General features: G+C 47.7%; 1 protein-coding gene across 3 annotated transcripts; it reads left to right on the top strand.

The window, feature by feature from the left end:
* The first annotated feature begins 28,509 nt into the window (after positions 1-28,509).
* Positions 28,510-114,867, top strand: DHRS3 (dehydrogenase/reductase 3). Of its 3 annotated transcripts, none has more exons than XM_085608643.1 (6): positions 28,510-29,580; positions 94,393-94,536; positions 97,535-97,654; positions 104,088-104,326; positions 105,529-105,654; positions 113,162-114,867. In XM_085608643.1, exons 1-6 carry the CDS (start codon positions 29,386-29,388, stop codon positions 113,244-113,246), a joined length of 909 nt encoding a protein of 302 aa, XP_085464769.1. In that variant the 5' UTR covers positions 28,510-29,385; the 3' UTR covers positions 113,247-114,867. The 3 variants fall into 3 exon arrangements, with proteins under 3 accessions (XP_085464769.1, XP_085464768.1, XP_085464771.1); XM_085608642.1 differs by lacking the exon at positions 113,162-114,867 and adding an exon at positions 112,230-112,437 and having other exon boundaries at positions 28,611-29,580; XM_085608645.1 differs by lacking the exons at positions 28,510-29,580; positions 113,162-114,867 and adding exons at positions 81,115-81,174; positions 112,230-112,442.
* The last annotated feature ends 29,312 nt before the right edge of the window (positions 114,868-144,179 follow it).

Raw genomic sequence — 144,179 nt, 5'->3', positions numbered from 1 at the left:
CCTCTGCCATGGGATGACTGTTCTGTTTGCCATCAATGTTAGTTACCTGGTATGAGAAACCAGGCAAAAGCTGCTCAGAGGGAACTAGCCTATGGGCCACCATAGTGATGCTAGCTCCAGTGTCTCTGTAGGCATCAGCTTTTCTACCATTGATGTAGGGCTCCTGTCTGTACCTACCCAATGTGTTGGGACAGGCAGTGAAGTTGGCAAACCCCATGCCACCATCACAGACAAGAGTAGCTGCTGTAGGGGAATTGGCTAAGCCAGGATCCCCCTGTGTTCCCCAAGAAAACCCAACCAAATTTTTGGGGGCACTCCCACCACCTGGGGGATTACTGCTGACAGTAATAGGTGGTGTGACAGGAGTAGTTGGAGGAACAGTTTTGTTTTTAGCCCTTGGGCAACTGCTGTCAGTTGTCCAATGCCCAGGAGTTTTGCACTCATGGCAGTAAGGCTTTTTAACTGTGGTAGAGGAGGGAGCTTGGGACCCACCACCCTGTGTGGAGTTTTGGGGCCCTGAGGAAGATTTCTCTTTTGCTTTATCCCCACCCTTCTCTTGAGGCTTGGTGGTATCTTTCTTTTGGTCACCACCCTGATTTTTAGGCCTAATCCTGGTCCTGACCCATTTATCTGCCCTCTTTCCCAATTATTGGGGAGAGGTCAAATCTGAGTCTACCAGGTGTTGATGGAGAAGCTGGTTCTGACAATTACTAAGGATCTGCTCCCTCATAATCAAGTTGTACAATCCTGTATAGTCCTGCACCTTGCTGCCAGTTAACCAACCTTCCAAAGCCTTAGTGGCACAATCCACAAAATCAGACCAGTCCTGTGTCTGTGTCTTCTGGGTGTCTCTGAACAACAACCTATATTGCTCAGTGGTTAAGCCAAACCCATCTATCAGAGCACTCTTCAGGACTTTGTAATTGTTAGCATCCTCATCACTGACTGTGAGGAGCTTGTCTCTACCTTTGTCAGAAAAGGAGAGCCACAAGATAGCTGCCCACTGACTCTGGGGTACCTGCTGTACTTTGCAGGCCCTCTCCAAAGCAGTCATCCATTTGTGGATGTCATCCCCATTCTGATATGGGGGGACTATCTTGCTTAGGTTTCTATGGTCATAAGACCTATCCCTATCTCTAGGAATGTTGCTGCCACCAGTGGGTTCTGACCCACACAATTTTTGCTCTCTAGCCAGAGCAAGCTTCTCCTTGGCAAGGGCAAGTTCTTCCCTCTGAATCCTCAGATTAGCTTCCCTCATTCTGGCTTCATGCTCCTTTCTCTCAGGTGAAGTCATTCCCCTGTGAGAGGAAGCATTAGAGATGCTAGAGACATGGGAGTGTATGGATTCCCTTGAAGGGGATCTGTCCCTCCTGCTTCTCTGTGTAAGCCTACTTGGGGGTCTGTATGGGGGCACCCCATGCAAACTCCCATGTAAGCTTAGGTTAGCCTGGCTAAGTCTTCCTACTTGGCCCTGGCTGTCTACCTCTTCATCTGAAGTCCCATCTGACTCCTCTGTGGTGGGTAGACCCTCCTCTGTACCTAGGGTACCTGCCTGAGAGGCCCTAAGAGTATCATACTCCTCTAGGAGTTGTCTTAACTGAAGGAGGGTAGGGTTTGCACCCTGTTTTATTCCTCTGGAGGTACACAATTGTCTCATCTCCTGGAATGTTAAGGTATCATATCTAGAGGGGGTCTTCTGCAGACCTGACCCTCCTGAGAGAGCATCTACCTGATCTCCTCTCAGAGACATGATCTAGTGAGGGTGTGGTGTGTGCACCTACCTACACTAGTTGTTTCTACTAAACCTCTCTAGTAGTTGTAGTCAGGGTGTGTTACTCCCTTCAACCTACAACTACTAAGTCCAGTAGGACATAAGTATTATAATCTATGTTATATGTACCTAGACAATATCTGTGTGATCTTTCAATTTAGTATTTTAAGATTACAATGGTATTACAACAGCAAGCTCAGATCCCAACCGCTGCTCACCAATGTGAGAAGTTGGCCTGATGTATGATGTCACTAGTTCTAGTGTACACCTTATATCAGTCCAAATACCCTTATGGTGATTGGTTGTAAAGTCAACCTTATAGACCAGCTATCCTAGTGGTAGCATGGACAAGAGCAGTCTTAGGCTAAACTCTGAATGGCATGTGAAGCCAGCTGTGATACCATATATAATCCCTTGAATACCAAATGAAAGGACACCACAACAGATATATATATAAAATAAAGTGTATTTATTCTAGTCAAACCCTCAGCACTCTTTATGAGATTAGAGGTAAGTACAACACAGTCTTATTTAAGCATACATTAAGTCACACAGGTAAGTAATACAGTTAGGCCCTAGGGGCCACGCAAACCATATACTAAGTAAGTGGTATAAGGACCACTGTCACGGAAATAGGATAGGCCTAGGCCTAGGGAATCGCTGGGGCTACACTATACTACCAAAGGGTAGGAAGTGGGAGGCCCACGGGATTCGTGTGCAGAGTGGAAACACTCACGCGTAATGCGTAAAAGTCACTAGCAATAGTACAGTTTAGAAATAGATAGATTTAGGACACTTCCGGAGTAGCTAGGAAGTCGAGACTTGAAAACTAGACACTAGGATAGTCACTATCCTGATGAGCACCGGAGTACCCAAGTTACCTAGCCCACAGGCTGCGGGTGCATAGGGGTGAAGTTGCGTCGGGTTTCGTCGTCGACTCCTATGGATGCCTGAAGAAAGATGCTGACAGGCAGTCAGTGAAGAGTGTCCGGTGGATCCCAAGGCTGGGATCGAGAAGAGAGGAGACCTGCAAGCAGAAGGGACAGAGTCAAGGTCACTAGCCAGTGACCACGTGGAACCAGGAAGGAACCAGGCGATGTCGTGAAGATTGCAGGTGAAGGTGAAGCTTGTCGCTGCAGCCAGGAGGACCAGGAAGCGTTGAGGACGACCAGGACCAGGAGGCGAGCTATCCCACGAAGGCTCTTGCTGTCGGCGGCGTCGAAGTTGGACTAGGACTCACCAAGCCTTGGCAAGCGGAACCCACGCAGAACGGAGGACTTGCTTCTGGTGCAGACCAGGAAGGTCTGGGATGCTTCTCTTTTTCAAAGGAGCAGGAGCCAGTCTGGAGGAGCCAAACCAGCGATGAAGATTTCAGGGTGCGTCGTCACAAAGGCCACTAGCCAGCGGGCAAGCAACCGGACAGACGCGGCAAGCAGGAAAATGCTGAAGGGCCCCACGCAGAACTCGTGGAGTGTGGGGGGCTGATCTTCGGTGCAGATGGTGCTTGGGGTTGGGGCTTCTCAATCCCCGGTGCACAACTTCGAGGGTGCCTCAGAAGCTGCGCTTGAAGATACTAGCCACTTTTCCCAGGTAGCCGGTCCCACGTCGCTCGTCGCCTCCACGGATCTCAGCTCTGCTGTGGACGTGGATCAGGGTCGGAGAAGTCTGGAAGTCAAGGCTCTGGTCGGGCTCTGCAGTCGGTTCCTCGTAGAACTTGGGCAAAGCAAAGGGTAGTCTCTTGATGGTGCCTGTTTGCACAGGGTAGCCACTCCTTGGCCACAAGGGAGATTCTTCAGTCTTCTTCTTTCGTCGAATGTCGAAGGTCCAGAGTTTCTGTTCAAGTTGCAGGTTCAGGATAATCTAAAGTCTTGAGGCCCAACTCCCACTCTTATACTAATCTGGGGGGCTGGGATACCTGCTAGGTCACGCCTTATGGGTGGGACCTGGGAGGGGGTGGTTACACCCACTTCCCTTTGTCCAGTTTTGCGCCAGAGCTGGGGCTGGAGTGCCCCAGCGCCGGTTTGAACTGGACTATGCAAGGAACACCTTGTGTGCCCCAGGCATGTCTCATTCCTTTCAGCCCACCCTGCCCCAATACACTAAAGGCTGTCTGGGGAGGTGCTAGCACCTCCCCAAGCAGGAAACCTATTGTCCAGGCCTCCCTGGCTGGGATCACTCCCAGCAGCAGGAGGTCAGACTTGTGTCTGTGGCAGCAGCATCCATTTTGTGATGCTGAGGCTTTGGTTAGAGTTAAACAGCAAAGTAGGATTTTAACATGTCTCTCCCTCTAGAAGGGAGGAATAATATCCTCATCACCAGAAATGGTATGGGGGTATTATTCCAAAGTGTTAGACACCTTACACGACATGTTTTGATAAAGCCAAACCATAGTTACCATAACCGTTTAAGATTATAAGGCACTTTAAGAGTATATGGTAGGCTATATCATAGAACAGCTATAAGGACATGGTTCCGAAAGCTGCAGACAGGCTCAGCTCATGCTAGAGCACCATCTCACATGTTACCAAGCACTCTGCCTCCAGGATTGTTAAGGCCTGCCATAGGAGTGACTGATAGGTACACATGTGTCTATATATAAGGGTAGATATAGGCATACTATATCTAAGCAAGGGGTGATTACACGACCTTGCCCCAGCTGAGTGATCAGCCAGTTTTGTCTGATTGGAAGGCCAGACCAGGGGTGGCATAATACATGCTGCAGCCCCTGGGAGGCCTAGGGTACACCTATGCCCTGGGTACCTAGGGTACACTGTACAGGGTCCAATAAGGTGATCCTTACCAATTGGGAATGTACCTAGGGTACATGGAGTCCATTTTAAAGAGAGAGCAGACAGCCTGAGACCCTGAATGGCAGGATCTCAGGCCAACTAAGTCGAAAAACCAGCTAGACACTAGGCAAAAAGTTGGGGGTAACCATAGTCAGATATCCACCTTCCTACACAACCCCCCCCCCCAAACGAAAGGAGATAAGGCTGGCCTTGACAAGGTAAGCCTCTATTGCCTAAGTGGCCATATAAGGAAGAACCAGCACTGGCATGGTTACCCCCTGTCTCATGGTCCACTAAGCAATCCCTCATCCTAAAGGTATCATAGGGTCTCCACCATAGGGAATCTCTACCTTTGGTGTGTCTTTGCAAAGTAAAAGGCTGGTGTTGAGATGGAGTACTGAAGTGAGTGTCCTCAAAGTGAGGCCTCAGCTTCCTCCAATCATCCTCCACCATGGATGCCTTTCTTTCTTTCACTGAGTTGCACTGTGCTCTCAGGGCCAGCCTCTGCCTACCTAAAGCTGGAGGCTGGGTCCCTTTTGTGGGCTTACTGGAGGGACAGGTCAGGTTTGGGGCCCTAAGGTCCCATGTTTGCCTGTGCCCAACAGAATCCCTCTGGGGGAGGTCCCTAACTACCTGTAAAGGGGATCCCTCAGGAATGTTTTTACCCATCACCTGGCTAGGGCTACTAGCCAGGCAATCCTCATTCTTTTGATGGGGGGGTTCTTGTGGACAGGGGCCCTCTTGGGGTCCACTGGCCTCCCTGACCTCTGCAGCCCTGGGCTGACTGAGGCAGGGTAGAGAGAGGCAGGCTACCTGCACCAGACTGGGTCCCACCTTGGAAGGGGCCACTGACATCAGAGGCTCTGCCAGGCCAGGCCTGGCTACCTCTGGGGCAGTTCCTTCACAGGGGGTGAGGTCAGATCCCTGAGGAGGCTGACCTTTTCCTAATGTCTGGGGAGAGGGAGACTTTTCTTCCTCCCCACTACTCTCTGTTTGTGTGGAGTGATCCATAGTTTCAGGCTTCACTACACCTATGTCAGTCTGAGTATGGGCTGAGACCATTACAGCCTTGCCAACCTTTTCAGGGAGGCACTCAGTTTGTATTTGAGCTGTGACTGTCACAGCTCTGCCAATCTCTACAGGGAAGTCTGTCTTTGCCTGGGCTGTGGCTACCACTGCCCTTCCAACATTTTCAGGGAGGAAATCTACTTGGACAGGGGTTGTGACTGGCACAACCCCACTACCCTTTTGTGAAAGGCCTACCATTTTAGAATGGGTGTCTTGTTCAACTCCAGCCCAAGCTGAGAGTTCTAAGTCATTCCCCAGTAAGCAGTCCACAGGCAAGGTTGGAGACACTGCCACCCTTTTAGGGCCAGTGACCCCTCCCCAGCTGAGACATACCTCTGCCATGGGATGACTGTTCTGTTTGCCATCAATGTTAGTTACCTGGTATGAGAAACCAGGCAAAAGCTGCTCAGAGGGAACTAGCCTATGGGCCACCATAGTGATGCTAGCTCCAGTGTCTCTGTAGGCATCAGCTTTTCTACCATTGATGTAGGGCTCCTGTCTGTACCTACCCAATGTGTTGGGACAGGCAGTGAAGTTGGCAAACCCCATGCCACCATCACAGACAAGAGTAGCTGCTGTAGGGGAATTGGCTAAGCCAGGATCCCCCTGTGTTCCCCAAGAAAACCCAACCAAATTTTTGGGGGCACTCCCACCACCTGGGGGATTACTGCTGACAGTAATAGGTGGTGTGACAGGAGTAGTTGGAGGAACAGTTTTGTTTTTAGCCCTTGGGCAACTGCTGTCAGTTGTCCAATGCCCAGGAGTTTTGCACTCATGGCAGTAAGGCTTTTTAACTGTGGTAGAGGAGGGAGCTTGGGACCCACCACCCTGTGTGGAGTTTTGGGGCCCTGAGGAAGATTTCTCTTTTGCTTTATCCCCACCCTTCTCTTGAGGCTTGGTGGTATCTTTCTTTTGGTCACCACCCTGATTTTTAGGCCTAATCCTGGTCCTGACCCATTTATCTGCCCTCTTTCCCAATTATTGGGGAGAGGTCAAATCTGAGTCTACCAGGTGTTGATGGAGAAGCTGGTTCTGACAATTACTAAGGATCTGCTCCCTCATAATCAAGTTGTACAATCCTGTATAGTCCTGCACCTTGCTGCCAGTTAACCAACCTTCCAAAGCCTTAGTGGCACAATCCACAAAATCAGACCAGTCCTGTGTCTGTGTCTTCTGGGTGTCTCTGAACAACAACCTATATTGCTCAGTGGTTAAGCCAAACCCATCTATCAGAGCACTCTTCAGGACTTTGTAATTGTTAGCATCCTCATCACTGACTGTGAGGAGCTTGTCTCTACCTTTGTCAGAAAAGGAGAGCCACAAGATAGCTGCCCACTGACTCTGGGGTACCTGCTGTACTTTGCAGGCCCTCTCCAAAGCAGTCATCCATTTGTGGATGTCATCCCCATTCTGATATGGGGGGACTATCTTGCTTAGGTTTCTATGGTCATAAGACCTATCCCTATCTCTAGGAATGTTGCTGCCACCAGTGGGTTCTGACCCACACAATTTTTGCTCTCTAGCCAGAGCAAGCTTCTCCTTGGCAAGGGCAAGTTCTTCCCTCTGAATCCTCAGATTAGCTTCCCTCATTCTGGCTTCATGCTCCTTTCTCTCAGGTGAAGTCATTCCCCTGTGAGAGGAAGCATTAGAGATGCTAGAGACATGGGAGTGTATGGATTCCCTTGAAGGGGATCTGTCCCTCCTGCTTCTCTGTGTAAGCCTACTTGGGGGTCTGTATGGGGGCACCCCATGCAAACTCCCATGTAAGCTTAGGTTAGCCTGGCTAAGTCTTCCTACTTGGCCCTGGCTGTCTACCTCTTCATCTGAAGTCCCATCTGACTCCTCTGTGGTGGGTAGACCCTCCTCTGTACCTAGGGTACCTGCCTGAGAGGCCCTAAGAGTATCATACTCCTCTAGGAGTTGTCTTAACTGAAGGAGGGTAGGGTTTGCACCCTGTTTTATTCCTCTGGAGGTACACAATTGTCTCATCTCCTGGAATGTTAAGGTATCATATCTAGAGGGGGTCTTCTGCAGACCTGACCCTCCTGAGAGAGCATCTACCTGATCTCCTCTCAGAGACATGATCTAGTGAGGGTGTGGTGTGTGCACCTACCTACACTAGTTGTTTCTACTAAACCTCTCTAGTAGTTGTAGTCAGGGTGTGTTACTCCCTTCAACCTACAACTACTAAGTCCAGTAGGACATAAGTATTATAATCTATGTTATATGTACCTAGACAATATCTGTGTGATCTTTCAATTTAGTATTTTAAGATTACAATGGTATTACAACAGCAAGCTCAGATCCCAACCGCTGCTCACCAATGTGAGAAGTTGGCCTGATGTATGATGTCACTAGTTCTAGTGTACACCTTATATCAGTCCAAATACCCTTATGGTGATTGGTTGTAAAGTCAACCTTATAGACCAGCTATCCTAGTGGTAGCATGGACAAGAGCAGTCTTAGGCTAAACTCTGAATGGCATGTGAAGCCAGCTGTGATACCATATATAATCCCTTGAATACCAAATGAAAGGACACCACAACAGATATATATATAAAATAAAGTGTATTTATTCTAGTCAAACCCTCAGCACTCTTTATGAGATTAGAGGTAAGTACAACACAGTCTTATTTAAGCATACATTAAGTCACACAGGTAAGTAATACAGTTAGGCCCTAGGGGCCACGCAAACCATATACTAAGTAAGTGGTATAAGGACCACTGTCACGGAAATAGGATAGGCCTAGGCCTAGGGAATCGCTGGGGCTACACTATACTACCAAAGGGTAGGAAGTGGGAGGCCCACGGGATTCGTGTGCAGAGTGGAAACACTCACGCGTAATGCGTAAAAGTCACTAGCAATAGTACAGTTTAGAAATAGATAGATTTAGGACACTTCCGGAGTAGCTAGGAAGTCGAGACTTGAAAACTAGACACTAGGATAGTCACTATCCTGATGAGCACCGGAGTACCCAAGTTACCTAGCCCACAGGCTGCGGGTGCATAGGGGTGAAGTTGCGTCGGGTTTCGTCGTCGACTCCTATGGATGCCTGAAGAAAGATGCTGACAGGCAGTCAGTGAAGAGTGTCCGGTGGATCCCAAGGCTGGGATCGAGAAGAGAGGAGACCTGCAAGCAGAAGGGACAGAGTCAAGGTCACTAGCCAGTGACCACGTGGAACCAGGAAGGAACCAGGCGATGTCGTGAAGATTGCAGGTGAAGGTGAAGCTTGTCGCTGCAGCCAGGAGGACCAGGAAGCGTTGAGGACGACCAGGACCAGGAGGCGAGCTATCCCACGAAGGCTCTTGCTGTCGGCGGCGTCGAAGTTGGACTAGGACTCACCAAGCCTTGGCAAGCGGAACCCACGCAGAACGGAGGACTTGCTTCTGGTGCAGACCAGGAAGGTCTGGGATGCTTCTCTTTTTCAAAGGAGCAGGAGCCAGTCTGGAGGAGCCAAACCAGCGATGAAGATTTCAGGGTGCGTCGTCACAAAGGCCACTAGCCAGCGGGCAAGCAACCGGACAGACGCGGCAAGCAGGAAAATGCTGAAGGGCCCCACGCAGAACTCGTGGAGTGTGGGGGGCTGATCTTCGGTGCAGATGGTGCTTGGGGTTGGGGCTTCTCAATCCCCGGTGCACAACTTCGAGGGTGCCTCAGAAGCTGCGCTTGAAGATACTAGCCACTTTTCCCAGGTAGCCGGTCCCACGTCGCTCGTCGCCTCCACGGATCTCAGCTCTGCTGTGGACGTGGATCAGGGTCGGAGAAGTCTGGAAGTCAAGGCTCTGGTCGGGCTCTGCAGTCGGTTCCTCGTAGAACTTGGGCAAAGCAAAGGGTAGTCTCTTGATGGTGCCTGTTTGCACAGGGTAGCCACTCCTTGGCCACAAGGGAGATTCTTCAGTCTTCTTCTTTCGTCGAATGTCGAAGGTCCAGAGTTTCTGTTCAAGTTGCAGGTTCAGGATAATCTAAAGTCTTGAGGCCCAACTCCCACTCTTATACTAATCTGGGGGGCTGGGATACCTGCTAGGTCACGCCTTATGGGTGGGACCTGGGAGGGGGTGGTTACACCCACTTCCCTTTGTCCAGTTTTGCGCCAGAGCTGGGGCTGGAGTGCCCCAGCGCCGGTTTGAACTGGACTATGCAAGGAACACCTTGTGTGCCCCAGGCATGTCTCATTCCTTTCAGCCCACCCTGCCCCAATACACTAAAGGCTGTCTGGGGAGGTGCTAGCACCTCCCCAAGCAGGAAACCTATTGTCCAGGCCTCCCTGGCTGGGATCACTCCCAGCAGCAGGAGGTCAGACTTGTGTCTGTGGCAGCAGCATCCATTTTGTGATGCTGAGGCTTTGGTTAGAGTTAAACAGCAAAGTAGGATTTTAACATGTCTCTCCCTCTAGAAGGGAGGAATAATATCCTCATCACCAGAAATGGTATGGGGGTATTATTCCAAAGTGTTAGACACCTTACACGACATGTTTTGATAAAGCCAAACCATAGTTACCATAACCGTTTAAGATTATAAGGCACTTTAAGAGTATATGGTAGGCTATATCATAGAACAGCTATAAGGACATGGTTCCGAAAGCTGCAGACAGGCTCAGCTCATGCTAGAGCACCATCTCACATGTTACCAAGCACTCTGCCTCCAGGATTGTTAAGGCCTGCCATAGGAGTGACTGATAGGTACACATGTGTCTATATATAAGGGTAGATATAGGCATACTATATCTAAGCAAGGGGTGATTACACGACCTTGCCCCAGCTGAGTGATCAGCCAGTTTTGTCTGATTGGAAGGCCAGACCAGGGGTGGCATAATACATGCTGCAGCCCCTGGGAGGCCTAGGGTACACCTATGCCCTGGGTACCTAGGGTACACTGTACAGGGTCCAATAAGGTGATCCTTACCAATTGGGAATGTACCTAGGGTACATGGAGTCCATTTTAAAGAGAGAGCAGACAGCCTGAGACCCTGAATGGCAGGATCTCAGGCCAACTAAGTCGAAAAACCAGCTAGACACTAGGCAAAAAGTTGGGGGTAACCATAGTCAGATATCCACCTTCCTACACAACCCCCCCCCCCAAACGAAAGGAGATAAGGCTGGCCTTGACAAGGTAAGCCTCTATTGCCTAAGTGGCCATATAAGGAAGAACCAGCACTGGCATGGTTACCCCCTGTCTCATGGTCCACTAAGCAATCCCTCATCCTAAAGGTATCATAGGGTCTCCACCATAGGGAATCTCTACCTTTGGTGTGTCTTTGCAAAGTAAAAGGCTGGTGTTGAGATGGAGTACTGAAGTGAGTGTCCTCAAAGTGAGGCCTCAGCTTCCTCCAATCATCCTCCACCATGGATGCCTTTCTTTCTTTCACTGAGTTGCACTGTGCTCTCAGGGCCAGCCTCTGCCTACCTAAAGCTGGAGGCTGGGTCCCTTTTGTGGGCTTACTGGAGGGACAGGTCAGGTTTGGGGCCCTAAGGTCCCATGTTTGCCTGTGCCCAACAGAATCCCTCTGGGGGAGGTCCCTAACTACCTGTAAAGGGGATCCCTCAGGAATGTTTTTACCCATCACCTGGCTAGGGCTACTAGCCAGGCAATCCTCATTCTTTTGATGGGGGGGTTCTTGTGGACAGGGGCCCTCTTGGGGTCCACTGGCCTCCCTGACCTCTGCAGCCCTGGGCTGACTGAGGCAGGGTAGAGAGAGGCAGGCTACCTGCACCAGACTGGGTCCCACCTTGGAAGGGGCCACTGACATCAGAGGCTCTGCCAGGCCAGGCCTGGCTACCTCTGGGGCAGTTCCTTCACAGGGGGTGAGGTCAGATCCCTGAGGAGGCTGACCTTTTCCTAATGTCTGGGGAGAGGGAGACTTTTCTTCCTCCCCACTACTCTCTGTTTGTGTGGAGTGATCCATAGTTTCAGGCTTCACTACACCTATGTCAGTCTGAGTATGGGCTGAGACCATTACAGCCTTGCCAACCTTTTCAGGGAGGCACTCAGTTTGTATTTGAGCTGTGACTGTCACAGCTCTGCCAATCTCTACAGGGAAGTCTGTCTTTGCCTGGGCTGTGGCTACCACTGCCCTTCCAACATTTTCAGGGAGGAAATCTACTTGGACAGGGGTTGTGACTGGCACAACCCCACTACCCTTTTGTGAAAGGCCTACCATTTTAGAATGGGTGTCTTGTTCAACTCCAGCCCAAGCTGAGAGTTCTAAGTCATTCCCCAGTAAGCAGTCCACAGGCAAGGTTGGAGACACTGCCACCCTTTTAGGGCCAGTGACCCCTCCCCAGCTGAGACATACCTCTGCCATGGGATGACTGTTCTGTTTGCCATCAATGTTAGTTACCTGGTATGAGAAACCAGGCAAAAGCTGCTCAGAGGGAACTAGCCTATGGGCCACCATAGTGATGCTAGCTCCAGTGTCTCTGTAGGCCTCAGCTTTTCTACCATTGATGTAGGGCTCCTGTCTGTACCTACCCAATGTGTTGGGACAGGCAGTGAAGTTGGCAAACCCCATGCCACCATCACAGACAAGAGTAGCTGCTGTAGGGGAATTGGCTAAGCCAGGATCCCCCTGTGTTCCCCAAGAAAACCCAACCAAATTGTTGGGGGCACTCCCACCACCTGGGGGATTACTGCTGACAGTAATAGGTGGTGTGACAGGAGTAGTTGGAGGAACAGTTTTGTTTTTAGCCCTTGGGCAACTGCTGTCAGTTTTCCAATGCCCAGGAGTTTTGCACTCATGGCAGTAAGGCTTTTTAACTGTGGTAGAGGAGGGAGCTTGGGACCCACCACCCTGTGTGGAGTTTTGGGGCCCTGAGGAAGATTTCTCTTTTGCTTTATCCCCACCCTTCTCTTGAGGCTTGGTGGTATCTTTCTTTTGGTCACCACCCTGATTTTTAGGCCTAATCCTGGTCCTGACCCATTTATCTGCCCTCTTTCCCAATTATTGGGGAGAGGTCAAATCTGAGTCTACCAGGTGTTGATGGAGAAGCTGGTTCTGACAATTACTAAGGATCTGCTCCCTCATAATCAAGTTGTACAATCCTGTATAGTCCTGCACCTTGCTGCCAGTTAACCAACCTTCCAAAGCCTTAGTGGCACAATCCACAAAATCAGACCAGTCCTGTGTCTGTGTCTTCTGGGTGTCTCTGAACAACAACCTATATTGCTCAGTGGTTAAGCCAAACCCATCTATCAGAGCACTCTTCAGGACTTTGTAATTGTTAGCATCCTCATCACTGACTGTGAGGAGCTTGTCTCTACCTTTGTCAGAAAAGGAGAGCCACAAGATAGCTGCCCACTGACTCTGGGGTACCTGCTGTACTTTGCAGGCCCTCTCCAAAGCAGTCATCCATTTGTGGATGTCATCCCCATTCTGATATGGGGGGACTATCTTGCTTAGGTTTCTATGGTCATAAGACCTATCCCTATCTCTAGGAATGTTGCTGCCACCAGTGGGTTCTGACCCACACAATTTTTGCTCTCTAGCCAGAGCAAGCTTCTCCTTGGCAAGGGCAAGTTCTTCCCTCTGAATCCTCAGATTAGCTTCCCTCATTCTGGCTTCATGCTCCTTTCTCTCAGGTGAAGTCATTCCCCTGTGAGAGGAAGCATTAGAGATGCTAGAGACATGGGAGTGTATGGATTCCCTTGAAGGGGATCTGTCCCTCCTGCTTCTCTGTGTAAGCCTACTTGGGGGTCTGTATGGGGGCACCCCATGCAAACTCCCATGTAAGCTTAGGTTAGCCTGGCTAAGTCTTCCTACTTGGCCCTGGCTGTCTACCTCTTCATCTGAAGTCCCATCTGACTCCTCTGTGGTGGGTAGACCCTCCTCTGTACCTAGGGTACCTGCCTGAGAGGCCCTAAGAGTATCATACTCCTCTAGGAGTTGTCTTAACTGAAGGAGGGTAGGGTTTGCACCCTGTTTTATTCCTCTGGAGGTACACAATTGTCTCATCTCCTGGAATGTTAAGGTATCATATCTAGAGGGGGTCTTCTGCAGACCTGACCCTCCTGAGAGAGCATCTACTTGATCTCCTCTCAGAGACATGATCTAGTGAGGGTGTGGTGTGTGCACCTACCTACACTAGTTGTTTCTACTAAACCTCTCTAGTAGTTGTAGTCAGGGTGTGTTACTCCCTTCAACCTACAACTACTAAGTCCAGTAGGACATAAGTATTATAATCTATGTTATATGTACCTAGACAATATCTGTGTGATCTTTCAATTTAGTATTTTAAGATTACAATGGTATTACAACAGCAAGCTCAGATCCCAACCGCTGCTCACCAATGTGAGAAGTTGGCCTGATGTATGATGTCACTAGTTCTAGTGTACACCTTATATCAGTCCAAATACCCTTATGGTGATTGGTTGTAAAGTCAACCTTATAGACAAGCTATCCTAGTGGTAGCATGGACAAGAGCAGTCTTAGGCTAAACTCTGAATGGCATGTGAAGCCAGCTGTGATACCATATATAATCCCTTGAATACCAAATGAAAGGACACCACAACAGATATATATATAAAATAAAGTGTATTTATTCTAGTCAAACCCTCAGCACTCTTTATGAGATTAGAGGTAAGTACAACACAGTCTTATTTAAGCATACATTAAGTCACACAGGTAAGTAATACAGTTAGGCCCTAGGGGCCACGCAAACCATATACTAAGTAAGTGGTATAAGGACCACTGTCACCAAAATAGGATAGGCCTAGGCCTAGGGAATCGCTGGGGCTACACTATACTACCAAAGGTTAGGAAGTGGGAGGCCCACGGGATTCGTGTGCAGAGTGGAAACACTCACGCGTAATGCGTAAAAGTCACTAGCAATAGTAAAGTTTAGAAATAGATAGATTTAGGACCCTTCCGGAGTAGCTAGGAAGTCGAGACTTGAAAACTAGACACTAGGATAGTCACTATCCTGATGAGCACCGGAGTACCCAAGTTACCTAGCCCACAGGCTGCGGGTGCATAGGGGTGAAGTTGCGTCGGGTTTCGTCGTCGACTCCTATGGATGCCTGAAGAAAGATGCTGACAGGCAGTCAGTGAAGAGTGTCCGGTGGATCCCAAGGCTGGGATCGAGAAGAGAGGAGACCTGCAAGCAGAAGGGACAGAGTCAAGGTCACTAGCCAGTGACCACGTGGAACCAGGAAGGAACCAGGCGATGTCGTGAAGATTGCAGGTGAAGGTGAAGCATGTCGCTGCAGCCAGGAGGACCAGGAAGCGTCGAGGACGACCAGGACCAGGAGGCGAGCTGTCCCACGAAGGCTCTTGCTGTCGGCGGCGTCGAAGTTGGACTAGGACTCACCAAGCCTTGGCAAGCGGAACCCACGCAGAACGGAGGACTTGCTTCTGGTGCAGACCAGGAAGGTCTGGGATGCTTCTCTTTTTCAAAGGAGCAGGAGCCAGTCTGGAGGAGCCAAACCAGCGATGAAGATTTCAGGGTGCGTCGTCACAAAGGCCACTAGCCAGCGGGCAAGCAACCGGACAGACGCGGCAAGCAGGAAAATGCTGAAGGGCCCCACGCAGAACTCGTGGAGTGTGGGGGGCTGATCTTCGGTGCAGATGGTGCTTGGGGTTGGGGCTTCTCAATCCCCGGTGCACAACTTCGAGGGTGCCTCAGAAGCTGCGCTTGAAGATACTAGCCACTTTTCCCAGGTAGCCGGTCCCACGTCGCTCGTCGCCTCCACGGATCTCAGCTCTGCTGTGGACGTGGATCAGGGTCGGAGAAGTCTGGAAGTCAAGGCTCTGGTCGGGCTCTGCAGTCGGTTCCTCGTAGAACTTGGGCAAAGCAAAGGGTAGTCTCTTGATGGTGCCTGTTTGCACAGGGTAGCCACTCCTTGGCCACAAGGGAGATTCTTCAGTCTTCTTCTTTCGTCGAATGTCGAAGGTCCAGAGTTTCTGTTCAAGTTGCAGGTTCAGGATAATCTAAAGTCTTGAGGCCCAACTCCCACTCTTATACTAATCTGGGGGGCTGGGATACCTGCTAGGTCACGCCTTATGGGTGGGACCTGGGAGGGGGTGGTTACACCCACTTCCCTTTGTCCAGTTTCGCGCCAGAGCTGGGGCTGGAGTGCCCCAGCGCCGGTTTGAACTGGACTATGCAAGGAACACCTTGTGTGCCCCAGGCATGTCTCATTCCTTTCAGCCCACCCTGCCCCAATACACTAAAGGCTGTCTGGGGAGGTGCTAGCACCTCCCCAAGCAGGAAACCTATTGTCCAGGCCTCCCTGGCTGGGATCACTCCCAGCAGCAGGAGGTCAGACTTGTGTCTGTGGCAGCAGCATCCATTTTGTGATGCTGAGGCTTTGGTTAGAGTTAAACAGCAAAGTAGGATTTTAACATGTCTCTCCCTCTAGAAGGGAGGAATAATATCCTCATCACCAGAAATGGTATGGGGGTATTATTCCAAAGTGTTAGACACCTTACACGACATGTTTTGATAAAGCCAAACCATAGTTACCATAACCGTTTAAGATTATAAGGCACTTTAAGAGTATATGGTAGGCTATATCATAGAACAGCTATAAGGACATGGTTCCGAAAGCTGCAGACAGGCTCAGCTCATGCTAGAGCACCATCTCACATGTTACCAAGCACTCTGCCTCCAGGATTGTTAAGGCCTGCCATAGGAGTGACTGATAGGTACACATGTGTCTATATATAAGGGTAGATATAGGCATACTATATCTAAGCAAGGGGTGATTACACGACCTTGCCCCAGCTGAGTGATCAGCCAGTTGTGTCTGATTGGAAGGCCAGACCAGGGGTGGCATAATACATGCTGCAGCCCCTGGGAGGCCTAGGGTACACCTATGTCCTGGGTACCTAGGGTACACTGTACAGGGTCCAATAGGGTGATCCTTACCAATTGGGAATGTACCTAGGGTACATGGAGTCCATTTTAAAGAGAGAGCAGACAGCCTGAGACCCAGAATGGCAGGATCTCAGGCCAACTAAGTCGAAAAACCAGCTAGACACTAGGCAAAAAGTTGGGAGTAACCATAGTCAGATATCCACCTTCCTACACCCGCGATCTGCAACACCTCAGGGGAAGTGCGGTTGTTCACTGCCGCGTTTTCATTGGCCTTTTATGGGGCATTCAGGATTGGGGAATTGGTGGCCCAAAACAAACAGGATGTACACGGCGGCCTGCAGTTTGAACGCATTAAGGTAAAGAGGGACACACTACTGATATCGATTAGGAAGTCCAAGACAGATCAGGAAGCACGAGGGGATGGGGTAGTACTGCATCGTGCACATGGTAACCCATGCTGCCCCCTCTCACATCTGGAAAATTAGCTGCAGGATAGACCCCGTGACAAAGGGGGGCCTTTACTAGTTCACACAGATGGGGTCCCACTCACACGTTTTCAATTTAAGAGAGTACTGGACATGGCAATCCAGAAGGCAGGTCTGGACCCAGGCTGTTTTGTAACTCACTCATTTAGGATAGGGGCAGCCACTGAGGCAACGGCTAGGGGCCTACCTAGCAACAACGTCCAAAGGATTGGGAGATGGGCCTCTAATTGTTATAAACGCTATGTGCGACTACATATGCTGTGAGTGGGATATTTTGCCAGACGCTGACGCATGTGTCCTTCTCTGCTTTCATTACAGTTTCTCAAACCTGTCACGCAGGGGGGAAACTGAGAACACCACAACAACAGCGGTGGACAAATCAAGGAACATCAGCATCAGAAAAAGGATCACAGATTGTGTGGATTGTTGGCCACTCGTATGTAAGGCGTCTGTCTAATTTTTTCATTACAGGAAATTATAAAGCCAGGGCACGGCAGTTCAGTTTTGAGATAGCTTTTCATGGGAAAGGGGGCCTCTGCTTCAGTCAGTTTAGGGGTATCGTTCTGGACTTACTGAGAAAGGGGGGGCTCCTCCCAATATTATTATTCTGCACCTAGGGGGGAACGATCTGGCAAACCTGAGAAGAAGAGGGTTAGTAGAAACCATAATCTCAGAAGTAGGTTGGTTAGCCCATTCGTGCCAAGGATGCATTATCGGGTGGTCTCAGATGATACCCCGATTCCAATGGAGGGGAGCGGGATCTGTAAGGGCATTGACTCACTCCGCGAGGAGAATAAATAACAAAATAGAGAGACTTTTCAGGGCCCCTCATCTACAGACCATCGCCCACGGGTGCATTAGGGGTGAGCCGTGCTTCCTAAAAGACGGTGTTCACTTGTCCAAGGTAGGCAATGAAGTATTCCTAGAGAATATATTAGCTTGGTTGGGTGGCCTCAGAAACAGGGCATGACCTTCTAGTGAGCGCAGGGGGGGGCCAGATAGTCGGTCAACTATGCTGGCCTGTGGCGGTAAGGTCATGATTGGTGAGCAGTAAATTTAAGGTCCTTAGAGGGCGGCGCCATTCTTGAATGGGGTCGCCCAAGTGGGAGGGACAAGTGGTCTCTCCTAGAACTCCAGGGGAAGTTCGGTGCGGGGGAGGAGGGAGTCACGTTTTCTCTAGGCTGGTTGGCCACCCCGCACGTGCACAATGGCACCAGTAAATGGCACACAACTACAAGGGCCCCTTGTATGGAGATAATGTACAGAGCCTACGGGGGTAACCGGGGGGGGGGGGAAGTACCCTCACGGTGAACGGGCCCTCTGCACATGCGCACTCCGGCTGGAGGGCGTGGTTAAATTGATAAGGATCTGACACCAGTTAGTGACCTTGCCGTAGGCCCAATTAGGTACGCAGAAAATAAATACTGTAACCTTTGTATTAGAGTTATGTTAAGGTTAGCCACGGCCGGGGGGTTTTACGCTCCCCACATCCAAACTTCCCTCCTGTCACTTTCTGGGCCTTGGTAGGGGAGGAGGGGGTGTAGGTAATACCTGGCCATAGAGAACGGCAGGACCGGCATTGGCCATGCCAAAAGTATGGCGGTCGATCAGGCCCCCTCCAGATCAGGAGGCAAGCCTGTCGCGCACTTTGTGACGCGACAGGCGCGCCTCCTCGCCCAATTGGTCTTGGCCCGGGGGCGTGACCCGGAAGTGATTGGAATCACTTCTGGGTCACACGACTGGGCAACGTCAGGCCGGTTAGAACCAGCCTGGCTTACAAATGAATAAAAGGCTGGGGAGCACAGGAGTCTGTCTCTTTACTCCTTGCTCCCCAGCCTGCGACCCCAGCCTCGCTAGGAGGCTGTAATTTGATTTTCCCACCCACCATCCCCTAGAAGCAAGTTTGTTTGTTATGCGTATTAATTATGAGTAAGTATTACTGGTTTAGATGTATATGGGTCATAAGATGTATATTCGTGATTGTGTTCAAATAACAACTTGTTGCACCCACAGGTCATCAATCGTCGTTTTTAAGGCTATCTTTGGTCAGGCGGTAAGGTCATGATTGGTGAGCAGTAAATTTAAGGTCCTTAGAGGGCGGCGCCATTCTTGAATGGGGTCGCCCAAGTGGGAGGGACAAGTGGTCTCTCCTAGAACTCCAGGGGCAGTTGGGTGCGGGGGAGGAGGGAGTCACGCTTTCTCTAGGCTGGTTGGCCACCCCGCACGTGCACAATGGCGCCAGTAAATGGCACACAACTGCAAGGGCCCCTTGTATGGAGATAATGTACAGAGCGTACGGGAGTAACCGGGGGGAAGTACCCTCACGGTGAACGTGCCCTCTGTGCATGCGTACTCCAGCTGGAGGGCGTGGTTAAATCGATAAGGATCTGACACCAGTTAGTGACCTTGCGGTAGGCCCAATTAGGTACGCCGAAAATAAATACTGTAATGATTATTAAAGATATGTTAGATTTGGATAGGAAACCTTTGTATTAGAGTTATTGTAAGGTTAGCCATCTGACATCTGTACTTATCAATTGGAATCAATGTAATGTATATTTTCTGAGAAAAATTATGTGAATATTGTAGATTTTGATAATGTTTATTAATCTTTGTTTAATAAATACGGCCGGGGTTTTTTCCGCTCCCCACATCCAAACTTCTCTCTTGTCACTTTCTGGGCCTTGGTAAGGGAGGAGGGGGTGTAGGTAATACCTGGCCATATTGCATTGAGAACGTGGCTGTGTTTCCACTCTGCACACAGCCTCCGTGGAATTCCTGGGTACTTATCTCGTGTGGGTCCTTGTATCCCCAGCTCTTCTGAGTCTTTTAGTCCAAGTCTCAACTTTGCTCGCAGTTCGCATTCCACTTCTTTTAGTATATGGTTTGGTCTCCTCTGGAGACCACTGTGTATTTGTGCTTACTTACCTATTAACGTTTGAAATATTGTATGTATTGTGTTGATATCGCCGGGTAGGAGAAATACAAATGTGTTAGTGAGTGTGTATAATAAATAAACCTATATTTATAACTATACTGGGTGGTTATTTTTTGTTTAACCCACACTTTATGATTAGCTCTGGTAAAACAAGCTTCTTAACACTCGTTCTGGAAAGGCTGCTCCCTACAGCTACCACTTAGAGAACTTTCTATGGTTGTCTAAGACCACTAAAATCTCGATATGGGTTGTCTGGATTAGTGCAAGGTGCTTCACATAAATAAGGGTGCAATATATATATATATTCAATTAATATCATTCTGCATATGTTTGAATTAATTATCGTATTTACGAATTGTTTAAACTGTTTCAAACTTTTTTCATTAATGAATTGATAAAGTTTTTCAAAGTCTGTCTTTTTTTTTTTTTTTTTTTTTTTTTTGAAACCGTTTATTGCAGTTCGTAAAAGTTACAGGTATGGGCCTACAACCATCCGGCCGGCCGCTAGAATGACAAAAACATATTGCACACTTACAGTAAAAGTCTCTAGTCAGTGCAGAGCAGTGAAACAGGAGTAATCAATGGTGCAGGCCACACAGCTCCAAGCCCACAGTACGGTTCCCTTTTCTTGAAACAAAACAACACCAAAAAACCACACCCGCAAGGCAACCCGCGATCCAAAATAACAGCACGTGCTCCATAAGTGGGGGATCCAAACCAGCAGCAGAACTCTGGAGAGGGGAATGGGAATAGATCAGGGACTGGGGGACCGCGCGCCCGCGGCTGAGGGAGGGGGGCCGTCTAGGGAGACGGAGCAGGCGAGGCAGCCGGTAGCAGTGGTGGCTCACAAATACCCCCGCGGTAGGCGTTCCAGGGGCCCCAGAGTTTCACCCACGCCCCAGGCTTACCTCTCGCCACATACACCACCTTTTCACGAAACATACACCAATCCATATGCTCTTTCCAGGCCGACACCGCAGGGGGCCTCTGGGATCCCCACAATTGAGCAATGTCGCGCTTGGCTATCATGTATCCCAGAGTCACCCACCGCGTCTGCGGGACCGAATAGTCATTCGGTTCCCATACATTCAGCAAGCATCTCCTCGCTTCAGGCAGCAGCGCAACACGCGTCACCACACGCAGGACCTCAAGCACACCACGCCAGAATCGCTCCACCTTCGGGCACTCCCACAGTATATGCATGAAAGTCGCCAACGCACCACAGCCACGCTTACACATTCCGTCACCAGCAAAACCCATACGCAGAAGCCTTGGCCCCGTCACGTAAACCCGGTGAAGGATCTTGAGCTGGACGAAACGAAGGCGAGCCGGGATGGCCACCTCTTTCGGAGAGGCCACCGCGGAAATCCAATCCTCATCGTCCAGCTCCAGCCCGTCGGCAACCCAAGCCTCGCGGAGATTAGTCAGCAGGCACGATCTATCGTTGATCAGTTTTTTGTATATGAGGGAGATCGTACTGTCCGGGACATGGCCATCTAGGACTCTGTCCTCCAGGGGGGAAGACTCCGGAATGGATGCGACATCCGGGAAGACGGAGCCCAGCGCATGCCGGACCTGTAGGTACCGAAAGTACTCACTGCCCTGCAGCTGGAACTCCGCCTGCAGCGTCTCAAAAGTTTTGAATCCCCCCCTCGTCCAGAGATCTCCCACTGTGCTGATTCCGATCGTGTCCCACTTCTCGAAGCCCTTCGATGTCCACAGGGAGCCCAACCTCTCAGACGCATATAGCGGTGACGCCCGGGTCAAACGGTCCTTCCACCCCATAGCTGCATTAGCCGCGTGCCAGACACGCACCATGACACGCGTCGGCCCCGTCAGACGGGAGTCGGGCGCGCCAGAGTAGAGCGTTCGATTGTAATCGCCACCGGGCAGGAGCATCTTATCCATCTCAAATGCCGGGTTCAAGGCGGGCCCGTAAAGGCCATGATTAATTGCAGCTAGTTGGGAGGCCCAGTAATACCGTTTAATGTCAGGGAGGGCGACCCCCCCATCGTACCACGGGAGCGTCAATTTAGCCAGAGCAATGCGCGGCCTCCCGTCCCAGAACAGGCGCCGCTGGAGGCCCTCCACCTCACGGAAATAGCGTGCCGGGACCAAGTCCATAGTATTCTGGAGGGCGTAGAGGAAGCGTGGCAGGGACATCATTTTAAACAAGGCCGCTCGGCCGAGCGGCGAGAGCGGCAGACGCCGCCAGCGCACCACGTCCTCCCTCAAACGCCGGAGGGGGGGTAACAAATTCCGCTCATAGCGGGCCTCCGGGTCAAGAGTGATATAGATACCCAGGTACCGAAAACCTTGGGAGGCAATCTGGATCGGACAGTCCCGTGGTAAGGCCGGAGCCTCCCCGGAAAGCACATATACACAGGATTTCGCCCAGTTGATGACCAGGCCTGAGTTGCGACCGAATGAACGCAAAACATCAACCAGGACGATCAGTGATTTACGCGGGGAGGCGAGATACAGAAGGATATCGTCAGCATAGAGGGACACACGGTCCTCATGCTCGGGAGTCCAGCGGAGACCACGGATAGAAGGGTGCCACCGCAGCCACTCCGCCAGGGGCTCCAGGGCCAGAGCAAACAGGAGAGGCGACAGGGGGCAGCCCTGTCGCGTACCCCTCCCCAGCGCGAATGGGGCCGAGACTCGCCCATTCACTACCACCTGCGCCAATGGGCCCGAATATAGCAATTTGACCCAGCTAATGAAACCCGGGCCAAACCCGAATTTTGCCAGCATCGCCCAGATGTATGGCCATTCAAGCGTATCAAACGCCATGGTGGCGTCCAAGGACGCCAAGATGGCCGGCTCCCGCACAAATGGGACACGCGCGAGCACCCCGTGCAAGCGCCGCAGATTGAGCGCCGTGTTACGGTGCGGTATAAAGCCAGATTGGTCTTGGTGGACCAAATCGCCCACCACGCCAACCAACCTGTTGGCCAACACCTTGGCGAGGATTTTGGGCTCCGCGTTCAAAAGCGAAATCGGCCTATAGGATGTGACCCGTTCACGGGGCCTCCCCTCCTTGTGGATCACCACAATTGTGGCTAGACGCTGGTCCGGCGGGAGGGAACCCCGCGAGTGGGCCGCCAGGAACATCGCGCGCAGGTGGGGCGCCAACACATCCGGGCGTAGCTTGTAGAGCTCGATGGGAATACCATTGGGGCCCATGGCCTTGCCGGATGCAACCGAGCGAATAGCCAAGGCAATTTCGTCCGAGGTGGGAGGGGCGTCCAGCGAATCCCTGTCCTCCACCGTTAGGGAGGGCAGTGCGATGTCCCGAAGCAGGGCATGGGAGTCTGCCTCCGAGCAGGGGGAAACCGGGGAGTAGACTTCGCGGAAATAATCCGCGAAGCAGGAGACAATGGCTTCCGGCTCAGTGACACACGCACCATCAACACTCTCAATCAAAGGCACCACACGGCTCGCTCTCTCCCTCTTATCCAACCACGCAATCAATTTGCCAGCCTTATCACCCACATCATACAATCGCCCCTGCTGCTCTCTACTGAGGCCCCTGGCCGCCTCCGTGACGAGGGCCCGATAGGCCGCCTGCTTTAGGTGTAGAACATGCAACTTGTCGTCTGTTACCCCGCTTCCCAGGGCACCCTCCAGTTCTGCAATCTCGGCCTCTACCCGGGTCACCTCCTCCCGCTCGCGCCGCCGGGCATGGGAGATAAAGGAGAGGGCCTCCCCTCTAAGGACTACCTTGAAAGCCTCCCACAGGGAGATGGCCGAAGAGACCGACCCCACATTCTCATCGAAATATCGCTGTAGGGATTTGATCAAATCGGCACGAATGGTGGGGTCGCGCAAATACCATGCATTGATTGGGGCCACCCTGCCATCCCCCCTCGGGAAGACATCGAGATGCAACAACAATGGGGAGTGGTCTGAGATACCCCGCGCCAGATGGCGCACCTCCCCCACCCTCCCTGCGTGGGCCGCCGGGACAAGGATGTAATCAAGCCGCGAGAGGCTACCATGGGCACCCGAGTGGAAGGTGTACTGTCGCAATGCAGGATGCTTTAATCGCCAGCAATCCACCAGGCCCAGCGTGTCCAGAAGGCCGGGCAGCCACGCCTGTGCCCGGGGGAGGTCCCTAGGGGGATGGCGATCCATAGACCCAGAGGCTACCGCATTAAAATCCCCTCCAACCACCAGCAGGCCACTCGGAAGGTCCAGAAGGAGGCGCCCCAGGTCCGCAAATGTGGTGGCTTGTAACCCAGGCGGGACGTACACTGATATAAAGATAAACACTCTACCCTCCATTCTTCCCACCAGAACCGTGTAGCGTCCCCTCTCATCATGGCGCACCTCATCAATCTCCAACGGGAGCGAGTTCTTGATCATAATACCCACCCCCCGCGAGCCCGAGGTGAAGCCAGAATGGGCCGCCAAACGATATCCCCGCCGGTTCATTGCATGAAAGGAGTTACCTATAAGGTGCGTCTCCTGCAGGAAGACAACATCTGGTGAAATACGTTTTAAGTACTGCAGGACCACACCACGCTTAATCCTATCCCCCAGGCCGTTAACATTCCATGACAACACAGCCAAATCCCTACCCCCCATCATACGTCGAAACAATCGGTCGTCCCCCATCGAGCATCTTAAAAACAACAACATAGTAGCGGGTTTGCCCTGCGGTGCTAACAAACAACACACCCCCCCCACCCCCCGGTCCCAACAAAACTCCCCCCTCCCTGCACCCCTGCATGAGCCCAGACAGCCCCCCCAAAGTGCAGTGTGCCTGTCGCCCCATAGCTAAAATACTAACTAGTCCCCCAGAGGAGGAGGGAAGCCCCCAACAGACCCCGCACGACCTCCATAGGAGGGGAAAATACGCAATCAATAAATGGTGAAGGAACAACGTCCAGAGCAAGGCCTATGCAGTCACCCCTCAATTCTACTCCGGCGGGCCCTCCTCGCCAGCCGCGCCCCCCCCGCCCCCCCGGCCCCGATCTCCAGGCAGAGTGTCCAGCCAGTCCCCAGCCGCCTCGGGCCGGTCGAAGAAGTGCGTGCGACCATCCACCTCTACCCTCAGCTTAGCTGGAAAGAGCATTGAGTACTTGAGGTTCAGGTCCCTCAGGCGACGTTTAACACCAAGAAAGCTCTGCCGCTGCTTCTGGACCGCCGGGGTAAAGTCTGGGTAGAAATGTACCTCCATGTTGTCAAGCTTGACCGGTCCCTGTTGTCTGGAGGTCTGGAGGATAGCATCTCTGTCCCGGAAATTAAAAATCCGGGCAATGAGAGGCCGCGGCAGGGCACCAGTCTTAGGTCTGCCCCCGGGGACTCGGTGAGCACGCTCCACCGCAAAAAACTTACTCAGCCCCCGGGGCTGGAGATGGGTCAGGATCAACTCTTCCACGAAAAGATCCGCCGCCTCCGCCTCTCGTCCCTCCGGCACCCCCACAATACGGACATTATTCCTCCGGGCCCGACCCTCGGAGTCCTCCAGTCGCCGGTCCATCAGGGCGCTCGCCTGGCCAAGCTGGCGCACCTCCTTCTGGAGGGCCACCACGTCTGTCGTGAGGCTCGTCGTGGTGTGGGCCAGGGAGTCGACTCGGTCGTTTGTTTTGGACAAGTCTGCCCTCACAAGGCTCACATCCACCAGGACCGAGTCTATTTTTTGCGCTAAGGTGTCGAAACGCTGGTCCACCGAGGCCTTCATCTCTGCGATGGCGCCCATGACGTCCCGGAGGGTCAGATCCACCGGATGAGCGGATGCCTCCGTCGGGCCCACCGGGGATGCACGCGATGTCTCCGGAGAACCCTTCTGGAGCGTGTAGCGGTCCATACTGTTGGCCTGGTGCGCCGTGCCACGGCGGGTCGTCTTCACCTTCGCCCGGTCGCCATCTTGTTTGGTGGACATGCTGGCTCTTCCACCGTCGTGCCAAGCACCCCAAACGGGCCGCTATACCAAGTCACGGGTGCCGGGGGGGGGTAGGGGCGACCACCGAACCGCGGGTCAACCCACCGCCGGCGGGTCAGCCGGGCTCCTGGACAAGGCCACACCACCACACCCCGCTCCGCAGTCCGACCCCGCTTGAGAGCTAGGAGGGCGCAAAAGCGAAAGTGAAAGTGCGGGGTACGCCAGTCGCCCAGCCCCGTTCGCCGCTGTTATTCACTTTGTCCCCGGATCGCCCCACTACTCCAATCCGGGGGGCCGGCGAGGAGAAGGCCACAACCTTCGATCGATGCTCCCACCGGCGTCCGGGGTCCGATTCGAGCCCAAAAAACGGGTGGCGCCTCAGCTCCGGTTCCCCAACACAGTCCCCTCAACAAGGACAGGATATCGCCAGGATTAATTCAGGAGGTCGCGGAGGTCCTCGGGAGCCTCGCACCTACGCGGCCATCTTGGTTGCGCGCTAGGCTCCTCCCTCCAAAGTCTGTCTTTTAAACTGATACGGCAGGCGAACATTGTATGCAATGTTTTCTATTGCCATTACCATACAGGAAATGCTTTAAAAGAAACATTGCCACTTCCTGGTCTTTGTGTGACTTTTTGACGAAAATTTAAATCCTGAGTGCGACTCTTCTTGCGTTCTGGCAGCGCGAGACATTTACAAATATATATATATATATACATATATATATATATATATATATTCCTCGAATTGCTGCCAAAGCAGTCCCCTTGCCTACGACGGTGGTGCCGTCGGTGGCAGCAGAAGCCACCGTATATGATCCAAATCCTTATTCAGCGCAAGGGTTTTCCCCGGGGCAGTGTGGGGGGGATTGGGACCCCCCCACACTTTTTTTTTAATTATGCCCCTGGGATTTGGCCCCCAGGGGCAGATTAGAATATTCAGCGCGGGAGCCCGCGCTGATTTTTTTTTATTTTCGGCCGAAATTTCGCTGGGTGCGCAAATCTCGCCGATTTTTTTTTTTAAAAAAAATCTTTTTTTGGCCCTGGGGGTCCTTGTGGGACCCCCTGAGCAGGCCTAGGGGGTCAGGGTGTTTCTACCCTGCCCCCTTGTCGCGTTTTTTCACGTTCGTTTTTCAGGTTTCTTGTGCCTCGGTTCTACCGAGGCACAAGATGGCTGCCAACACTTCCTGATCTGGAGTGTTGACAGCCAATTAGAATACAGCTCGTGCACGGCAGGGTGCGCGCTGGGTGCGGGGAGGGTGCGCGGATCCTCTGAGGCCATAGATATATATATCTTTTTAACTGTAATTTTCTCAGGAACTACTGAACGGATTTACACCATTTAAGCAAAAGGCACAAGTCTGAACTGAGGACTACCTCTTTGCCAAATTTGGTGTAATTCCGTTTAGCAGTTCGGGCTGTAGCTGCGTCAACAGGTCCTATGGGAAAATGCATGGGGAGAATGCGTTTTGGGACCCCCCTTTATTCTCGGCCCCCGCTTGACGAACCACCATGAAATTTTCAGGATAGGAGCAGACCGGAGCTGGCCAAAAGTTTGGAAAATTTCGCGAAGATTCGTCAATCGGCACCAACGTTATTCCAAATAGAATGTTGCGGATTTCCTATGGAAAATAGGTCCTAACTATATCTACCTGCTGGCGACCGCCAGTAGGTAATACTAACTCAGTCTCCTACAGTGGAAATGAGTGAGTCAGTGACAAGCAGTGAGTGATGAGTGAGATTGAGTATCAGTAACTGAGTATGAGTGAGTGAGAGTAAGATTGGCTCTGAGTGAGAATGATGTGTTAGAAAATGTGAGTGAGAATGAGAGAAAGTGACAGTCAGTGAGTGTAATTGAGTGAGAATGAGTGAGTGACTGTGAGTGGGAACAGAGATTTAGTAAGAGTAGGAATGAGTGCAAGTCAGTGTTAGTGAGAAAGCATGAGAGTGAGAGTGATTCTGAGTGAGTCAGAGTCAGTAATGAGGAGTGAGAGTGAGGAAAAATTAGAGAGTAAATGTGCAAGTGAGTGTGATTGAGGAAGAATGAGCGAGTCAGAGTAAGAACGAGTAAAGGGGTGAGCAACCGGAGCTCTGGCAGGTAAGAGCGGTGGGGCCGGGAGGGGGATATTTCGACAGACTACCACGAGGGAAAATTAATGATTTATTTAATTTTCCTTCGTGGTCGTCTGTCGCAATCCACCCCCCACGTTTGCGGGGTGGTAGTGAGGGAATCCGAGGAAGAGGTCATGAGGGGGTCCGGGCCAGCCCTGAACATAACCAACTCGGCGATGACCAGCTTGCAAAAAGGAAAAGACAACAAGAAAAAAAACTCCGGTCGCAACCCACAGACTTCAACTGGCGAGCGCCAAATAAATGCTAGTGCGTGCCAAAAGCGCTGCAATGGGCGCGTTCTCGGCGCGCCACGCTCCAGGGGCGCCCTCTGTGTTATTACTCTGTCCGATTTGTATTAACAATAATAAATATATTAAATGGATATGATTCGCGACGTCGCCGGCAGGAGTGTTACGTCTGACACATTATGTCGCGTGCACTGTACCAGCTGCAGCCCCCGACCCCAGCACTAGCGGTCAGGCTCGTGCCTACTCTGGATGAGGAGGGCAGCGCCAGCCCAATGCGGGGCGGGGGGCACGGTGTGTGCTCTGAAGGGCTTGCGGCTCCTGTGCCCCTTACAACCCACCCGCTTCAGTGTGTGCAGCAGAGATAGTGCTGGAGGGAGGGCGGGGGAGGGAGCCAGCAGAAGGCAGCAGCCACTCACAGAAACAGTAGTGAAATATCCTTAACACTTTAACTGTCAATCAGACTTAATGGGGTATAAAACTCCAAGTACAGAGCCACCGAGAGAACATAGGCTGAGCGAGAGAGGAGAGGGTGTAAGAAGGGAAGGGAGAGAAGCGCGCAGCGAGGAAGAAAAAGAGGAGAGAACGATCTAGAAAAAAACGATCTAGAAAAAAAAGGGAGAAAAATATAGAAAAGTATAAGAGAGCGACGGCTACAAAGCGCGCGCGAGAGAGGGGAATGCTATGAATGAGACGGTGGCACACTTATTTTCTACAAATCCTGAAATCTGAACTTGGCTATACTGAGAGGGGGTGGAGGCAGCTGCCGTTGCCGACAGACAGCCTGTACGCCCCCACCAGAGTGGGGAAGAGGCAGCAGTTACTGGGCCCCCTCCCTGGCCCGGGGCATCTAGGGAGCTCAGAGTGAACTGCCTCTCTCTTTAAACTGCGCACCCGGGTCTCTCTGAGCCATTTCCTGGCTCTAAGAATAGTGAGCGGCGCGCACGAAGGACTGAGCTCTGTGCACACGGACTGCTCCCTGCCAGGGGAGGCGGGAGGCCGAGCATTCACCTCTCCCGGGTGGGACTTCGCTTCTCGCTGCCCCAGAGGTTCTACAACCCTAACCGACCTGCCCCTGGAGAACGGGTTTCAGGACTGCACAGAACTACAGCCCTCGGCATTTACATTCCCGGAGATCTGGTTTTGGACACTTGAAACTTGATATTTTTGGAGGTACTTTGGTGCCCTCCCTGTGGATCGCGCACCCCTCAGAGTCGTACTTTTTCTGGGTGGCGTCCCCCTGAGCAGCTGGACTTTGTTCGGAGGGCACCGAGGATGGAGTGCCGGGCGCTGGGCAGCCTCCTGCTCTTCCCCCTGCACATGGTTTACCTGGTGCTGAAGGCGGCGGTGCGCCTGGTGCGGCCGCCCCGACCCCGGGACCTGAGTGGGGAGACGGTCCTCATCACGGGCGGGGGCCGTGGCATCGGGCGCCACCTGGCCCACGAGTTCGCCAAGCAGAGGGCTAAGAAGGTAAGAGATCAAGGAAGGGGCGCTGGGTCTCACCCTTGTATTTGGACCCCACACAGCGCCGCACATGGCAGACTTGGCGCTATCAACCTTGCAGACACCGCCCACATAGATCAGCCTGCCGTGCAGCCATTCACAATACCTCTCCACAGAGTACCCTGCGCTAGAGCCACCCACACAACTCTCCAAGGTGCGGATTTAGTTCTATATGTAATATACCTTACTCACAACATCCACACAGAACAGCCTGTCCCGTGCCATCCATAAGCAGCACCCACAAAACAGCCAGCACTGTATTCGCCATCCCCAACCCCCTGAGCTCCCAGCAGAGAGACCTGCACTAAAGTCACCGACACAGCGCCAAGCACAACTGACTTGGCCATATATCTACATCACGCACAGCCCCACACAGAACAGCCTGCTGTGTAGCTGTCCGAAAACAACAACACAGGGCAAGGATGTAAGCCACCTGTACCACATTCACACTAAATACACATTCAGCACATACATAGTGCCACATGGACCAGCCTCGGCAGCATTCTCGCCTCAGACAGCACCCACATATGGCTGCACGTGCAAGACTCCAACCACGCAGCACGTGCAAGACTCCCACCGCGCAACACGCGCACAGAGCAGCCACAGTTCCACCTACCTCACACACAGCAGCCCCCAGGGCCGGGCTTGCACTGTACATCCGCGGCACGGAGAGTACACCACAGAGCTGCATACACTGCACACCCACTTGACAGAGTACACCTCCAGCGCGCCCTGCTGAGGATCCACAGGGGAGGCGGCACTGCCTTCAACCGTACAGAGCAACCACCCTGCATTCTGCCCCAATGCTCGCACTACCGCTTCCCCGCACCCTGCCGTGTACTCACACAGAGCGCCCACGGTGGTGGAGGATCTGCCTTCACCCGCAGTGCTCTCACACCGTGTCTCGGCTGGAGCATGCATTGCTGTCACAGCGCCCCCCCCCCCCCCACAGAGCAGCCCGCGTTCTTCCCCCACCACACACACACCACCAGAGTTTCCTCCATTGTAGCCCCACCTCACACAGATCCACCAGAGAGGACGCACTGCACCCCCACCTCTCACACAGTACCTCCGGAGTGCAGCATTTATTGCACTCCCACTTCACACACAACACACCCACAAACCGCCTGCATGGCACCCGAGCTCACTGAGTACTTTTTTCCCCTCTCACACGTGGATTTCCCGCATTCGATCAGCAGCACACGGTTTAATGTTGTTGGTTTCTATGGCTTCTGAGGGGAGAGGCGTCTGTGACCTACGGACAGGAGGAGAGGGGCGCGCATTGGGGATTCAGAGGAAGAGCCAGCACAGGCTATTATTATGCACTCAATGGTAATTTCCAAATCCGCCTCTCTGCAGCGCCAGACCCCCCGCCAGGAAGTGCTGTGCTCGTGAACTTGTTGGATTTAAAGCAAACGCGTTCATAATGTTTTGCTGCCAGGGTTGAAGCAGATCGCTCGCTGATTGCTTCTGTGTGTGTGGGAGATGGGGTGGGGGTCAGCTGGCAGCAGGCTAAGAATGAAGTGTGCCCGCCTGGTGATCTAAATAACGCCAAATAGACTGGCACTTTCTATAAGGCTGCTGGAGTGAATGAAGCGCTCGGAGGTGCACTGACTTCCCCAAGATCAGATTATGGGTGTTAAGATTGCAGCACGCGGAGCCGGGTCCACAGGGAGCAACTGGCACTAGAGGACACTCTACGACCCCAGTCTTCAAACATGCCGCCCAATAGCTCCTTGCATAAACACTGTCTCTTTTCCACGTTTTCGCATGTTGAGCACATACCCCCTCCCCACAGATACCTCCTTTCATTGACCGCGCACGTGCTTCTATTGATCACATTCACGTCACCACTCCCTCCACAGATCATTATCACCCCCACACATCCTTCCAAATGCAATGTCACCCCATGCTCCATATGTCTCCACATGGGACATACTTCCCGTAGGCAACATGCCCAGCACGCCTACTCCCACTGTTCCCTCCTAAGCCAAATCTCCCCTAGAATCACATCTCCTTCACGATTGACATCTTATCCAAAGCACCCCCAGTCCCCCCTCCACATCTCTGCTCATAGGCCCCACTGCAACCATTTATCGTGCAAAGCGTGAACACCCTGGCGGCGACGCGCACTGATAATATGAGGAAGGGCACTTTGTGACGAGCGACAGGTATCCATTCACAGCCGGACACAAGCACATGAGTGAAGTTAGCGCGGTGAACTTTGAACAGACAGCCCAGTGCTTTCATTAACTCTTTGTGTCCCGCAGGGGCGACACTGCTGCCACTTACAGCATGTTCTGAGACATCATAGTCTGGCCTTAAAACACTGCGAACGCACTAAGCAGGATCCCAATTTTTCTCACAGGGTGGGGTGGGGGGTTAGGAGCGCAGGCAGCACAGGTGGTCTTGGTCTCCCACGGTAACTTCTGTAGTAACATACAAAGTACACTATCATTTGTAGAGACAGGGCAGGGCGCTTGCCTTGGCGCAGCCCATAGCTGCCACCTTCCTGTGCACTAGGGTGTAGGCTGCGTGGCAGTGCCATGTTACTGAAGTTCGCCGTTAGCTTGCTCCTACTTTGTAGCCAGGCTCATTATGTGCTGGAATCTGTAGGTACATACTGGGGCAGAACATGTGAAGCGTTTGGCAGCTGTGGGAATGTTGTTCATGCAGTGCTGGGCTGTACTACGTGGCCTGAAAAGGAAGATGCACTCATTCGCCTGTGATGTGCAACTGTAAGGGGATTGAGGACTTTGCAAAGTGACACAGGCAACGCTTGTGACCCCTTGACCTTCCTCATCTTGGCCAACTGGTCTTTATAAATCTACATCTAAAGATTAGAGCGCTAGTTTTGTCAAAAAACTGTCCCGGCTAGTTTCTTTCCTGTCTTTGCCTGCGTGTCCTGAAGGTCTCAGGACTACCAAAGCCTATCTGAACCCGAGCAAGTCTCCATGAACATTTCACAGTCTCCCCCATCAATGGCTTGAAGTCAGTATCCCAGGGCCAGGTAAAGGAACAAAACCAGCCCCAGCGGAACACATAGCTGTGAAATTGGTGGGAATGTTGGTAACAAGAGGCATGTGCCAAGATAAACAAAATATGTTCGTTCTTCTTTAACATGATCAGCATGATCACGGACTGCCTGTTCCTGACCAAACAAACAAGATAAATACTTGGGAGTTGGATAACTGGTCATGTTATTTTAACTCGGTCAAAGTACAATGCCTCCACTCAGTAAATAAAATAAATGATAGGTTTGGCTGGCATCAATGGTTTAAAAAAATAGCCGATGCCCAGGGTCTAGCTGTCACTGAACATTCTCCTCCTTCACCCCTCAACCCCTATCCTTTTGCTTATGGACTTTAACCAGTCACACTCTCCGTGAGCGACAGGTCCTCATTACACTTTCCTTCTACAGGTTCTGAGTGGTCTTTCTAGTGCAAGAGTTAAATCCATGTGGCTGTGATCCCTTATTGATGTAACCAAAAATGTATGGGTTGGACCAAACAGGTCCATTCTACAGATCACTTCCATAGGTGAAATGATCATTGGAAGTAAGGGACTATAACTTTACTTAGTTTAGGAAGGAGGTAGATCAATAGATGGGCCGTAGTCTCAAAGGGAACAGATCCTCTGGGAAAGATGCATCTCCAAAAGAGAAAGATCCCTAAGGATCCCTAAGATGAGCTGATCTGTAGAAGGCATTGCTCCCAAGAAGGGATGGATCCCTAGAATAGACAGATACCTAGAAGGGGTGGATCTGCAGAAAGAAGAGATCCACAGAAAGCACCGGATGAGGTGTTAGAAGAGAAATTCTACAGAAAGTGCAGCGTTTAGATGAGGTGGATCCATGTAGTGGACAGATTAATAGTAGTAACAGTCCCATAGAAGGGTCAAATCAGTCAAAGATCCATTGAAGGAGCACATGAGACAGGCCCATAAAAGAAACAGATCTGTAGATTGATGAATCTGTTGTGGATATGGATTTGGAGAGAGTGGGTCATTTCACTTAATGGATTGATCCACTGATTTGTGGCTCCGCAGTAGGAATGGATCTGTAAAAGGGGGGAATACATCGAGGAAACTGTAGTTTGGTTGGCAGAGCCATAGGCTGATGGATGCATAAAAGCGAGCGATCCATAGAAGCGAAGAATCTGTAAATGGAACTGAGCTCTGTAGGTTAATGAGTCAGTCACTTGATAGATCTGTACATTGATGGATCAATAGACCTAAAAGGTCCATAGAGAGGATTCGAATCGTCTTTGGCACGATGGATCTATGCAAGGTGAGATCTGACAAATGGAGCAGAATTTTCTTTAAAGCACAGGTTGTCATTGAACTTTGTTTATTGTTAGTCCAACATCATAACACTGCTTTTGAGAGTCCGGTTGGAGCACAGAGTAAACTGGAGGATCCAACCTCTTTTTTGTCTCTAATTTGGTAGCAAAGACAACAAGGGGGGAGGGCAGCTTCCTTGGTACCACCTAAAGTGGATTGCTAATAATGTTCTACCCTAAATTTTACTTAGCCTCGGAGCAGCCTAACTTTGACAGCATTCTAATACTCCTCACAAGATTCATTCTTTTTGGTATTTCCATCTGGGGCCCTTGTGCTGTGAAAACACGCGAGTTACAATATTTTAGGGGCATTTTGATTCAAACTCAAATAAACTCAACATTAAATCACACAATTGATTTAATTACTAATTAGCTCGTACAGATCTTTTCAAAGGATGAGGTGGAACACTTCATGGGGGTATGCCAAATAATTGAATACTTGTTTTTCCTGTTCTGACCAGTGGAGGGCGTGCAAGATTTTTCTCCGTTCTGCCAGCCGAAACCATGTATGCATATTTACCTTGGGGATCTTTTTTTGGGATAAAGTTTGGTGTGACATTTTCACGTTATTTTCTTGTGGTTTGGAAGAATTGGGTCAGGATCTATATTTAGACACCGTTTAACGGAGAACGTCAGTTACAAATGTATTTATTTTCCCTGTAGTTTGAAGTTGCCAATATAACCGGGAGGAGGTAGTGAGGTAATCATTCTATGCAATGTTAAATATTTAGCTAAGTCACATTTTATTACCATGGAAAGACTCAGACGAGCCAGATATTCCGTTTTCTTGCCTGCTTGTGTGCCTGAAAAACGGCTCGGTGAACTGGGTGTAAACACCAGCTACTGTTGTTCCCATAACTCTGCTGTGTGCCCCGCCTGGTTCTCGTTCTACCACAACAAACAGTTGCAGCAGTTGCTGCTTGCTCTTCTTCGTCTTCATAGCAGTTATCTGCAAATATCAGAAGTCACGCCTAGCCCTGCCCACTGGAGAAAAGAGTGCAAACTGTGCAGGACGCTGAACCTGTTAGCGGTGGCAGCCACCACATACAAAAACTGGTGGGCGGGGAGTAGGGGTTGCAGGGGTGGAGGGCCCAAAGGACTTTAAGGATAATAAAAATGTTTTTAAAAAGATAAACTTTCCTAATGTTGACCGACTTCTGCGTCACGTCCCGGTGCTGGGTCTTCCGTGTCTCAGCAGACACTGGGACTGCGTCAGAGACTCCCTGTCCAATCCAGCGCGGGGATTGGCCTGAGCGGGCTAAAAAGACACTCCGCTCGGGTCAGGGAGCCTGTGGGGTTTCTCCAACCTGGCTGTTCAATACACCTAAATGCGCATGTGTGTTTCGGTCGGCCTCAGACGGCCGGACAAACACATATACACACTTAGAGAGTGCACATAGCACTCCTACTCCCCCTACCCGGGCTCTGTCCCTTTCTCACACTCTGGCTGAGCCAGCTGCTTATAAATAAAACAATAATGAAATATAATTAAATTTTTTTGCTGCTGGATCTGAGTCAGTGTGGCGACGCTCCTCCGCCATTGCCGAGGAACCGCTCACGCTCCGTCGCCATCGCGGAGGAGACGCTCCTGCCTATTAGCAAGTGTCTGCTTAAGCCTGATTCACAAAGTGCTCTGTTATTAAGGGACACAATTTCCAGTTTTGGACATTCCATCAACAAACAAATGCAGTCTCCACACTGTGAACCCCAACGCTTCCAGGAGCTTCCTGGCTGAGGCAACACAAGGAGAGGAACAGGTGTGGTTTCAGTTATTTCTCAGGGTAAGATTTTCTCCCAACATCAGCCATAGAATCATGGAGCCCTGATATTTTAAGTATTGTAGAGATTGAACCATCACCTTCACCTCAAATGAGAAAGAGAAATGTGTGAGTAGCACTCGAGTTGGTGAACCGGGAAGAAGGCTTTTCGGCCAGCTTCATCAGCCAGACCCTCCAGGATTTCACGATTCGCATAAAAAATCATTGCGAAATCGGCAGCTTTGTAAAAAGCATGGGCTTTTTACAAAAGTCCCAGCGAAATTCCAAAATTTGTCAAAAAGAAGAAATGCCTCCTGGGCCTCCATGTGCCCCATGGGCCCAAACCCTGGGAAATTGACACCTTCAGGGCACCCGGGAAATTAGTTTTAATCAAGTTTTGGGCCTGCTGCCCACAGGGCACATCACAGCCAAGGGGACCTTTATCTTCATCAACTTACGGGATCAGCAAACATGATAAAAAATCAATTATCTCTTGGCCTGCCCCCACAACACCCACCAGGATATTGCGGCATGGATTACTACATTTTACGGCACAAATACACACATTTTGCGTATTTTTTGTGGCTCTTTATTGTGCTATTTTGATTTTAAAAAAAATGCCCCTCATGCCTGCAGCTCCCATGGGCAGCAGGCGTAGTCATTAAAAGAATTGATGCGCCATGGGCCCGCAACATGCACTGCGGACCCAAGACGTGATCAAAACTAATGTCCTCCTGGGAGGTTGCATCATTTTTTATCACATTTTGGGCTGGTTACCCCCAGGACACACGGTGGGCCCAGAAAGCATTATTTTCTTTTAAATGATTAGGGCCCACCGCCCATCCTGCAGGCCCTGATCATTTGGAAAAATAAATGCCCCATGGGTCCGCCCTGTGCCCGTCGGCGGTGGGCCCAAAACTTGGTAACATTTATTATCCCTTGGGACCACCACCCATGGGCCACCAGGAGGCATATGTTTTCATCAAGGGTTGGGCCCACGGCGGGCCCTGGGGGCATTCATTATTTTAAATTGGGGCCACAGGGCATGCCCTAATCATTAAAAAAAATGCCCACTGGGCCTGCCACATGCCCCATGGGCGGCACGCCCAAAACTTGATAAAAATGAATGCCCCCCCCCCCTCGAGCTTGACGTCCAATGGTCACGGGGTTTGGGTGGGGCCTGCCACCTACGCGGAACGCTGAGAGCCCTGTGGGCATTAACTGATTTAAATGTTTAGGGCCCGTCACCTACGGAGCAAGCGGCAGGCCTTGGGAAAAGGTTTTTTTTTTTTTAAATGATGAGGGCCCGCCACCCACAGGGTATGTGGTTTGCCCTCTGCGCAATACTTTTTTTTTTATTAGGGCCTGTCACCCACTGGGCTCGGGACAGGCCCTGGGGGTATCTGCTCACTGCGACAGTATGCCCGGGGGCATTTTGTTTTTGTCCAAATAGCGCAATAAAGTGCAACAAAAATGCCGCACAATTTGTGCCGCAAAATTTGGTGATCCATGCCACAATATCCTGATAGGTCTGATTAGCTAAATTTGAGCTCTACTTGCAGTTTACAAGCCCAGCAGATTATATGGTACGGAGCAGAAACGTAACACAGGCCGCTGTAGTCCTTATGGAGCGGGGGCCCCAGTCAGCTGAAGGCTAATGAATAGATGTGAGAAATAGTAGACTTAGGGGTCCCTCATCACATTCTGCATGGGGCCTTCTCAGGTCTCTAGAGGGTTGGGGATGGGGGCACACTGCCCACCACCCCAGAAAAAGTAATTTTGGTGCTAAGGGTGGGCTCTCTGGGGCCTCTGGAGGTCGGGGACGGAGGCTCTCAGCCTTCTCTTCATAAAAACTATTTATGCCCCCAGGGTGGGCTTCCTGGGGCCTCAGACCCATTTTTGCTCCATGGGTCTGTGTCCCCCGATGACCCTGCCCCTTATATTATTATTTTTTCTTAACTTCAGGATAGGGCACTAAGTCCACAAATCCTGTAATGGCTGCCAGCAACATTACTCTCATGATGCTGGCAGCCAATCAGCTCAGTCGCTCAGACTCCGGCAAGATGGTTCAAGGGAAATAAAGCTGCCTGGGCCAATTACAATGCTCTATTTTTAAATTGGTGCTCCTGCTAGAGTCTGTCGAGGCTCTTGCGGGCACAACCATCCAGATATACCATTAATTTCTCAAAAACTACTGAAAGGATTAACAACAAATCACAAAAAGCACAATCTGCGGACCAAGATCTAGCTTTCTGTTAAATTTTCTGTAATTCCGTTCAGCAGTTTTTGCTGTTGCCTAGTCTAAAGAAGTCTCTTGTAAATGCCCCTAATTTACTTCAAAGCCCAGGCCCTGGATGATGCGGTCCCTGGGACTGAAATCGGCCTGGGGAGGGGGGGGGTTGCACGGCCCCCTCCCCTTCTATTCAGCTGATCCCCAGGGTATGGGGTCCTGGGGCCCGGAGCAGCAGCAATGTACAATATTTGATCCCCACCGGGACCAGGCCCGCCCAGGGGGCTAGTAAAAACAAGTGCAGGAAGCCGCACTTGTTTTTTTTTAAACATTTTCCCCCGGATCCTCTGTGGATTCACAGCTAAATTATAAACAATGTTTTTGACCCCGGGTCCCAGTTTTAATCCCTGTGGGGCCCCTTCCACCATGCTTATGGGGTCAGGGTATTCCTACCCTACCTCCTTGATTTAAAAAAAAAAAGATTTCTTGGGATTCAGCCAAGTCTGAGTCCCAAGATGGCTGCCACCACCTCCTGGTTGTAGGGTGGCAGCCAATCAGATCTCAATTTGAGCTCTGTCGGATCTGCGGATCCTTCACATTCCTAGATATATACATAAATCTTTCTTTTAATGACTCCAAAGCTACTGAACAGATGTACAACAAATTACAAAAAGGGCTCTTTTTGGACCAAGATCTAGCTTTCTGCCAAATTTGGTGTAATTCCGACCCCGTTCTGGGCAGTAGTCTTGTCTCAAACCCCTATGGAAAGCTTTTGCCACTTACAGAAAGGTTATAAGCATGGGTGTAGCTATGATTAATGAGTAGGTTCACTGACACAGGTGCCGGAGGGTTTGAAGGGCATGCTGCACCCCACGTCGGTCCCCATTTTCTTGCATAAAAGCTCATGGAATCCTTGCTGTTCTTGAGTCAAATTCATAGGGAGTAAAGGCACAGTTTTACAGCTCTTATTTATGGGTAATAAACTGGCACCCATCTGGTGCACTGATTTACTCCCGACGATTTCCTGGACACCCTGCAGTCTGCCAGGGTCCACCTCCATTCTCTGTAGACAAAATGTTCCAAGTGATGGCAGCAGAATGATCACACGGCTCCCAAGTCTGCTGTTTGCTCTGGTATGTAAAAGGGGAGCAATTTTCTTCACCTTTTGGGTCGCAGTTCTTCAAAGATTCCTTGGGGTTTGTGATGACACAGGGTCTTGACCCCTGTACTTCGATGATGTTGTTCATCATCTGTAGTCGAACTTCCAGTTTAGAGGTGACACCTTTTCCAAGTAAGTAGAAATCACCTCTGGTTGCAGCAAACAAAGGCTGGTTGATAAGCAAGATGCTTTTCTGACCACGCGCTTCGCTGAGGACCTATCTTGCCAGGGATATGAAACAAAACATGCATGCCTTAAAGCTCTAGCAACTTTATATGAGCAGAGATTCACTCTTCCAGACCTTTTTTAAACAACACACCACCCCGCAAGAACCTGTTTTTCATAAACACAGGCAGGCTTAGAGTGCAACAACCAGACCAACATATTCACTATCGAACAACAGATAATGTTGTGCTGTCCTTTCCTGCGTTCCCCAAGGCTCTTTCTTAATCTGATGGAAACTAGGTGGAGTGCCTGTATTGTTTTGGTGCCAGAGCTGTCATTGTGGGTGTGTCTGGGTTGTACCAGCGGGCACACCTGCCAGCAAGAATGCCGGCGACACGCCAGAAGATTCATGCCAGTATTCCTATGTGCAGTCAATTATTCTGGTGTCCATCATAAATAATGGTAGGCATTGTAAAGCGAATTGATTGTGAGCAGCACACCTTGACTCCACTTATGGAACCACTGGACTGCATCCAACAAAAATGACAATTGCTCATGATATGCAGAACACCCACATCCCAAACCTGTGCAACCTCAACAACTCGTTTATATTGCAGATTAGACCCCAGTGGGTAAGGCATCGAAGTTTGCTGTGAGAATTGTGAAGTCAACCCTCCGCTATCCAACACTTTCCCTACTGTTGCACTCATTGGAGTGGGAATAGTAATTTTTACCCCTATGCAATCCAACACTTTCCTCACTGTTGCACTCACTGTGTGCCTTCGTAAAATGATGGATTAATTTCCCAATATGCATCACATATGTTCAGTATGTGGGCATTATGTATTGCATGTGTACATTTCTCTGTGTGTGTAGGAGGGTTGGGGGGGACTTCACGGTCCATTGCTCTCACACCACACTTGTATATGCAGATTGATATTGCATTGGTAAACGCTGATAGTAAAATGTTTTATTCCAAGCAAAAAGCCCCACATCTTCTCAACACCATATCCGTGTCCAATGGATCTTACGTAAATTAGTCAAATCTTAGTTTAGGTACAACAAACGAGAAATAGAAAAAAATGCAAAATGTGACCTTTCCATTTCAGTTTCTGTAGACAAAATTGACTTTCAAACAATCACAAAGATAAGAAAGAAAAAACACCAAAATTCACAAGTTACAATTCGACAATTTCACAGACAATAAAAAAGCGAAAATAATGAGCACCTAAGGCCAAATGCTACATCTAAAAGACATTTTTGTACAAAAATAAATGTGACAGATGAGCGAATCAATGAAATTTTTTTTATAAATAGAGTTTTTAAATATTGTTGATGTGATGATAAAAGACAATCCAACAAGATGCCACAGCAGTTGCGTTTACAATGTAACGAGCAAATAACTCTCCCATCATTGCTAACATCTAGATCAGTCACCCTAGGAACAGAACCCAAGGGAATAATACTCAACCTTATTTTAAATAATCTTTGCCGTTTGCTGCTGGTTTGGGGCCGTTACTGTAAACTCTCCCTTTCCCTCCCATACCTCTTACACCGGTTACCAATTAATGTGTGATTAACACAGTCAAGGATTTTCCCACCAAGCTTATTTCAATCCCTTTGGGAAAACAACTAAGCAGATTGTCTCAAAATTGTTTAAAAGGGGGAATCTATGAAACCAAGCTTTCCGTACAAATCTTTAACAGAACAAATCCTTCTTTTCAGAAAAGAAAAGCTATAAAAAGATGGTGGAATATCGTGACTCACCTGCCACTACCATGATGTGCAAATGTTTCGGGAGTGCTTACATTTTTAGCCAAATTTCCCACAGATACCTATTTTGATGCATGGGCATGTACATTTTCTATTATTCATTGAAGATGTGAAGTTCATATGGGCCAATCTGCACCGGTACACACAAACATGTTTGTGGAGAGTGTTTTTTTGTTTACTTTACATAAGTTCTAGCACCACTTTAAAGTTGCTTCTTGAGCAAATTGATCCTGTTGAGTGGCAAATGCTGGGCCTAGACAACTGGGTCACGATAGCCATGACTGGTAAAAGGGGAAGAAATTACGGGCAATAGAATAGCATAATGCACTCACATGTGCTTATAAGTTGTTAATCATCTCGACTAGAAGCTGGTGGAGGTGATGAGCTGTAGGAATGGTGGAACAGGCCTGCATTTGAATGTCAAAGAAGAACCCAGAGCTTCTGGCTAAGGAGGAATGGTTATTTCCTGGAGAAGTGAGTAGTGAATAGACATGGGTGATCATTAGGTGGATTGCAAGAGGAGGAATATGTCAGCTTTTCCAAAATGTGATTTTAGCCGCCAAGGTAAGTAGGTTAAGGAGAAGAAAAAAGGATGTGGATTTTTTAGCACAAAAAAAAACGCATCGATCTAAAAGGCATTCTCTGGCTTGGGGGCAACAGAAAGCTTTTTGAATCAATGGTGTGCAAAATGTTCTGAGGCAGTGGTTTGTGATGTCGGTGGACGGCTACAGAGGCATTCCAAAAAAGGTGGTAAGGGTCAAACAGATATGACTTTTTTTTATGGAGGATGTGAAGTTAATACTTGTGCAAATGTTCTGAGTGAAGAAGGTACATGAAGGTAAGATTGTGTTCTCAATAGCTGTGGCAGTAGGACAGGGAGTGAAATTAGGCGGATTTTGTTTGGTCCAGGGCTGATGTGAGGACATCAAGCAAAAGTTTAGATACTGCAAGGATTGTATGGGTTCAGTTCTTTATGACTAGAGGAGAGCATCCATACTGATTTTAAGGGTGCAGAGGATGGCATAACTATAGCATTATTAAAAGGATCACAGGAGCTAAGTCGTTGATGAGGGTCAGAAGTTAAAGGAGGCATTGACAGTGTGGTACTTGGTCAAGGTAGACTTTGGCCATTGGTGCATAGAGCTTTCCCAAAAAAACTTTGGTTCAAGAATTTTTCATGCTAGTAGAATTCCCATTGTAAATCTGAGAGAATAAATATTTTAGACTGTCTGCAGTCAACGAAAAAGGGGACTAGTGTGCCCCCAGTATATTAGATGTTAAGTTGCTAGACCTATTCTAACTGAATGTTTTGATATTGATTCTTACATTTTGAGGTGGAAGGATTTGTTATGAATAAAGAGCTGTATATTAACAGCAAAAATAAAGTTAAGCTTATTAAAAAGAATTTGAGACTACTACTGAAGTGTTATCATGCACTGCATTTACCATGATGCATTGAGACAAATTGAGTGCTGGGATGTGAGGCAGTGTGCTCCCACCCTCCTTCTGTTTGAAAAGGCTCCCTTGAGCCACTGAGCTGACTAGCTTGGGTTGATGCACCTGGGCCAGTGATTGGTACCCGAGGCCTGAGAAGACTTTGGGCAGCATTCCATGCACCCCAAACCGACTTGTTGCTCTCTACTGATGAAGAAATGAATGCAGTAACATGTGCCTAAAGTTGCACAGCGCAAGCTGCACCCACATGGGTCAAAAATTACACTACTACTTATGATGTTAGTTGCATCCACTACATTTACCTTGATACATTGGTGCAAATTGGGTGCTGGGATGTGAGGCAGTGTGCTCCCACCCTTGTTCTAATTAAGCTCTGTTCGTTCCATGTGCTTTTCCTTTGAGACTTCATTTGGGTTTTTCATTTCCTGTTTTCAAATCATCTGCACAAAGACTAACTCTGATTTGAGTTGGGTTGTCATTGACAAACCTCCAATTCCTGAAAGAATGCTAACGTTTGTGGAGAATCCATTGATTTTCCTCCACTTTTGTCATTTGCCCCAGAAATGTGGGAAGTTTTCCATTACCACACAATTCAAACTCGGGATAGTATGGGCATATTCCAGATACATGTGTCCCAGTTGATGCAGTATTTGGAGCATCCTTACTTGCGAGATGATTGGTGAAGAGTACGAACGTTGAGGGAAGTGGAAAGCAGCAGCAATAGCAAAGTCCTTACTGGTATAAATTGAAATGGAGCGACTAATGATCTTCAACAAACTTACTGCTCTTGTCTTCATCTAAGACATGATCTCTAAAATGTACGCAGGTGTCAGTTGAGGATATTTCCAGTTTTCCCAGCTCAGAGGGATCCTGTAGTTTATCTCACCCAGGCTGCACAGTTTAATAGGTATCACCCTCATTAACTCTGAGCTTGGAGTATACCAGTCTCCCCTGAACTCGCTTACACAAGTACTACTTCGAAGATGTGTAAAATGGAATTTTATTATCTCTGGTTCAAAAACTGAGACTCATTTTTATACTAAGACTGTCTTCACCAGCTCCATCTGTGATCACATATCAAATTCTAGATCTATAGAAATATGTGTCAGTCAAGAACTCCCCACGTCTCCCAAAGCTTCACAATAAATTCACCTTAGATATGGCTACTAGAACCTTTCATAAACCCCCAAACTTTTTGTTTAGTGCCCATTTAACACCACTTCCAGATTTGTGGGACGTGGCAATCATTACTTCTTCATTCAGGCACCACTTCGATATTTGCGGGACACGGCCATCATTATTTCTTCATTCAGGTACCTCCTCCAGATTTGTGGGACACAGCCATCATTACTTCTTCATTCAGGCAGTGAAGTTTTGGAAGCCACTTCTTCCAATTGTAGGTTTTCTCCTTCTGATGTCACTTAGAAAGACCCTTCGCCGATCCACTGTTGGGTCATGGCTGCATCACTCAGGTGTGTGCTATAAATTCCACTAATAAATGTAAATATTAGCTTTATCTAAGTCACGGGATTTATAATGCTTTTCAAAGTTTTTACAGTTTTTTAACAGCGCCTGAAAGATTTGGTTGACGTCTCATTTAAAAAAAAAAAATTATAAACAATTTTTATTGAGCAAAAGAAAGGGTACAGTACATTGATAGATCGCTAGCTGGGTCCAATGTAAAAACAAAGCAATACAGTTTGTATGATGCAATTTAGATATAGTCCTCCCCCACTCATTTTATTTTTTAAGTTTTGCTCCGACATGCATTCGGTTACTGACCACGTTTCAATCAGGTAGAGAATTTAGTTGCAGACAGAATTTCACTTCTCTTGTTAGCCTTTGCCCAGTGAAGACACATGACCAGTGTTTGTCATCAACACAAACATTGATCAACAGTTGGAAGAAGGACGTCATCTTGAACCCAAGGGTTATTTTTCAGACAGATTTCTTGTTGTAGATGTAAGCTGGAACTTTTAATTCGTCCATTACAAAATACTGAACTTCTACCTCAACCCAGTACTGCCACCACAACAGAAAATAGTAAAAGAGCCAACAGCAGGAATCTCACTCAACCACCACAGCACCTGAAACACATGGCCCACTGATCACACTGACTAATTAGCAGGGCCAATGGAATTATACGATTCTGCAGCCGTGGCTTTTTTTCTGGATGAGTATGGATTTGCCACCTCATCATTCATCTGCTAAATAATAATCAGATTTTAACAAAAACAATCTGTGTTTCTAGTTCAAACGAATCAAAAGTTACTGAAAAAGTGGCAACGTTGGTTCACCTGCAGTGGAAGGCCCATTGCAAAGGTTAACTGGTCAGCTTTTGGGTTATTATTTCTGTATTTGGTTGTTAAACTGGTACTAATGAGCTGAAATATATGCCCAGACACAGAGGCGCAACAAGGGCCATATTTCTCGGGGGGGGGGGGGGCTAATTCTTCCAGCCATAGGCAGAGTGGAGATGCAGGGGCTCTAAGAAGGGGTGAAAAACAACAAAGCCTCATTAACAAGTAAATCGTCTTTTAAAGACCTATCAAGTACTTGGGTGCTGCTGTGTGTGTGCCCGGGAACGGGCTGACCAACACGATGGGGGCTGAAGCCCTTTGAGCCCAATGGGCGTTGCGCACCTGCCCAGACAGTATACATGTGTATGTATAGTTTACAAAATAATGAAGTAGTAGTATCAAAAATGGGCTGCATTATGCCGCATAATTTGCCTATTCTTGCACCATAATTTAGTCAACTCTCCCGCAGAGCTACCCTGCCACATAATTCCAGTGGCCCTTATAATTTGGAAGCAGCATGCAAGACACTCCCAAGGAGCTCCCTGTTGTGGTAAACCTGCAAACTGCAGTTGATAAAGGCATGGGGCAGGTAGAAACTGCTGGAATATGGAAAAAATTGCTGCAAAATGGAAATCAAAAACCAGCAGGTGACTATCTCCACCGTTTCCCCATAAGGCCAAAATGAAAAGGAATTTCTGAACGCTGTGCTTCATAACCTAGCAAGACTCGCCCCATCAGTGGTTCCCCGTTTGATAATTCAATAACATCTGTCTCGTGTGCGTTTGCTTGACAAGGGCATGTGTGACTTAGGGGGCTATTTTTGTTCGCACTGCCTCAGACATGCTGAAAACATTTTGTTTTGAAACGGATACTGTTGATATTTCTCTGGCTAGTGCAACGTGCCAATGGCACATGAGTCACTGACGCCACTCATTGGCACGTTCACATTAAAGCACTGAGCGTGCTGCCAGAGCAGAGCTTTAAATATCATGGCTGCCCATGGGGCGCTTGATATGTTATCAAAATAAAAGCTGTGTTAAACTAATGGCGTTAATAAACTCTTAATTCAATCCAGTGTGACTTGAATTTAATTCTGGCAAAACACACAGACCCTCTGCTTCAGAACGTTTGCAGCTGTACTTTCACACAACGTTCCTTGCAAGCAAATAAGCAAAAAACAGTGGTAAGCTAGCATTGGCAAATTCAATTGGACTGGCGTTGGCTGCCCCATTTTGGTGTTGCCAATGTTTGTGAATGTTTTTGTAAAACTGTGCAAGGGGGTTGCTTTGCATGTACATGCACATTGTGCTCGAGCAGATCACCACCCTCGCAGAGTGCTGAGCCAATGGCTGTAGAGGGATGGCCCATTGTCCAATGATGTGTGCCGTAGCAGGCGGCCAGTAAAATGGGAATGATACTATGAAAGACTGGTGGGTAAAAAGGGCAGCTGAATGCCCTTAGAAGCATATTATGATTATCATTTTAGTGAATTAAACATGTTTTGGCTTATGTCAGACCTAAGAAATGCAGGAAATCGTCAGTCTTTATTTACCTTTACAAATTTCACCGTATTTAGGACCAAAAGGATATTTCAAATAATTATACTTTTTCTTGTGTCCTCATTCTGCCAGCATTCTTGTTAGGGTATACTCTGATCCCTCTAGGTCTTACAAAGGGAAACTTGACTGGTGGACCATGAGACAATCATGAGTAGTGACCCACAAGCGTACTGCTGTATCCACTTCCATCTCCTACACCCAGTGATACCGCCAATAGGAGAGAATAGTAGCCGACAGCAAAATTGGCTTAATCATAGGATTCACGTTTCCTTTTCTCTCCATCTCACCAACGGAGCCCAAATTCTCCTCTCACTCGTAGGGTCACATGCCATATCAGACTCACTAGTGTATATTATATATCTAAGACATTCAATAAACAATGGTGGACTTCCTGATTTCCATAACCTGCATATCTCCCATCTGGCCAAGAGAATCACATAAAACCAAAATTTCACGTTGCACGTTGAAGGCTGCACATTTTCCTCCAAACTTAAGCCAAAGAAGATTAACCGAGAACAGACTGTAATCTGCATCCCAGTTGTTTCCCTAATAAAGTCACAAACTGAATTCCAAAAGGAGGATATATTTGGACGTGTCATGACTAGGTGGATGTCATCTGCCGCTAACAGCATACATCTAGGACAGTTATGAGTTACTAGTGATCTTAGTTAATTTCGCAGGTGACCAGTACACTCTATAAGTAGTAAATAGGTGATTTCTTTTGAGTGATGCTGGTTTAACTACTGTTCGTAGAGTGTCATAGGAGTCACGCCACATTTGCATCAAGTCCTCTTCTCCAAACTCCTGACCCCAACGCTTCATAATTTCAGTCTCTAGTTCCTTGCCTGTTTCCAAAAAGGCCCAGTACCAAAATGACAACTCTTTTTTCCACTGGTCATGTCTCGTCACCTGGATAAATTTTGTTTCCTCATCCTACACCCAGGACCAAAAGGATATTTCAAATAATTATACTTGAGGAGTTTCGGATTTTTTATATCATGATCTAAAACATTTTCTTCTTTAAATTCAAACCAAACTCATACATTCAAAATAATCATGTTTAGGACAACCATGCAGAAAATGAATGTATTAATAATAAATTGTTTCTTGAATTCCTGAATTTAAAGTGATATACTCTCTTGTATTCAAGCACTACCAATTATAGCCAGTGAAACAACTATGAATGAGTTAGTCTGATGTCAGAACCCCGGTCATTGGCCTATTTATTGTTTGTTCACTTTAAAACTTGCTTCTGGCATAATCTGTAAATAGTTCGGTCTTGGGGTAAACAAGATAGACCAGCCCACAAACTTCCCCTACTACTGTGTTCTGAGGTGTTCCTCTCTAGCATCCAGACAAATGGAGAAGTCTTGTTTGTGCATATTCTCCCTGAACCCCCTCCTGTTGGAGGTTGTGATGAAGATGGGTGCCCTCCTCCTAAACATGTAAGATTTAAAGAGGTCGGTCACCTACTGGTCTCATACGCACACTGATATCTTTGTATACAGATTGTAAATCCCCGGAAGTCACCTCATAGTGAGTTTAGAGGGTTTGACAAAGGGACAATTAATACTAAAGGATGACAGGATGGGAAGCTTAGAGTCAGAATAGTTCGGTTTTCTGAATTTTCCCCAACAAAATGTGGTTGAACTTCGATCTCAATATTCAGACTGAATGAATTCTAGAGTGTTGCACCTTTTACGGCAAATGCTCCTACTTTAGGTTTCATCCTGGAAGAATGATTGTTGGTTGAGTCGATGGAATGACATTGAGTGAAGAGCTCTGTATCCAGTGTTTGCAGGTCTTTGCTCTAGTATGCTTTAAGGTTCGGTGCACATGACCTAACATTTTATCCTGGGGACAAAACTGGGAAGCTTTATTATGGGTGGATTTGGTTGGTCCAACTTGCGATGGATATGACAAAGTCAGGTTGCCTGGTTGTGAAGTCTTTAGAGCCTGGCACTCAGTGGCAGCTGACAACATTAATAAATGGTGGGGAACCAGGTCCCCCATCCAGTGCTCCTCTCCCGGCACCGATAAGTGCAGCACAAGTCCAACCAATCCTGGGAGGGGACTCGGCAATACCTGGCCATAAAAAGAAGGACTTCCTTCCAAGTGCAGCGCATCCAACCAATCCTGGAGCTGCTTGCATGCTGTTTACAGCATGAGAACAGCTCCAGGATTGGTTGGAGCAGGCTAACCCAGGACTCATTTTGAGGCTGGGGACCTGCGTCAGCAATCCCCCAGCTCTTTCACAGGCCTGGGTTTGCTGGGTCAGAAGTGTGCATGTCTGATAGGCCGACCAATCTGACATGCACACTGAACCTTGGGAGACATCCTGCAATCTGCAGAATTCTGACCCGCCCCACCCTCACACTCCATCCGCCCAGGCCGGCGGCACACAGCATAATAAAATGGTAATGACCATTTTATTATTCTGTGTTTACCACTGCATCAGCAGGTGTGAATTTTATTTGCAATTATAATTTCTTTATTAACTGTACGATTACTTGAAATCTTTACAGTATAAAACACATAAGCAACACCCATTCGCCTTCCCCATAGAGCTTCCCAGCATTCAAAGTAAAAATGCACCATGCCTGCATGTGCTCTGTTTGCTACTTTGTGTCCTTTTAAGACTGCAAGTTAAAAATGAATTAAAATGTGAGATCAACTCCTTTATAATGGTAATTTGTGCCAATTTTTGCTTATTCCTGTCAGGTTCAATAGTTTTATAAAATCCTTCAGGGTCATTGCCTCCATTATATAGGTTGTCTTTGATAGGAGTTCTTTATCTTTATAATCCGATTGTCCATGTGAGAGAGCCCCTGGATATGAAGAAGTCCGTCAATGCTAGGGCGCCGGCTAGTTTAATTACTAAATAATTGCGACCCTGGAATCTGCTGCCTGTTGCTGGAAGTCAAGTGCGATTCTGATTTGATTAATAAACTTGCCTGCTCTGGCAAGTAAGCGGGTAGTAGTTTCTGCTTCAGCAGGTGTGGTGACACTGTTCAACCCATGAAGAGAAATTTCAGCTGCTGGCACTGACTTTTTGGGGAGTCCAGAGTAAATAAAGTTAAAGAAGTGGAGAGGCACCAGGATGAGGGCACTTCTTTGCTAAATGTAGTGCTTCATATTTCACTATACTCATTTTCAACACTAATCCTTAATGGGTTCCGGAGTCGCGTGCTACTCGCCAGAAAAGCGCTTCAACACCCATCAGGGGTAACAGGTGCTATATGAATGCAAACCTTTCTTCCCCTTCTATCCCTCCGCAATCCTTCTCACTCCAAATAACTGACTAATATCCACCACTCAAATTACTTTCATATTCCACCATACTAATTCACCACTAATCCTTTATGGGTTTCCGGAGTAGCGTGCTTCAACACCCCACCAGGGGTAACAAGCGCTATATAAAGCCAAACCTTTTTTCCTCTTCTATCCTACTACTATCCTTTTCAAATTTAAATAACTGCCTAACCTATCCACCACTTAATATTTACTTGCATGTTTCACTATACTAATTCAACACTAATCGAAAAAGCGCTTTGATGCCTCGTCAGGGGTAGTAAGCGCTATACAAATGCAATTGCAATACAATACAATTAAGTGGCTTAACCCTGCTTTGTAAATAAGGCAAAGCCCCTATCGCGACAGGAACGTCGCAAAAAGTGACGTTCCTGTGGCAATAGGGGCTTGTAATTATGCCCCAAAGTTTTGAGCAGAAGCCCCCAGCTGGAGCCATCGAATGTCGGAGTTGCCAAATACCACAGTTACACAATCTTCATTCCCACCTAATGTCCTTTCACCCACCGCCAGACTCTCCCTGACTCCTTATCTCATTCTTCCCTGTCCTTTTTCATCCTTGTTTTCATTCTTTACCACTGTCTTGCTCTGGATCAAAGTCTGAGGAAGGAAAATAAATGCATGTCCCTAAAAATGAGTGCCGGTGGGCCCCACCTGCAACCACTGGCTCAAATTAAGCATTGGCCTCACCTCTTGAAACACCTGGTTGCCCTGCTGTCCCTGTCTACAGAGTAAGTAGGTCTATATTTTAATGGTATCACTGCGGCTTTCCACTAGCAGGAAGCGAGGAGGCCAATGACACCAAAGTGAAGTTTTGTGGTTTACCATTTTAGCAGGTGCTTATTTAATCTCATGTAACACTCAGATGACCCGGTCCTGACCGTACTTTCCCACTCACCCTTTCGGCCTAGCCTTACCCCTCCTTTAGCTTCCTTCATGTAATGCCCAATCAACCCCAGTGGCCGTGACTTGGCTAGTGCACTTCAAGGCGCCTCGTAGGATGTGTGATGATTGACACATGGCCTGGTGGTGCTGGAAGACCACCTTTGACCCTGGTGATGTGGCGGGGACTGACGGACATCCTGGTCATGGGCCAGCCCTGGCTCCAAAGAGCAAGGTGATGAGAAAATAGCGAGGGTCAGGAAGGTACATTTAAAGCTATTTATATAGATGAGAATAAAAAGAGGAAATGTGCGAAAGAACGTCAGGAACAATGGCGGAGAGTGTGTGAGAGAAAGACGCTGGGCAGCCTCATGGTCCTTACCTTACGGATTTTACTTAGATTAAACGTGAGGCCAAAAACTCCTCATATCCGCTTGTGCTAGCGCTTGGACGGCTGAGTATTCTCAAATATCTCGCAAGATATCATAGATCTTTCTGACGCTCATCTATTCAAACCCCTTAAAGTTCCCCATCTAGGCAACCAACCTTTGAGGGACCTAAATATGAGGCGAAATATATAATGGACAAACTGTTTGACCCTGGAAGTGCGCAGGCTATAAAGTTAATTTCCTTCCTGAATGTACTGTTAACTCCTGCCTTCAGAAGTTTAAAACGTTATGAAACCACGTCACCGCGTCTCTCCTTAAAGGTCCTCTGCTCGGATGACCCCCCCCCTGAAGTGATATCTGCACACTCAGCATTAGATGTGTCACTCTGGTGGTTTCATGCTGTTCCCTGTCTGGTGTCTCTGTTTTCTAGTTTTGATGGATCTCTGTCCTGTATTCTGTCATTTTTGCCTCTTTAGCTCGTTTATATCTTCAACTTTGCAAGTAATAACAGTCACCTAGGAACACTGAGAGAAATCATCATTGAGGGATCCTCCAATGATTAACTCCTGATAGATCCTCTGTTTCTGTTCCATAGTGAACTGTGCCCCCCTTCTAGACATCGTCTTTTCCCTGTCTTGATCAAGGTAATGACAGTTTCCATTAAACACTAGTCCGGATTGTGATCCCATGCAGGGCATAGGTGGTGCTACTGTAGGTGCAAGGTGCAGGATGGAAGAGTACTGGGCTGGGCCCTTTCAGGGTCCTAGGGCAGAACTGGACTGGAGGAATTTGTGCATTTATTCTACTTGCAACAACATATAATCATGGTCAGACTGAGATATAAAATAGGCCAGGGCGTCAATACAAAAGTGCGCCCCAGTAGCAAAACGGATGGTTTAAAAAAAAAGTGTCCCATGTTTAGAAATCGGTGCAGTTTTGAACCGTGGCCGACAAGCAGTACAGGTGTTTTGCAAGGTATGGGAGACTTCGTGCATTTGTGCCGGCTGAAAGCAATGTTTGTGAACTAGCTGAGAAATCAAAAGTAAAAACAAAAAAAACTCACCAGCACATATAACAGGCTCGCAAACTGCCAAAAAACAATACACACACTGACCTACCAGACCAGCCCTTCAAGCCCTGCCACATTCCCCAATAGACTAATCCAACCGTGCATATGATTTACATTGGTATGGAGTTGCTCTTGGTTTTTATTGTTCGTTTTAAATGGGTTTCACTTTTTGGGGGGATTATGACATCCTAATAGTTTTGCCTTGCATTTTACCTTACATAAGCTTGCATGTGTGTTTTACTCTTTTATAAATGCTAGTGCTCTTTGATGGTTTACTTATTGATAGTTATTTCAATTTTAAAATAATTACTGTTTGTTTGTGCTGTATTTGGCTTTTTTAACTTCTGTTGCACATTAACAGGGCACACTTTCCAACATGTGCCTTTAAGAGTAAGCACAGACAGGCACACACAGATGCACGTCGGCTCCCACACATAAACTCCTTGGAAAATGATGTAATGGCAGGAGGTGCACGCTGCCACTGTGTCATTAACAGAATCCAGTGACGGGAGAGCAGAAATGTCTCCTGACAGCAGTGATCAGAGACGGAGCAGACCCTGCTCGGAAGCTGTCTCTGACGCAAATACAAAAAACCCGAGACCAAACATTCTGTTGTGATGAGAGAAAGAAAGTCACAGGTCGTAGTCAATTCCAAAAAAACAGATGCCAAGCAATGGAACAACGTATTCACTTATTTAAAGACTGGCGGCTCTCTGCCTTCATGCTCATCAGACACTGCATTACGTGAAAGAGTAAAATCCAGTCTTATCTCCAATGAGGGTGAAACCCGCCCTTGAATTCTAACTCGTCTAGCAGGAGATGGAGACCAGAAATGACAAGGACCTTCTCACCATGCCAGAACACACCATAGTGTTCCTTGACATCTGTTACAGGGGATGTCTCCAGGCAACCAGGCCAAAGACCTGACCACTGGCGCACATGCATTTCCACCCACCCTGTGGGTGGTAGTTGGCATACTTTAGGAAGACAAAGCCACCTATATAAGCAACCTTTACCTGCCACCTAAGAACCTTTCCTTACCCACAGCTGGAGTAAAAATAGTATCAGACTTTGTATGCTATGTGGAGTTTGCCTGGATCATGCCAACAACAAGCCTATTCCGCTACCAAAATACTACCAAATAACATACTAAACTTACCGTCTAAAACCCCAACTAAAATCCAACAGACTAACCTAGCAAACCCAACTTAGTACAGCACACAGGGATTCTGAATTGAGACACAGGTTGGATGGGCAAAAGATGATGCATCTGCAAAATGACAGCAGAGGTCCAGAAGGGGTTGTGGGCACACAGCCATGGAAGGTGGCTGCAGAAGTGGATAGAGTCAAAACACCATTAGCTCAAGGTTAATATTATATTCCTCCAGACTAAGCAGCCTCCACCCACAAAGCTACGTGCCACACGGCTTCCAGCACCAGCAGACACCATCTGCACAGTACTGTGCGCCTGTACCTGTTGTTCATAGGAAGCAGGTGTCGCAGGTACAACACCTGATAGAGATCAGGGTGTATATAATATCCCTACTTCCACGGATAGAGTAATCTCACAGTTACACGCACATACATTCTTCATACACTAGGGCCCATTTCACTAACATACGCTCAAATACTCTACCAGCAATAACCTGTGGAAAGAAAAACTCCTAAACACCCTGCATCTATATCAATTTCCTGCATTATTTCCTGGACTATTTGCCTGTTCCACCAACTGTGCTTCCTGTCTTTCTGCAACTTTCACTTGTGCCCACATTGCTTTCTCTTTCATCTTTCTTTGTTTTGCTTCAATTTCATCACTGAAGTATTTCGCATGTCTCAAAATCTCATCTATTTTCTTACTCTGCCAATCCACTGTGTGCTCACGAATTCTCTCACTGGTTAGAGGCGGCAGACCCGTAAGCAGAGAATTGGCCAGGAACCAGGGTTCAATTCCCGACGCGGCAGGGTTGTGGACCAGGGTCAAAACGGACTTGATAATTCTCACCTCGGTACCTACTCTAACCAGGAACACACTCGGCAACTCTGGGCATTAAGCTTGCCTCATCTCTACAACGGCCCCCCACAGACGCTGGGGATGCCTGGTTTCACCTTGGAGATACCCAGAAAGGGACCATCTCACAGGGATAGCCAGGACGGGTTCCCCAGCGGTCTATAGCGCCGGGACACCTCCTCGTGAGGTAGCTGTTCGCGCTTTACAAATATCAGTATTATTATTATTATTATTATTATACAAAATGACTCAAATCTTTGTCACCCAGGTGTTCATCTCCACTGAATTGTTTAAACGCCAATATCAGCCTCTCGTAAAAAGCATGAACTGATTCTTTTGCTTCCTGTTGTGTTCTATCTATTTTTACCCAGTCTGTCTCTTTTGCAGGTACTTTACTCTTCAGGTATACCATCACCTGATCATACTTTCTCATTACCTCTGGATCTGGTGCTCCTGTTCTTGGATCTCTTGGATATTCCTCAGTAGGCCAACTCACAACTATTTTACACTCAGTCCACAAGTCTGCTGGAACAATTATATCAAACAGACTATTCAGGTCAATCCACAGCACTTTTGACAATTTCACAAACCTATCTACCTGCCTATACCACTCGACGGGCTTTTCTCTCAATCGAGGGAAATCATTCGTAAATGATAAAATATCCTGTCTGGTCCATGGAACATGTACATATCCTCCTCCAGGTATTTCTCTCATAGGATAATTATCCACTGGTTTCTCTTTTTCTCTCACTGGAAATGCTGAATAAGTTGTTCTATCTTCAGATTCCTCTCTTTTCTTATACCACCTATCCTTCCATTTTTCTACATCTCCCCATCTTCGCAATAACGCAACCATTTCTTTAATCTGTCCTGTTCTACCAGTTGCATTCAAATTTTCAATATCCTTTTCTGTAAAATCCATCCTGTAGGTTTTTTGCAAAGCTTTCACTTTATCAATGTCAACTCCCTGCTCATTCGCTATTGCTCTTAACCTGTCATGTGTATTTCTCGCTCTCCAGGTAATATTTTTGCACATGAACATTAATTCACCATCATGATGACTTTTAAGAATTTCTGTTGGAACTGTCCCTGTAACAAGCTCTTCTAATTCTACACGTAACCTAGCCACATAAATTGCTTGTGAATCTTTATCCTTTTTCTGAAGAACTTTCATCCAATCATTCAAATCTTCAGCTGTTATTCCAGTAGTTTTTCTCACTGGAACCACTCTCTTTTGCGGTTCTAAAATTGGCATCCCTGAACAACTAGCTTCACTAGCATCTAATATTTCACTACATGTGTCATGTCTGGATTGTCTCAGGTCACTACTTTCTGTCCTTTTTCCTGAATCTCCTGAAGGACCAACTGAACTTATCAAATTATTCCCAACATATGGAATCACCAAACCATGTTCACCTATTCTCTGCTTGTCAAACACAGGCATAACCGGACCTATGGTTACCGGCACCGTAACAGCTTCCAGATTCTTCGTTAACTCCCTAATCTTTTCGGTCAGCTCTGTTGTAGTTCTGGCTAGTTCTTTTGCATTTTCGTCACCACTTCGATTCCCTTTCTCCCTGAAAGAATTACCACTTCTTGATTCAGATGTCACATTTTCTGTCTCAATGATACAAACTGTATCTCTTATTGGAGAAACAACTGGTGTACTCTCATCTGGTTCTGGTCTATATGGAGGTGGTCTTTTGTAAATCATGTCATTCAAGACCTCATCCTCATATTCATTAACTCCATATCTTCTCATTTCTGACTCAGGAACCCTCTCTGCTCCCCCTTCAACTGTTCTCATCGGATATAATCCCTCTGACATACTAGCATCTCGCCACCTTTTCATTCGATCATGATGAGTCTCACGATCATGTCTCCTCCCAAACATGTACCTGTACTGTCCTCCAGATCTCTGTTTTTCTCGCTCATGTACTTCCTCTTCCCATTCCACTAAAGCCTCAAACTGTGTAGGTCTTGGTTTCGGGTCTAGACATAACATCTTTTCCCGTAAATTTCTCAACACGGCCAGATTAAATGAACCATGTTCTGGAAATGCTAGAACACCATCCTCTTTAGTATACCTAACCCAATTCTCCAACCATATACAGGTATGATACCCATATTTTGCAGCCATGTAGGATGCAGGTGTTTTCGTTGGAGGTAACAATTCACCCTCTCTCGTCTTAACATCTTTATCCTTGTTAAACCACTTTTTAATCTTTCCAAAGAATGTTTTCTTCTTTTTCTCTTCTTGGTAACACATTTTAGCTTTTACCAAAACTTCTACTCTTTTCCCGTATTACAAATATACAATACGAATTTTCAACCAATAACAGCGCGACTCACACTAACGCACCAATCCTGGAGCGTCTACGTCACTAGAATAGCTCTTCCTATCCTTGCGCGGCTCACACCAACGCACCAATCCCAGCGCGAACACTATTCTGATCTACTATCCAATCAGAGCGCGGTCTTCCTGACGTCAGCAGTCGCTGCAGTCGCTTGTCTCCTGTCTCCTGTCACTCGTCTACCCCTCCTTTACAAAATCTTTTCAGTAGACTTCGTGTCAAAATTTCTACAAAATCTATTAGTTACAACATATAAACATCTCCATTGTCTGCTTCGCTAACCACAGAATAGTAAAAGAAATCTATTTCACAAGAACCATCAAACTTTCATACATCTCTTAACTGTTTCCTCCAGGACTTATCCAAAGAGTCTTACAATCAATTAAATGTATATGCATTTACGCACATTCATACAAGAAAATATAGTACATACACACAGAATCCTGCTTCCCGAGAACAGCGAACAATCTGCTCCACTACAGAATTATAACACACGTTAACCAAGCAGCTTACCCCTGCCCAGTTCCTCAAACAAGCTCAGAGAATACCTATTACTCCTCCCGCAATAAGCTTTAACGGTGAACCTTACGGATACCTGGGACTTAAGACCAGAGTTTCACAGATAACCTTCACTACCATACACACTCCTTATATACCAGAAATATATTCTAATAGTAACATACAATAATGTCACTGATTCCGAACTCAGACAATGTGAATTTTCCTGCATACATACAGGACCAACAATCCCGTCTTTCCCGAGAGCAGCATATACTTCCCTCTGCCCTACTACGGAACTGCTACTAGCTTCCAAGTTCCAGAAGCACTACATATAACTCAACATGACGACTCCAACATATAGTATTAGTACATATACCAACATCAATAATCAATAATCAATATGTAATCTAATCAGATCAAGACAATCATCAATAACCATCCTCTGCTACCAGGAAATTGATAGAGATCAGGGTGTATATAATATCCCTACTTCCACGGATAGAGTAATCTCACAGTTACACGCACATACATTCTTCATACACTAGGGCCCATTTCACTAACATACGCTCAAATACTCTACCAGCAATAACCTGTGGAAAGAAAAACTCCTAAACACCCTGCATCTATATCGAGGTCGATAAGATCTGGTTATTGAGACTGCCCTTAAACATAATCTAAACAATCTATACAATAATAATCAAAATATAATACTCAATAATTGACAAGAAATAATAACCAACACCATATTCAAAATTATATTGCTTTATCTAAAATTAAGTCAAAGAAAATCAATCAGAATAAATCATTTTTCTCATAGTTACCTATTCTAGCTAAATGTCAGAACGGGTCAGGACAAGTCTCTCGGTAAAGTCTCTCAAGACGAAGTCCTCTCAGCAACGATCCTCACCAACGCAGATTCGGAACGCGGCAAAAGGCAAGTGGCAAAAACCCTCTCTAGGCTAACAATTCTTATAGTGAATTAAACAAAGGAAAGACACATTTTGTATTGACTTCTTCCGTCAAACCTCTGAGCAAAGCGAGAAGGAAAGGATGTAGCATCGCTACATTTGAAAATCTCCGCTCAGGAAAAATCACAAAATAAACATAACGGAACAGGAACCAAAAAATACATTTGTATCTTGTAGTTTCCACATCTCCTCGGCAATGAGATCATAGTTCAGAGTCTCTCTTTAAAGCTCCTTTGTTTCCCAAAGCTGCCAAGGACGTTTCATTTCATTTGGAGATCGCCCAAAACTGCTGCTGTCCTCACGGAAAATTTTAACCAGGCAAAGCAAGGACTGTGGTCAGCTGACTTCAGGACCATATTCAGCAAGGCTCTCTCTCGTCACAGTTTTCTACTCGAGGCCAGGCTCTACATGTCGGCCATCTTTACTTAGGCCACAATAGGCCACAATAGACCATCTTAATTAAAAGAGACAAAAACAACGTTACCACAGCATAGTGATTGAACAGTGTTAACCCCACTTATACCCTTATGTGTATGTAATTATCTAGCTCTTGCAACATAGAAAAGCATTAATTCAAAAAGCGTTTTGTGCTTAAAAATAAACAGCACACAATAATCTTTAAACCTGTAAACACGCACATTATTATTAAACAGCACACTTATGCGTTCCCACGTGTAATTCTCTCTTGTTAAAACAAACGAGTTGATTAGTATAAACACTTACACAAGACAAATAATTAATAATTAATAAATTAATATAACAAATAGACATGCCAGAGCTTCAAAACCCAGTTAATTTTCAAACTGAAAACTCTGCTCTAGCACACCAACCAACCAGACTCTTCTGTAGGACACACTATATTGTATGTACTATGTATTATGGATGCTGGATACACGTACACACCCACACACATGGTCTAACATGCAATGTATGAGCAAAGGGAGGTACCACCAGGGCAGAACCAGACGTACAAGTGTGGACACACCTGGGAGAGCGAGGGAACATCCAATGGCCACTGCAAATGTATTTTGTTTTAAGGCATGGGAAACATGTTTTCAAAGGTGGCATGCAGCTGTTGGTGTTGGGGGCTGAAGGATTGCCGTGGGGGATGGTGGAGGGGGGGCTGCAGGAGCCATGTCAACCAGCATTTCAGTTGGTTTGGGCCAGATGCAGGCCTTAATATTTCCTTCTGGTGCCCCTGCAGCCCATCAATGTGCTCGCAGTATCCTGACACCCATGTTGCTGGTTTTACCCACCCACCTATCCCTAATAACAAGTAACATGGGGAACTAGTTGGAAGTTTTTTTTGTTCTTAGTTCAGTTCGATTTTTCTTGTCTCATTATTCTTGGCTGCATACGTCCACATTCTTGATTGTGGTTGCTGGATTGGATGATTTGTCATTTTTTGCAGCAGCAGGATCAGTATTATCAGGAGTCAAAAAGTCCAGGAAATTTTGGATTGACTTGGCTTTAAATCTTTCTCCAAGCAAGGGCAGTAGTACTATGGTGTTCAGTCTGGGCCAGAAACGGGCGCTACAGCTGCTGTCTCTAGCCCTTTGGGGCTGCTGCGGATTTGGTGCTTGTGCCAGGGGGGCAAACTATGGCTCGGTTGCCCAGGCCCAAACCCCAATGTGTGGCTGGAGGATCCCTCTTATGGGTTGACTCTGTTATGGTTATTTCCTCGTTCCTCTTAATGTTACCCAGGACTCCCTTTGTATGAAGGAGTGGGTGAGTTTCTCCTGTGAAAAGATACATGTGGGCGATCCCTTGGTTCACTGGCGCACAAGCCAATAAACTGGTGCAGTAAGGACCAGCTAGGTGAAATTAGGACTCCAAGAAAATCTTGGTTAGAAGAATCAATGTAAAACATGTAAGGAAGTTTTGAAGTATATTTTGTAACTCTGAACAAAACATTTATCATGTTTTGTGCTTTTGATGCGTTATAAATATATCCTGAGAACTTTTCATTCTCAAACACAACAATCAGTCGGACTCATGCTGTCCATTTCTTTCTTTTATTTGTCATGAAGTGTTTTACTTTATAGTGTAAGTTAGCCCCTTAGGCTTCGCCCCTCCCTTCTATCCACCCTACCTGGGGTTTCACACCAGTGTAAACAAGCTATCCCTTTGAAACCAGGAGACACCTCCAGAGTATCTGCACCATTGTATACATTACATGACTGGCAGCAACTCTGCCTCGCCTCCGGTCTCTGAACTGCGCTGAAAGTCACAAAGAAGAACACCTGAGAGCACCAAAAAAGTTTTAAAAAAAGAAAAAACATTTTAGCATAACAGCTTGTTCATGGACGGAAATCTGTGCCCCATGGAAACAGTGTTTGTCATGAACAATATATGTTTTCTACACAACATTAAAAGTTAAAACACTGCAAATAAGTCACGCTTATGTTCTTAATCATAAGCAAAAAGGCCCACTGGTGAGTGGACATATTCAAGTGTACTAAGGCCTGGTTCAGTGAAAGCCTGATTGGAAATCAGTTTTTGCCAAGTGAGCCAAATTTCTCTCTAATGGGGAATAAACTAAATTAGAAATGACTTTCACATGGTGGCTTCCTACTCTGACCAGGCCTCTGGGGCGGGCCGGTTTGACTTTTTTGAAAAGATCCCAAATTTTAGGGAGTCATGAAATCCTGCCGGAAAGCGTCTGACTGGCGCATGTTCAAACCTCCCAGGTTTGGCTGCGCTTGAACTGGTACGCAACCTTTGAAAATTTGCCATGATGGAAAAAATTACTTCTTTCCTGAAAGTAGTGTGCGTTGTCTCTGTATACAACACTACCCTACAGTGTGCTGTGACTCACTTTAGAGAGATCTAGGGAAGATTTCTATTGTAGCACTTGTAGCCATGGTTCATTTTAGAGTGCACAGGTGCAAGGCTTCGTGCACACCATTTAATGCACTGCACATCTTGAAATTAGTGCAGACAGCGAGTGAGAGTGCTGTGCATCTTTAGGCCATATTCAAGTCAGTGTGTAATAGGTACCGGACTCAAGCCACACACAGTAAATTCTGTGTACATCTTTCGATCAGGTACAGTGTGCGTGTACGGGGTACAGGAATCAACCCCACGCACTGAATGCGCTGCAGTTATTGGAATCTGACCAAGTCTAAGTGTTGAACATACATGGTTCAGTCCGAACTCTGTGAATGCACTGCACTATTTTTAATCAGGTCAGGTCCAAGTGTAGTGGTTATAGGGATGTTCACACACTTCTAACGATTCTGGTCAAGTCCGAGTGTAGGGGGTACATGGGGTTCAGTCCACACGATGTGAGGCCCTGCACTTTTAATCATGTCAAGGCTGAGTTTAGGGGGTATAGGGTTCAGTCCACGCACTGTAAATGCCCCGTTCCTCAGGTTCTGCCAGTGTGAATGGAGCTACAAAAAGCGATAATATCCCTTCACAGCTTTGGGTACGGTTCAGCCAGTCTGTTGATGTGCTGCGTTTTGGTGCACAGTTCCTAAGAGTGCATTGCTCCAAGCGCACGCTGTAAATCTCGAGTGTGTTAAAGGACAGACACTACGTGCACATGCACTGTAAACTCAGGGTTCATTTCGGGTTCAGTCAGTGTCTAGCTGAGCAAAGTTATTCTTACACTGCAAATGTACCGGATTCGGGTTCAGTTGCTGTACATTGCCCCGCGCATTTGCAGGTTCAGTCGGTGTGTAGTGGATTGTAGGGCTGTGGGTACAGTCTGGAAATGTCTTGTACAGCTGACCCAGTCACGGATTTCTGCATCCTCCGTAAATGTCCTGTGCAACACAGGCTCAGTCTGTGTGTAGAGAGATGCTGGGGCCTGGCACGCTGTAAATGCCTGCACGTGTCCCGTTCAATCAGTTATTGTTGAGCCGCTGAAGGCTCCGTAGCAACACTCCGAGTGTCACGTACATGTTACGTCAGGTCGGTAGCAGTGGGAGTATAGGCGCGCGGGGAACCGTGCCCTGCAGCACAGTGGGCGCAGGCCCCGATACCGTGTGTGTGTGTGTCTGGAGTTCCAGCCCCCCTCAGCCCACACAGTGTGAGCTGCTACCTAACCCTGGCTCTTCGAGGGCCTCGGATACCCCCAGTGCCATCTCCGGGGCACCGAGCTTGGATTCGGAGGCTGGTGGAGGCCGATAGCACTGACGCCAGCAGGGCAGAGGCCCGTCTCTGTGCAACCCGACCTTTGACCAGCACAGATTAAAGTGATCCGTAATCGCTGGTCACAGTTGGCTGGGTGCTTTGTCATGGATGCAGCCACAGAATTTCAAAGCTACACTGCTGAGTTTATTGTTTTGTACTTGCCTTAGCGCTTCATACCCCCGACGAGGCCCCGAAGCGCATTAACGGACGCTACACCGTAGGAGTGTGCTTGGGTGTAAGAGTGTAGGGGGCTGGTGGCATGCCATCTGTTTTCAAAGGCATAAGTAAGCTTTCCACCTCACTGCGGAAGCTACACTACTTGGGTAAATTGAATATTGTTGAAGCGGGGAGGGGGGGGGCTGGGTTGGGGTGCGCTAGGTGGCTGGGGGAAGTTGCATGCCCCAGGATCTTTTATGGAACTAGAATAGGGTACCGTGGCGCTCGAGGAAACTTTTCCTGTCAGCCCAGAGTTCAGGACACGCACAGTATAAGGAGCCTTCTGTCCGCCAAGGAGGCGCACAGAGGTCTCTTTGTATTCTTCGGGTGCTCTGGAGCATGACAAGAACTGTGTCCTTGCACCCTATTCATTGACTTGATGAAAAACATACAGGTGCCAAGAAGGACCTGCAGGTGCGCCTTAAAAACACCTGACATGCCTGGGCCTTAGAAGGGCATCCAGCTAGGGGAAAAGAAAGCACAAAAGGCAGTAATAATACTTCGTTTTATGTAGCAATTCCTTAGGCGATTCTGTTATTAACCTGTAAATAAATCAGCTCTTACTATTACCCAATGTAATGGTACTCAGTTTACTGCTGAATAATTCTACCTTTTTTTGACAATACACGTGTGGGGGTTGTGAATAAAGCAGCCAAGAACATTACAGATCACTTGAGTCACGTGTGCGAACGAGCACCTCTCACTTTGTCACTTCTCGCAGTCTCCCCCAATTTTGTTGACTTGTTCTGAGCGGCAACTTGTAGGGGCACTGCGACTCAAGGCGGCGGAGGGTCTGCATTCCCTGGACTCTGGGTGTGTGGGCAGATAAGTTCACTCCCTATGGGAGGTTCTAACCTGAACCTACTGGGATGGGGATGCGAGTGGAGCACAACTCGGCTCATGGGGGCATACATGCCCATCCGTCATCAGGTGCAGCCTCGTGCATAGTAGGTGCGTAGCACATGTGGGTCTACCTACCGCAGCCGGGGGATCGAGGTAGTTGGTCACTCCAATCAGAATTGGGGCTGTGTCATGCACAGCCAGCCAGATGTTTCACCAGGCGGGAGGGAGGTATTATGTTGGCCAAAGTGCTGTAGGTGTTGGGTCACTTGCCCGTATATTGGGCCCGTATCGCTCGTTGGCAGATGTGGCGTGAGTTGACTCTGGGGGCTGTGGGAATGCCTCTAACATGAACACCTGGTGGCAGACGTCATGTGCCGTGGGGGACTACAGTTCCCTGAGAATGTTTATCCTACATTTAAGAGGTAACAATAGGTTGGGACTGGGTCACCGGGCCGCTTGGGAAGCTCTGCCTGGGTTTGCCCAAATTGGGATAGGATGTTTCCAGAATAGCGTGGTCTCATATTCCATGGGAGAATTTGGGGGGCCAGGGCCAATGTCAAATGCCCCCCTTTAGTGTTCCACTGGAAGACCGGAATGGCCTAAGCGGTGCCCATGGCAGGGGCCCGCCTGGTAATGCGCCCACAAATTGGGCATGGGAATTGTATAGTTCACTGCAATGTTTGTCACATGTCTACCTGGGACCCAGACTGATGGATCTGGGCATTTGAGTTAGGACATGGCTCTGAGCCTATAGATTGTTGGAACTTGGTGGTTCCGGAGTGGCCTGGTGGTGGGGAGGGCGAAGGGCGGTTGGCCCTGGTCGTCCTTGTGGAGATAATGAGGCCACAGAAATCGCCTTACATTGTTAAGGGGAGTCCGCCTGCATACACCCTAGGCCAGCACTGAGGGGGAGATACGGTAAGCTCACTCCAGAGAGTATGGAGACACCAGCTGGGGGCAAGGGCGCCAGTTTAGAATCTAGGGCATGGGGCATCTGCCCCTGGTTACTCGATACGAGCCCCTATGGGCAGCCTGGTGGTGGAGGGGTGGGCCCCTCAGGTGGCGGACAACGACCAGAGGGCAGGGGCTCACCTCTCAAGGACGCAGGTGGGTTGCGCCTTGCGTGGCTCTCAGTTGGGGTGGTGCGAGCCAGAAGGCCCCTTAGTGCTGGAGAGATAGAGAACATTCTTTGTCGATAAAATTAAGATCTGTCATTTCTATGGATAAATTATGAAGTTATGAGCAACATAAATATGAAATGTCATACAGTGATTAAAGATGATAAATCTAGATCGTATGTAATTTTGAAGCTTAATTGATGATATATATATGCATGTTTATATATGATGGTTTATAATAAACATGGCCTCTTTTACCCACAGCTCTGGTCGTCAAGTCTTGATTTGTGGGTTTGATGGGGGCGGGGCCGGGAACAATGTGGGGGTCCGGGGCCTAACAAAACACGATCAGAACAGTGAAGTACTCAGTCTGCCCACGGAATGTTTACTTTGCAGCACCTTTTGAATCTACGATGCCAGTCTTAGCCTAAATTAGTTGTTCACAATAGGTGTTAGTATTTACCACACCTGGCAACTGCATGCGTGCATGATCTGCTCTATTCTTGCGTGCCGAGAACATGTCTGTATAAACAGCCTCCCGCTTGCAGCGACGTGTGCTGAGCCCTCTCTGCACTCTAAAGCCCTCTCTGCACACCAGGAACCATTTCGCACCTGGACCATATTGCCCCTCACACACTCCTTAGCCATTCCATCACCTGCTTTAATGCTAAGCCTCGTACCCCTCTGCTGCCTGGCGCGTTTGCTGAAGCACTACCTCAAACCCCTGCCCATTTAGTAGGGTGACCAGACGTCCCTGTTTTCCCAGGACGGTCCCCGTTTTTGGAGAAGTGTCCCGACACTTTTCTCCAAGTGACTCAAATATCCCTGTTTTCAAAGTGTCCAGGTTAAACACAGAAATTTCCCTGTTTTTCATCTTTCCGGTTGAGCATGCTCTCTTTGCACTGTTTACGGCATGTGTTGTCACTGAGGTGAGCGCTGTAGCAAGAAGGGAAATCCTTTGAAGAGAGACATTTTACACGCAGCGCTCCAGCCAAAGTTTCTACTTTGGATAAAACAATATTTCTTCGTCCTGTAGCTTGTATTCGTAGCCATACAAACTTTTCAGTAGCCCTTATGCATACCGTGCAAGGATTAATGCATTGCTCATTGCATGTTTTATTCATAACCAATTGATGCATGCTCTGTGTTCTCCATATCAAAGCTCTGACTTGACCTTTTGACTGACCTTTCAGATCACGTCAAACTGTTTAGCTGGAAAGGACTTAAAGGAGCAGGGTTAACGCCTGTGGAAGAGGCTCGCAGCGCTGCTCGAGCTTTTTGCTCAGGTCTTCACACTATTGCACTATGAGATGATACCAATGGCTAGAGTGCACTATACATACCCCAGTAAGGTAACATGACATCCCAGCAGTGACCATGCAAATGTGGGAGGACTGTGTGGTCGGCCAGCCTTTGCCCCCCTTAAGACCCTAAGGCAGTAATACCTGGAGAGAAGTGGTTTTTTTTTTTACATTGGTCCATGGCTGCCATTTGGCAATTTAGCATTCCGCAGTTTACCTCCCATGCTTTTCTGTCATGAGCAACTAAGCAACATTGGTGAGTTGTACTTTACGTGGTGCTGACGTGCAGCTATAGAAACGAGCATTGATAAAGCTAGTAAATCTGGCGTTTGCTAGCCTGTGATGTTTTATTGATTTTTGGCAAATATATGCTATAGTCCTTAAAAGTGTAAATGTAATAAAAAGTACTAATGCTGCTGTGTAAAGGAGAGGGGTGCCAATAAAAGACCGTAGATTTGTTGTCTGTAATGCTTCATATCGTTCTGTGGAGGGAGCTGTCATTGTAGTCCTTTTTCTATGTCTATGACAGCTGTCAAATAGTCCTACTTTCATGTTGATGGTTACTGTAAACCGTAGTCCTACTTCTATGTCTATGACCTGTCCCCGTTTTTTGTTAGGTCTCGCTGGCGTTGCAGCGCGAAGGGCTTGCCGCCAACGAGAAACTATTGTTGTCGTGATGCCTCTCAAGGGAGACAGACCTGGGCACGAGCCGATTCTGGTCCGTGAACGCGCTTCACAGTGTGCCCGGACCAGAATCGGCTCGTGCCCAGGTCTTTCTCCCTTGGGAGTAAACAGGCCAACAATAGTCTCGTTGGCGGCAGGTCCCTTTCACCCTCCCAAAATCTCATTTTCTGTTTCTTCCCCCTTGCACTCACTTTCTGTTGGTCTGCCCTTCTCCGGTGATGCTCTTCACCCCCTCCGCTGCTGCTTCCGCTGCCCCGGACCCTCCATGCTTCTTTCCTTGGGTTTGTTTTGTTTATGTCCTACCTGGCGGGTTCCCGGAAAGCGCGTGACTACCCCTGGTCACGTGTGACTCTACAGTCCAATTGCAAGACCCCGGCAGCAGGCGTGGGCCAATCACTAGCCGCCTGCTACATGGGCAGCCAATCACAGACAGACTGGGTGAGTGTTGCGCGCACGCCGTGGCGAGTCTTTCGCTCATGGCATCTCTTGCATGCGCTGTTTTCTACAGGGCCGCGGAGTAGGGGTCCGGCTGCATGTCCTGTAACTGGCGCTTCAGCTTCATCCGGAGAACGAGAGGACCATCCCCCGCACGCCCAGCTAGATTCCTCACGAGGCAGGTTATTTGTGCCTTTCTGCCCTCTCGTCTTTTGTGCCCTTCTGCGCCACTCGTTTTTGTGCCTTTCTGCCCACTGTTCCACTCGTTTTTCCCTCTTTTTTGTGCCTTTCTGTCCTCTGTCCTCTGTTCCACTCGTTTCCCTCTTTTTTTGTTCCTTTCTGCCCCTCTTGTTTTTGTGCCCTTCTGCCCTCTGTTCCACTCGTCTTTTGTGCCCTTCTGCCCTCTGTGCCACTCGTTTTTGTGCCTTTCTGTCCTCTGTGCCACTCGTTTTCCACTCTTTTTTTGTGCCTTTCTGTCCTCTGTTCCACTCGTTTCCCTCTTTTTTTATGACTTTCTGCCCTCTGTTCCACTCGTTTTTTTGTGCCCTTCTGCCCTCTGTGCCACTCGTTTTTCCTCGTTTTTTGTGCCTTTCTGCCCTCTGCACCTCTCGTTTTTGTGCCCTTCTGCCCTCTGTGCCACTCGTTTTTGTGCCTTTCTGCCCTCTGTGCCACTCGTTTTTCCCTCTTTTTTTGTGCCTTTCTGTCCTCTGTTCCACTCGTTTTCCCTCTTTTTTTGTTCCTTTCTGCCCCTCTTGTTTTTGTGCCCTTCTGCCCTCTGTTCCACTCGTTTTTTTGTGTCTTTCTGCCCTCTGCTCCTCTCGTCTTTTGTGCCCTTCTGCCCTCTGTGCCACTCGTTTTTGTGCCTTTCTGCCCTCTGTGCCACTCGTTTTCCACTCTTTTTTTGTGCCTTTCTGTCCTCTGTTCCACTCGTTTCCCTCTTTTTTTGTGCCTTTCTGCCCTCTGCTCCTCTCGTTGTTTGTGCCCTCTGTTCCACTCGTTTTTTTGTGCCCTTCTGCCCTCTGTGCCACTCGTTTTTCCTCGTTTTTTGTGCCTTTCTGCCCTCTGTTCCTCTCGTTTTTCTGTGCCCTTCTGCGCCACCCGTTTTTTTCCCTTTTGTGCTCCTTTTGCCCTCTGTCCCACTCGTTTCCCCACCGCTGTGCCCCCTGTGGACCCCTTCCAACACTACATATTCATCAAAGGATTGTGTGTGTGGGGCTCGGTGTGTGTGTGTATAGATGCAATAGGTCTCGCCTTTGCGAGAGCTAAAGCTATTGGCATTGTAAATGACTATGCCATTTATTTATCTGTTTTCAAAACCAACCCATAAATAAAAAAGTTTGTCATTTACAATACCAATAGCTCCAACTCGCGCAATAATCAGTCCACGCAAGGTACTTTGCGTAAAAGGCCTTTTTATTAGGACAGGGTTGGACAACCATAACCAGAAACATAACACAAATCCCCAACAATCCCCAACAACAACATTCCTCACTACCCATACTCTCCAAGACTCCAACTACTCCATACCCACTTCACACCGCAACCTTCTCACTTCCTTTCGCTTCCTCACTTCTCTTCCAAAACTCCACCACCATCTCCATTCGTCGTCCACTGCTCTGACGCACCCCCACGTTCTCCCCAGTATCCCCCTCCCCGGGAGGGTGAGTATGCCCGTCATGGACTCCTCCCCCCTCCCCAATCCGCCCCACACACACACACACAACCCGTCCTAAACTGGCACGCTGAAAAACATGACCTCCTCAACTAGTCATGTAATTGCCGGGTGGGTGGGTGGCCAACGGTCCACTAACTACCCTCCCTGAGGCGCTGGGGAATGGAAGAGGAAGGACTTCCTCTTCCTGCCCCTTTTAACCCTACCTGCGACCCCACCCCTTATCCCACCCCTTCCTCCCCTGTCCTTCCTTTTGCGCGAACTCCCCGGGGGAAGACTAGACCGCTGGTCTTACTTCCCCCGGGGGCCTCCTCGCGCAATAATCAGTCCACGCAAGGTACTTTGCGTAAAAGGCCATTTTATTAGGACAGGGTTGGACAACCATAACCAGAAACATAACACAAATCCCCAACAATCCCCAACAACAACATTCCTCACTACCCATACTCTCCAAGACTCCAACTACTCCATACCCACTTCACACCGCAACCTTCTCACTTCCTTTCGCTTCCTCACTTCTCTTCCAAAACTCCACCACCATCTCCATTCGTCGTCCACTGCTCTGACGCACCCCCACGTTCTCCCCAGTATCCCCCTCCCCGGGAGGGTGAGTATGCCCGTCATGGACTCCTCCCCCCTCCCCAATCCGCCAACCAGGGAACCCCCGGAGGGCGGTTACCTGCCCCACCCCACACAAGTGCACCTTTCGCCCTCACCTCCTCCTACACCAGATCGACTCATTCCACAGCCCACTGATAAAATCCCTCATCTCCATCATATAGTAGGCGTTTCCCATGTGCGAAAGGTGCACGCCATCAGCCCTAAAAAGCAAGGGCTCTTCAAGCCGGAGACCAGGATGCGCCAGCACCTTGATCCCACAGTCCTCACAAAAAACTCTCATTGCCCTATTTAATTTTCTGCGGGCGCGTTCCACCGCAGCGGGCTTCAGCGCCCCCCTCCAAAACTTTCTGGGAATGAACTCTGTCCACACAATACAAGCGCCAGCCAGATTGCGTTTGATCGCTGCCAAGTCCCGCTGCATTAAGTAGATCAAGGACACCGCCGACTGCCGCACCAGATCGTTCTCTCCCAGGTGAATGACAAGCAGATCCGGACAGCCCTGCTGCGAGACCTTCTTCGTGAGCCAAGGCAAAAGTTCTCCCCATCGCATCCCACTCCTACCCCACCAGAAAACCTCATGACTGCAGCTTCTCAGGCCCAGGCTACGCCCGTACACCTGCCTGTCAGCAAACTTGGCAGCCCAATGCAGAAATGAATGTCCCACGATCCAGGTAACCGTCTTGGCTCCAGGACCCCCAACACAACCTACGAAGAAAAAAGGAGCATTAGAAACAAGAAAGGGCACACAAAACGCTCACACAGCCGCCGCGCACCCTTCCGTCCTACTTCCTCACGTACCGCTCGCAGCAGCGCGAACGCCATCTACCAATCCTCCTGATCTTATCCCAGGACCAACCCAGCCGTGCCGCCGCCGTCGCCGCGCCGATCCGGAAGGAGTGAGTCCCAAACCCCGCCGGGTCTCTCCCTAAGCGCCGCAACGCCATGCGCAGTACCGCCAAGAGCTGGTAAGCCGTGACCCGTTTCCCAGAAGCATGACAGAAAATTTCCCCCGCCAAACGGCCACACTGCCCGCAAAAACTGCTCCACTCCCGCACCGGGCACGCTGCCAACTCCCCCGACTCATTCAGCCACACCCACGTGCCTCTGCCAACCTGATCCGTCTTGGAACGCCCCAGCCATATCCCCAGGCGCCCCCCATCCACACGTACATCCTCGAACCTCAACCCCATCCCCCCCCTACCCCCCAGCAACTCCGAAACCCGAAAGGCCCCAAAGAACATCCACGTCATACACAGGCGGAACAACGCCAACTCATACCGATCGTAACACAAAACCCCCAACTCTCCCAAAACATCCACCAACAGGCCAAAAGTGATCGCCTGGCGCAACGGCGCTCCCTCCCGCCCCCCCCGCTCCCTTGTCCAGCCCTTCAGCATCCTGCTCAGCAACTCACCCGTGGCCGGATCAAAACCCAGATAGATCTTCCCATAGAAAGAAATCCCTGCCAATTTCCCTGCAATTGTCACTGACGACAAACCCCTGTCCATACAGTGCAAAACATAGCGCACGACACCCGCTTCACACTCACCTTGAGACATCCGCCAGTCCTCCCGCGACCAACCCAAGAACGCCCCCAACTCCACCCATGCCATACGATAAGTCCGCCGCGTGGACTCGGCAACAGACTGCTCCACCAGATTCACCACTCTCACTCCCCCCAGCTCCAGATACCCTCCGGCACCTTGGTCTTGGCAAAGTCCGCTCCGGGCGCCAACCTTCGGAAACGCCGCCACTGCGAACGAGACAATGCATCCGCGATGTCATTGCTAACGCCCGGCACATGTTTCGCGCGAAACAGCACATTCAAGCGCAAGCACAGCAGCATAAAACTTCGCAGCAAGCGCAGCACCCGCAGGTCCCTCGCCCTCTGATGGTTCACCAGATCCACCACCGTCATGTTGTCCACATGAAAAAGCACCGATCGGTTCCGGAATTCCTGCCCCCTTACCTGCAGCGCCACCAACAGCGGAAAGAACTCCAGAAACGCAATGCTCCTGCCCTGTGCCAACCAGTGCGCCGGCCACTGCTCCGCACACCACCGACCATCCCAGAACACACCAAAGCCGCGCGCCCCAGCCGCATCCGAAAAAATCTGCACCTGCCACACCATGTTGTCATCTGCAAAGTCCAAGGAGACCCCATTGAAGTCACTCAGGAACCCCTGCCACACTCGCAGATCCGCCCGGACACCCACCGAAATCCGCACCCTGTGATGGGGCAACACTGCACACCAAACTCCCCCGCCATCCTCTGAAACTGGCCCAACGCCGCCCCACATTCCCCCGTCTGACCACGGCCTACAAACAAGAAATCATCCAAATAGTGGGACACCAGCCGGTGCCCCGCCCTGTCAGTGAAGGTCCATTGCAAAAAGGAACTGAAAGTCGCGAACAGAGCACAGGAGATCGCGCACCCCATGGGCAACACCTTGTCCACAAAAATGGCCCCACCGAACTGCATGCCCAGCAACGAGAAATCCTCCGGGTGAATCGGCAGAAGGCGAAACGCCGACTTGATGTCACACTTGGCCAATTCCGCCCCCCGCCCACACAGCCGCACCAATCCAATCGCATCATCCACCGACGCATACAACACCCGGGAATCCTCCTCCGCGATGAAATCATTCACTGACCGCCCCTCAGGCCAAGACAAATGGTGGATCAAGCGAAACTCGCCAGGTTCCTTTTTTGGAACCACCCCCAACGGGGATATGATGAGTTCGGGCAGCGGCCACGTGTCAAACGGGCCGGCCACGCGACCTTCCAACACCTCTTTGCGCAACTTAGCCTCCACGACTTCCGGCAACTCTTTTGCTGACCGCAAATTCTCTGCCCACCTGCACTCCCGTGGCCCCTGGTACCCTACTCGAAAACCTTCCGTGAACCCCCAAAACAGCCGCAGCGCCGCCACCTGATCAGGGTAGCGGGAGAGCCACGGACCCATGGCCTCCACACTAACCGGTGTAGGAGCCCTTTGGCCCAGCCTGCCCCCTTCCTTTCGTGACCCGCCATTGCTCGGACGGGGTGGCCAAGGTGAAACACTGCGTGACCGGGTGCTTGCCACCACACTTAGAACACTCATGTTTAAATTTGCAGGGGTGGCGGGTGCAGAATCCCTTGTTGAAATTCCAACACGCCCCAGTGGTGGCTCCCCCACTCTTCGCAGGCTGCCCGGTTGCGCCGGCAGCGGCAGCCTGTCCTCCCGCACCCCCAGCTCCACTTGCGCCCCCTCCCGCCCCCCCCGAGGCGGGACGGGACTGAAAAGACCGATAAGCCACCGGAAGGCCACTCGCAGTGTGTGTAGCCGCAGAGGACTGCGTGGAGGCCATCCACTGCACCCACAGCTCCTGATCTACCTCTCCCCAGGGCTTGTCCGGGTTGACGCTGACCCTCGCCCGAAATTCCTCATCATAACTGAGCCAGGCAAAACCCCCAAAGTGCATCTGCGCTTTTCTTTTTTTTTTTTTTTTTTTTTTTTTAAAAACCTTTATTCGGATATTTCAGAAACACAGCTATTCAGCCGACAACCCGGAGGTTCGGCAGCTCGTCAATCAACATATGTAGTCTTCTATAGCTGTCATGCAGGAGAGAAAAAAGGTTTCAATTTTTAAAGAAAAACATAACGAGCAAGGCAATATACATCATGTGTTCGCGTCAGATCCCACCGATGAGGCGGCCCCATATCCACCATCAGATCAGCCCTCAAGTGTGGAGGGGAGGGAGAGGCAGAGGCACTAACTTTCTATCAGATTTCATCCGCAAAACTCAAGTCGGAAGTGGGGCTAGGGGGAAAGGTGCTCCTCTGGCGGGTCAGTGGCAGGAGGCAGGCAGATGTACCCCCTATACTGGTTCCACCCCCCCCACACCTTGTGCCATTTCTTGGGCCTCCCCCGTGCACAATACACTGTTTTCTCCTGAAACATGCACCAGTCCATGTTGTTCTTCCATGCATCCAGGGTGGGCGGGCTAGTGGATCCCCACAATCGTGCAATATCCCGCTTGGCCACCATATTACCAAGGGTCACCCATTGAGTCTGCGCAGCATCGTAATCTGTAGGGCCCCACACGTTCAAGAGACAGCGCCGCGCCTCTGAGTGCAACACAATACCCGTGACCTCCTGCATCACAACATGAATCTGCTTCCACAATTCCGCAATCACGCCACACTCCCATATAATGTGCAGAAAGGTGCCCACCATCCCGCAGCCCCTCTTACACAGCCCGTCTTCGGAGAAACCCATGTGGACCAACCGGGGGCCAGTGACATAGACTCTGTGGAGTATCTTAAGCTGGACCAGCCGCAGCCTGGCGGGGATGGCAACCTCTTTCGGGGAGGAGACAGCGCACTGCCAGTCCTCATCGTCCAGCTCAAGACCGTCTCTAGTCCACTGGTCCCGCACCCCCAGGAGGAGATCGGTACGGACGTTCACCAGCTTCTTGTAAATGAGAGAGATTGTGCTCTCCGGCACATGGCCGTCCAAGATCCGGTCCTCCAACGGAGAGGATTCGGGCACCTTCTCCCCCTCAACGAGGACCGACCGCAGCGCATGACGTACCTGCGCGTACCGGAAGTATTCCGTGCCCTCTAGCGCATATTCCGTCTGCAGCTCTGCAAACGACTTAATCCGCCCCTTGGCCAGCATGTCCCCCACCCTGGAAATACCAATCAGGTCCCATTTGTCGAAACCCTTAGAGTTCCAGAGTTTCCCCAGCATGTCCGAGTCAAACAGCGGAGTGGCCAGTGTGAGTCTATCCTTCCACCCCAGGGAGTTCGTGACTGCCTTCCACACGTGCACCGCCACCCCGGTCGGCCCCGTGAGGGACCCAGCCGGGGCCCTTGAATAAAGTGCTCTATAGTAGCCACCACCCCGCAACAACCACCGGTCCATAGCGAAGCCGGGGCTAAGCGCAGGGCCGTAGACTCCGTGGTTGACTGCGCTCAGTTGGGAGGCCCAATAGTATCTCCGGATGTCGGGAAGCGCGATACCCCCGTCATACCAAGGGAGAGTTAGTTTTGCTATCGCTATACGCGGGCGGCCGTCCCACAGCAGCGAACGCTGTAGACTCTCAACCTCCCGAAAGTAACTGGCCGGGACCAGCTCCTGGGTGTTCTGCAGGGCATAGAGAAAGCGGGGAAGCGACATCATTTTAAAGAGCGCCGCACGACCGAGGAGGGAAAGCGGCAGCCGCCTCCAGCCTGCCACGTCCCGTCGCAGGCGCACCAACGGAGGGAGCAGGTTTCGCTCATACCGTACCGTGGGGTCGGCTGAAATATAGATCCCAAGATACTGAAAGCCCTCCCGGGCGATCTGGATCGGGCAATTCCGCGGGGGAACCGGAGCGTCTCCACACAGGGCGTACAGATATGACTTACCCCAGTTGATGGTGAGCCCCGAGTTCCTCCCGAAGGAAGTCAAGATATCGCAGACAACTATAAGGGACTTCCGGGGTGAGGTAAGATATAGCAGAATGTCGTCGGCATAGAGGGAAATGCGGTCCTCGTGATCGGGGGACCAGCGAATCCCCCTCACGTCTGGGTGCCACCGTATCCATGCCGCTAGCGGCTCAAGGGCGAGAGCGAACAACAGCGGCGAGAGGGGACAACCCTGCCTGGTACCCCTTCCCAAGTCGAAGGGATTGGAGGCCCTCCCGTTAACCGCAACTTTGGCGAGAGGTCCTTCGTATAAGAGCCTCACCCAGCCCACAAATCCGGGCCCGAAGCCGAACTTCGCGAGCGCGGCCCACAAATATGCCCACTCAACCGTGTCGAACGCCATCGTTGCGTCGAGCGCCGCCACCACGGCCGGTTCCCGCATCGTCCCGACCCTTGCGATCACACCATGAATGCGCCTAAGATTCAACGCAGTATTCCGATGTGGGATGAATCCAGATTGGTCGGGGTGGATCAGGTCACCGATCACCCTGACTAGCCGGTTTGCGAGGATTTTAGCAAGGATCTTCGGCTCAGCGTTAAGGAGCGAGATCGGCCGGTATGAACTGCACCTGTCTCTAGGCTTGCCATCTTTATGGATGACCACGATCATTGCCAGGCGCTGGTCGAGCGGGAGGGAACCCGTCGCCCGCGCCTCCACAAACATGGCTCGTAGATGCGGAGCGATCTTGTCCGGCTGGAGTTTGTAGAGCTCAATGGGCAGACCATTCGGACCCGAGGCCTTGCCCGGACGCAAAGAACGGATCGCCCCCGCAATCTCATCGACCGTGATGTCGCCATCAAGGTCGTCCCTGTCCACATCGGAGAGGCAAGGCAGGGCGAGATCGCGCAGGAGTGCACATGAGTCCTCCACAGGCCTGTCCGACACGGATGTATAGACCGTGCGGAAGTAATCCGCAAAGCACTGGACTATGTCCTCCGGCTCCGTGACCAGGACGCCAGCCTCCGTCACTAGGTCCGGCACCACTCGATTGACCCTCTCCTTCTTGTCCAGCCACGCAATCAATTTACCGGCCTTGTCCCCGACGTCGTACAGACGGCCCCGCTGTTCCCTACTCAGAGCCTTGGCTGCGTCCGTCACGAGGGCCCTGTACTCCGATTGCTTAAGGCTCAATTCGTGCAGCGCCTCCTCCGTGACCTCACCCTCCAGGGCCAGCCCTAGGTCTGCGATCTCCGCCTCAAGCTGGGCGACCTCCGCGTCCCTCCGACGCCTGGCCGCTGTAATCAAGGAGAGGGCCTCACCCCGAATCACGGTTTTGAATGCTTCCCACAAGGACACCGCCGACGTGACCGAACCGAGGTTTTCTTGAAAATAACGGTCGATCACCTTAAGCACCTCACTACGAGTCACAGGGTCTCTAAGATGCCACGGGTTAATTGGGGCCACCCTACCACCCACTCCTCTGGCAACATCCATACAGATCCACACCGGAGAATGGTCAGAAATACCTCGTGCCATGTGCCTGGCCTCAGAGACACTGGAAGCGTGTGCAGCCAGAGTAAGGACATAATCAATTCTGGAGAGACTGCCATGCGCACCTGAGTGGAAAGTGTACTGCCGTTGTGTGGGATGCAACATTCTCCAACAATCAACCAGCCCTAGGGTATCTATGAAATCAGGAAGCCACTTCTGAGCCCCCCCCGAAATCCTCTGCGGGTGCCTGTCAAGCAGGCCTGAGCCGACCGCATTAAAGTCACCACCCACCACCAACACGCCCTCTGGGAGATCCAGTAATGTCCTCTCTAAGTCCGCTAGGGTAGTGGGCTGCAATGCAGGGGGGACATAAACCGACACCAGGACCAGCGTCCTGCCCTCCCACCGTCCCGCTACTGCCGCGAAGCGCCCCCTATCGTCTACAGTAGTAGAGTCAACCTCAAATGGGAGAGAGGACCTGACTAGTATTCCCGCCCCTCTGGAACCCGAGGTGAACCCGGAATGCGCAACAAACTTATAGCCTTTACGATTGAGTGCCTGGCACGTGTTGCCAATCAAGTGCGTCTCTTGCAAGAGGACAATATCAGGGGCACATCTCTTCAGAAATTGCAGTACAATCCCACGCTTAATACGATCCCCCAGGCCATTCACATTCCAACTGAGTATTTTGAGGCCCCTACCCCCCATCCCAGCATGTAAGAAGACCACCACCACCCACGTGAAACCCGACCCGAACCACAGGAGCTTGCATCATGACGCCTTGCAGAACCAAAAACAACAACAACCCCAACAACAAACCCCACCCACCCCCCACCCTGCACCCCTGCGTAAGCTCTAAAGGGCCCCCCAACTTGCAGTGTGCCTGTCGCCCCTTATAAGACTAGTCTACGGAAAGAACCCCAGAGGAGGAAAAGCTCCCCCACTGCCCCCGCCACCCCCCGGACTATCAACCTCCCGGAGGGATCGGAGTCGTGGTACTTAAGTCCCGGTTCAATGTTCGTCACCGGCACCATCTGCGCCACCAGAGCGTTCCATGCCAGGCCGCCCTTGGGGCAGAGTGTCCAACCAGTCTCCGACCATGTCGGGTGCCTCAAAAAAGAAAGTTCGCTCTTCGAACACCACCCGCAACCTTGCAGGAAAGAGCATGGCATATTTTAGTCCCATCTCACGCAGTCTTCTCTTGACCGCCATGAAGCCTTGCCGCTGCTTTTGCACCATCTGAGTGAAGTCCGGATAAAAGCTTACAGTAGTGTTCTGGAATGGCAGCGGGCAGGCCATCCGCGATGCTTGTAGTATGGCATCACGATCCCTGAAATTAAAGATCCGGGCGACAATCGGCCTTGGTGGGGCCCCCACCTTGGGCCTCCCGCCAGGAACTCTATGGGCCCGTTCGACGGTAAAGAACTTGCTAAGGCCTTTGGGTGCCAGATGGTTCACCACCAGGTCCTCCACGAACAGGTCCACCGACTGCTCCTCCGAATTTTCCGGGACCCCAATGATGCGGACGTTGTTGCGCCTAGCACGGCCTTCGAAGTCCTCCAACCGGCGGGCGAAGTGATCATTTGCTGCCCGGAGAGTACGGACTTCCTGCTGGAGGCCGGAGACATCGCCCAGGAGGCCGGCAGTCTTGAGGTCCAAGGACTGAACCCGCTCATTAGTTTTGCCGAGGTCGGCCCGAACCAGGTTGACATCTATCGATATGGCATCTACTTTTTGTGCCAGGGTCTCAAATTGCTGCCCAATCGAGGACTTCATCCCTTCGATGGCCCCCATGATGTCCTGCAGGGTTAATTCTGTGGAGGGGGACGCCGCATCCTTCGAGGCCTCCGACGTCGGGCCCGATTCGCCCGGGGACCCCCTCTGATGGGCATAGCGGTCCATGGTATTAGTCTGGGTGGAGGTGCCCCGCCTGGTGTTCTTGGGCTTCTGCTTTTCGGCGTCCGACCTGGTCGACATCTCAATCTGCCGTGTAGACAATCTCCTGGCCCGTACAGGGTAAATGGGCATGCAACCAGTGGCTGGCGCCTCGCACGCCCCGTCACGGGCGCCCTGGAGACTGGAAGGCGAAATCGAAAGTGAAAGTGAAATCCCCTCCACCTCCGACGACTCCTCCCCGACCAGGCCGCTGTTGTTCAATTAGGGCACGGGCACTGTGCCAACGCAAGTCCCGGGCACCGTGCGGGGATTAGGCCCCAAACTCCCAGGCAGTATAACTTCGGTCTCCGGTGGGCGATTTCGACCCGGACAACGGTTCCCGCCTCAGCAGCAGATCCTCTCCAATAGCCCGGGCATCAAGTACAGGATAATAGACAGGATAGATGCCGGAGGGAGCGAGGGTCTCGGGAGCTCTAGGCTCACGCGGCCATCTTGATCACGCGCTAAGCTCCTCCACATCTGCGCTTTTCTGATGATATCCATGTATTTGAACAACGCAATCGCCCTATCCGGATGCTTCTCGCAATAAATACTGGCATAAATCAGGAAGGCCGACGTCCAATTCTCCATAGTTATCGGCACCCGTGGCCGCCGTGTCAATTCCCACTCCTCCTCTTTCGACCCCTCTTTCGCCTGAATCTCCCGATGCAACAATTTAAAGACATCCACATATTCGTGTTTCCAAATCCTGCCCCTTGTCTTTTCAGACAAATGGGACCCCAGGGGCATCGCCAACCCCATATAAGGCAGCTTCTTCTTATGTTTCTCACCCCCTTCCTCCTTCCCATCCGTCACCTTCTCCGTCTGAACACCAGCTCCCACCATTCGCTTCACATCCCCCTCTGGGGCCGCCGCCTTAGCCGGCACCTGCGGCTGCGCCGCCTCTCCCACCTCCCTCACCGACCCATCCCCCACCCCCACAGACCTACAAGACTTCTTACGCCCCCGCCCAAGCCCCTCATCCCACGCCCCCCACCATGTGCTCTCACCTGTCAAAGTGCGTGGCACCTCCTGCGCCCGTCCGCCTGGACCCGGGGCCGACACCCTCGCCGCTGGCGCCTTGCTGCAGCTGGCTTTGCTGTCCTGGAAAACACCAAACTTTCTCGTTGCCACCGGCCCCGTCACCTCACGCACCTCGCCGTCTTCCAAATCTTCACTTTCCGACTCATAATCCAGCTCTTCGACCACCACAGGCTCACTAGGCTCCATGCGCACCTCACGCACTACACGCTTCATTCCTTTTCCTTTCTCTCCAAGGACAAACTCATACTCCGGCGCCGATGATGCGCGCTCCCTCGATGGAGGGCAGGCCGCCGCGGACCCCCCTACTGCTTCGTCCCGGCGTCTGGGGGCCGTAGTGCGCCCCGCCGGCCCACCCCGGCCTCTACCAGCAATCAGCGCTGGCGTGGATCCCACCCCCCCCTCGTGACCGGCATAGTCCGAGGGGGCCCCAGCGCCACCAGGTCTCTGAGACGTCAAGTCCGTCCCTGCCTCATCCAGCCACACCCAGCGCCCGCGCCCCCGAGCCGGCCCTGCCCCTCCCCCGCGCGCCACCACCCCTCCCCCGCGCGCCACCACCCGGTCCGCCGCGCGCTCCCCCTCCCTCTCCCTAGCCGCGCACATCTCCTCCCAGCGCCGCTCCGTATCTTCAATCAGCCGCCGCTGCTCCCGGATACGCTCTTCTAAAGACATCTCGGCCCAACAGTCGTCCCACCGGCCCTCCCCCGCGGCCCGCGCCCCACGACCGCGGCCTGCGCCCCCAGAGGGGCCAGGCGTCACCAGCCCCGTCCCCCGGCCCCCCACAGCCTTCGCCGGGCCCTTGCCTTTGCCTCCCCGCCCCCCACCCTTCCCCTTGCCCCCACCCCCCGCGACCGGCCCCTGGTCCCCCCACCCACCGCCCTCGCCCCCCGCGGACTCACTCCCCGAAAGATACAGGGAGAAATCATCCCCAACCCGCTCCTCCGCGTCCTCCGCCAAGTCGCTGTCCTCACTATAGTCAACCAGGAACGAGGCCCCCCCGCTGCCCCCGGCCCCCGCCCCCACCCGGACCAACCGCGCCTCCGCAGCCCCACCCTTGCCCTCAACAGCCCCCCCGCCCCCCCCCACGGGCACCTCAGCGGACGAACCCAGCTCCGGGAGGCTCAGACGCCTATCCCCTGGCTTCCCCCCAGGCCCTGCCTTCTTGCCCCCCCCTCGCGCGCCCACCGCGTGTTTCTTGGGAGGCGGTTCCTCCATACAGGCAACAACGGCCGCTGCAACCCCCGCGGACGCCGAATGCGGAGTCCTGGACATCCCCACCCACGCCTGCTCCAAAACGCCCGGCCGCAGAAGGTCCGCCCTCCCCGCACGCCCCAACAGCTGTAGCGCCGCCCGCACCGCCGCCTCATCCGGCGTCTGGCCCCCTCCCGACTCCATGACAAACGCGCTCCGCGCCAACCACCGCTCCGCCCCCGCCGACTCCACCCGACACCCGCAGGCCGCCACACGTTGCCAAACGAGGCAGCCCTGATATCGCTCGCTACCCCCACAGACACACTACGCTCACCGCCGCAAAACACGCCCCCGCCGATCCACCGAAGCTCCGCAGGCCCCGCACCGCGCACCAACGGTCCACTAACTACCCTCCCTGAGGCGCTGGGGAATGGAAGAGGAAGGACTTCCTCTTCCTGCCCCTTTTAACCCTACCTGCGACCCCACCCCTTATCCCACCCCTTCCTCCCCTGTCCTTCCTTTTGCGCGAACTCCCCGGGGGAAGACTAGACCGCTGGTCTTACTTCCCCCGGGGGCCTCCTTATGCAAAAGGCGAGACCATTGCATTGTAAATGCTTGTTTTGAGAATCTGGTCACCCTACTATTTAGGCCACACCAGACATACTATCCCACCATAGCGCTTCCAGGGAGTAGCTCGTTCACTACCTACAAATATCCCTGGGAACCTCGTTGCGGTGTGGAGCGCTATATAAAGCCAATGACGAAACATACAAGCATTGGTAAATGCATTAGGTGTCGCCTATGTGATTAATAATAAGTTGCTTTTTGTTGTGGTTGAGGCTGCATTTAGCTCCCTTAAGAAATAATTGCATTTGAAGCACCTGTACTTAAGTGACGTCCCAGCTGCACGAGTTCAGCTGTGTTCGGGTGCACGAGGGCAGAGGGGCTTCAACAAATGAAGGCTTGGTTGCCGCGCACTCATAGGGGACACTGGTTGTTGAACTGCGTCTGTGGCGGGAGAAGGCGGGACGAGGGGCGTTGTCCCGTGCATCTCATTTACAGCCGAGAGTTCACACGCAGGTCAGCCAGCTCCTAATGACATCATTACCCTTGTTTACCAGTCGCGGAGGGGAAGTGGCGCCCTGGGCTTGAGGGAATGGGGGAGGGCCCGGTCCACTTAGCATGTCACTTTAGCCTGCAGCTCTGAAGGATCAGATGCCGCCTGGAAACCTCTTATCATCGAGTCTCTTCCGCCTTAACGTAAATCCGTGACTTTACTTTTTGTAAAGAAGCAGGCTGCCCTGTATTTGATTACTGCGTATTTAGTCGCTTAGCATCGACAACAGAAATGCTGTACAAAGGTCACATCAAATAGTTCCTTAGCCCGGCTGTGGACGAGTGAGACTGAAAGGCCGCTGAAAAGTGTGGTCTTCAGTGGTCGTGGGGTCAGATCTTTTTATGGGCAGGTGCATTAAGGTACTGGGGGGGGGGGGGCTTATTTACAAGCCCCTTGCGCCACTTTTACGTCATCTTGAACATGGGAAAAGTGACACAAAAGTGGCGCAAGTGGCTTGTAAATCTGCCCCGGAGTCCCTGCAGTTGGTTTATTTGAAAGGGAGAGCACCTGCACTTCTCAGCACTAGCGCAATATTTTTAATGAGTACCAGCACTTCTCAGAGGCAAGCGGGTGCTCTGGAGTAGTGAGTATTCACACTTTTCTATTTCCATGAAAAGCAATGCGTGGCGCGCGATGCATGTGAAGTTAAACAACGTTTCTTCTAATTGGTTAATTGATTCCCTGTCATAGTAGGGCTACCAGGATAATTCAAATTTGTACGCTCTAGCAAGCCTCCTTTCCGAGGGCTGGAATCAAGCATAGCGGTTAGAAGCTCTATCATGGAGAGAATACGATCCAAAATTTTGCTCCTCATACTTTGCCCAAAAGTAGCCCTTAAATTCATGCCTGTCAACTCGCATGCATTGATTGTGTCACCTTCTTTTCACTCATATTCACCCGTCTGACCGAAAAATCCCCCATAAACTTTAGTAGGGGTGAGCCGATTTTCCAAACTTATATCACCTTTCAAAAATGTTAATTCTCCATTCGCCTTAGTGGGATCGCCCTCTTAAATGCTGAATTCACAGCATTTTTGATTCAAGAGTTTAACAGGCATGTAGTTTAGTTGTTAGGTGAAAACTGTTTTTGTCAGGGTCCCTTTGAGTAGTTCTTTCGTTTTGTCATAAGTGTGTAACCAAGAGTAAGAGGGGCTGTGTTGTTACCATGAACATTGTTACTTTTGATCATTAAAGATCGATATTTATTTAAATTCCCCCAGATGTACGTTGAGGGTGAAGTGGGATAGTTTCCATGGGTCTGTGGAGTACATGTTGCTCTTGTTACGCCTCTCTGTTGGTGACTCTTACTATCAACGGGATGGTATCAACACAGCATCTACACATTTACTGTTGATCAAGAGTAGCGTGTGCCAATTGATGCTTGAAGGCGACGTGGGATGCTGTTTGTCTTCAGGTCTAGGTGCCTGCTTCCTCCTTCGGTTAAGTTTTACAGAATGTTTGTGATGTTAGCGTTAACCTCAAGCACTTTCTGTGCTGGCTGGTTTTAGGATGCCCAGGCAAACAGGACGGGCAGGGACAGTTCCAGTTTTTCACTTTCGGTCCCAATACATTTCAATAAATTTAGCACATGGGCCAGTTTCCAGAGAGGACTGACAAAATGCAGAAAGCAATTTAATTAACACAGGTGATACTATGTGGAAATGTTGCACTTCGTGACTTGATGCCTCATTTTCTCGGTTTTCTATGCTGAGAGTACTGCTAAATAAAAATGCTGTGCCCTTAGTTCGAAGCAAAATTGTAGTCCTACTTCTTTGTTTGTGTAATGACCAAGTGTTCTGTTTTTGAAATGTAGCCACCCATGTTAAAGTTCGAAATTATGATCTGTAATACGCACGTCGTCATGCAAATCTTTATATTAAAATTAGTGTTGTCAATATTTCTATTTGGTAGGGTGCAACTTGATAAGTGTAGGTAGGCCCTGAACAGCAATGGAATCGAGCATTATGTATTAGAGCTCAAAGAGTGTAATTGGTAGTATTTCTACTCTGAGTATATTACCACTTAGGTTTAGCTTCTTTCGCAGGCCTGCTGCTTGTGTAACCACCGTGGGAACTCACTATTATTTTCTCATTTAGTTTGTGCTTTCTGATTGAGGGGCCAGATGTTCAAAAAATTTATTTATTTATACGTTTGAGGCTTTGTATAGTGCGGACTGCGTTGAGCCGATTGTCAGTGTTTTACAATGTAGAGTGATTAGAACCTCTTGCTTGAATATATAACATAAAGCCATAAGCTAATCACAGTGTACGTATAGAAAGTCAGTTGAGCAGACACTATTTGTCATAGACATTTGCCCTACAGAGCTGGTCTAAGCAGCAAAGCAGTGAAAGTTCAAAGAATACATCAGCCAATGTTCAAGGTGGATGTTAAGGTGTCATATAGAGATGGAAGTTGAGTAAGGCTAGAGTTATGTAGGATGTTAATAGCACTACAGTCAAATTCATTTTCTCCCGAGAACATGAGATGATAGAGATGGAAAGCAGTCCAGATTAACTACTATGCCAGCAGTTTTTCCTTAGCATGGATGTCCATTCACCACAATGGCAGTGGAAGCAGAAGTGAGATCACACACCCTTGAGCTGACCTCTGTTTATGTTCTGGAATAACCCACTTTGCCACTCGTAGTTACTAAAGAGCCTCCCGGTGGCTGTTGAAGGTTTAGGGTAAGGGCAAGAAGTGGAAACTAGAAACATTTTCTTAATGTAACCCCTCAGACGAGGATGTGGCAAGAGCAGTGTCAGTAGTAAAAAAAAAAGGGGGAGTAAAGGGCTAGTATGTGCTACCCCTGATATCCCACATTCCTTAGCATAACTACCTGTGCCTTACCTCTTCCCCCAATTGCTTCAGAACTCAAGCAACCACACATATGCCTACTGGACTCCGCCATAGCGCCCACTTTTTACAAGCCGTTCTGCTTTTTTAGGCTATCCTGGTGCCAATCCGTAATCCACCCAGACTACCACTGGAAAAGACTGATTTGACATGTAGCAATATTGACTACATCCCCATCATCTTCTGTCAGAGTACGGTTGGCTGGCTCTTGGTGGTTCCCAAATTTGGGAAGGTTACTGCCGGGAGGACATACTTTCTCTACGTACACCACGATAATTGCTGTCCAGTCCTCAGATCATTTTCATAAAGTGGTCGAAACCTGACTATTTTCATGGATCTATATCTTGTAACTGCCTTCCATTGTGAAATACTTTCCTGGACAGTGATGCATATCTTTAGTTATAGCTGGTTGAGGGACACCGCTTTATTGTTAGCATAGCGCCAAGAAGCCTCTAGTGCAAGGTGTTTACTTTAGAAAGGCTGAATACTAGGAGCCCAATTGAAAAAGCCATTTCCAAACGTAAGTGGACTTGCAAGCGAAAATAACATCACGTATCGGTGCAAAATCCTGAAACGGGTTGGCTTTTGCTCTAAGAAACAGAATGTTCTCAAGCACAAATTACGCACATAGAGCACCATTTTTCTGGGAGCCAATCTGCTTATCGCGATGGATTTGTGGGTATTTGCAAGATGGGCCCACCAACAAAAGTTGATGAACACCAAAAACTCCCATTCATAAACCTGTTGCTTATCCTTTCCCACCAGAAAAATGTTCAGAGATTTACTCCTTCCATGGGCAAGAAGAAATCCGTTTCTGAAAAGAAAGGGAGGTAACACCACCAACATAGAGAAGGGTATGTGGGGATTGGTTTCTCCACAAAGAAAAATGTGTTCACTTTTTAGCGAATGTGCAGCCTGTGCCTGGCGGTCTCAAAGAGCCTAGAAGCGACTGAAGTAGCAGTGTTGCGCTGTATAAACCCACAAACTAGATGACAAACTGCAGGAGGGGAGATAAGCGCAAGGAGCTGTTGTTGCCGAGTGCACTCTGCGTGACCCCGTGTTTGGGTTCATCGGAGTGCAATGGCCTGACTCCCACTTGACCTTTCATTTACCCACCCCACTCTGCGCTATTCTAAGCGCAGCCCAGCTCTGTGCGCTGCCCCGCCCCTGAGAACGCATGTGTTCTCAGCATCTGTATAGCAAGGTCACGTCACAGGGGAGTCTGTGATGAAAGGGCTGGAGGCTCCAGAGTAGGATGAGATCGGGCAGACATAAGTTCTGACCACTTTCAAAAGCAAAGCGCCTTACCCATGCAAAAAAGTAACTTTATACTTTTGAAAGCATGTGCCTAGGCCTTGGGCATCAAACCGTGTTGCTTCTGCTTGAGTCCCTAGAGTAGCTTAACTCAAACACCACAGGGGAGGCAGAGGAGCTTAATGATCACAAACCCTCCCCCCCAACAATCATGTATTAATGGTGAAAGTGTTCAATTCATTCGCTACTTTGTCAGTTTATTTAATAATAATCGTTGGGAACTAAAGACGTCATAAATATAAATAACATGATTTATGTAAACTCATTCTGGGGTGTTTTTGAGAAAGCATTTCCCCCAAAAGTCTTTGTGAGAGGCCTGCGTGATAGTCAGGTGACCCCCCCCCCCCCCCCCCCCCCCAAATTGTTAAAGGTGCCCGGCAGCTGTGGCGTGCGAAACATTTCGTCACAGAAAAGTTGTTGCGGAGTTACATAAAGCCAGCACGCACAAATTGATTTACTACGTACAGTGTTGTGAACACTCATCATAACTTTTAAGAACTCGGCGAGCAGACATTTGGGTTGAAGTGTGGTGTGCCCGAGTTTCTCATATATGGAGGTTTGATGTGCCCCCTGCTCTCTGCTCTCGTGTTTTGTCCGTATATATTATAACTGCCGTTTGGGGACTTTCGAGGTTGAAGATACCTTCCCTTGATGACACAGGCACTAGTTGGCACCCAACATAATAGAAGTGCTTACTAAATGAAGTACCCACTATATAGGTAGCAAATTCCATTGATCACTATTAATATTATCGCAGACCATACAGGAGAATAGCTTAACAGTTTACTGATTTCCTGCATTCAATTGCCTTGTAATAGGTCTCGTGGGTTAATGCACCTGCAGCAGATATCTTAAATCATCTATTTTTGACTTTGTAAGCAACTTTGTAGAGTGCTTAACTAACGCAGAAACCACTCCTGTGTAGTACGACTGCAAGCATTATTATCGGCTACTCAGCCCCTGTCTTTACAATTTAGCATGGCGAAATATGGACAGATAAGAGGAGCAAATAAACCCTTAACCTGGGCCCTGGCAAGGAAAATAGTACACCCCCCGTCCCCCACCCTTCCCACGTGCTCTCTCGGCACCATTTGGGGCATTATTTTTAGTCAGTGCCACCTCCAGATCATTGATTGGCAGCATGGACAACCAACTACGGTAGTAGTAATCATATACAAAACATACCAATGGCTTTTATTGACTACAATATGGGAAATGATACAAACAAACAAACAGTTTACTGGTCGTACGAAAGGAAAGCTAGGAACAAGCCGCACACACCATAGTGAAAAATGTCTGAATTATTAAACAAACAACATGTGTTTGTTTTTGACAGTGGACGGATAATCTCGATCTACCCAGATGAGAATAAGTATTTCCTGCTTCCGGATGCATGTCAGTTTCCTCCAATTCCCTCAAGTTCCGCCTCATAACGGTCGTGCAGCATTTTAGGCACGAGCCATGCCTCCGCACATGCGCTCTGTCGCCAGGGCCGCCTGGGCTTAAGCGCAGGGCAGAAAACTTGCAGGAGCAGCCCTACCTCCGCAGGGGTTATTCGCATCACTAGGTTGCTGCCCCAGCCAATTTTCTGGTCACTACATTTCTCAAAAGGGCAGCGTGTCAGCAGCAGACGGTGTCGGGGAAACAGGGGCTTGGATGGGTTCCAGACTGTCGGAGTGCTCAACTCGTCGCCTCGGAGTGACAAACAGTCTTGTTATCAAAGACAGGATTTTTAAAAGTGAACGTACCTCACAGTAAAGATTGGCGGTACGTGTGTACCTTACACATAAGATATTGTGCCCGTGCCCACGTCCATTCCAATTGGTTTATAGCTGTATTTGTTGTGTTTTTTCAGGAGCCACGTGTCAACGCACACCCTTCTTCAGATTGCTTTAGATAACTGGCTTACCTGATTTCCAATATAGTTATATATTGTATGTGCTAATATGCACCATGTGATATCCTATTTATTACCAGAGTTAAGTGTGGCGAGCAACTGGGCCAATAAATGGCTTATTACACTCAGTGTATATGTATAGTTTAAGCCAGGCTGTTCTTTCGTGTGCACTAGTTACAAGCAGAACACGACGACTTAAATTAGGCCACTGCGATGGAGTCCCAATCACTTGGCATTATTAATAAGCCCCCAGCATTTTTTTTTAAAAACAATTCCTGAATGGAATTTATGGTACACAACAAACTCGAGTTTCTTGCCAGATGCAATTGAATTTTAGCATGGAAGGGGGACTGAGGCGAAAAAATAAATACTTCGGAAAAATCTCTACACTTTAAGTTTTGGGAAAGCACAGGCGATGTATTCAAGAAACAGGCCAGGAGTTGGCTCTTTAGACATGGGTGTGTGCTCCTGTGATTCTGCAGATCTCTCCAGGCTGGTGAGCTGTCTGCTGGCTTCTCCTTGGGGGGCTGCCTGGCCTGCAGATCTGTCAGCCGGTGATGAATGGCCCTGTCTGGCTCGGCTGTTTCTGCTGCTGCTGTTCCTGGTTTGACTGAAAGATTGAGTTACAAGGACTTGTGTGTAATGGAGCTTCTGTCCCCATTGTACGGCTTCTTTCAACACTTCACTCCCCTAAGGGCAGCAGCTCGGAGGTCTTCAAAGAGTAGTGTGCTGCTGTGGGTGGAGGATGGGGAAGGTCAGGCAAGGGTGACTGTGGTAGTGCAGGCTGTTGGATTTACCCAGTGTTACTATCTGCAGTGTGTGTGATCCTTTATGGCACACACCACACCGTGGTTAGGAATGTCCCTGATCTTGAGTCTGACTCTCAAAACTCTCTCAATGATATGTCAGAGCCAAAAATCTCTCAATGCGATTCAAGATTTGTATCTGTGTTTGCACGTGCTTGCCAAAATGATTCATTTTTGACGACTGGCACTTGTTTTTCACGGTTAAACTTTGACCCAAGGCAAAAGGGTAATGTAAAGATAGAAAAGAGAACCCTCCAGGAGGAAGTAAACAAAAGGAAAACCGTGGCAAAAGAAGAAAACATGGATCAGAATGAGAAGACGAGTGAGACAAGGAGACAGGAAGTGTAGGGCGGTGGAAGTCTTCGTATCTGCCAACCAGCAGCACTTGCGGTGGGTTTAAAAAAAAATCTTTGGGCCCTTTGGTAACATGTATATGTATATATTTTCACATATGAAGCACTGCTTACAGGGCTTCAGTCATCCTTAGTTCTCCTAGAACTGCACTCCTGTACTCCCGTTATCCCTAGCACTGTACTTTGTATTTGAAATCTCACATTCTCTCTCTTATCGGTCCATCACAGTTTCGGACTAGAGACAGGGAAGGTTTGGTCACCGATGTACATAGTCCCTTGTAGTGTTGCTGCACAAGGGAATCACGAATCAGTAGCCCGTTCAGACGAAGTCAGCCTTTTAGGCGTTAGGCATTTCTGCATCCGAGATACTGGATTTTCATGGTCCTTCACCCGTTGTGCTAGGTCGGGGAGCGTGGGTGGGGACCGTTGTTGCACTTTTTTGCCCTGGCTGCGTTAACTGGCTTTTTGTAGCATCTTCAGTCTCACCTCGTTCTATATGTATGTGTGTAGTGTCTGTGTCAATATCTAGTTGTTTTCCTCCAGGTCGGTACATCTCTAGGAGAGACTCCGCACATCCCAGTGGCAAGCCTGTCCAGCCATACTTCTGAAGACCCACTCTTTAGTTTGTTATTCCTTTGATGTTTTGCCATAGCCGCTGCCATATCCTTCAGATTGTAACAGAGCACTAAGAACTCGGAGTGGGTGTTATATATATGTACAGACTTCTGCCACTATGACCCCCCTTAAAGAAAATTGACCAGACGAGTAACAGATAACTTGTATCTTCAAAGGTAGCCTAATAGCAAGCATAAGTCATAAGTTCTTCACCTGTACTGTTGCTTGTGTCAGATTTACTGCGATGCAGAAGGTAAAAGATGGCATGTGAGAAATTGAGTCACAGAAGAATGCTTTTTGTTGATTTCATAAAAGATTTTATAAAATCTCAAAATAGACACAAAGAAAATACTACACACACAAAATCAGGTAGAAAATAAAGTAATTGCAGCAGCTGCATTGACCAAAAGAGAAAAGTGCAAACAGAACCTTTAAAATGCATATCTTGAGACATCTTTATAGGAGTTTGTTGCGCCACAAACTTGGTACAGTTTTAATGGCAGAATACTAAAGTGGCCAAAGCAGGGAGGGTATGAGTGAAGCATACTTGTAGGAAGCAGTGGTTTGGCTTGTCATGAAACTTGGCAGTTGCTCAACTGGCCAGCCCACCTCTCTGTAACAAGCCACTGAAGCAGACGGCTGAAACAAGGACAGTAGAACGCTATACATGCCATGGATGCGTCAGTTAATAGAGCTCTCAAGTGACACCCTTACCTTTATCCACTTTATCCAAGTCAACTTGCGGATACAGAGATGTGAGAACCATCACATGTATAGTTTGGCACTTGTCTAGGGATGGCTTGAGTTCAAGTTGGCATGTTTCCATCCTTGGTGTGGGCAGTGTTGCAAAACCTGGCTAGCATGTGTGTGGCACTTGTCAGATCCACTGACAGCTGAAAGGGTACCTATGAAAATAAATTCACCATATGGGCCAATCCTTCGGAGCAAACAGTGGCAACTAATATAGGTGACTTGGAAGAGTCACCTGGGTGTGTGTGTGTTAGCTTCTTCTATCTAGGGTGTGTCTGGCAAAAAAGATCTAGGCCCTGCATGCACGAGGAGGGGGAAGGGTGATATCTTACAATATCCAAACCCAGCACCTTTACGAATGGGTATACCATGCACATGCACTCCACCGGTTGCGGGGAGGGCGCTTCAGTCAAGGGGCCTGCACATATGAAGGCTGCTGTGCGTCTCATCCTATATTTTGCAGATTATGCTGATATTTTGGATTTTGCTGTTGCCATAACATTGAGGCACAAGCTTTTTAGGATGGAGCCTGTGCATAGTCCTAGGCAGGTATAGTTTTAAGCACTATATTGTGTTGGTATTCACCTCAATACGGGTAAAATGACTGACAGGCCTTACCTAGTCAGACGCTTTAAGGTTACGCGAGGAGGTGTTTGTTGAACTGTGGCTTGTCTTCATATAAGGCTCCTTAGAGAAGCTGTTTGTTCAGGAAAGGATCGGCCTAATTAAAATTGCAAATGTATTCAGCTCTTGAAAGGTCATCCTGCCATGACAAGTTTGCAAATGTAATCTCCGTCTGTAAATGTCATCTCTGTTTAACGCAAGAGACACAGAATTTTATCCATATACTTATTGAACCTCCAAGATATTTTGTTCATTAAAACCTGTTTTTTTGCGATTTGCAATATTTTAAAAGTGCTAGGGGGCCACCTCCTGCCCCAAAAGATTACAAAGTCCAGCATAGTTTAAGGGGAAACGTGTGAATTTTTTAAAATCAATGTCAGGATCTGAGAAAAGGATAGAATCCGACTGTTGTTTAGCGTGTGTGTGTATATGTGTGAGTGCACGCACACTTGCGTGCATGTGCTTTCTTGCAAGTGGCAACTGGGTATAGATGTGGCAGAGGTTCTGAGTTACTGCCTTGGCACCTGGACGACCTAGCTTCTAATCCAGGCCCTGGCAATTGACAAATCTGCATTTTATCTTGATAAATCAGTCCTCGCCTCATGCTTTCATCTACAAACGTTATGTAGCTATGTGGAATGGAAAAATATTACACATTACAATGTGCTATTGTGTATTAGTCCAGCTACATGCTCCTACATCGCATTCTGCTTGGTAGAGCTAGTCTCACGTCAAAGCCCAGTTTTCACATTTTTTCATATAGAGCCTCCTCCAGATACCATAATGTTCTCTCCAAATCTCATCCTTGGAGCTAGGCTTGTGTTGTGTCAAGTACCAAAAACATGTCTGCAGTCCTGCTGCCTAATTGCCATTGGGACACTCTGACACAAACAAGAGCAAAACAAGCATTGACGAAGCCGATAGATATGTCCGGCATTGACTGTTGCCTTTCGGCCTTATCAACGTTTATCAATTTTTTTTCATGTTGTTTTGGAGTTATATTATTGAAGGAGCTCCCAGGCCCTCACTAAAATAATAAACGTTGGCTAAAAGCTAAAATGCTGTATGCTGTAGAGGGCGGAAGACAAATGTGAATGACACAACAATAAACCAATTAATTAAGAGGGCTGACTGTAAGTTCCTGTAAGTTAGCATGATATATGATGGTATGTTAATTTACTAAAATAAAAGGTATCGGCTAATTCCAGACCAAATGAAACAAGCATTTGCAATGCAATAGGTCTCGCATTTACACGAGTTTGAGCTATTGACATTGCAAATAATAATGCCTTTTATTCTTGTTTTTGTTTTAAAAACATAAATAAAAGGCATTGTTATCTACAATGCCAATAGTTGAAACTCTTGTAACTGCGAGACCTATTGTATTGCAAATGCTTGTTTATATGTGTAACTAGTCATGTGGGGATCAGCGAGGACCTATGAAGAAAGAGGCAACTGTCTGTGATACACTAAAACGTGCTCCAGAGCACGAGGTCTATAAACTTCTGAAGTGGCCCCCTTGCTGCATGTGTGTGTTACAAAATCAACCCATTAACATACTCTCACACCAATGTGAAACACACCATGATTTGAGCTTTACTTTTTTGCAAAACACTTTTTATTAGCCATATATGAATTTGTAATTGAGCTTGGAAACGACTGAAAGTGACAACATTTATGAACAGATGCGTGAAACATATTAAAATACATTTGGAAACTGCTTTACAGAATAAATAAACAGTGCCTGGTGTGCTTTTTGTTCTTGAAAAGTTAGCTATTTGCTGTTAATGGGTATAATTAGCATTTTCTTGTCCTATAATTTGATCAATCTAGCTGCATACTTTGGTCTTCCATTGCCACATAATTCCAGTGGCTCTGACGTAGATCGTGGTTCTAGACTCTAACAATATACCAGTCCATAAGTAGGGTCCATAATGCTATTACTACTCTAAACCCTTCCTGGTTTGTTTATAATTTTTAAAAGCTACATCTATTTTGTCCCCCATCCACCTAATTGGTTATTTGACCTGATTAAGATTCCGTCCGCTCTATGTCTCCTTCAATTCTAAACTTTCCTTTGACAACCAAACCTATGCATTCTGGGAGCTGTAGTTCTAGCCCACTTGGAGGAATAAGATGGACCTTTAGATAACAATAGTTGTAGCAAAAAAATAATCAATCCAATCAAAAACTGAGAGAACAACCGCTGACGAATGAGAACGCAGCCTCCCGCCCAAGCACACACACACAGCCACCATGATTTTCTTTAAAGGGGTGATGCATCGCCATATGCAATATGTGCGGAGCTGGAGAGTCTCGCCCTTTCTAGTACAAAAGTCATTTCTCTAAACCTTCTAACGCTGAAAAACATGCGATAGAGTAACTAAAAGCATAAACACATAAAAACATATTTTTTTCATTATAACTCATTTCCAGCCTATACATGTCTATATAACTTAGCAGTGTTTTCTGATATGAGTTCACTCATAGAATAAGTTCATCTTTGCGCACACTAATATTTCGCGCGCCTGGTTAGGTGTGCTGTCCCCGCCCACGTCAGTTTCTAAAATGAAGCCTCTTAAAGTTACACGTATTTTGTCTGTTAAAAGGTAAAGTGATGCTTGCACTGTCAAGCCAGCTCTAACAACTCTTGACAGTTAACTCTAAAGCAATGAAATAGCCCAACAGGTTTATGCATCTGCTGCTGAAATCCTTGTACAGCCTTCACGTGTGAAACCGGAGCAGGGCAAACCACGGACTCATCCTTCCGAAGTCGATAAAATGTGCAACGCTGTGTTGTAGTTAAATAGCGTCTACGAATCACTGAGCTGTGAAGCCGCAAGGCCAGGGCAGAAATAACTTTATAAAACGAGTCATTTTTAGTCCCCTGTAGCACTTCACATCAGCTAGTTGTAGTTGCAAAACAACACGTTAACCCGATATTAAATCGGCCAATTGAAGAAGTTTGCACAATACCAGCACAAGGAGTGTCCCGGGGGGTTGAACTCTTAGAGAAGGTCAAAAGGAACTGCAGTAAAACACTTCCCTGCGAAGCCACTGTACTTGGGGTGGATTTAAACTAGAGGATAGCTGAAAGGGTTCGGGGGCTGCTGCAGAGGTCAGCCTGCTGCTGTAAGCTTTTGAGTTTTAACTGCTGAAGAGCAGAGGCTGCTGAATTAAGCAGTCCTGAGTAAGGTAATAATATAACACCCCATCTAAACTTGGCAAAAATAATTGTTAGCTTTTCATAGCTCTCAAATTGCCCATCACACGTGGGAGTAGTACGCCCAGTTGTAGTGTTAACTGTATTCTGGTACTCTTTTTTTTAAGCAGGAAAGATGGTTCAGTGAGTTGAACGTTCGCCGCTGAAATGTGCGGCTCTCTTAAATTGGGTAACAATAACACATGGCATTTACAGGTATTTGGAAATGGCACATGTAGCATGCAACACTAAATAAAAAAACGATCGCTATTGTAAAAAAAGAACACGCCCGCGAGTGGTGCGCGCGCGCCACAGCGAACATGTGTTTTCAATTATCGCGCCCTTGTCTGGGCACGATAATTGAAACCACATGGCCTTTGGTGCGGGTAACAGACACCAATAGGCCATGGGCGGAGCAATGCGCCTGCCTTTGGCCTGTTGCGTGCCGTCTTTCAGAAACACACGCACGCAAAGGCCAATCACGGAAGCCAAAAGGAAAAGCACACGCACGAGCGTGTGCGATTCCAGGCTCCGTTTCGGAACCCCGGACAAAAGGACTCTCGCTGCGCAAGCAGTGCTGAGCACTGCATCGCTAGGCCCGAGACCTAATAAGATTGAGAGGCCTAAGGTGATCTGAGGGTGTTTGTTTTGTGGTATTCAGAATCACTGTTATTGTTGTATGTAATGTATACTCATAAGTTTTTCTATTCTGTAATTTATTTAAAAAAAAAAATCTTGGAAGCTTATGTGATCAAATTAAAAACAAAATTGTGCAGGTTCCAAATAAGAAGTGTTTCTAATTTGTGCAAGCATGCAACTGCTTCATTTGCTTCTAAGTGGCAACTTGGTGCTCAGCTTGTTTACAATTTTGTACCTTCATGCAACAAGAAACCTTACCCTTGTACACGTAACACTGACTGTGTCACACCATTGACTCCATTACGGCAGATTATTTTATGGGGCCGGACAGAGAAGTGTCTGAAAGAAACCTGTGAGGAAGTGAAGATGATGGGCACAGAATGTCACTACTTCATTTGCGATGTGGGCAACCGAGAGGAGGTTTACAGACAGGCGAAGGCCGTTCGGGAGAAGGTTAGTATATGCAGCACACTTATCCATTTATAGTAAAAGTATGAACACTGGGGGTAATAGTGAAGGCTCTAACCAGATCTTAACCAATTGGCAGCTCCAAAGAGAGTGAGAATAGAAAGACAAAGAATTTGCCTAACATTTGAATTACTGTAAATAAGTCAATAAATGAATATCTAAAATCTTTGGTAATGGTTGATTGGCCCCAAATTGTTTACCAACCCTGGAGGGTACTTTGAATGCACCTATTTAATCAATCCTAATGTGAAGATGGAAAAATCAATCCTAATATGAATGCGTGAAACCAGAAGAATGATTTCTGTCAAACTGTTATCCTGATCTAAACTCCAGCCAGACATAACATATAAAGTTCTCTCTCCATCTTACATAAATTAACACCACTCCGAGGTATCTATTAAGACTTAGGTGCAAAAATACCTTGTTTTGTCTTGCATTGTTCTGAAATGCAACCAATAAAAAAGTCATAGAAGAAAGACAATTTGACCCATCAATCAGAAACATAGGGGAAACCATCCCATTGCTTGAAAACAGCACATCATTCTTGTTCAAAAAGTGGGCTCCAAATAACTTTCCATACTTGCTAATACGACTACCCATGAAATAAGATGAAAAATTGCAGGCTGCTATGCTCGTTGTTGAATTCAATAATCAAGGACTTGTCAAGTGTCGACAAATACCTATGTCAATTACCCATGAAAATGATTGTACGTCAAAATATCAATAACAAAAATATTTTTGACATAGAGATTGGGGACTTGTATTGTTAAGGAAAAATATTGCCCCGTTGAGCGTGTAGGGTATTAACTACAATGATGAATAATATGGAGCACACAATATTTTTGTCAGACAATATTTAGACCACAATATTCTATTGCCATACCCTATAAAAAGTGAAATAATATTTAATACACAGATCCTCTTCTACTTGTAGTCCTGTATTGCAGGTGTGGAATCCATGCATTAGATAAAATGTCTTATCATAAATCAACAAAACCTCTAAGAGTAGTATACACGGTTCTTCTGTCGATCCCAAAACACTTCACAGTTGGCTACGTTGAAGTGCAACCATGGAGTGGTTTGCCTTCAAAACAAAACTTTTTTTGTCACAATTCAGCTCTTTCAAGAGCAACCTCAAAAGTAACTTTCTCAGCAAGCTGTGATGACTGTTAATCCAATCGATAGCCTTTTACCTGGGCCATTATCACATTGTATCCTGCTACAGCATTTTAGAAAAGATTCAGCATGATAATTTCCTTTTGCTGTTCGCTGCCCCCCTACCTCCCCCCAACACCAGTAGTATAATGCAAAATATGATGGGGGCCCCTGAGTCTCGTATATCTCACAGATATTTACTGGCCTTGGGCAGCTAAATGGGGGGCATCCTGAAGTGTTGGAGAGTCTCTTGAAGAGTTGGGGTCCCCAGAGGCTGCAGGAGCCTTGGTTTTGCCCCTGCTTTGCACTCTTACATGGAAAGTCATCTTGTCTATTTTCTCACAGCGCTTAGAAGCAACACTATTGGCATGTAAAACTATACAAATAAACTTTTTTATTGGGATGTATATCAACCGAATTCCCAGCTATGCAAGCTACTAGACATTCTACATAACAATCATACTGTTTTTCTCTGCACATGTAATGTTGATGAGCATTTACTAATTAAGCTATGTGCCTGGTGAGCCTATTGACAATGACCAAAGGATAAATCTATCATGGACATTTTGCAGTGAAATACGCTGATATAATTCACTGCATAGCTTGTCTTTACCTTTATTCTTTAAAATGGTGATATTACCCCCGAGCTGTGATTGCTGTCCCTTCTTTTTCTGTACCTTTTTCATTAAGAAAGGACTTAATGATTTTATGGTTATCTGTCACGGTCACTTCTGACGCCAAGTATCAAATATGATGGGCAAGAGTTTTGGGAGTTCTGTGCTTTTTTAATTGATCTGCCTATGTCTTTGTGTACGCATCTTCTTGATTTTAGTGTTACTTTTAATAACTCGTGCTAACACAGCTTTTGCACTTTCATGTCACTTTAAAACTCCTGATGGTAATTATGGAAAATATCAAATAATATCCCTTCCTTTTATAAAATACCTCTATCAGCTTTATAATATAACTTTCAAGTCCATAAAATCTGAGTGATTAAACTCATTTAAAGTCTGTAGCATGCTTTAAAAACTCTCAATACTGTGTCTGTCTGTTGAACACAGTCTGTCAGAATTTAAAATCAATCTAATAAAAGTGCTTCTTGGGATAAATCTGTTATCAAATCTTAAAACAAGTGTGGTCCAGGCTAGGAAAAGCATTGCAATATATGAAGAACAATGCCGCTAAAAATACTGGGCCAGGAACAAGAGTAAGCCAAAATCTTAAATAAATTAAACTACATGTCCCCTCCAAGAAAGACCTCAAAACATTTGTGCTATCCATATAACAAAGACAAAATCAACTTACTGCTATTTCCAGGTTTGCTTTTTGTTGGTATATTTAAAGGTTACATTGTAAATTCTCTGATTCACAGTGTTGTGTTAATGTAGAGGGTACATAGTGCTGGATATATAAAAGTACAGAAACAAATACATAGTTGATAAATGACTCTAATATTGTAAACTAGCCAGTGATAAGGCCCCATCTTCCTTCTATTTATTTTCTGTCATAAAAATCATACTTTTGTACTGAGGAATTTCTCATGAAAGTTGTCCTGTTCTAAATCATGTAGACTTTCTGACTTTGCAAAAGAAAATGCATTGATGCTGTTAAAAAGCAATTCTTAACATGGAGAATCCTTAGGTGAAAAAAATAGTCATCTATGACATAGCAAGTGCTGTTTTATAAAAAATAAAAATAAATTTCAGAGGTTCAAACAAAGATAACAGTTGTTATATCTAGAATATAAAACGACCCCATGTTGGAGGATGATGCAAAAGATTGGCAAAGTAGCAACTTTTTAACCAATCCGTATTATTCTTTTTGGCAGGTGGGTGATGTTACCATCTTGGTGAACAACGCAGCAGTGGTTCATGGGAAGAGCCTGATGGACAGTGACGATGATGCACTTCTTAAATCCCAACATGTTAACACGCTTGGTCAATTTTGGGTAAGAAGATCAGAAGTGATATTAGCATCCTATTGGTATGTTGCAATTGAGCCTTTTAGGTAGTTCATTTAATCATTTTCCCGGGGAGACTACTGTAACTCGCTCAAAGCAGAATAAAGCCACAACTGAGGAAGAAACTCTTTCAGGGCTTGCATGTATTAAAGAACATCCAGAAACTATGAAAAGTGCGCTGAAGTTAAACTGTGCCTGAGCACATGCATGACAGAGCATGAGGCTAATGATTTCATTACGAGTTTGCCACATTTTGGTAACAGGATATGGGGGTGGGTGTAATCTCCAGTTTCAGCTTGAATCCAAGTACCAAAATACAACAGTTGCAAGTTTTGTTTCGGAATGTTGAGTAAATGTAGTAATACTAGGACGTTTTCTAGTGGATTTTCACCAGTTCTGTGGAGAAATCTGTTGACATTTTCTGACTGTTGAGATTAGGTGGAAGATGCCAGCGAGAGGCTCGGTGGAGGCCAGGAGCAGAGAGGTATGGGGTGTCACGACAGTCTACGACAGGGAAGTTGGGTTAGTCCATTTGAAAACTCCCCCACAGTAGTCTGCTTCTGTGCCCTGGCTGGGTTGCGCTCCTGCCCCACAGCCCTTGTTTGCTACATCAGTTTCACTGGGTGCTGATATGTCCAACACAGTCCTTTGGTTCTTCTCTGCACAGTCCACTCTAAATAACTTTTTAGCACAGTACACGATTAGCATCCAGTGACCAGCACACAAAAACAGACCCTATTTTCACCTCTTGTCATCTGGAGTCCTTCTGAACTCTAGCACCAAGCTCGCCTGACTGCCCGTCGAAGCAGATGACAAAAATCTCAGAAAATGATATTCTATTTATAAGGACTCGTACCATAATCATATATTTAGAAAAAGCATGCATTTATATTTTCTAAGCTTCGCAAAATAAGAAGGAAAAAAGTCAAATAGTCATAAAGGATGTTTACACATAAGTGAAGAGAGTTAATAACTTGTTTATTTTAATATGAAGTTTGAGAGGCCGTTAATCAACCTCTTTAATTTGGCATTTCAGTCAACCAATCACGGGAAACTCGTTGGCATGGTTTTCATGTTTAAAGTTTAGAGACACCAGCATAATTGCTCTATTTCACTACTGCCAGAGTGCACCCGTCCACACTGACAGCCATTGTCGTTAATTTAAGAGACAATAAGACATTCATGTGTTATGCTTATGCAAGTGAGCACTTCGTGAAGGATTTGGAGCTGATTCGTTTTAGGAAATGTCTGCTGAGGTGGAATAAGTGTGGTGAGGGCCCAGAAAATGCATCTGTCTCGCTCGGACTCAGCCACCCAATCAAAATTCCTTGAATTTGATTCAGTAATGAATTATCCGTGTTCATGCTGGATGAGCCTTCAGTAATTCAGTAAGTTGGGAAATAAGTGCAGGGATTTATAAAAGACATGCGCAATGGATGTCGGTGACCTGCACCAAGTTTCAGTAAAAATTATTTTCGTACAACAGCAACTGAACACAAGCGCTTCCTCTACCCTCAGCATAAGATGGCATTACTTGCGCGCTTATGGTGCCACGGCGTGCTCGGCATCGGGCAGCGTCAGACAGGCGACGCAGTGACGCCAAACGCTGCAGCGTGTCACCACTCGGCATTCTATGGCCATTACATAGTGAAGGGAGGGAGCCCATATTGAGAGCGTTAGCTGACAAGTAATGTAGCCTATGAAATAAAATATGCCGCCTGCGGTCGTGTGTTTTCCATTGCACAGCTAAGCGAAGTAGCATATGGAGTCGGATCCCTCAGAAGCACCGATGCACAGACTTAAACTTGGCTTTCGTTCCTTGTATTTGAATGTGCTAGGAATGCACAAAGGCTTGATTCAGAGTTTAGCTGCATAATCGCTTCAGCATGTTTTACAAAGCGACCAACTGTTAAATAATTACTCTATTCCTAGACTTCAGTCTGTGTGCTAATCATTTTAACTCGTGACATCTACTTGTGAAGTGGTTTTTAGCTGATTTATAGTGGTTTAAATTAATGGTTCCAGTGCATTCTGCTACATGCCCATAGCCTCGAAAGGTTCGCTCTTTTTAAATTAAAACAACATTTTCAAAAACGTAGTTCGAAATGGCAAGCAAAGCCCCTTTTCAAAGAAGAAAAGCAGAAGATTGCCAATAGACTAGCTCCTCAAAGCAAGGTGATTTAAAATTAGGTCCAGCTCCCATTATCCTGGAACTTCTTCAGATTATGTCCCAGGTGTGGCCTGAATCCTGCCCATTGGCACATATCCATTGACACCCATTGGTAGTGCAGAATCCGTTGATAAAACTGTTGATCATGGTATGCTGCTAATGTCTGGCCCCCTTTCATGTAAGCAGATTTGAAGGAAATTGTTTTATTTTATTTAGTGTTTTGCAATTAAGATACATGACACACTTTATCTAAATAGATTTTTAGGTTCTCCGAAATTGTGACCTGATGGAAAAACCCATGACTACTGACTTTCCTAACAGTTAATACCAGAGCTTAAAGTGGGCATCGTCTTGTTGGTGCTCGGTGCTGAGACAGGTCCCTATTGGGCTCTCCATTTTCCCTCACTGTCATGGTGGAAAAAAACCCCATCTCAAAAAAAAAAAAAAACTAAACTCTGTAGTAGTATCACCCTCACTGCTTTTGATGTAACTTTAAAGAGACTCGTTTTTTTTCAGTTTTATGTAGCACAAACTGGGTGAAGGTAATTGGAGTGCTTCACATGCGCACCAGTTACATTACATAAGGACGCATTATATTTTTTTAATCACAGGATGTTGAGCCAACGTCAGGCTGGAACCTGCTTTCTCAGTTCCAAAGTCGGCACCTCTAACCTGACGCCACAACCTCGCCCTCGAGGACTGAGATTTTTTCAATATTATATATTACAAAGTAGTGTTGGAAAACGAGGCAGCATCTGTGAGGCCTGCACAAATAACATGACTACATTTGTCCTTCACTGGGAACCAAACACCCAATTGTAGCGCTTGACTCTCAGAGGGTAGCGTTGCAGAGCAGGCTGAGGCTCACTCAAGGGAGGTCAATACTTGATTGTCTAGTCTGTACTTTGCTTTATAAAAGTAAGAGTACATTTATTAAACACACACTACTCAAAACTATGCACCAATTTAAAAATATACATAAGCTGTTGGAATTACTTTGTGACATTGCATAACATCTCCACCCCTCCCGCAGGGGGGGTGGGGTCTAGTACCACCACTCCCATGTATGCACATCAACTTGCCCCCAATGCAGATAGTTGAACATAACCTGGAGCGAGGGCCCTGCGCACTGGCACCATCCCAGCGGCAACCCACCCCATTACCTCAACAAGCATTAAAAAGTGGTAAACCTGCCTTGGTGACACATGACCCTGACTGAGCATCCCCTACTGACCATACAGTATGCACCTCTATATCTTAAGGGATAACAGTCTGGGGTCTTCACTTAAGCGCAGCAGCAAGAATCCATGTTTACGCACACTTTAGAATGACAGTACTCATCACCTTGGTTGATCATTTGAATGCATTGCAATTACAGCCCCCAAAGGCATCACAGATGAAATCACAGGATTACGCATATACAGCCAGACACCCTAGAAGGACTGTCTGGCAACATAACCCCACTTGGCTTATGACATCTCCTTACACATGTGACTTACAGTCCCTTCAAAAGAAGTACTCCTGGCAACTACACTTCTCCTGCAGTGCGCCTCTTCACTTTAAAAGGAATCACAGGTAAAAGCATGGGATTATGTACATACAGCCAGACCCCCTAGCAGGAAGGTCCAGCAACATAACTCCATTTAGCTTAACATCACCTTACACAGGTACTTCACTTTACACATGTGACTTTCAGTCCACCTAAAAAGAAATAACCACTAGTAAATGCATTTCGGTGCAATTACACCACTTCACCTCCAGGAGATGCACTTCTCCACACATCCCCAACTCAGCCCTTCACTCCATGATGCACTTCTCCACACACTCTCAGCTGTAGAACAAAAGTTCCAGCCTAGAAGGTGTTTAAATGCTAGCTGAGCCCTTGAGGGGTAGTTTCCTTTAGGTCCCCATGACACTGAGGGTGGGACTTTTCTTCGTGCTGGGGGGGGGGAAGACTGCGCTTCTCCAGCAGCTCCCCCCAGCACCTTTTTACAAGTGAGGGTGACCCCCTCCTCTGGGGGCCACAAAGCACCAAAACGGCAGATTTCCAAATGCCTGGCAAGGTATTATGGGGCGCTTCATGCTCCTCTTTACCAGCCCCAGCCACTGGGAACACTCTCCTCCGCCCTCGGGGTCTCTGAGAGGGTGGATTCAGCAGGGAGCAGTCTTCACTGGCTCCCTGCACCAGCCTTTCGCCTGGCTCTCCTCCTTGGCCTCTCTTCTCCCTGCGAAGAGGCCACTGCTCCTGCGCTCCGGTCCTGGGCTCTTCTTCTGGTGCTATTAGGGTCCTGGGGGCAGTCAGGGGGTCTCTCCTTCCAACTGCCCATTGCGCCAGGCTCCAGCACCTTCAGCCTCAGCAGACCACTCCCCAGAGAGAGCTTCTCTTCCTGTGCAAGCACTTGTTAAAAGTTGAGTAGGGGGCTGGCAGGAAGTCTCTGTTGGTCTATCAAACAGCGACACATCACGTCCCTGCCCCTGCTCCTTCCTTCTTGTCCAGCCTCTGGGCTTGTTCAAAATGGCGTCGTCCAGGGTCTGTGGCCACATGTCTCTGAAGCCCCTTTCCCCCCACGCTGCCTTCCCTCCTTGGTGCAGCCTGGTGCTGGCACCCAGTGACAGCTGCTAATGGATGAGCCTGTAGCCCCACCCATCTTCTCTTCATGGAGAGGAGGCCCTCGCTTGTGGAAGAAAGGTTATCAATCCATTCAGCTGAGGTCAGCCCTCCGCCTTGGTCTGGTCATGGCTGGCTCAGAGAAATATGACAGTTCTGGATGACCCAAAAGCAGTACAAATATGACTTTGGACTCTGCAGAATACTTATTTTCACATCCTCTACAGTGGACTTAAGTGCGTGTCTGGAATCTGTAGGCCTAATGGAAGTTAATCTAGCCCATGGCTTCACATTCCCATAGGGGAATAATGAAGTAAAAAACAGTAAGACACACTGACTTTCCCTGGCATGTTTCTTTCCAGTGTATAAAGCCTATTCCATGTCACCACCCAATACTGCAGAAGTCCTGCCACACCATTCACTTTGTAGCTGCTCCTGGACTGCACACGCTAGGAATCTCCCCTGTGCAGCCCATACACGTTTGCACACGCATGTACACATGTGTCTGCATGTAACCAGCCCGGTGTCCCTTACTCCAGCTGCTGCGCAGTGGCCTGGTCAAGCCAGGGGAACACCAGTAAAATCCCCATGCAGTCTCTTACATCCTGAGTTCACTGTGGGTGAGTCCCAACTTATGAGGCCCCCCCACAGTAAAAGCTCAACAATTAGGTGCTCAAAAAGCGAAAATCCGGGCGGCCCATAGTGTCAGAACCACCGTCTAACAAGTAGTTGTTGCTTATTCATCTTATGAAACTTACAACCATTAACAAAGCTAATAGTCCTGGCTTGTTGTAGGTGTAATGTTACTTGTGTTAAATATCTGGATGTATGGACAGAAGCAGCAAAATACACGTGGGGCAGCACACTATACTAAGTAAAGAGTTTTAGCTTATGTGTTTTAAGCCATGCCCTTAATTACATCGGCCACGCCTCTCTGAGAGACCCCCTCTTTTTTTTTCATCCTACTTAAAGCCCTGGTTAGTACAATCTGATTTTCGCATCTTAGACAACTAAGTCCAAGGCAGAACAGGAGGAACACTATTTGGAAGCACAGATTTAGGAGGAGATCAGAAAACTGTAACAAAGTTGTCCGTTAGCATTCAGTAAAAGATAAAATATGTACCATTATAGCTCGATAGAGCAGATCAAAAGAATAAAGGTATATCAACTTTTCAGGCTCTTGCTATGCCAGTTCACTTTATCCCTTCATTGTCTCTAGTCATTCCGTGTTGTACGTCCACATCCCAAGCCCAAGGCCAGAGAGCCCAGAGTTATAAGGGGATAGATTGAAAGAAGAAATATACATGACATGCAAAAATTGCATGGGCACCCCATTATGTGAGAAGAACAGATAGCTGGTCACTTAGACTAGTTTTTCTTTCTTAAGACATAAAGCCTTGGGAAGAGAGCACGGATGTCAGTTCAGATCAACTATTATGGTCCACCTCTAAAGGCACATTGAGGGTAAAGCGGACTTCAACTAAAGTTCAATGAAAGGATATTTTTGTTATCGTAACTCAGTTTACAGAGCAGATGATAACATCAGATGTCACTGGTACACCCAGAGATCCAGGCTTTGTTTAACTTGTTGTGACACAATTGTTATTCTTGTAGCTCATTCAATATTTTTCTGCTATTTTTAGACCACAAAAGCTTTCCTCCCACGAATGATGGAGCTACAAAACGGTCACATCGTGTGTTTGAACTCCATCCTGGCCCTATCTTCCATTCCTGGTGCCATCGATTACTGCACATCAAAGGCCTCCTCCTTTGCGTTTATGGAGAGCTTGACTTTGGGGCTGTTGGACTGCCCCGGAGTCCATGCCACCACAGTCTTACCATTCCACACCAGCACAGAGATGTTTCAAGGCATGAAAGTGAGGTAAGTGCGAGCTAAGCCCAGTTGCCCAACATCCAGTTAGCAACAGAATTCATGGCACCACTGATTCTCTTACTCTGTTGTGAAGCAATCCCTTCAGCATGGACTTCCAGAAACCATTCTTTATTTTTCTCACCTACTTTTTCTCAAGCGTGACTCTCTGGGATCTCAGTCATACTTGACTAGAAACACCAGCTTATTGAAAGCGAATAAAATCTTTTATATTCGAAAATGCGAGAGTTTTTAAAGTCTTGCCAGGATTAATGCTATGTTAAGGCAAACCAAGCCCGCGCTAACTCTGCTGCCAGCATCAGTGGCCCAAATTTCCAACTGAAGTAAAAACTATAGCCCATTTATTAGAGACAGAGGAATGATACAATAGAAACTGGTCCATGGCACCTAAAATCATTGCATCTCCCAAGATCCTCCTTCCAGGAAGGAGGCGTATCCAGCAGATGTGTGATTTTTTTAAACGGACTGGTCCCATGCTTAAAAAGAACCACAAGCATTGCTTTAATATACATATTATATGAAAAAAGGATGATTTCGGCCAGTTCGAGTGTGTGCTAGTGTGGCCTTTACAAATGCATGCAGTTTTTGTAGTTGGAGGATGTTTAAATAAATAAATTTATGTAATATGCTGAATGCTTTGAAAAAACCTCACTTACAACATTTTCCCCGCTTCTGGGCAATTTTGAATACTATAAGATAACCAATCCCTGGCAGGTATGAAATGTAAAGGAACTTCGTGTGACAAGGGTGTAGAAAGGCATAGTTCTTTTTTGTCCAATAGTGTAGTCATAGCCTGATCATATCCACGCGGTACGGAGTAGTATTAGGCTTGGTGAGGAGAGAGAGTGGGGGCGACGTGGAGTGATGAAAGAGATTTGACTTGGTAAATGTGTGACTCAGAATTTTTCCCTTTAACCACCGGAGTACAGTTGGCTGCAGATATGGTATTTGAATGTGAACAGAGTTTCTAATCATGGGTCAACTGGCTTGTGTGAATGGACCTGAGTTGCTGTTACAGTTCACAAAAACATTACTTGTAAAATACAAACTGATGCAGAATAAAATGGCCCCTAGTCATGTCTGTGTATAAAATTCCTCATATGAGTTATAAGATCCAAAACATTTATAGACAGTAAAATCAATATTCCTCACCACTGGAGTTTCAAATCAATTTGTGATTATTTTTTTTTTAGGTTTCCCAACCTTTTTCCATCCCTGAAGCCAGAGACGGTGGCCCGGAAGACTGTGGAAGCAGTTAAATTGAACCAAGCCATTCTTCTCCTTCCTTGGACCATGCATCTACTCGTTATCTTGAAAAGGTAAATATCCTCCCCAAATCTAGTACACAAAGGATATATGGTAATGGTCCAGTCTCCTGTCTTGTGGAGGCTTTTCAAACAGCATGGCAAATCAGCTTCTAAGAACTCGCCCTCTTTGAACAGCAGGAACGTTAAAGAGACATGATTTTGCACAATAATTATGGTACTTGTGGGAGACGCCTTTTGGGATAGTAAAGTGACAAATAGCAATTTTTATCTGTTTCTCCTTGGGGGAATTTATATAGTGCAAAGTATGCCCAGACTTCATCAGCGACACATATTCAGAAGAAGGAAACAAGCATCTAGTGGTGGTTGTTACTGTAGCCACGTTCTCTCAGAATAAACGGTACTAGACCACATTTATTTAGTTCTGCTTAGGAGCACTTTATGGCGATACTTGAGCATCTTATAGTTATAACGGATGTCAAATAGTGCATTGACATAAAAAGTGTAGGAGAGCAAATCTGTACATTCGTACATTCAAAGAAAATTCACCAAGGGTTTCACAAAAGCATTATGAGGATGTCATGAGAATCACCTTCCTAGAGGTACAAGGCCATGTACACTACATACATGGTGCACTACTCATTATAACTGCTACACACAATAAATCGTTTTGATGCTTTTGTATTTCTTTCTTCAACAATATTTGATTGCACAATTGTACAAACACGTTCAATCATGTAAATATGATTATATTTCATCAAATTAACAACAGCAGCATGTGATTAGCTCCAAAACAATTTTGCTTCACATTGTTTCTGTTGTTAATCTTAGTTGCAAGAAAACATCTTCATATCCCATCACAATGCATTTCGGGTTATATAAACCCTTCATCAGGGGGACTGTAAAAAGTAATAACTATGCAATTTATCTAATGTTGTCCGACAGAAATGGTACATTAGTGATATAATATATAACTTGAAATGCATTGGGATGGGATATGAAGGTGTTTTCTTGCAACTAAGATTAACAACGAAACTCTGGAGTGGTGCAGAGTAGAGTGCAGGGACGCCTTGTGAAGTGGAGGGGCGTAGTTTAGAGTGGTGCAGAGTACAGTGGAGGGGCATAGAATGGAATATGCATGGTTTGATACCACTGCCATTACAGGCAGCACATTTTCAATTGAAATGACCATTACATTTTGCACAGATATACATACAGTTTTACTGATAAAAGTATACAGGGCATAAACGATAATATGTGGAAATGTCATCACCTAGTGTATTGATTTGTTTTGATCATATTAAAATATTTGTTTCCACCACACTTCAGAGTTACCCAAAAATGTGTTTCATTTGCACTTTTCTAATTCTGAGGTATTCTGGAATATCTGCACAGTTTGTTTACAGGCAGTTAAATTGTGTTGTGTGCTAGAAAAAAATAACATTGTACAGCCTTCCTCAAGCACTACCCCAGTAGCCAGCATAATTGTCCCGTAAATCCTCTCACTTTGAAGTCAGAGAAAAAGAAGTAAACACCAAACCCCCTGAAAGACAGAACCTGACATGCGACCTCTGTCTTTGAATGCACAGCAAATGTGACAGGATAAGAGCAAGATTTTAAGGCCTGTTTACAGAAATCCGGTACTGGTTGAATAATTTATTAAATAAGGTTTGGTCAAGGGAAGGGACAAACTCAAGCTGTACAGCTTAAAACAAACAGAGCTAGCAAATAGAAAGCAAGAAAATGTGAAGTACAAACTACAAGACCAATCGTAAGCAATGGGTGGAATTCATTCCCAAGGAAGCTTTCGGAATGTCCCCAAGGTGTCGTTGGCAAATCAGACAGCTGCGCTGTCTGGTAGGCTTTAACCTAAAAATGAGCCCTTAATTATAATAATTTGTTTTGCATGGAACTTCAAAATACACAGCTGCCATTTTTAGGCCGTGTAAATAACAGAGGTCCCAATTATTCAATTTAATAGCACTCATTTTACTATCACCGAGCCATTCTAACGGCAAATGAGCCATCTCAGACACACCACTGAGTATTTGCCCCAGGATAAGATTAAACAAGGGAATACCCATCATCCATTCAACATGTTCATTTTTTCCACTCTTGAGTGCAATAAATTGTTCAGTAACCACAATTGCGTGCACATTTGAGACCTTTTCTCTATTCAGTAAATGCATGGCTCAGATTATTTGCATAGATCTCTTGCAGATTGATTTACCGACCGATCTTTACCAATTTCTGTTTTCTTCTGTTGTAAACATTGTAGGAGAAAAAGCAAACATTTCTGACCTATACATGCATACGTTTAAGCTACAATTTTCTGACCTATACATGCATACGTTCATCTGTGACTCAGTTAGACATGTCTGCACTATACTACAGCTTAATGCTCAACTTTTTCATGTACAAAATCATCACATTTATTATTTCTCTTTAATATTTTCTTCAATGTACATACATGTAGCTTGATTATTTGTATGTATCTATATATATATATATATATATATATATATATATATATATTCACTGAAAAAACCATAGGTTTCACACATGTTATAGTTAGCTGGACATTTTACTGATAAAAAACCAATGAAATTCCCCCGTTATAGTTACTGTAGGCAACTATAACTCACGCGACCGCAATCCTCTGCTGATGCTAATACTGTATTTAGACACTTATTTGCCCATATCTTCTTCCATTAAATTTTAGCTATACATATATTACAAATATTTTTTTTTCATAAAGACACATATGTCATCAGCAGAGGATTACGGTCGCGTGAGTTATAGTTGCCTACAGTAACTATAACGGGGGAATTTCATTGGTTTTTTATCAGTAAAATGTCCAGCTAACTATAACATGTGTGAAACCTATGGTTTTTTCAGTGAATTAGCAAGGTTTTTTAAATGCTATTTCCTAACTATAACGTGTGTGAAACCTATGGTTTTTTCAGTGAATTTGTACGGTTTTTTAAATGCTAAGTTACTTTACGCCATTTGTGGCGTGCGCGCCCACTTAACGCAGTTCGTTCCGTGCACGGTTTTTATCAACTTTAATAAGCCCTGTACATTTGGTGGCCTTCGGCCACCAAAAGCACAGGGGGTGAGGTCAATGTGGATAGTGTTTTTTTTATTTCGATTTTATAATTTCATGTTGCCAAAATTACGTTTTTTTTCTCTATTAATAAGCCCTGCACATTTGGTGGCCTGCGGCCACCAAAAGCACAGGGGGTGGGGTAAGTGTGGATAGTGTTTTTTTTATTTTTATTTTTTTACCGTAAGCGTACGGTAAGCTTACGGTAAGCGTACGGTAAGCGTACCCCGCGAAATTGCCGAAAAAAAAATAAAACCGTTTTTGCTCTTGGGGGATGTTTGGGGACTCCCTCAACATGACTATGTGGGAGGGAGTTGTCAAAACAGCCCCGTAACATGTTTTTGGCCATCATGTTTGATAAACAACACTCAGTGCGAGAGACAAAATGGCGGACGCCGCTTCCTGGTTTCGGCCGATTCGAATGTTTACTAAGATCTAAGAGCCAATCAGAATCGCGCTCGCGCACGCCACCGTAAGCTTACGGTAAGCGTACGGTAAGCGTACCGTAAGCGGGCTCAGATATATATATTGATTTAAAGGCTATTTTCTCAGAATCTACTGAACAGATTTACACCAAACCTACAAAAGGCACTTCCTTGACCTAGGGACTACCTCTCTGCCAAATTTCTAGTAATTCTGTTCAGCCGTTCGGGCTGTAGCTCGTTCTAAAGGTCCTATGGAAAAATGCATGGGAAAAACGCGTTTTGGGACCCCCCTTTTATCTCAGCCCCCGCTTGACGAATCCCCCCGAGACTTTCAGGGTAGGAGCGGAGCGTAGCGCCCCACCTATTTTGAGAAATTCGCGAGGATTCGTCGACCGGCGCCAAAGTTATTCAAAATAGAATGTTGAGGTTTTCCTATGGAAACGTGGTCCTAACTATAACTACCTACTGGCGACCGCCAGTAGGTAATATATAGATAGATATATATATATATATATATATATATATATATATATATATATATATATATATATATATATATATATATATATATATATATATATATATATATATATATATAGATATATATATAGATAGATATTTTTTTCAAGGTACGTAAATGTGAAGTTAAGAATAATAAATCCCAGACATTCACTTCCCTATCGATATTTTTATCTTCGATATTTAAGCTACAATATTATGGTATACCGATACTCCGTACTCGGTTTTTCAGACTGCAACACGTTTTACTGTCTCTCTGCTTTCCTAATGTAAACCTACAGCGCCGTGTATGTCTAGAGATCCATAAAACATATCATTTCTACAATTGTAGACTGGAGGAAATGGTCACATGTGGTTAAAGGCACTTGTCAGATCACACGGCTGGCTCGCCGGGATGGAATTAGAAGCTTCTGCCCAGCAATAATATCTGGCTCAGCCTCGAGTCCTGCCCCCAGCCTGGTTCCTGATTCATATCCTGTGTTCAGCTCCATGCTTCCTATTTACGTTTCCACGCAGTGACTCAAACTGTTTCACATGATGCAGCCTGTTTGTCCGCCTCGGGCTGTACTGATTTTGTTCTGCCAATGTTCCTATTTAAATGATTCCTCTTTTCAGAAGTAGCCTTGAACTGTGCTGCACGGGATCTGTCAGACTGCTGGGTATGAGCCCCGGCCTACTCAGGTGCACCAAGACATGCTTCAGAACTTGAAAGTGACCCTAGACAAAATGAATACAAAGGGGAGATCACTTTTTGGTTGATTTGTTTGGCAGTTAAAATAGATCGTTCAAAGCATATGGAAAATACAGCACAGCTTCAGAGTGAAGATAGCCAGGGGAAACATTGTAGTGTGCTGTGTTATAGCACTATAGCGCTTCTCACTCTTGAAGAAGCCACGAAACACTCAGATTTGTGTCGAGTTCTTGGGCTTGTTCATGGTTAATAAGGTGTTCAGTGCAGTAAATTGAGGGTTTAACTTCATAAACCACATAAATGAACTAACCAAACCGCCTAGTTTGAAAGACAAGTTGCGAAACTATAGAAAAACAAGTAGTTACAAGTAGAGGAAGTGAGGCTGTCGTTCCTCCTATATTGATTAACTGGACCAAAACACATTCGTATTTGCGGGATGCTGGTGCCACTTCCTCGCTTTGCACTTGTGAGCTCAAAATTGATCCACAAGTTCCTTTCCCTGCTTCATTCAGCCCTTCAAGAGTCTCTCCTGTTTGCTTAAGGTCACCAAAAGAATCTCTGTCGCTAGGGGATCTGTGGTCCTTTCCCGGCTTAATCAGCAACTCGGTGCGTGCTGGAAGTTGTGGTCGTGGTTCAGATCATTCAAGGCAATTGACTCGAAAGACCTAAAGAGCTAGGGGCTTATTTACAAGCCTATTGCGCCGCCGATGTGTCACTTTTTGCGACTCACCGGCGGTGCTGTGTGCTGGCCCATATTTACAAGGCCACTTAAAGTCACCCTGCGTGACTTTTCATGGCCTTGTAAATATGGGCCCCTTTCATGCCATACTCTGCATGGGTGTTGCTGTGGGTGTTCCCACACAACAGCCATGGAACTTGACACATTCCCAGATTTACATTTTATAAAACTGGGAATGCGTCAGAATTCTACGCCTCCCAGGGGAGGCGTAAGCAGACGCAACAAGGAGAAATAAAAAGACGCAATGAGGAGAAATACTTTTATTTCTCCTCGCTTTTTCCTCTTCCCATGATTGCTGCATTTAGCAGCATGCATAGAAAGAGGAAAATGCCATCAATGATTGATTTTGTGCAGGAAGGTGTCCCTTCCTGCTCAAGAACAATCATCCCCTCAGCGCAGGCACCCATGTAAAATTATGCAAGGATACCTGTGAATGGCAGCCAATTAAAAGCACAGGGATGCGTCATATTGTTGTTGATACAAAGCATCCCTGTGATTTGCAAATGAAGCCGCACGACGCAGCTAAATGGCTTGCAGCGCTGTTCTGTGTCATTTTTCTGTAGATGAGGCCCATGTTTAGTAACTGAAAAGCAAGTGACTGGAAAAGTTGTGTCTCGATGACATACGGGTCATTTAAAGTTGGTGGGTGCAGGCCACGACGCCCAGCCTCTCAACCTCGTGATTCCCCCACCCTATTTAGAGATGGGGAATTGTCAGATTTCCACTGGCGGAGCATCATCTGGCTTCACGACTGGAAGCCCTTGTCTTGAAGGCCTGTCTACAGTCACAGTGGGGCTGGCATACACTATTAAGGTAGGTGCAACAATTACTTGATCACCCAACTTGAAAATACCACACGTGGCTTTATGTTCCAAGGCAGGAAAACACATGCCTTGACACAGATAGGCAAAGCTCCATGCATGCCAAGGCCAGTGATTTATTTCCAAAAACAAACTCCCACTTTAAGAGTTTGTTTCAGAAAAACAAAATAGTATGCTGAGCGGGACCAAATGAATTCGGCCGCCCAGTAGGAATATTGTTCCTTCTGCAAGCAAATGCCACCCCCTCTTTTGCGCTGAAGGCAGGGAGATCCCCACCAAGCTGGCACTGATCTCATAATGTTGGAGCCGCCTTCCACCAGTGGTGCAGAGTCCATGGCCTCGGCTGCCTCAGCGGGCTAGCAGCCCACCAGTCAGTGTCTAAGGCACTCTGCGAATCTGTGAAGATTATTGAAACAAGCAGAAGCATTTCTATCAGAGAGTCAGTACAAGATTACAAATAAGGGTGAGTTATGGATGAATTACAGACGTACATATAGAAAGTAACAAAAATGACAGTAGAAAAGTACATAGAATAGACTGGTTCAATACCTTTGGACAAAGGTGGGTCTGCACATGGCGTTGATGGCCATATTCAGTTAAGGTTCACGTGGTCGGTAGTGGTTCTGCGGAAGGGGTGGCTGGGCATCTTCAGTTGTGCTTCACCCTTAAAAAGAGGACTCGCTTGGAATGGGGATGGATGGCCTTTTTTACTAGTTGTGGTTGTCTCTTAGAAAGAGGTGTCACATGGATGGAGGTGGTTCTGCACAAAAGGTGGATGGTAATTTTTTGTTATGGTCCTCGATCAGAAGGTGGTCTGTTTCCGGGCGAGTGTTGAGGGGAGAGGGGAGGAGGGATGTGACTGCTTGTAACCCACCTTTGCGTGACCGCCAGTGCAGGGACGCTTGAGGCTACACAACTATAAACTGCATGTTGTGCAGGATCATCAAGGGATGCTTAGCAGGTTGCAATTTGGTCATCAATTGGGACTTTCACGTTAGAGTATAGCAAGAGAATATATGGGGCAAGCATAGGGAAGCAGGCCCCAGCAATGTCCCGATCACTAGTATTAGCAGTTTAAATAGAGCCCTTTTTTAAGCAGAAAGGCGTTTAGTCTACTATCAGAAGTGGGAGGCATGATATTGTCACAGATGCTTAAAAAGGATGTCTGTGGCCAAATTGATAACCTTGCCTAGTGTTGCTAGGTCACTTTGGGGTTGGCATGCCTTCTCATTGTGTTTGTTTCCCTCCTTCCCTCTGCAGCATCCTGCCTACAGCAGCTCTGGAAGAAATCCACAGATTCTCGGGAACCTACACCTGTATGAACACTTTCAAAGGACGGACATAGACCCCCAGATGAGAGACTGATTTGTGCAGTTACAAGAGGAGAACTTTTGGGGAGGCTGATGGACAGCTCTCCTGGCCTGCGTCGTATTGCCGTCACAGGACTAGTGCTGTTCAGAGGCAGAAGGTTCTCCAAGGTCATGTCTGTGGAGCCAAGACCTTTTCGTGCAGCCCCAACAGCTGTGGCTGTCAAAGCTTGGAAGGAAGACAAGGGGCCGCTTTGTACAGTTTTTCTTTTATTCTTTTAGGGTTTTATTGTTGAATCTGCTCTTAGCAAGAAGGTTTCCAAAACATCTATAGACTGTTGGCAGGAGCTTTTATGTTCTGTTTCATTTTAACACTTGCACTGTAGCACAAAGTTTGACGTAAACTTGAACACGTACCAGTTCGTAGAAGAATGATAGAAATTAAAGAGTGACTTTTAAAACTTGCTGGCCAGGTTATAAAGCTGGAAGAAGCCCATGTATTGACAACGCTCTGCTGGATCTAATTACTGAGAAGTACAGTGTACTAATATTCACTAGACAATGACCATCTCTCTATGATCACCTGGGCATAGGATCAACAACACTAGCATCAGCTAATAGAGTAGCTCAAAATGAGGCGCTGCTAGTGTGCCACAAGACCTGCATCTGCTAGTTTTCCTTGAGGAGCAGCTAATGTACTATGAGACGAGTACCTTGTAGTGAATCATAAAAGGAGGCCCTGACAGTGGACCAAAGGACTACACTCGGCTAATATTCCATGAGGTGAGGAATTCCTAGTGAACTGTAGAACGAGGACCTGCTAGACGAGACAAGGGCCTGCTAGTGTAACATAGACGTGAATTTGCTAGTGTACCAAGACCCAAGGACCTACTAACGTAGTATGTGGTAAGGACCTGGTGATGTACCCCAAGAATACACTTGGCTAACGTTCTATGAGGTGGGAAATTGCTAGTGTCCAGTGAGACAAGGACCTGCTTGTGTACCACACATGTAAATTTGCTAGTGTACCACGTGACCAGAGCCTTGCCGTATACCACAAGTTGAGATCCTGTTAATATAAGAAGATATAAGACCCTACAAGTGTAGTACATGCCAAGGACATGCTAATGTACCACAGTAGTGAACCAGAGCATTAGTGTTTGATAGTCTAACACATGACAAGATACACAAGACTGGGTCCTGCTATTGTTCCATGAAAAGATGGCCTGCTTGCGTTCCACAAGGAAAGGGTCTGTTATGTACCTCAGCTCAAGAACTGCTAGGGTATCTTATGACCAGTGCCACAAGTCATTGGTATGCTACTGTTGTTAGAAGCGAGGAGCGGCTTGTTATCCACAAGCAAAGGGCCTTCTAGCGTGAGAACCTGCTAGTGTATCACGCCACCAGACCTGAAAATATGCCACAAGAGGGACTATTGTAACAAGAAACAGAAATCTTTTAGTTAGCGGTTAGCCAAGGACCTGCTGGCCTGCGACAATAAAAAAACATGCCATAAACAGCCCAACACTAACAAATGGACTGCAGCGTGATGGGTAGTTATTTCTCTGGATGGAGAACGATGTACCATATGACTAAAACAAAGGAGCATTGATTTTAAGTTTGTAGCATAAAAATGGAAATAAATGTTTCCAACTCTCATACATTTCTCGTGCATTACGTTATTTCACAGAGGATTTTGAGCATGAGCAGTGGATAAAATGTTTGATTTGCACCATTAGGTGGGGCAGCTTCTCTGATCACAGACTGGGCAGCTCTTTGGATCAAAATTCAGGAGTACATTGTAAGGTGACATCATCTATGCATCATCTACACCAGTAAGAGCAGTTAAATGGTTACAGGTCAGGCGTTAACTTCAGAACTAAACGAAAACTACTGTGGGCAGTGAATACCTTTGCAGAAACAGAAATGCACAATCATTTTGCAGATGTGCATTGAGAACCTCCGGGCTACAAGGTGATGCACATTGCAGTAGGAGATGCGCAAAGCACCTTCTTCCACTTCAACCAAACTTGCACAATAAAAACATTTACAATCAAGTCTTCTTAAAGCTCTGATCTGGGCATTGGTGCTCATTCTGTCCTGAGAAATTCAATGACAGCTTGTTCATGGCCTATCAGTTGTGCTAAGCAAGTCTATGCAAATTATCAGTTTTTTTTCATGAAAAAGTAACTTTTTTATAAAGTGGAGCTCTTGATTATGGTCTGCCACAATTGAAACTTGGTTGGCAATCTAAAGAGACCACAGGGTGACCGACATCACTAACGAAAACATCAAAAATAAAAAAAAACACGTTTTTGTTTTGTTTGCATATTTTGCTACTTGTTTGCTTTGATTGTATGTGTAAGCATCGACAACAAAAGTGTCATGGTATCAGAATATCAAGGAGAAAAATATCCAAAATGTAAGTGTATATAGAGAAATATAAAGGTATTATTCTCAACTCAACATCTCCATACCTTGAAGATATAGATAGATAGATAGATAGATAGCTAGATATAGATATATTTCACTCAAAAAACCAAAGGGTTACGGGGACGTTATAATTCGGCTCACATTTCACTTGTCCAAAACCAGTGAAATTCAGCAGTTATAGTTACCCGAGCTAACTATAATTTCGCCCCACAATCCACTGCTTATGACCTCACACATATTACATCACTCATGACATGGTGAGTGACATCACTGATGACATCATCCACAGAACCACTCACACACCCATTCACAACCTGATACAACTTCACATACACCCACTCAACCACTCAAACCCATTCACTGACTCATACAAGTGCTCACACACTCATTCACTGATTCATAGAGCCACTTATACATCCACTCACTCATACAGGCACCCACACAACCACTTACTCACCCATACAGCCACTGATGCACCCACTCACTCAGTAATACAGCCACTCATACATCCAGCTTACAGACACGAACACCCACTCATACAGCCACTCACATAGTCAGTCACCCATACAGCTACACATACACCTACTCACTCTCCAATACAGTCACTCATACAGCCACTCACTCCCTCACTCATACAGTTACTCACACACCCTCTCGCTTACTCATACAGATACTAACACATATACTCACTCACCTATACAGTCACTGACATACGCACACACTCACTCATACTGCCACTCACATTCACTCAGTCCCACATACATTCACTCATACCCATGTACTAATCCATACACCGTTGCTTATGCACCCACTCACTCACCCATACAGCCTCTCACATACCCACTTACCCATACACAACTGACACACACACTCACTCATCCACACAGCCACATACACAGTCACTCACTCACCCATACAGCCACTCACATAGCCACTCCCTCACCTAGACATCCACTCGCACACCTATAGAGCCACTCAGACCCCTACTCACACACGGATACACACACTCACTCAGCCACTCACATGATAAGTGTTAAATATAGTATTATTCTTTAGTAGTACACAAACTATACGTATTTAAGTTTTATAGTATCTTAATATATACCTTTAACACTGAGAAACATTTAGAAAACACTCACTCGCTGGATGATTAGTGATGTAATTTGAGATGTCGTGAGTGATGTCACTGAGCATGTCATGAGTGATGTAATAGGTGGGTTCATAAGCAGTGCATTGCAGGGGAGTAAGCTCAGGTAACTATAACTGCTAAATTTCACTGATGTACAAGTAAAATGTGAGCCTAAATATAATGTCCCTTTAACCTTTGATTTTTTTCCAGAATATCTATGTTTTTTAAATTCTATTTCCTAACTATAACACCTCTGTAACCTTTGTTTTTTTTGGTGATTTTCAAAAGTTTTTTAAATTCTATTTCCTACTGAAACCTTTGAAAATGAGTGTGTGAGTGAGTGCAAGAGTGCCTCAATCTGTTGGTGACTGAGTTGCTAGCAATCTTGCTTAAGTCAGAAGTGGTTTTAAATAAATAGTTAAGAGGAGAATCCTGTGACTGTCCTCAGTTCTGGTGGAGGATGTGGCTGCAGCAGTAATTTTTGCTTGTCAACAAAAAGCCAATTTTGACTGCACTACCAGTTTGCACAGGCCTCAGTGCCGATGGTCATTTCTTGTACTGGATCCTTTTGGTACCTGCCTTGAATAATAAGGACAGGTCAGTAGCACAGTGGTCAAGGATGGTAATGAATGCTGTCTTAAATGTAAGTTGTTGACTGTACTCCACACCCTTCATTACCCCACCTGCCTCACCCTTCCTCATTCCCAAAACACCCCCCAAAAACATGAGTTCCAGTTCATGGTTGTGACTCAAGCTTTTACTGACCTCACCACAAGAATTGCAACGCCAATTGGTCTGCTGTGAGTACTAGCCTTTTTGGCTTTTCCGAAAAAGGATGAGTCACTTCAACTCATTTTCGACCTCAACCCTATAAATCACTACATCCTATCAGAACACTTCCACATGGTCACCTTTCAGGAAGTAATACCAATACCGCAAAAAGGCGACTTCATGTCCGCCTTAGACCTAAAGGACGCCTACTTTCATATACCCGCACACCGGGATCCAACTCACAGAACACTCATGCAGCTTTTGTGCTTGATGGCATCCTGCACCGCAATAGTCCTACATGCCCTTTTACATATGAGACTGCTGTAAGAATGTCTCTCAGGTCAACTGACACAGTCACAGGGTCGACTGCGTGGTCTAATGTTGATAATCAGCTGTGCACATCACTCCCAGCAGTGTTGGAATTCACTAAACCTGTACAAAGGGTGGCTGTTTCTAGACCCATTTGCCTAAGCCATTCTCACAGCGGATGCTGTCCTGACGGGTTGTGGAGCTCACCTTCAAAATCTAACCATTCACGATGTATGGGACTCCAAACACCAGGAGCTCCATATCAATTACCTAGAGCTTCAAGCTGTTCACCTAGCAATGAAAGCTGTCCTACCTCACCTAATACACCCAATTGTCCTAATCTGGATTGACAATTTGACAACTATGTACTACCTGCCGAAACAGGGGAACTCACTCTCTGCAATTATCGCACCTAGCCATACCATACGGCACTTAGCAGTACATCACAACATTCAACTCCTAGAAGAGTAGGTGCCAGGGTCAAGCAATCCAGTTGCAGACCTTCTCAGCAGGAAGCAGCAACACGTCCACAAATTGGATCTTCACCCCAAAGCCCTCCTACAATACTTTCACAAGTGGGGGTTTCCACAAATAGACTTGTTTGCAACCCCTGAAAATACCAAATGTGAAATTTCACGTCCAGGTTCCCACACCCACTATCCAAGGGCAATGCTCTATGGATGTACACTGGTCAGGGATATTTGCTTACGTTTTTCCACCTCTCCCACTACTTCCATTTGTGGTCACAACGCACACGCAGACCTCCCTCACCCTAGTTCTGATAGCTCCAGCCTGGGCTAGTTAACCATGGTTCACCACACTACTGAAACTCTCACAAGCTGCACACGAGAAGCCTCCCCTCACCCCAGATCTTCTCACACAGAACCATGGCGAATTCAGAGATCTCAAGAACATGAACCTTGCCATATGGCTCCTGAAGTCATAGAATTTGGGTACCATAACCTACCACAACAATGCATGGATATTCTTAAAAAAGGTCATACGTCTAAAACTAGAAACACTGCTAAATGGAAACAATTAGTTCTCTGCCTGCATCAAAAAGTAAACCCTTTGGATGCACAGATACAAACAATTCTTTGTTGCATCTTCAAACCTGAGTTTTAGCCTACACTTAAATACGCCATATGCCATTGCAGTCTATCTGCAAAACAGACAACATGTATCTTTATTCAAAATACCTGTCATTAAAGCATTTGTGGAGAGACTTGAAAGAGTAATTCCCCCTAAACTTTCAGCAGCACAAGCATGGAATCTAAACATTTTACTAACAAGGCTCATGGTGCCTTCATTCGAGCCACTACATTCTGGCCAACTCAAATACTCATCTTGGAAAGTAGGTTTTTTAATAGCTATCGCTTTACTCAGACATGTCCGTGAGCTCCAGGCACTAACCTTAGCAGAACCATTCTTTCAACTTCATCGAGACAAGATAGCGCTCGGAACAAACCTAAAGTTCCTTCCTAAAGTTATTTCACCTTTCCATATTACCAATCAATAGAATTACCTGTCTTCTTCCTACAACCTGATTCTCTTGCGGAAAGAGCTCTTCATACTTTGGGTGTTAAATGAGCTTTAATGTATTATATTGACAAAACCAAAACTTTCAAAAACTAAGCAATTATTCTTTGCTTTCTCACCTACTCGCATTGGAAATGCAGGTTCAAAAGGTGGAATTTCAAGGCAGATAGTCAAATGCATTTAAACTTGCTATGCTAAAGCGTGAAGACTTTTACGTGTTCCGCCTAGAGTTCACTCTACTTGTAAAATAGGGGCCGCTATAGCATTCTCAGGAAACATTCCCATTGCTGACATTTTTAAATCAGTAACATGGTCCATGCCACACACCTTAATAAAACGTTGTGTGGATGTACTAGCACATCAACAATCCTGTGTTGGACCAGCAGTACTACATACTCTCTTCTAACTGCATTCCGCACAGGCTAGCCACCACTTTGGGAAAGGGACTGCTTTACAATCAGCATGTGCATCCACAGCAACACATGCCTCGAACTGATTATATTTCTTACCCTGTACGCATCTGTTCTAAGCGTGTAGCACTGTCAATTCACATGGGCCCATGCTCCTCCCCGGATGCCTGTGTAGGTCACAGTTTATCTAACCTTAATTCACATTACTTGCTTGGATATCACATTACTGATATTTACTCTAACTCCATTCCCATCTGCTTGCGACAAAACAATCTAACAATGGAGTCGATGCTCATGCGCAGTATCACCAAAAGAAGTAGTCACAGAAGCCTCCTGACTCGAAAAACTTCTTCGTACCAAAACAACTTGCAATCATCCAAGCCCAACAATAGATGTCCGACTTATGCAAAGCATGTGAATCTACAGCACTACATGCCAAGAACAGATGTTTACAGGGTAAGTAATTAGGGGGCATATGTATCAAAGGATACATTTGCGATTCTCAAATAGCGAATTTCCGAGAATCGCTATTTGAGAATCGCAAAACACTATGTATGTAGGATTTGCAAATAATTTTGCGTATCCTACATATTCCTTAATTGCGAATCGCAAATTGCGATTCGCAATTAAGGAATACCTCCCCATTCATTCCTATGGACCTAGAGGCCCATAGGAATGAATGGGAAGACATTCTCAATTTGCGATTCTCAATTAGAGAATCGCAAATTGAGAATGCAATTCCAAGGGTGCCAGGGTGTCTAAAGGACACCCTGTTGCACCCCTGAAATGTGCATGTGTGCACATGTGGCACACATGCATGCCCTAAGGGCATGTATGTGCACCACATAGCACTTTGAAAAATGCAAAAAAGTGCATTTTTCAAAGAAATCACAAATTACCACCAACTTGAAGTTGGTGGTAATTTGCGATTTCTTAAGGAGAAATCGCACAACTTGGGTGCTTTTTACATCGCATTTAAGGAATTGCAATTTGTGATTCTTTAAATGCTTTCACAAAATAAGGAATCGCAAATTTTGCGATTCCCTATTTTGCAAGGGCCTTTTGGGATGATACATCCCAAAAGGCTTTTTCCCGTTTGCGAACGGGAAATGGGCTTCATACAAATGCCCTGTAATCCTTTTTAGGTCTCGGCTAGCGAAGGCTGCGCTTGCGCAGTCTCGCTCGCGAGATTTAACGTTTTTCAGAAGTGGGGCTTGAACCCGCCCCTCTTCTCCCCTCTTCTCCATTGGCTGGCCTCTTAAATGCTGGTCAGCCATTGGAGAAGAGCTTTGTCTCTCCAAACAAGCCCCGTCTTTTTCGGATTCTGGGGCATGTTTTTTCGCTTCTTTCTCATTTTTTACTCCCTGCCCCTTTTACGCGTGGTGCGCGTTTTTTTTTTTTGTTTGTTTGTTTTTTTACCGTCGGAAGGTTTGGCCATTTTGTGCGTGGTCGGAACGGAGCGGGACGCGGGGTCGCCTCTTCCTTGCTCCAAGGCTGATCTTGGCGTTTCCTGGCGCTCGAGGACGTGCGGCAGATAAGTAACCGGACTCTGTCTTTTCCTTCTTACTTAGAGAAGAAAAATACAGTGTCTGCTTCTGCTCTTCCGCTTCAGCTGCCCCCCACCCCCACTCTTTCCCCTCCTGCTCACCCCTCTCCAGCAGTGTTTTGTACAGCGCCTTCGACGCACACAGGGCCAGCTTTAGTGCCTGTGGCGCCCTGTGCGACAATGCTTCAGCAGCCCCCCTCCCTCTCTTTCTGTCTAGCAGTTCTTCTCTTACTGAAAACCTTGACTTCAAGATGGGGTTCTCACTCTCTTTCCTCTACTTTCTTTTATTTGCTCCCCTGCAAAATGGATCCAATAAAGAAAATCATTTTTGCTGGAAATGTCGTATTGGGTGGCGTAAGGCTGGGTGGCGCCCTACGAAGCCTTTTGACGTGATCCGCTATTTGTTTGGACTGACCCCGGCAATAGACTGATCCCAGGGGGCTAGCAAAGACAACAGGCCGGCTGCTTATCCACGACCCTGCCCTTTCAGTGACTCCAGAGAGGGACTTCACCCAGCTGGCCTTTCTTATCAAGTGACTCTCAGAGATGGGCCATGAACTACACCTGCCTGGCCCTCCCAAGTAAGTGACTCTCACAGAGGGAATTCACTCTGCAGGGCCTCCTTATCAAGTGACTCCCAGAGACGTACTTCACCTAGCTGGGCCTCCAAAGTAAGTGACTCGCACAGGGGGGCTTCACCTACCTGGGCTTTTGTTTTCTTGGCTTTATTTTCCCTGGGCTTGCAACTAGTGCACCAATCGTGGAGGTACTGCAAAGTGTGGATTGGAAAACAAAATGTGTACTGCGGCTCTGCGTTCAGGGATGTGGTCTTTTTACCATACTGCTAACGTTTTGTAAGGATATCAGCAATGGACATTGAGATGGGACCATTCAAGGCCCCTTTCAGGCAAAAGCACTCACTGATTTCTGAATAGTAAGTGTAAATGTGTTAAGGTAACAATGTTGTTCCTGCTTGCATTTCACATGGTTCACGGGCGGCAGAGAAGTAACAGGACTCTGTCTTTTCCTTCTTTCTTACAGAAGAAAAATACAGTGTCCGCTTCTGCTCTGCCGCTTCAGCTGCCCCCCCCCCACCCCCCCCCCCCACTCTTTCATTCTTCCCTCTCTTTCTGTCTAGCAGTTCTTCTCTTACTGAAAACCTTGACTTCAAGATGGGGTTCTCACTCTCTTTCCTCTACTTTTTTATTTGCTCCCCTGTGAAATGGATCCAAAAAAGAAAATCATTTTTGCTGGAAATGTCGTATTTTAATTCTAAGGTGCAGCATCTGGAATAAAAGGTTAAAAATATGAAATATAACTAAATAAAGTAAGACAGTGGTAGCAAACTGGCCAGATTGATTTTATTCACACCCAAACACATTAGCGCCACTTTTACAGAGTTTGCCAGTGAAGCGCTATTTTTTTTTTCCTTGTCTTTGTTTTGCCGGGGCTTGCAACTAGTGCACCAATCCTGGAGGTACTGCAAAGTGTGGATTGGAAAACAAAATGTGTACTGCGGCTATGCGTCCAGGGATGTGGTCTTTTTACCATACTGCTAACGTTTTGTAAGGATATCAGCAATGGACATTGAAATGGGACCATTCAAGGCCCCTTTCAGGCATAAGCACTCACTGATTTCTGAATAGTGAGTGTAAAAGCATTAAGGTAACAATGTTGTTCCTGCTTGCATTTCACATGGTTTGCTAAATTTTGCATTCCCCTATGAGTGTTTGCTTTTTCCAGGATGATGTTACTTTTTTCTGTAGGCCGCATATTGCTCTTGTCTATTGCGTCATTTAAATTTAGCCTCATCCAGGTGTTTATAGCCGGCAGCAATTGGGTTGTAGTTGAAGGCAGTGTGAGTTTTTCTCAGTGGGACAGTATGGTGCTCAGTGGGGGAGATGATGTGGCACTATGGCCAGAGCTGCTGAATTTGGAACTGGGGAAGCAGGTTCAGCCTTAATAACCAGTCCACCAGACGACTCTCCTGAGAGAGCACAATCCCATGCTAGACCTTAGAAGGCTGCGCAAGACCTTAGAAGCGCTGGTGTCTTAGCACCAGCAGGTGGACCCTAGCACTGGCACGTCTGGGTTAACCTTCAAGGTTTGTCCACGACAATCCATACTGAAGTTCACCTCCAGTCTTGCTAGCAGGCCTATGGAGCAGCACAGCCAAGAACAACAGTGACTCTGTCACTGAGGTCACAGGACCCTTGAGCAGGGCCAGCTCTAGGGCAGTGCAACCGGTGTGACCGGGCGCTGACTTTGGGTGGAGACATTATGTTTGCAAGTAAATTAATGTTTTAAAAGCGCTTGCTGCCTCCTTCCTGGCCTCCAGCAATTTTCGGCAACAATAAAAATGTCATGATGACTCTGGTGTTTAATGTTCTTCCTAGAGAGAGATCGGAGTTTTGTCTAGTGGATGTTTTGACTCCTGGAAAGGTAGCACATAGGGTTAATGTGCCTGCAGCAAAGAACATGTACCATGCAAACATGTACCATGCAGATCACAAAGTGCACATCATTTAAATAGGTCAGTGGGCTACTGCGTGTGTGTGTGTGTAGGTGGCTCTGTGGGTGGCTCTATTTGTGTGTGGGTTGCTCTATGTGAGTGGCTCTGTGGGTGGTTCTGTGTGTGTGGGTGGCTTTGTGTGTGTGGCTCTATGTGTGGGTGCAAATGCAATAGGTCTCGCATTTGAGAGTGATTAAGCTATTGACATTGTAAATAACAATGCCGTTTCTTTAAATGTTTTTAAAAACAAAAACATAAACAAAAATAATGTCATGAGCAATGCCAATAGCTCAAACTTTAACAATGCCGAGACCATTGCATTGTAAATGCTTGTTTGCTTTGGGTGGGCAAAAATTATTTTTGCTTTTAGTCAATGTTAATTCTTTTATTGACGAGCCGATATCTTAAAAATAAAGTTTCGCAAAAACCATGTATTGAATAATCATTGACAAACCGAAAAGGCTTGCAGCCCCCGCCAGACCTATTGGCTTTAAAGTTGTACGTACGGGGGTTGTATTCAACACCGCAAACCACTTGGCGGCTGACTGTAGGAGCGCTGTCTTGTGAGGGGAACTGTAGGTTATTTCACAAAGTCGAAATTTGGCCCATAAAATCACAGAAAAACAAGGATATTTTTAAACTATTTGGCTTTTTCTTCATTTAAACCACAGACCGCCTTTATAGTCGTATTATGTTCAACAGATGGAAATGCTATTTCGCAACAGAGGCAGTTGCACGGAGTTCAAACCAAGGTGAATACTTTTCAGCATATTGCTGCTGGAATCAAGAAAATCTATAGTCTTCAAACTTCAAAATGCTGCTCCCCATATAAATAATTATATCATAGGCGGCCCCCCTAAATGACAATCATATTTTCTCACACTTCTGTAAAAGTTGAAGTACTCCAAGCAATCTAAGTACTTGTATGAGTCTTGAAAGAACACCCTCCAACAAATATAGACAAAGCTGATTTGGTGTAGTGCTTTTCGTTTTCCAACACTAAGGGGCAGATTTACAACACATAAAGCAAAGCAGCTCTGCAACCAAGGCTTTAGCGCTGCTTTGTGCTTGGAGGAGAGAGCAGCATGAAACCATATTTATAAAATATGGCCTGCTGCTGCTCTCTTCCCTTGCATTGATAGCTTTGAAGACTGCCTAACGCCACTTACACACAATGGCGCAAAGCTGTTTGCGTGATGTGTAACACAAGTTTTGTACTGGAAGATTACCCTTCCAGTGAAAAATGCTATGCCTAGACAAACTTTTAAACTTTTCACACATTGGCTATGTGCTGTACAATGAACCACACATGCAATGTTTGAAATGGTAGAAGAAATAAAAAGATTTCCTCAACTTTGCTTCTGCCTCAAGGAGGTGTTATTTACTAACGTAAAGCCCAGCCTAAAATTATTAGTATATAGAGCTTTGCGTCAGAAAGCATGGGCGATTGTGCTGGAACACCAACCTACCATCTATGAAACACACTCTTAGTGCAAAGACCTATTTGCATTAAAAATCGGGGCTCATTTTCAAAGAATGTTTTGCGCTGGAAAGTAAATGCCCTATCAAGCTTATTTTTCTGTTTTATGGTGGTGCAGTGTAGAGACTGGAGTGGATATAGGCATGATGATCTTGCTGAATTAACCTGCTTCTGTTTCTCGGCGTGGCACTAGAAAAAAAATACTTAGGGGGATATTCACAAGGAGCTAACGCCGAGTTAACAGCACTTTATCGCAGCCAAAGTTGCGATAAATCGATCGCTCCATTCACAAGCTGGTGTTAACAGCCCACAGCACCAGTTTACCCGCGATAGCAGCCGCAAAAAACATCACCACAGAAGACCCCCGCAACTATCGCTAATGAGATGCAGAGTAGGCGTTCCCGTGCCCAAAGCCGCGACAACACCACTCCACAACATTCACAACGACCAGCCAGAACTGTGATAAAAACACAAAACAGGCGATAAGGTGCGTTAGCAGCAGGAAAATAATGCCTGCTCTGACCTGGTGCAAAGTCGGACCACAGCCTGCACCACAAAAGGGAGCACAGTCCACAGCCACATCGGAAGGGCAACAGATGCCATGGAGTCACCGGTCATGCGGGCCGGACACTCAAGAGGGCCACAACACCTACCATCCCAGGACCCCAACACCCACCGGAACACCTCCCCCCCCACAGACCACCACACAGGCAGCGCAGACAAAGACAGCAGACCCCCAGGAAACCCACCAGCCACACAGACCCAACACCTGACAATGTCATTGCCTACCACTGGCTCAAAAGGACAACCATCGTACGCATCCTGACCAACAAAGCCCAACAGGCTGACGGCACTATCACAGCGGACAACCAACATCCCACCCCACACAAAGCTGCTGGCTGTGCTGCACCTGTTGGCCCCTGGTACCCCCAAACAACACCCACCACAGTCGGAGGAGACACACAGCCAGCCACATCCAAGTCCCTCACACCTGACCTGGACATCACCATCAGCCTGTTACCCCAGTCCCTATACGTTCAACACAATGCGCCGGATCCGCTGGACACCAAGCAAGGCCCATACGCCATAGCTGGATGCACACACATGTCGGGGGCAATCCACAGCACACATGTCATTCCTGTGCCCCCTGCCGACACAGCACACAATCACCGCAACAGAAAGCACACGTCTCGCATCAATGTGCAGGCAACAACCGAACACCGTGGAATCTTCACCAATATCGCCTCCAAATACCCAGCCACTGTGCACGATTCCTCCATCCTCCGACAGTCCATCTGCAACCAGCAACCACAGGACGGCACCAAGGGAAATGCACAGCCCCTTGGCAAGTTCCAAATGAACACCCCACTCACCTCAACTCCACAACCATGCAACTCACAACTCTGGCAATGCACACGTCACAAAATCAAAACCAACATGCTAAACAACATGCCCCCCCACCAGACACGACAGAACAACTCACAATGGTAACCTGGGCAAGCCGTGAACATGAGCCATCAATGGCATGGCACCTCAGCCACACACTAGCCCAATGTGGGGAGAGGTGGCAACCAGGCATGTGTGAAGGAGTCCTCGTGATCGGAGTTGCCTGCGATCCTGTGCGTCTGCCGTACCCTGGCCCGCTGGATCCCAAACCCGCCAGGCCTGCCCCTGCGCAGCCAGGCCACACTGATCACCTTCTGACACCGGCGTGTCAAGGAGGGTCCACCACGTGCCAGTGCAAGCTCCAAGCACCAGTTCCGTGTCCTCTGCAGCCTCCGCAGACCATCGCTGGCCCCCCGACGCTGGCCCACATCACTCCTTCCTCATTCACATACTACACCGGCGTCCTCTTCGGCCCAGTACGTCCCATATGTGAAACTGTGTCCTGAGTCCTGAATGGCAGTGACCCCAAAGTCGGGGCAGCGGCCACAGCACCAGACTTCGATCAGTGACGCATAGTTCCATATTGGTATCTTGCAACACGTGGTGCCACTAACCCTGTTCGTGGTGCCACTAATCCTGTTCAATGCCAGCTGGTGACACGTGGTGCCACTAACCCTGTTCAACGCCAGCCGGGGACACGTGGATGAGGGACCAGGACTACCCTGCGGACCAGTAGGTCCCACATCCAACACCTAGTCACGAATCATGAATGGCAGAGTCCACACCAGTGGTCGCACGGAGAGGAGTAAGAGGAAGATGCGGCTCAGTCCGCACGAAAGCCGGGTCACAGTCACGGAGGTGACCAAACACTATCAACAACTGGCCTGGTGCCATCAACCCAGTTCATTGCAAGTCCGCGTCCCGTGGTGCAACTTAACCTGAACTACGCAGGCCGGTGGGGCCATCCAACCTATGCCGGCGACACTCAGTGAATGGCCCGTGCTGACCGCTGCCTCAGGCTTACACTGCTGTCCAGTAGGTCATACATGTGGAACTGTGTTTTGGGTAAGATGTGGAAGAATCCACACCATTGGACACGCCTCATTGCAGGGGGCATCCCCTAACTGCACTGGTGCCACTAACTGTGCACAATGATTCATGGGCACAATATGGTTGGACCTTGGTGGCATCAGAGCCCATGGCCTGGTGGTTTTCTGCATCTTCTTCTGGCTGGACCTGACTCGGTATCCGACATGTGTCTGTTCCATTCATCTCCACCATAGTGACTGTATCAGTGTGGGCCTGCCCTCTGCATCCTGCCCTGGGGTACACCTTCCACTGTCCATTGAGTCACTCCGCGACAAGGCCCCATGTCATCCCGTGAACCTGCTCTGCACCCGTGACCCTGCCCCAGTGCACCGCAAGTCAGCGGCCCGTTGCGGCAGGCCCGTGCAGGATGCTGTGCATCCGGGGCTACTGACTCTGTGCAGCACAAATCATGGGACCTTTATGGTTTAATGGTTGTGTCCTTTACGATGTACACTGTTGTCGATATCTGACTGCACCAGGCAGCCCTTGCCAGCTGGTGTGCACACACCCCACACACATCCAACACAGGTGTCACTCGGTAAGTGTGCCTGATAATAAATGTGGCCGTGCGCACGTGCCCGTAGCCATTCACACCATCTGAGCAAGTGTGTCCATGTGTTCATTGTGTCAGCTTGATGGTCACGGGCCCTGCTACATCACAGTGTGCTGTCTTCTGCGGACGTTGCCATGTCACCTCAGCATTGGCAGTGACCCTGGACATGTAGCCCCGCACCTGCCCCCTGCATGCACAGGCTGCATGTGCTGGTTCTGCGGGGGGGGGGGGGGGCAGGGCATGGTTCGCACCTGGCCCAGTGCAGGAAGTGCGGTAAGTGTGTCTCTGTTTTGGGGTGTTGATGCCACCAGGGCCACAATACACGATGTTGCAATGTGGCATGTACCAGGAGGGCGGGCCCACAGGTTCGGGGACATGTAGGGTCGGAAGGACGCTCGGGGTCTTGGCACATGCTTGACAGATGTGATGTGCATCAGTCTTGTGGATGCATGAGTCTGTTGGCTGGCCTCATTGGCAGCGCTATCCCAGCCAGCCATGGGCTTGACACCTGTGTCCGCCCTGTACGGACCATTGGCTTACACCCAAGTGGGCGCACACCTTCGAAGGCCAGCGTCGCGGTAATGTTGGCATGACTCAGGACATGCACGGACAGGCATTAGAATGGTGTCCCGTAGGAGTGCACGTGATGCAACCGTGCAGCGCACACAAGTGTGGGTGCCCGTGGCAGGGAGGAGCAGCTGTGTGGCAACATGACACACAGTGAGTCTGCTCATGTGCATCGTGCTGGGCATATCATCCATGATTCCCAGGGTCGCAGACCTCCCACCACACCCACGACCGGCCTCTGTACGTCTCCTGTATGCATTCAGCTGGTGAAGTTACTGTAGGGATAAAAGGTCCTTTGTCTGTACTATCAGGCAAGAGCACATCTGCAGCTCCGAGCAGGAACTTGCATGTGCCCAGCACCCCCTGACAGATGCGATAGCATTTGCTTGCGACTACCACACTACGCACTGCCCGGCGTGAGACCAACGTGTACACATCCCACACGCAGTGGTCCTTGGTCATAGTTGGCGTGCGTGATATGGCCTTCACACGTACTCCCACCCCACCCAAGCCCTGCACCCGTTGCACACATGCACACAGACACTGCTCATTGCACCGAGCTGTGCCATTTCATCCACAGGACTGTCTCAGGGCAAGCTAGTGCCGCTTCAAGCAGAGCCACTGACGCAATGGAGACCATCCTGGACACATGGTCTACTTCAGTCACGTGGAGCTCTACTGTGCACGTCTGCTGCATGTACTGGGGGCACTGCCGTTGGCAGTGCTGCGGATCAGTTACCGGCTGAGCTTCCGTCTTGCGCATGTCACCTGCGTGAAGCCTGTGTTGCATTGTCGCTCGTGCATATTCGAGTGGTTGATGGATGTCTGCCTCTCCAACGTAACGGTAGCTGGCCTGGATTTTGACGTGTGTGTGCACACCCTGTTGGCCCACGACCAGTAGTGTCACCAGTATGACTGCTTATGGCATGCATGGATGTTTGGCATTCAGGCTGTAAACGACCTGGGAGATTGCACGAGTCGTGTGCAGTGAGCACATTGAGCCACTACCCGATTGGGCTTTGGTGCACATTGGGTCCAGTGGTTGGAGTCAGCACATCTGTCCGGGTCAGCTGATGGAATACGTCAACGACATGTCAGATGTGGTGGATGACGATCACTCATTGGAGATGTTGGCCTACGCAGCTGCACTCGCGTTCATGGACGGGTGACAAGGTACACCTACAGCCACAACTGGATGTGAGCCATTGCACTTGTCACGACACATGGTTGCATGTTGTGGATATGGTCAAAGGTCCCGAGATGACAGTGGACATGGCTGCATGTCTTTGTATGTCCCTGCCCGTAGCCTTCGCTCTCAGGGTCTGGCCCTTGCGGTGGTTCCCAGATTCAGGCTTAGCCGCATGGGAGGACGCTCGTTTAGGGTAATGGCTGCGTCAGCATGGAACTGCTTGCCTGTTGAAATCCGCTTGCTGGAGGACCTTCTGACTTTTCGGAGGGCCATAAAAACCTTTTTGTTTTAGCTGTCTCTTAGCATCTGTTTTTAGCCTGTGGTTGTGTTACGTGCTACCTTGTCTCTGCGCCAGGACGCTCCTTGGCTGGAGTATCTGTGCGCACAATAAATAGTCGTAACATAACATAACATTGGCCAGGACTCATGTTCCAGGCGCGTACAACCAACGCGGGTTGGCACTGACTTGTGTTGGTGAGAGACTCCCCCGAGGTGGACATGGGCGCTTTCCTACATTCCTCATTCAGACATGCTGCTGCATTTGTCCGCATATAGTGGCACTTCTCTTGGCCATATTGACTCGCACTTGTTGATATAGTTTCCGTACTTTCACTTGTCTCCAACTGTGTTGTGTCTTGATTTGTATGCCAAAGTGTGTGTCACGGACTCTCTGGCTCCCTGCAATGCGTGCATTGCTACCCCATCAGGACTGTGTGTTTGTACGTGTGCATTATCATGTCCCTGTATCGTGCTTTGCCAGATGCGTGTGGCCGTTTACCGGCCACAGGCGGGTGCTCTTGTGTCCTGTGTTTGGTTGTGCACAAGTTGGTGTTTGTACCACATTGTGTTGGATGGTGGGGTGGTCTGCTTACTATGTGTGTGTGCTGCATTGTGTGTGAGATGTCCCTTCAGCTCTGATTTGGCTCACCCTTCTCACTTTCAGGCGGTGTTGTCTTCACTTCTGTGCTTGTTCAGTGGTGTGACATTGTCTGGTTGTGTGACTTGTGCTCCTGGTTGGTGTTGTTACTCTTGGGCATGGTTTGTTTGTAGTTGTGCTGTGCTTAGTTGTGCATGTGTGCCATTGTGCCCATCGCGCCCCGTCCCCCAGTCCCTGCTGGTTCCTCTCCCTGTTGCTGTTGTGTCTGTTGTTTGGTGCAGTTTCCGGTCCCCGAGTCCTGCCACCATCTCCAGACTGATGTGGTGGAGACCATTTCCTCCATGTCATCCAGCTCCTGGTGTGGCGCTGGACTCCCACCTCCGGTGTGCATTGCTGCCTTCTTGTTGTTGGCGTATTTCTGCTTGTTTGTGCCTTTCGCAAAGTTACGTTAGCATTTTTTGGTGATGTTTAGCACACGTTCTTGTGAATATACCCCTAAATGCTTTCAGTTTTTAAAGTCACATCCGAAAGTGGAACACATAGGCTTACCTTTCAGTTTACATCAGAATGGGATTTTTTGTACATTTGCATACATGGGTTGGTTGAGGGGAGCCTTCACAGATGATCAGTGATTGGTCATGTTCAGCATATTATGCAGTGAATAGTAAAGTATTTCAGAGTATATAGTGGGCCCAGTGACATTTAATATGGTCGTAAATAAATAGCAATGTTTACTTCTTTGCTGAAGCTGTAAAATGGAGTAGGAATACAATAATGGTTCAAGACGCTATTATAGTAGTGGGGTCGGCAATGTAGTGATCTGGGCACCCTAGGAATATGGGCAGGCAATATGTTGTGCATGAGGATCTCTCAACAATAACGAGGCCAAGAACAAACTAAATGGGGTGATGCCTAAGAACACAAGAAACTCTGGTAGAGCTCATAGCTGGCAAGCTGGGCTTGAGTGCATACTGTCCTACCTTGGCTGAGAAAGGGCAAGCATAAAAGAGAGAAAGTAGGGCGGTAGACGTAATGTTACCATAGTGCAAAGCTATGTTCCGGCCACATAGGGACTTTTTTGTTAATTTGGGGTACAATATAGACAGGCAATTTGTAGCTACCAAATTAATTCAATGTATAGAATACCTGAGTTATTTTATGCTATAATGATTTCTGTAGCACATGTCCCCTCTTAATGTGGCATCACATCACTTTCGGCGTTTGGTTGCCTTCACCCCTAGTCTTGAAGAATTCTTTCCAGTTTAGAGTCCTATTTCTTGTTATTTGAGTTGGTTAATTAGTAGTGAGGGGTGTGATTTATATGCTTCTTTCAAATGGGTGTTTGGTCCTATTAGTGTTATAGAAGTTAGTAGTGTTTCATCTGTGTATTTGGAGGTCTTTACCAGTTCAAGTACATTACTCCTGAGAAAATTGATGTGTGCATTGCACATCCTGAAGTATGTAAAAAAAGTGCTCTTTCAGTCTATCATTAACTTCAAAAAGGCTATTAACAACAGGTGTTTTCAATCCTTGTATTCTTCATTCTTTTCAATTGCAATAACACAAGAAGTTAGTCCAGCATATACGTTTCGTCTCTAATAAGGGACTTCATCAGGAATCAGATCATTATGTATTTCAATGTAAAAAGAGTGCAATGAATGCAAGGTAATTCCAACGGTCTATTTATCAATTATGTCTGCATATCTATAGCACGGCAAAGCACTTACTAAGAAAACTTGCAGCATACACGGTTATACTGACAGTTTTCTTAGTGAGTGCTAAAGTATGAAACGCGTTTCTGGGCTAGCTTCATGTATTATTGCAATTGGAAAGAAGAACGAATAAAAGATTCAAAACACCTATCTTGTTGATGGGCTTTTTGAAGTTAATGGATTGAAAGTGGACTTTTTTACGACCATCACCTCAAGAATGAAACACATCATGCTTGTGGATTTGTGATATAGTGACTGTTCATTGTTTGGAGTGCTTCTCTCTTATTCTCTTTGTTAAAATATATGTATCACAGTTGATTTGTTGGCAGTTGGACCTCTGGGAGTAAGTACCCAAAGTGCTAGAAATTGAATATTGGACAAGTGCTGTGAAGCAGAACTATTGCTGCCAACCTTTTGTTCCATGTATGTGGTTAGTTCATATATTTTGCAACTCAGCACACTGAAGATGATTCTCGGTCTGCCCTCTTTTCCTGATAAGGAGTTGATTGTGAATGTATGTATGTCGTCCTATTTACAGTGCTGTAACACTGTACCTCGACCTCCCTGCACACCTGATCCATAGATTTCAACTGGTTCAGAATTATGCTCTCAGCCTTGGCACTAAGAGCCAGGGATCATGCTCCACAGGCTCTGGCTACTCCACTGATTTCCAGTTAAGAAGCATATCATCTTTAAGTCACTTTGCCTAGTGCATAAAACTCTGCATGTCCCAAGTGCTTTTTTCTTGATAATTCTTTCCTTTTGTTTTACCATTCTCAAAGCCCGTTGAGATTGGGTGATCTTTCTTTACTGATGGTCCCAAGTTTTAAGTGATCTTCGCTTATTAGTCAGGAAAGAGGAGAATCTGCCCAGGTGTAGGTGTAGGTGAGGGTTGTAGATCAGGAATCCACCTTTCTGTTTTTTCAGTGTTCGCACTATTATAATGTTGCTGAAGTGCTAGGACACCCTACTTGTGGTAATACTTTCACAGGTTTATAAATACGTTTTAACCACAAACAAGCATCTGTTTGTTATGTAGGCTTGGACCTGCTTTTGGTTGAACATTTGATTTGCGAGTACACATGCTGTTTTATGTAAAAGTCATAAATGTACTTACTTGCTGGGTCAATATAGTCATGCTTTGTTTTCATCACCTAGTTGTGTCAGGTATTCAGTTAGTTTCAGACTTAACTAGTGGCTATAGTTAAGTAATCTATCGATACATACTCAAGGAGTCCTTCATCATCATCATTCACCAATGAGATTGCCAAAAATACCCTTAGGACCTATATATCTGGTTACATTGATCTTCCTTGTGCTCCGTTGGGCCCTAACATGATGCATAAAACCTTTGTGCCAGTTTAGGTCTGGGGTTTGCCAAGATCTTTTGATTTTGGTTCCTCCGCCCTTACAGCATACTGCATGGCACAATGGGTCGGCCCCCTTCAGCTATTGATTAGCGTCACTGAGATAGCATTCTGCTCTTGCACAATGTGCACTTACGCAGAAAAGGTAGTCTTCTTTAGCGCCAAGTACCAAAGAACCAGTGTATGTTGTAGATGAAACCAAAATTAGTTTTGTAATAAAGTTTGACAAAAACCATTCTAAAACAAAACAAGCATTGGCATAGCCAATAGGTCTCGCTTTTGGGACCTTGTAAGTGTTTAGCCATACAGTTTATACATACATGGAGTGGCCAATCAAAGAGCGACACACACTTCTGTAGGCCAACACTAAGGAATGTAGAATTGGGTAGAAAAGGCAAGGTAGAGAGGGGATTAGGCCTTCGGTGCAGGGCAAAAGTAGCACATCCTCCCAGTGCGTCTGTGCAGCTGCTCAGCAAACTCTACACCTGCCGCTCCACTGAGTCTGCTCCAGTGTAGGCCACAAAGAGAGAATGCGCAAGGCCCAGCCCGAGGGGGTGGGAGATTGATTTAGCTAGCAGACAGAAATGACTACGTGTAGCCTGATTCACGGTTGCAGCAATCTTGTACTGTTCAAATTTATGTATATAATCTACAAGCATCACTGAACACAGTCAACTATCTTTTATAAAATAAAAATATCAATGTTGACGAGCATGCATTATTTCTTCAACAAAGATACAGATGTATTTTACCCTATTAATATCAGAGCTGATGCAATATGTAAAACAAGCCACGCTTGTGAAACTGCAATATTGATTAATACATAAAAATAATATTTATTAATTAAATATTTATTTTTGCCTAAGTTCCAACTATTGCAATTTAGTTTAACCAGGGGCGGCTGGTGACATTTGAAAGTGGTGTGACGTAAATACTGCACTGTGGTGAACGAGCGCAGCGAGCGAGGCCGAACCACCTATGGTGGGGTTCGTGGGGGTTCTCCCCCGAGAAAAGTTTGAAAAAAAGAATGGGCAAATGGTGTATTCCCAAGCAAATTTGAGAAAGAGGTGGCTTGGCAAATACATCTCTGGGAGTAGCCAGACAAGTCTCTTTGCATTTGCACAGATACATCTCTCTCCCTGCATTCACATAGGCACACTACTCACCCTGCACTCATAGACCCATTACTCACCCTTCCCTGACAGATCATTAAGCCAGCATTCACCCATCCACATCACTCACCCTGGACTCACACAGGCACACTGCTCAACCTGCACCCACACAGACATCACTCACCCTTAGCTGCACTGCACTCAATAGGTTTAATTTGTTAAAGCCTGTCTAGGCCTGACATTGTTTGGTAACAGACTACAGTAGATAGCACCACGTCTGCTGGGGCCTCTGAGCAGCTGGGGGTGCTCAGCACAGACCCGAGAATGCAAGCAACCTCCCCACAGACACTGGCATTATTGTAGGCTGTTCGTCACTGCATGCGAAGAAGTTCAGCAATTGCCCCCAGCTGTGTGTGTGCTCCCGAGGACTGACATCATTGAACCACCATCGGTTAGAGCCAAGAAAACCAAAACAAACATATCGACAGAATTACATTTTTTTAAATTAAAAGCGATCAGCTGAAATTAGATTTGCTTCAAGAAGATCAATATTCATCAATATAAATTACCCAGGGGAACGCTCAAAACGACATGTCGTTTAAAAGACGTGTTTCTAAAAGCATATCACACCCCTTCCAACAATAGATGCTCCATCGGCGTATTGCTTAATAATTAAAAATGATAACCTACGTTGTAGTGGCGAACGATTAATATTTGTTCCCTGATGTTCCCAGTTTCTCTCAGAGTTTATATACAATTCTGATTAGCTTTCAGGGCGCTATTGGGCTGCTCACTGTCTTCTGTGCCCCTCAGACACGAAAGATTATTATACATGCACCGCAGTCGCGTTAAACCAATCAACAACACGCAATTATAACAAAATGATGCCCTCTATTGTTATGTGCCACTGCTTGCACACAGCTCTTGCTGCATGCAACATGCTGCTCGCGCTAATGTTGTGCAGCGGTTTAAATGCCCCCTGACTGATGACTTCATGCAGCACACACTGGCACGCAGACAGCAGCAGGCACGTCAAAAGCGGTCGAGTCTGACAGGTAGTGCCTGGAGGCGCTACAGCTTCGTTATTGTTATTCAATAGGAAATGCATAAGCAACTCAACTTTCACTCATTGGGCGTAAGTTTAGCAGCACGAAGCTCGCTTCTCTCCTTCGTACACATGAAGTCATCAGACATTGCACAGACCCACCACCAAAGAGGCACACAACCGCACCAACAAGTCCTGGCTTACAGGGGAATTCACTCAAAATGCAATCAACAGAAATGTGCGCCAAGTGGTGGCAGAATGAATTAGCGAATTTGTAAAACTGCGCTCTTGCCAAGGAAAGTGGGTTTAGATGCAGCAGCCAGCATAGAACCGTGGGTTAATCCGCCTGTTGCAGTGTGTAGCGTTTTTGGCTGTCGAATGGGGGATATTGAATTACATCCAACTACGGTATAGGGAAACAATACAGGTGAACGTGTTGTGACGGGACAAGCTGCCACATGGACATCATATGTAACTCTGCAACTGGATTAGTTAAAGCACCGTTTTCAAATGCAGTGTGCACCCATGACGTACCAATACCATTTTAGGCTTACTATAAACTCCACTTCTTTCAATATCTCACGTCCATCTTTTGATATCCTTCTCACCCCCTAGTCCTCTCATTTCTGGTTGTGCTGTCACCCCATGTCTTCCCTCATCTTTCTTCACTGCACTCACTTAATGGTGACAAAGTCTGCCCTCCTGTTACCTCTGTCTTCACCATCCTTATTGTCTCTCACTGTCTCATGCTCTCACCTCCAGTTGTACCTTAGTCTTCATCACTCTCCCATCTCTACAGCTCCTTTCTTGCCTCCATCTCCCACTTTGTATTCTTCTCATTGCTTTGTGTTCATTTTATCACCTACTCTCCGTGCACAGGTCTCCCTTCACCTGTCCTCTGATCCCTATCTAGAACGAACCTTCCCATCTATCTGTGTCCTTCAGTGGTTTAGCAAAGAAGATACTATGGGCTCGGGCTCTGATGCAAGCAAGGAATTAGGCCCCTGGCTGCTGGTTGCGAGACCCTCTCCATGGAGGGGTTGCAAGGGGACACGCAGCGAGCATGTCCTCGCATGTTATTGGACATGTCCTCCGTATGTGGACGGGGGTCAGAAGTTTAGGCGGGAAGTGGATGCCTCCTGTGGAGACAGTGTCAGTGACGTGTGAATACAGACGCATAAGTCTCACTGCTGGAGATGAGTAATTTTATCACCCATAAGTAACGAGCACGGGTCACCATTACCAGAGGGGCTGACGTCACTCTGTGTAGAAATAATACACCAGCCACAGACTGCCCTCGTTGTGAGAAAGCAGTGTTCAAACAGCATCTAAATCTGACGCCTGTCAGATATGCAGCTTTTTTTCATTTTAAGAGAGTTGCAAACTACTCAAGGGAGAATTTGTAAATGAGATGCCTGCCTTTCAACCATGCTGTAAAGCTCTGTAAAGCGAAGTCCAAAGTGAGGGTCACTTGAAACGTGAGTGTAAGCAACGTCTAGGCCGTGTACACGATGGCAGGAAAGTGAGATGTGCTGAAATCAAATGGCGATCTGACTTACATGCTCAGGTGGCTTCACGGATGTGCGGATTATTGACTGGCACGGAAAACTCGGGGGAAATTATCTCGGAGTCAGGCAGGCTGGCAGTGGCACTGCCAGCTAGGCGCTGCGTGGACACTTCAGGTGTAGCCAGACGAGGTCTCTGGTGTCGAGTCGACTCGACTCTCGGTGGCACTGGCGCGGTGACGTGACTGACTCATGGCCAATCACAGCGCGGCTGCTGCAGCTGTGCCACCCACCCACGCGGGGCACCTAATCTTAATGCCTGCCCTCAAAGGCTCAGGCTCCGCGGTCACTCTGCCAATCCAGACGCTGCATTAGCAGCGCCAGGATTGGCTAGGGCACGGAAACAGCCCGCCCATTAGAGACCGGGGGCTGCTGCATAAAGCAACCCTCACCATCTCCCCTTCACACCGCAGGGGTGCATCAACACCTCCTGCAGAGCAGTTCCAGCCACTCTTCACTGATGACAAGGAGGACAACACCAGCATCGACGCACAAGCCCTCCTAGACATCATTGACCTCATCCGCGACTCACCTCCAGGATCAGGGCAGCCCAGCTACATCGAGGAGACCCCACCCACCACCCAAACCACCCAGCAAGAGGCACCCACAGCCCGGCACCCTCCCAAGTCCCCCAGGAACAACAAATGGCCTTCCAGCGCCGTGTGCTGGAGGGCCAGAGGGAGACGGCTGAGCAGGTGCGGGTGGGGTTCGAACTCATGGCTGCCAAACTGGACGCCATCCTTGGATGTCTATGTCCGCCCCATGGTCTCCAACAAGCCCTGACTGACATCGCTGAAGTCATGACGCAGAGAGTAGAACAGCTGTCTGCTCAGAGTGGCTCCAGCGCTACCGGCCGTGAGCTGGCACACATGTGGAGGCTCATGGAGGACATGGTGCGTATGGAGGCGGAAAGGATGGCAGCCACCGCTGCACATCATCGGAATGCAGCTGGGATTTATCATGCCCTGCAGACCTCCATCATGGCATTGCCGCCACAAGGCGTGGAGCTGATGAATGCTGCTGCCCCCACACTATCCACATCCCTGTCCCCTGGTGTGTCAGTGCCTCACAGTGCGGCAGACGTATCCACCCAGGCCCCTGATGTGTCAGTGGCACACAGTGCCACAGCTGGGACTGCAACACCCACAGGAGGGGCAGGGCACACATCCGGGGATGAGGACGTGGATGGGTTTGTGATCAGGAGGCACTAGCATTGATTTCCGCCACCTAGCCTGTTTCTGCTTGGTGCCGCACATGGCTTCATGACCTTCCACTGACCCCTGATACACTCTGATGCACTCACCTTGAACAGCGACATGGACTGCCACATCCTGTTCGACGACCAATGACACGGCGACTTCCTCTTCCGCAGTACATGTCATCCCCGGATGGACTCTGGCTGGCCCTCAACGGGCACATATTGTGCAGTGTGCTCGGCATTGCCCTGTGCCGCTCCAGCTGCAGAACTGCACGGGATGTGCAAATAAACATCCAGTGATGCACTGCTGTGTCATGTCTTACATCATTCAGGGATGGATGTGTGGATGAATGTGGGGACAGTGCCATCCCTTGCGTCAATGATGTTCATCCTGTGGGATGCGAGTCAGAGGGTGCGACATTGCATTTTGTGTACCTGGTCCCATGAACACTACAACAGGGACACACGCATCAGTCACTTCCTTGTCCGGACATGGACTGGACCACGCCCCGAGCCCACGAGTCATTGTGGCAATCTCTGCGTTGGTCCGGTGTACGGCCAGCCAGACCACTCCGATGACACACCGAGGGGGGGCCATCATTGCTACTCGTCGCAGGCGTACTCGCTGGTGGTGTGCAGGTCACTGGTCTAGTCGTCAGCATGTCACAGCCACTCCCTGAGGGCAGGTTTGCACACACACCACACCCATCAAGCACAGGCGTCACTGGCCATGTGACTCCACCAACATAAGGGGCCAACGACGTCACATTCCCCTCTTCCGGTGGTGACTGGATGACGGCCGCTCCATGCTTCTCATTCATAAAGGGCCCATGAGTTGTTGCGCACAGGGTTGGTGGCATCTGAGGCCTGGCACACGACACGGGCCTACCACCACCTTGCGCTGACTGGGCTTGCACAGGGTTAGTGGCACCCGAGGCCTTGCGGCCGGCATGGGCCCCCCGCCACGGGACGGTGACTTTGGGTGCACTGAGTCAGTGGCACCTTAAGGTGCTGAGCGGGTGTGCAGCCTGCGATGATGCCCCGTCTCGGCGGTCCGGACAGCTCAGGTTTTGTGTGCCCTGCTGGACCGCAGTGTAGACCAGAGTCAGCGGGCAGCGCGGGCATACCGCCACGTGGTGTCGCTTCTGGGATCCCAGAGTTAGTGGCACCCATTGGACTCAGCGGGTGTGCAGCCTGCGATGGTGCCGGGTGCACTGGTATGTCCTCTGCCATGGAGTAATCAAGACCCAGCACCAAACGTGAGACTTGGTGGCCTGCGGAGCGGGGCTGCATGGTGTGGAGGGCGCCATGTCGGCGGGCCCCGGGCTTGTGGCTTGCAGCGGCACGTGGTGGGACCTCCCGTCTACGCGCCGGTGGTGGAAGGTGAGCAGTGAGGCCTGGGTGTGCATGGGCGGGCATGCTCCGTGGGCAGCAGGAGGGGTTGGGGTGCCTCTGCCTGGGTGTGCATGGGCGGGCAGGTGCTGTTGTCTTGTGCAGGTGTGTGTACTGTGCCAGTCATGTATCTGGACTCTGTTTCAGCTGGCGGCTCTGGCTCGGATGTGTGATCAGGTGAACTGCGATACATACCTGCACGTGGTTGGAGACACACCAGTGGCAGCAGGTGAGCAGTGTGGCCTGGGTGCGCAGGGGCGGCACTGTCTCTCTCTCCCCCTCTCTTCTCTCTCTCTCTCTCCCCCTCTCTTATTCTCTCTCTCCCCCCTCTCTTCTTCTCTCTCCCCCTCTCTTCTCTCTCTCTCCCCCCTCTCTTCTTCTCTCCCCCCCTCTCTTCTCTCTCCCCCTCTCTTATTATTTCTCTCTCTCTCCCCCTCTCTTCCTCTCTCTCCCCTTTGCTCTCTCTCTATCCTTTGATGTGTGCAGGACACGCCTTCTCATCATGATTTTTGTCTTGCAGGCTGGGACCTACGGATTGTCCCGAGGGGAGCGGCCATGTGTCTTCATTTCATTTCAGTGTTCATTTTAATAAAGTTTCATTTTTTGTTTCGAAAGTGAATGTGTGCTGCTCTTTTCTGTGTCGACACATGCATGTCACCAGTTGTGATTGTGCGACATCAGGCGGATTATTTTGTGCATGTTTGAGTGTAGCTGATGTGGCATGTCTTTGGTCGGGGGGTGCAAGGGAGGGGTGGTCCTGGGGGTGGTGTCGGTGGGTGTTGTGGCCCTGTTAGGTGTCCGGGCTGCATGATGGGTGGCTCCATGGCTTCTGTTGCCCTTCGGGTGTGGGCCTGGACTGGTCTCCCTTTTGTGGTGCAGGCTGCCGTCCGACTTTACACCAGGTCAGAGCAGGTGTAGATTTTCTGGTGCTAACGCGCCTTATCGCCTGTATTGTATTTTTATCGCAGTTCTGTCTGGTCGTTGAGAATGTTGAGGTGTGATGTTGACGCGGCTTTTGGCACCGGAACGCCCACTCTGCATCTCATTAGCGATAGTTGCGCGGGTCCTCTGTGGCGATATTTTTTGCAGCTGCTATCACGGGTAAACTGGTGCTGTGGGCTGTTAACACCAGCTTGTGAATGGGGAGATGGATTTATTTCAACTTTGGCTGCGATAAAGTGCCGTTGACTCGACGATAGTTTCTTGTGAATATGCCCCATAGATTTATCTTTGTGTATAGCTCACACAGGGCAATACACGAATGACTAAATGGAGGAAATTGATTCTTATGCAGCAACGGCAGATACACATCTATTTAGCTGAAAACGGGCGTTTTTATTTTGTTTATTGTCAGGAAATTTTCACTCCCACAGGATGGTGGTAGCTAATGCGCAATCAAAATACTCATGGGGGATTCAACATTTGCTTCATAGGGAATGCTTTCTGAGGAAATATATGAAATGCGACTTATAAACTCTCAGGAGAAACAGAAGTTTGATCAATTGAAAAGTGGAATATTCGTCTGTTCTCTGCAGCCCGTCAGCTCAGTTAGTTTTACAGTTAGACTAGCACATAGTAGCTAAAGTTACAGAATCGACATAGATGATAAACTTTAGTTTTACGATTCATTGATAGTAAAAAAAATGTAAACCATAGGTAATATGTTTTTTCCAGCGTTTGGCAGTAAATGTGGCATTAGTACTGCACGTTTCACTGTAGATGACTGTACATCAGACTCTTGATAATTAACTCTTGAGAATTTATATTCTTACACATATACAATATTATTAAGAGGCATACATGTTTAGAGCAAATCTCTGTATGAAGTTGTGGTGAAGCTGTATTCTGTCGAAGCTGTGTTACCATGAAGTAGCCAAGATTTGGCAACAGTATGAATATATACTTTATTAAGGTAACTATAAATGATGCAGTATTCACATGATTTCAAGTCTCTTGTTTTCTCCTCGCTTTCTCTCTCGTTCGTGTCCTCTTTTCCTCTCTCTTTTTCTGACTCTCACCTACACCCCTCCCCCACTTTACCAAAGTAGTTTTATGAGGGGAGTTGTCTGGTTTAAGTTGCCAGGATTTAAAGTGAACAAACTCAACGACATTAAGTTCCAATCCTTTATACAATTGTGTCAAAACACTAAGGTCGAAGGGGACCCAGGAGTGACATTGGACCTTTCATGATATCACAGTGGATGATATCACCGAAGATGAAAGAAAAGCTATAATTAATAAATTAAGGTGACAGGGTGTTTTTGCCAGCTGTCTGTGTCACAGAAAGAAGCCAAAATCCCAGCAATCCATGCCCTGAGACAAAGACATTACAACAAACAAATGATGGACGGAATGCTGACAATGCAGACATTCTCCCCCAGTCAAGAGATCTGGGTTAAATCCATCGTTCTTTTGCCCACTACGCCACCCCAGTTTAGACATGGCCATATGCAAATCAGTCATGACCCTGTGCCTCATGGGAACAGTCCAGCCCGAACTGCCAAGCCATGTCTTCCCTGGACCGAAATCAAGCATCCTAGGACCGGTTTCTGGCTATCAGCCGTCATCAGCCAGGATAGCTTGACTCCAGTGGCGTAGTGAGCACGGGTCCCACGTCTGGGAATACCCATCCCACTTAGGGCGAAAAGCTTTACAACAAACAAATGATGGACGGAATGCTGACAATGCAGACATTCTCCCCCAGTCAAGAGATCTGGGTTAAATCCATCGTTCTTTTGCCCACTACGCCACCCCAGTTTAGACATGGCCATATGCAAATCAGTCATGACCCTGTGCCTCATGGGAACAGTCCAGCCCGAACTGCCAAGCCATGTCTTCCCTGGACCGAAATCAAGCATCCTAGGACCGGTTTCTGGCTATCAGCCGTCATCAGCCAGGATAGCTTGACTCCAGTGGCGTAGTGAGCACGGGTCCCACGTCTGGGAATACCCATCCCACTTAGGGCGAAAAGCTTTACAACAAACAAATGATGGACGGAATGCTGACAATGCAGACATTCTCCCCCAGTCAAGAGATCTGGGTTAAATCCATCGTTCTTTTGCCCACTACGCCACCCCAGTTTAGACATGGCCATATGCAAATCAGTCATGACCCTGTGCCTCATGGGAACAGTCCAGCCCGAACTGCCAAGCCATGTCTTCCCTGGACCGAAATCAAGCATCCTAGGACCGGTTTCTGGCTATCAGCCGTCATCAGCCAGGATAGCTTGACTCCAGTGGCGTAGTGAGCACGGGTCCCACGTCTGGGAATACCCATCCCACTTAGGGCGAAAAGCTTTACAACAAACAAATGATGGATGGAATGCTGACAATGCAGACATTCTCCCCCAGTCAAGAGATCTGGGTTAAATCCATCGTTCTTTTGCCCACTACGCCACCCCAGTTTAGACATGGCCATATGCAAATCAGTCATGACCCTGGGCCTCATGGGAACAGTCCAGCCCGAACTGCCAAGCCATGTCTTCCCTGGACCGAAATCAAGCATCCTAGGACCGGTTTCTGGCTATCAGCCATCATCAGCCAGGATAGCTTGACTCCAGTGGCGTAGTGAGCACGGGTCCCACGTCTGGGAATACCCATCCCACTTAGGGCGAAAAGCTTTACAACAAACAAATGATGGACGGAATGCTGACAATGCAGACATTCTCCCCCAGTCAAGAGATCGGGTTTAAATCCATCGTTCTTTTGCCCACTACGCCACCCCAGTTTAGACATGGCCATATGCAAATCAGTCATGACCCTGTGCCTCATGGGAACAGTCCTGCCCGAAC

This window comes from Triturus cristatus, chromosome 1_2 (genome assembly GCF_964204655.1).
Source record: "Triturus cristatus chromosome 1_2, aTriCri1.1, whole genome shotgun sequence".
Lineage (NCBI taxonomy): Eukaryota > Metazoa > Chordata > Amphibia > Caudata > Salamandridae > Triturus > Triturus cristatus.
Note: the sequence above shows the minus strand (reverse complement) of the source record. Positions and strands in the feature narration are given on the sequence as shown.

What these genes read in the sequence shown, in the direction of transcription:
- DHRS3 (XM_085608642.1), top strand. Translation starts at nt 29,386, where the DNA reads ATGGAGTGCCGGGCGCTGGGCAGCCTCCTGCTCTTCCCCCTGCACATG. An exon ending in CCAAGCAGAGGGCTAAGAAG is followed by an intron (nt 29,581 to 94,392) that starts GTAAGAGATCAA and finishes CCATTACGGCAG; the next exon opens with ATTATTTTATGGGGCCGGAC. An exon ending in TTTCAAGGCATGAAAGTGAG is followed by an intron (nt 104,327 to 105,528) that starts GTAAGTGCGAGC and finishes TTTTTTTTTTAG; the next exon opens with GTTTCCCAACCTTTTTCCAT.